Source organism: Leptopilina boulardi, unplaced genomic scaffold (genome assembly GCF_019393585.1).
Source record: "Leptopilina boulardi isolate dan_hultmark-lab unplaced genomic scaffold, ZJU_Lbou_2.1 LbouV2_341, whole genome shotgun sequence".
Taxonomy (NCBI): domain Eukaryota; kingdom Metazoa; phylum Arthropoda; class Insecta; order Hymenoptera; family Figitidae; genus Leptopilina; species Leptopilina boulardi.
The window spans coordinates 2,814,410-2,928,246 of NW_026137909.1; the positions used below are offsets into that span (position 1 = coordinate 2,814,410).

The following is a 113,837-nucleotide window of genomic DNA, read 5'->3' on the forward strand; positions in this document are numbered from 1 at the left end:
ATGTGAATGTGTGGGCGGAGATATTTTACCCATTACATCGGAGTGAATGATTTGTAACGGTCGTGAAGCTCGATTTCTTTTATTATGAAAGGGTAATTTATTAAGTTTCGTAAGAGCGCATATCTCACAATCGAGAATACTGTCGTCAAAAACTACAGACTGAAGGTCTTTATTATCTTTCCACAATGATTGTAATTTTCTTAAATAACCACATGACGCATGGCCCATTCGTACATGCCAGAGCATGGCTTTGTTCTTTTTCAAAAACTCGTTATATCTATTGTTGTTAAATGGGGTAAATTCGTCTAAAACATCAACTTCGGGCAACTCGTCAACATTAGTTATTTTTCTTTTTATTATGGAGTTGTCAAAATCGGATATTACTTTATTATTAATCGTTTCGGTATTTTCTTGAACTTTATCGTTAAATTCTTTTTCAGAGATTTTATTTAAAACTTCGATTTCATTCGTCACTTCATTTTTAGTCGTATTAATTAAATCATTCGTTTCATTGTTAGTTTTGATATTTTTATCAGTCAATTCATTATGTTGTTTAGTACTTTCGTCAAATACAGTCGTGTCAAAAATAGTTGTCATTGAATTTTCATTTAAACTCTTCCTATCAATTTTAAATTCAAGAAACCAATATGGTTTCTCATATACCCCCGTCGCGAGTAGATTTTTTGAGTCGGAATGAAAAATATTAACGCGCTTATCGTCTAAATGAGTGGAAAAACCTGCTTCTGTCAGTCGTCTAAGTGAAAGCAAATTTTCCGAAACCGAATCGGTATAAATCACGTTCGTTAATTTCAAGGATTTGTTGCAATTAGAGATTAAATTAACATTTCCTTTACCTTCGGCTAACAGATCAGCATTACTGTCTTTATTCGCGCATTTAATAATATTAGAATCGACTTTATTCAGCCTATCAAAAATATTTTTCGAATTCGTAATATGTTCTGTCGCACCTGTGTCTACAATAAATGAAATATATTTGTGACTTTTATTTTCAAATTTATTTGCCTTTGAAAGACTATATAAGTAAACGGGCGAAATCGTTTCTGTTTTTAAGGCGGAAACAGTGCTAGACATTGACAATGATGTATTTTGTGTTGTAATTTTATTTAACATACCTGTATTATTTTTCTTGATTTCCATGAAACCAACCTTTGGCGTTTCACTCGTACCCGTTCGTGGCTGTCTTTGTTGTGATTGTGAATTTGTTTTATTGTCAACTGATCGTTTTTTATTTTTATCATTGTTCTTTTTGTAAGTATATTTATTTTTATCGTAATTAGACCTGAATGATTTAAAATATTTTTTGCCTCGATTTGAATGTGATTTAAACTGTCGTTTTGAATTAGCGTGAGGAAAATTTGATCTATTATTTAAATTATTATTGGAAAACTTACATGCGATTCCTCTGCCTCTGCCTCTGTTTCTAGCCAGTCGTTTTTCACACTCATAAGCTTTATGAGTTGTGAATTTTTGACACTCGTAGCATTTTCGTAAACCTTGACCTTTCAAGGGACATTCGTTCTTCATATGGCCATAATCGTCACACTCGTAACATCGTTCGTTTACCCACTGTCGTTGACCCGAATTTGCGAATTGTACGGAGGCCATAGCAGTCGTTTTTGAACCAGGATGGTTCTTGGTTGCTGCTTGTGCTTGATTTGCTTCCGCCTGTATAATAAATAATTTGAGGGCTTCATATTTTAGACTTTTACCGGTCTGATTTTTAGTCATAAATTCAACGGATTGAACTTCGGGTAGTTGAGTTGAAATTGAACTGAAAAGTGCATCGCGTTTCTCTTCGTCCGATAATACAGTTGAACCCGGGATATTTTCGTAATTTAAGATAATTTCTTCAAAACGTTCTAAAAATTTTGCGGCCGATTCTCGTTTTATATCATATTGAATTGAATAAAGTTGTTTTCGTAAGGTAACACTCGTTAAATTTATTTCACATCGTTTAAACTCTCGTAATTTATTAATAATTTCAATTGGATCTTTAATGTGCAAAACACGTGTATGATAAATTTTATCGACTCGATTTATAAGAATATCCCGAACTTTGAATTTATGTTTTTCTTTTAATTTTTCGTTTAGTCCTTCCGGTGGAGCAACTGTCGTATCTATAATATAAAGCAAATCAATCGTACGTAATTCGGATGTTAAAAACTCGTAAAAATGTTCAAATTTTGTTTGAGAATTTAATTTCTAATCATGTTTAATTCCACTGTCTTTACCAATTAATTCAATTTTAATTGTCTCCTTTAATTGATTCGCGATCGTATTTGAATTATTCGTATTATTAACTGTCGCGGTACTTTGTGTGACTGTCGGATTATTTTTATTAATAAATTGTAAATTCGGACTGGAAAAACTAGAATTTTCATTGGTAACTGTCGTCATTTTGAAATTTTGAGGCATTATTGTATTTTCAATAATTCTAGGTTTTTTACCTTATTTTCCGGTTTACAACGGTCAAGCCATGTTTGCATGGTTTCATGCATTTTCGTTGTCATATTAAGGGTTAAATCCATCATGTGTTCTAGTTGACCCATTCTCGAATCCAAAACATTTATTCGTCTCTCCATTTTGCCGTTGCTTGGATCGGAATTTTCGTCACTATTGAACTGTCGTTTTGTGCTTTGAATAGGGCCAACTGCCCCTTTATCATTATTATTCGTTAAATTTTTATTATCAATACTGTCGTTGTTATTTATTTTACTGTCTTTCTTATTACTGTCCTTTTGAGTACTGTCGTTTTCAGAAGTCACTTCGTTTTTATTTTTTGAATTAATTTCATTGTCAGAACTGTGGTTTTTGTGTAATTTTTTATTAACCAAGTTTTTATTACTGTCATTTGTTAACAAATTGTCAGTACCGTCTTTACTACCGTCTTTACTGTCATCGTTTTGATTTTTGTTGTCGGAAGTCATGTCAGGATGATTTGGACCAATTGGAGGAATGTTATTCTCCATATCGAGATTAACTGGATCAATTTCGTCGTTTCCAGGACCGCTCGTTGTAGTTCCTGGCGACACACCTGCCAGATAAAATTTTAGTTTATAAAACTGTCATTAATTTAAATTTGTTGTCGACAACACCATCGTACTGTCATTACATATCGTTAAACAATTCGTTAAAAATATACAGAAATATAATCGTAAACAGTCGTAAACCATTCGTTTTCAAATAATCACCTGAATTTTGTTCAATGCCATTAATAAAATCATTGATGTCTTTCATGACTTCTTTATCTGTCAACATTTGGTCCGGTCTTGTTAGAGAAGTGTCACTTGGATTTTTGGCCTTCAAATCACTTGGACTAGCATCTCTTATGCATTTGACGTCGCCGTTTGGTGGAGCTAACCTCTCAAGTTCTCGGATTTCTTTCACTAAATTGTCCCAATCGTTTTTCAGTGAATTCTTGCCTTAAAATAAAATTTTGGAATAAATTATCAAAATACACAGTCGTTAATTAAATCGAAAATCTCGAGAAACTAAAAGTCTTTTCTTGAAACATAAAAACAGAACACATGTCAGAATGAATCAGAAAGAATCAGTCAAGTTACGCTTGTTACCAACAAACGCAACATAAACAGATTTAGTTGTTATCAGTCTTCAGGAATGAACACAATTCCCTCAGAAATAAAAACAAACCAGAAGAACGGTTTCATGTGTCTTTTGATTAAAAGAAGTGAGATTTGAAAAATTATAAATTACTAGTCAATTAATTAAAACTATCGTCAATAATTAGATTTAGAAATAAAATTAATTATTTTATTCTTGTACATAAATGCCCTTGTCGTTACTAATATATTCAGTAAAAAAAAAAAAAAAAAGAAACTTTCGTTATATAGGCAACTGTCATTAAAAATTTTTCAAAAAAAATTCTCACTCTATAACACTTTTCGTAAAATAAAACTTTTCGTGGAAATACTTGGTCCTTCATTTTAGTAAAATGCATTTTATTTTAACGACGTCGAAAATTAATATAAACTCAAGTATATACTGAGAATTTATATGTTTTATATCAAATGATATTTTGCTGTAAATAATTCATGAAATAGATTAAGTGCACTGATTCTAATCGTTAAATAAAACACTCGTTAAAATAAATTATTTAGATATAAATAATTATTAAAAATTCGTTAAACACTCGTAATTTTATTTAGTTCGAACTTGTTTTTAATTTTGTTTCAGCTGTGAAAAGCACAGACTCTATTTGTAAATAGTAGTCAAGTGTCATCTATCGGTCAATTTATTTACTTATCCATAACAGATAAGGTAGGAAAAGTATTGACCGACTGTCGTTTCTTATAATTGCTGTTTCGTTCACAAATCGTTTAATTATTATATTGCAATATATAAATTATTACACACTCGTTAATATTTCTTTTATTAATTGATTTAAGAGAAAAATCAAGTACTGGTCGTTGTTTAGTAAATCACTCTACTTACTCAAACTGATCGTTTCTCCTTCAGCAAAAGTTGCCTTGAAAAAGGAATCGTCTATCCCTATCCGGACTTCTATAATTTCACTTTCTAATTCCAGGGCCTTTCTGCATCTATCTATCACCTTTTTAATTGTCGCAGTCATTGCAAACGGTCGTTTAAATCCTTTTAACTGTTCGTAAAAACTCGTAGTTCACTCGTTACAATCCTGGGCACTTGATCACAATGGACGCGCGAGGCAAGTCTGTACACGCCGCGAGCACGCCGAACGCGACGATGATTAATTCTCGAAAAAAGTTTCTTTTACTAATCCCAGCGCAGCAGAATTGTTGCCGGGCCCATAACCTATCGGCATGCGCTTATTTTGGGATAGGTTTCAGTAAAAGAAGCACAGATATAATTCACAGAAACGGTCGTTTATTAAGAGAGACTATCGATGAATGTTCACACGATCGAAGCTATGGAGCAAGAGTGTGAGGGAGTGCGTGCGCATACGGACATGACGTAGACTCGTAACCGCTAGAGTCAATAGAGCATATACCGCGAAGGATACAAATCCAACAAATACAAATATAATAAATAAATTATAAATACATTTTTCCTCATCAAAAAGAATAAAATTGTCTTGAAACTCGTTACGCGTGGGTTTTTGGGGTCGCTGATTACAAATCCAGTTAGTTTTTCAAAATTCAAAATGGCAGATAAATTTATTAAAAATTAACGTATTTCACTTGAAACTCATTTCTTAGAAGTTTTTGGGGTCACTGATTATAAATCTGGTGTCAACAACCCCAAAAAACTACCAAGTAACGAGTTTCAAGTGAATTCGATGTATTGTAAGAAATTCATTTACCATATTAAATTTAAAAATTCTTGAAACTGACTTAAGGATACCTTAATAGAGTGTTTTTCTTATTATAGAATCGACAAAAAGAGATCATTAATTTTTTGAACCTTTTATTCCTTTTAGTAGACCAGGTCACATATTTTAAAATGTATGTGAGATCTTCATAAAGCAATGGAATCCAAACGATTTAAAAAAAATTCATCATATTGAATTTTGAAAATCTGACACTAGGTTCCAAATAAGTGATCCCAAAAACCCCTGAGTAACGAGTTTCAAGAAAATTAGAGCGATTTTTGAAAAAAAGTCCACCATATTGGATCCGCTATTTTTGAATTTTGAAAACCTGATATCAGATTTGTAATCAGCAACCTAAAAAATTTCCGAGTAACGAGTTTCGTGTCAATTTTATTCTTTTTTATTAAGAATAATGTTGTATTTTGATAATGGACAAAAAAATCAAATGGCGATTATTTTAAAAATTTGACCCGATATTAAAAAACGGCTACTACCATTCGCATTCAGCGTACTTAAATTAGGTTAATGCACTACATGCCCAGATTGTTCATTTTTTGAACTAGCACAGTGTTATTTTTAATGACATCCTATATAAAAAAAATTTAATTTAAACAATTTAATCTTAACAAAAAATTGTTGTAAAATTTAAATACCATCAACATAAAACTTATTTATATTGGTTGAAAATAATTTAATATAATTAATATTGAAAAAAACAATTATTGAATAATTTAGATATTATTAACTTAAGAAGTAGTAATGGATGATTGCAGCTCATTTATCTTGTATACTAATTGAACTGTAAGTATTTCTTTTTCGGTGTCAACAGAATTTAACGGCCAAATTCTTACTTTCTTTCCATTAATAGTTTCACGAAAAGTCCTTTCAAACTTTTTTAAATATATTCCTGACGTCAAAAAGTATAATCCTTTTTTATTTTCAATAATACGACCAATGTCTGCTATTCCAACTTGGCTGTTCATTTTAATTTGAAACAATACTAATTCTTCATCAGTATCAGTACTTGGAACATTTTGTAATGCATTTTCTCGATCCTTATATATTATTCGAGACCTTTGAGAAAGCGTTGGGTGTAAACTTGATTTACGAAAATTCATAGCAACATAAAGGGTAACAGGTTGATTTATCATCAATTCTTCTGTGCACTGTCTTAGAGCTAATCTGTATAACGCAACTTCAAATCGTGGTTCAAATCTTTCTACATTAGATACAAAATCATTAAGACTTGAATAGATGACGTAGTAGTCCTCAAATAGAATTTGATTCTCAATATCTCCTAAACTATGATACATTAAAAATACAGACTCCACATCGTGTCGGATCACCCCATCAAATGTATTGGCAATTATTTGCCTAGCTGATTCTAAATCATTAACCTTATATAATAATTTTTTATATAGCAAATCTTTAACGAAAATGTTATTTATTTTGAAAAATTGATATTTTTGTAGAGATGAAAAAGATTTAAGATCTTCCACAAACATAGCATATGTAGGAACATTATTTTGAATCATACTGATTCCTAAAACATATTGTTTTAAATTCTCTTTCCATTCTTTGAAACTGTGTAGAATTAAATTTGAAGATATATCGTATGCAGCACTCTCAATAATTTCGCTTCTTTTATTTTGTATCATTTCTTCATTTTTAAGTGACATCAATTCTTCTTGTCTAATTTTAAACCACTCATCTTTTTCTATCTCCTTTTGCGTTATATATAAACAAAATTCCCCTTCATTTGTGTTTTTAACATGCGTTATAATAAAATTGACTTCTGGATATATAATGTACTGATTTAAAAAACTATAATGAAATGCTCCAAGATCGACAAGTCCATATTGAAAATCAGCATTTATGCGATAGAGTATTTTTATCATAGAATCAGTTTCTAACACCTTTGTTGGTTTTATTTCCAATGAAATATCATTCAGAAGGGTAATATCATTGAAATGAAAGTCCTTATTCTTTAAATAAAGAATTCTATGAATATTATAGTTGTTAGAAAGGGTTTGACGAAACCACAGTTCTCTCCTTCCTAGATGATTCCTATTACTTTGCAAAGTAGTTAAGTACTCGAGAGTTAATCGAATTTTTAACAACAATTCCTTATCTTCTTTTATTTCAAATAATCCTTTTTGCTTAAATTGCTGTAAAGCCTTAACGCACTCATTATAATATTCTTCTCCAAACATATGCATATAATACAAATTGTCATCACTGAGTTGTCCATGATTATTGTTATTATTGTCCTTGAAGAACACAGCCTTTGATGTTTCAGTATCATCATCACCTTCTTTTCTAAGTTTGGATCCACTCGGAGTTCCTGGAGCATTATCTCTCAGGTTACTTTCTGAAATGCCGGATATGTTATTTTCCACAGGTAATGACAAATATTTCGTTTCACGAAAATCATTATTTGTCAAACCTTCTCTTGTAAAAACTTGTTTAGATCCCTTAGAAGTACTAGGAATATCATCACTTGCTAAACTTCCTCTTATATTAAGTTGTCTATGTGTTTCAGGAATAACATCTAAAGCCAAATTTTGTTCTTCTATATTAAAATTTTCAGACGGATTAGGTTTCATTTTCTTTATCGGTGGTTCGTGACTTTTAATTGTATTCGGATTAACTTGATAATTAGTTTTTATGTTTGTATCTGTAAGATTAAAATGTATCATTTTTCGGAGAATATCATTTTCTCCCATTTCCAGTGGATCATTCGAAAACGTATTAGTTGCTGGATTATATTCACGATAATAAATTTTGTTTGCCTCATAATGTATTGGAAACACTGGAAGTGGATATTTATTGCCTTCAATGGTTCTAAGTTGTGCAATATTGCCATTTGATGATAAGCACGTGGGTCCAAAGAAGTTCTCACCACCTGGATAATAGTATTGAACTAGTTTGTAATGATTCTCCTCTAGTAAAACCCTTCGTTTCAGACCATTAAATGTGGTTGACAGTTTCATATTCGTTTTTAGTTTCTTTAACATGGATGTTAATAGTAATTGGAGATTTTGATTTGAAGAATTGTTTTGAATTCTTTCAAGCATAGCGTAGTAAATCTTGTACAATATTTTGGAACTAAATTTGCTTAGAAAGAAAGTTAAATCAAAATTAGGATCTCTTATTAAAGGATAGCCAATATGTATGACTTTCAATAGGTACGCTGTTTCAATAATCTGCTTATTATCCAGACTTAAAGCAATATGGGAAAACAAATTTTCATATGCCATAATCAAAAATTTCTCTGTTAGAGAGTTTTGATTTATTTTTCTGTATGTTTCCTTTTCATTATAGGCAGAAAAAAATAGTGCCGGTGCTAAGAAAATTACTAATTGTATTTCATAAGTTTCTTTTTTGTTTTTCTTCTGTAAATGAAACACTCGTGCAATATTAACGTAATCACTAAAAGAAGCGTATACTGTTTCTTTTAGTATAGATTTAACCATTTCTAAACCAGCCATTGCATATATATAATCAACGTGCATAATGTTCATATTTTTATCGTCTGGCTCGGGAAACAGTGGTAGAATATAATCAAAATAAACTTTCTTAACTGACAAATACTTAAGTTTTGGACTTTTCTTTCTATTTAAGCAGTAATCCATACTGATGTAATTGAAATGGTGCTCCTGTTTTATAAATTTTATAACATTGGAATAAGATGTATCATTTGCCCTGATGATTATTCTTGCTAAATATTTGTTTAGATTGCCATAATGAGAAAACAAAGCCGTTCTAATGATGTATTTATATGTATTATCAACGTATAACGCATCAAGCATATCATTTTCGCCACCACCATAGAGATCACTTCCTTTCAATATTGTCTGTAGAAGCTCAAGCTTTGTCTCAGATTCATTGTTGGAATCTTTAAGATATTCAAATAAAGTGTTCAGCACAGAAATAGTTTGACTTTGTTGATTGGATGTAATTAGCTTTTTGTTGTAAAATATAATTCCAAGGGTGGTTATGTAGTGACAAACAGAAAGGAACTGAAAATTTAGTGAATCTGGAAAGGAAACTGATATGTGTTCCATCATGTGCCGAGTCGCTTAATTTTGTCTTTACTATCTATTTTTTATACTTTTTGCTGTTATATCTCTACACTTTCTTGGAGTTTTTGATGTTTCCTTAGTGGACCTGAAATAATTAAATTTTTATTTTATTTATTTATACAAAAGTTTTCTTCCCAGTCATAAGTGAAATTAATAGATTTAATTTTGTATATTCTTGAGTTTGACAATGAAGAATAAGATCGTAAAATTTCTCTTATTGTTAAATGAAATTTTAATTTCCCCAAACTGATCCATTTGTAATGGAGGGTTTAAAAAATACACAATTAAAAAATCGTCTACATTATGAAGAAATAACCGTTAACAAATTGAAGGTACTTAATCAGCAAAAAATCAAATGGAATTTCACATATGGAACCCCATATAGGATTTCATATGAAAATCCATGAAGTTTCTCTTATAAAATTAAGCCGAAATTTTGAACAGGATTTAGACTAAGAATCAACATCAGGGTGTCTAACAGTCAGGGAAGTAAGGGAAAAGTCAGGGAATTTCTTTACTTTCTGGAATTTTTTTAGAATAAATTAAAGTATAACTATTACCCGGCTGAAAAAACTTGTACAAGAAAATGAACAAGTTCTTGTACATGTTCATTAGTGAACTTGTACAGTTTCTTGTACATGTTCAAGTAATGTTTTTGAACAAGTTCAGCATCCGGAATTGAAACATGTTCTTGTACCAGAACTTGTACAATATCATGTATAAGAAAATATACTTGTACAAGGAAATGTACATGTTCTTGTATATTTTCTTATCCATGATATTGTACAAGTTCTGGTACAAGGACATGTCTCAATTCCGGATGCTGAACTTGTTCAAGAACATTACTCGAACATGTACAAGAAAATGTACAAGTTTATTAATGAACATGTACAAGCACTTGTACATTTTCTTGTACAAGTTTTTTCAGCCGGGTAGTTTCAATTTTTTTTTACTTTTTTCCCATAGCAAGTGCAAATGAAAAATTTGGCCTTCACACTCAATTATTAAGCATGTGATGTATCTTATATATTCGCAGTAATTAAATAATTATTTACTACTATTTATTGAATCTAATAAATGATTATTTTTTAAACTTGGAACAATTAATTAATTTTTTTCAATGAAATATTTGGTTTTTTAATATAAATAAAAATTATTTGATACAATTTTATTTTATCGGTTCAACTTCAAATAAAGTAAATTATTCATTAATACGAATAATTTATTATTTAATGCTAATACCCACATTTAACTTATAAAAATTTTTACGGCGTAGAATATTAAAGTATCGAATTTCTATTTAGCAAAATTGTATAAAGTGGATTTTATATTATGCAAAATTTTCAATTTACATTTAACTGAAATTCGATTTAAAAGAATTTCTATTTAGCAGAACTCTTATAAATCATTCCTAATTCCTTTTTTAAAATTTTAAATTAATATATCATTTCAATTTAACGAAATTTATGTCTAGAAAAATTGCTAAAAAAAGAACTGAGTAGAATTTTTCTTAAATGAAAATTCTGTTAAATAAGAATTAGTTCGAATTAAAATTTTCTTTAATAAAAACTTTGTTAATTAAGAATTTTGTTAAATAGAAATTCTGTTAATTGTGGATTAATTGAATGACAATTCTGTTAAGTAAATATTTTGATAAATCGAAATTTACTAAAATAACAATTCTATTAAAAAAATTGTTCTTTATGCAATTTTTCTTAACATAAATTCCGTTAAATTGAAATTGTATTAATTTGAAATTCGATATACTAGAAAGTCTACTTTATATAATTTCACTAAATAAAAATTTGATAATTTAAGATTCGACGCCGTAAAAATTGTTTTAAATTAAATGTTGAGATTATTTATACGTCGCCAATTAGTTTATTTATTTCACTTAAATTTTTTATTTTTTATGAAATTTATTCATTTGGTTCAAATACATGTGAAATTAGTGGATAATAGATAGGTAAATGATTTATTTAAATCAAAATAAAGAGCCTCGGCAAGCCCCATGCAAAAAATGCCCATTTTTCGTACCTCGAATTTTGAATCTTTTTTTATGCCAAATGGTTACATATGATGACCCAATAATCCCTGCAAAATTTCAAGATGAGCATGTGCCCCCTTTCCGAAATACAGGGGGTCAAAGGGGGCCATGTCCAAAATTAGAATATGCAATATAATCGAATAATAATGTTAAAAAAAACCAGACCAAATGGTTCCCTTAAGATTTTCGTCTGCTGATTACGAATTTGATGTCCGTTTTTAAAAATTCAAAATGTCGGATCCAATATGGCGGACGACATTTTTAAAAATCGATCCAATTGACGTGAAAATCGTTACTCGGGGGTTTTTGGGGTCTCTGATTACGAATATGATGTCCGTTTTTAAAAATTCAAAATGGCGGATCCAATATGGCGGACGACATTTTTGAAAATCGATCCAATTGACTTAAAACTTGTTACTCGGGGGTTTTTGGGGTCTCTGATTACGAATATGATGTCCGTTTTTAAAAATTCAAAATTTTGGTTCTAATATAACGAATAAAGGCAAGATTTAAGGCTAAATTCAGCTTGCAAAGGCCAGATGTAATAATTACAAAACCATCTAAAGTAAGATCCGCCATTTTGAATTTTTAAAAACGGACATCATATTCGTAATCAGCGACGTCAAAAACCCCCGAGTAACGATTTTCAAGTCAATTGGATCGATTTTCAAAAATGTCGTCCGCCATATTGGATCCGCCATTTTGAATTTTTAAAAACGGACATCATATTCGTAATCAGAGACCCCAAAAACCCCCGAGTAACAAGTTTTAAGTCAATTGGATCGATTTTCAAAAATGTCGTCCGCCATATTGGATCCGCCATTTTGAATTTTTAAAAACGGACATCAAATTCGTAATCAGCAGACGAAAATCTTAAGGGAACCATTTGGTCTGGTTTTTTTTAACATTATTATTCGATTATATTGCATATTCTAATTTTGGACATGGCCCCCTTTGACCCCCTGTATTTCGGAAAGGGGGCACATGCTCATCTTGAAATTTTGCAGGGATTATTGGGTCATCATATGTAACCATTTGGCATAAAAAAAGTTTCAAAATTCGAGGTACGAAAAAGGGGCACTTTTTGCAGAGGCTCTTTTATTTGATCAAAATAAAAATTTTTAGTGTAATTTAGGTAATCCCTGATGGGTTCCGATTCTTACGTCCATGGTTGGATCAGTTTGGAAATTAGATCCTTCAAAAGAATTTAACTTCTTAATATTGGTTGGCATAACTATTTTATTAGTTAGTTTAACTAATCAATTTCTTGAAATAACTATTTAATTAGTTACATTACTAACGAATTGGTTGGGCTGACTAACTAAATGGTAACAGTAACTAATATAACTTATCAAAAAAACTTTTACTAACGAAATGGTAAACGTTTCTTTTAATGTATTTAAAATGTCAATTTCAATATAATGAAATAATTGATCAAAATCAAACTACGATTATCCGTTTTTCAATAATCACAGGTACACAAAAAAAGTGTTTTGGCCGAGACACTACACTTGTGTATTCCCTTGTATTTTCGCTGCTGAATCCGAAGTCAAAATTGTCAGATTGGCTCTTGTTTTTGACTCAAAAAACCACTCAAAAAAACTAATTAAAATAAAAAAAAAAAATTCGAAGTCAGACTTGTCCGATTGGCTCAAAATTTGGAGAAAACTCAATAATTTGCTAAAAAAAACGAATTAAAGTCAAAAAATTCAATTTTTTTTCTGTTTCACTAATTTACTGTTTTTGCATACATTTTTTTTCCACTGAATTCGAATTTAAAGTCAGTATTGTCACATTGGCTCAAAATTTTTGAGAATTTAAAAAACATTAAAGCGATATCATAATGTCCGCTTCATGGGGACATTCCACGGTGATATTCCTGTGACATTCGCGTGATATTGAGGGAATATTCCTCTGATATTAAGCGAATATCCCTGTGATATTGAGAGAATATCCCTGTTATTTATAAAATTCTAAAATAATGTTTGTTTTGATTGTTTTGAATATTTAAATGAAAAAAAAAGTGTTTTTTAGAATTTTTTAAATTATCTCATTAATATCATTGGAATATTCCCAAAATATCACAAGAATATCCTCTCCATATTACATGGAATTTCACGGGAATATTTCCTCGGTATCATACGAATATCCCGCGAATGTCACAGGAATATCACCGTGGAATGTCCCTATGAAGCGGACATTATGATATCGCCTGAATGTCACAGGAATATTTCCACTTGATATTACCGTGAAATTCAACTAATATTCCGTGCTACCTGGGAACTGTAAAAGTTTCTCCGTAGGAACACATGTTACTTACTAAAAGCAAGGTACGCGTACGTAGAAACTTGTGAAAGAAACTTCAAATGATACCACATACCCTCATAACAAAAGGATATCCCTAGGATATCCATATCAATGGTCGATATCCTAGAATGGTCCCCAGGATATCTTGGGATATCCATAGGATATCCCTAGGATATCCAAACTGCCGGTCTATGGGACATCAACAGGACATCCATAGGATATCCATAAGACATCCACAAAATATCTATTGGCTATTATATCGCAGGATATCCATGGGATATCCTCAGGATGTCCGTGGGATATTCTTAGGATATTCACGGGATATTTAATATCTCAATATATATCCAGAAGATATACTGAGAATATCCTGAAAATATCTGTGGGATATCCTGACGATATCTATGGGATATCCTGACGATATCTATGGGATATCCTGATGATATCTGTGGGATATCCTGACGATTTCTATAGAGATATCCAGAAGATATCCTGTGGATATCCTCAGATATTCATGGGATATCCAAAGGATATCCAGACCGCCGATTTTTTGGATATCCTTAAGAGATCCTTTTGATATACATAGGATATCTGCGGGATATTATCAATATATCCCAAGATATCTTGTGTTATTAGGGTAGTAACATACTAATAAAGAACTATTAAAGGAAACTTCAAAGGATATCATGTAGGAACACACACTATACTTACCAAGAGCAAGGTACGTAAGAACTTGAGAAAGAAACTTCAAAGGATACCTCGTAGGAATACTATTTATTTAGGAACAAAAAGGTACGTACAAATTTGTAAATGATCTTATTAAGGTTACCATGCAGGAACCTATTTAGAAACACTTTAAGGGTACTGTGAAGGAACACTTTTATACAACATTTCGTAAAAAGTATCCCGTGAAGAAACACACGCAAGATCATCTCTCGGATCCTACGTAGGATCTTACATTAAAAGTTGTTTATAAAAGAACTTTTACATGATCTTACACAAGAAAAATCGTGATGAGGTCCCCTGTTGTATAATTATTTTCAACATGTGGGAAACTATGATAGTTCACACACAAGTTCCTTACAGGACATACCTCTTCTCAGCAAATTCAAGAGTCATTAAAATGGTGACTCAAAATTATGGTTGCATCTTTTAAAACACATCTAAAATAGTCAAATGCAATTTTGCAGAAAATCCCAGCTGCTCCCCTTTTCAAAATATTGACAAAAACGTTTTTTTTTTAAATAACAATCATTGAATTTGTAAATTAAAACCGGTTTTAAATATATATATATGTTGTAGGCCAATAAAAAAATCAGGTAAGCAGCTAAAAGCCTAGGCGATTAGCCAGTAGACAAAATCAGGCTGTTAGAAGAATAAGCTGTTAAAGGGCTACTGGACTGATCACTGTTGGGCAATTAGAATAAACACCAAAAAACACTAATTATAATTGTATCTTTTTCTTTTTTAAATCTCCATTTTAATTCATTATAAATTTAATTTAATTTAATTAAACATTAGGATAAATCTCGGAGAGTTGGAACACCTGTTCTATATCCGAAAATATTTTACAAACTGTAATTTAAATTTTTTCATGGTAGTGTCTAACAATAAATTAGCAAAATTCTCTTTATGTATCATTATTTTAATTTAGCGAATTTTATTGAATGTTGCATGAAATTCACCCACAAAGTTTATGATCTGTCTATATAAAAAATATAGACCAAGAACATTTTCTCTACACTACAAACAATTTTAACAATAAATAAATTTTATTAACTAATGATATTTATTATTAGTCATACAATTCTGTATGCACATAATTTTTAACTATATCTCAATATCATTCAAAAATCTTCAAAGAATTCTTTCACATTCATTTTTAACACTACTTAACGTCAGTAAATATCCTTCTTTTTTTAACTTGTCAAGAACTATCAATTCCATTGGTTGTTGCTAAATCAACCAACCAATCAGATTAATTCAATCATAAATAATGAAACAGGCATTGAGGTTAAAATAAGTGCCAATTTTTCATCAGAATTTTTTCCGGAAAATAAATTAAAAATTTTTTAATTAACTTCCATCTATCAATTTGTTGTCTTAAACTAGTATTATTTTCAATGAAATTTCATATTTCGTCTCACCCGGACAATTTCATCTCTCCCAGAATTGACATTTATTTTCAAAACAAATTTTTTAAATATCAGAAATAATAAAAATTTAAAACTGATTTGCAGGTTTATATAGAAGCATTCAAAGTAAATCATCGCACTTGAATAGGTTTGCGATGTTAATTTCTTTTAAAATTACAAAGGTTTGAAAAAACGTGTTCCATCTCTCTCGGACTTACCCTAGTAATAAAAAAAGGTAATTAGAATCACCCCCTCAGCACCGAAAGTTGCTGTTTTTAATATACATTTGCAAATTGAGTGTTTTTTAATTAAAAAATAACGTTTTCAGCAATATTTTGAAAAGGGGAGCAGCTGGGATTTTCTGCAAAACTGCATTTGCCTATTTTGGATGTGCTTTAAAAGATGCAACCATAATTTTGAGTTACCATTTTAATGACTCTTGAATTTGCTGAGGAGAGGTGTGAGGATCGTTTTGTAAAAGATTCTGTGTGGTAAACCACATATGAACATACGAGGGAACTTACGCAGGAAATCGAAATAGGATCCTATGTGTGTTCCTTCACAGGAATTTTCAATAGGGAAAAGCGGAAAATATTTGTGCAGTGACACTACGCTAGTGTATTGACATATTTAAATTGTTTGTCGGTGGTATCGGAAGTAAATTTCCGACAAGGATATCCAAAGCTTAAGATAGAAAAAAATAGTCTCATTTTTGTTGCATTTCAAAATAAGTCCATATTACATGACATACATAGAATCTGCACTCTAAATCTAAATCAGTGAAAATTTCACTGAATTCAAATCAGTGGCTCAGATTTCTTTAATTCACCAGTGGAATTTCACTGAGAATCAGTGGTTTTTACTGATTCCCAGTGAAATTTCACTGGTGAATTAAAGAAAACTGAGCCATTGATTTGAATTCAGTGAAATTTTCACTGATTCAGATTTAGAGTGTGTTTGGCTCATTTTTGATGTATATGAAATTAAATATGAATTTCATACTCATTTTGATACCAGGTTTTTTTTAAGGAAGTAAATTTAAAATCTAGATTCGAACTATAAATAAGAAAATACACTTTCGGTCCAATGTGAGACCCACCGTAAGAAAAGTATTCTTTTTTAAATGGATACTAAAAATTAGAGGATTTTATTTAAGAAAACCAATATTTTTGTACAGTGGGCCTCAAAATAGTTGGAGGAATCTTACTTTGTGCACCATGCCCAAAATCAAAATATATTCTCAATTGCCAATCTGCGGTCACAAGCACTCCACAAAATCCAATTTTTTGAAAATTTTATTTATTTGTAATAATATGTGTCCAATATTTGGGATTGGGCCTAATATTTTTGGCACTATTACCACATGTCTGAACGAAAAATATCATGGAAATTACGAATTTGATATTCAGGGTTACCACGAAACACTGATTTCAAAATTCCATGACTTTTCCAGGTTTTCCAGACCATTTTTTAAAAAATTCCAGACCCAAATATAAATTTTTAAAGATTAATTTTCAACCAATTATGACAAAAAATACAAAATCCTTTAATTAAATTATTTATTAAGAAAATAATTTATTAGGGTCAGTTGGTGTAAATAGCTTCTAATTTCTAATCCTGTGATCTCAAAATCCCTCCAAGATGCGATTTTTTAAAATTTATTTATCTGTTGACAAAATTTTGGACCCAATATCTTGGATTGGGACCAATATTTTGGGCACTTATACCACATGTCTAAACGCAGAATTTCATGGGGATTACGAATTTGATACTGAAAATTAGTGGTCTCATTCAAGAAAACTACTTTTTTCATTGTAGGGCCCAACATTGGGCTCTTGGCCCAATTTTTTGGTATCAAAGATGTACATCTTTTTGTTTGGAACAACTTTTGTCTTAAACATTTTTTACAAAAATTCGTACTTTTCGAGATATTTGCAAGTTTCCATACTTTTGGAACACCCAATATTTAATATAATATGAATTTAAGAATTTACATTTGACATATATTTCATCATTATAATATCTATATTTTTTTCATTCTTTTAATGTGAAAAATTTCTTTATCAAACGATTGCAAAATTAATGCAAAAATATGTGAGCAAAAAACATTTTTCGTACATTTTTTTACTTTAAAAAATGAATTTTTTAAAGGATTTCAAAATTTTTGTAAAGTATGGGAGAAAAAAATATTTTTTTTTCACATAATAATATTGCAAAATTTACTCGAAAATGTATTTTTCAAAGTGAAATCATATTTCACTATAAAAAATAGAAAAAAAAATTTTTAACAATTTTTAAAATTTTTTTAAAATGCGCAAAATGCTGCGCGCGGTGTTTAAATATTCACTTAAACCTATAAAACTTATCGGCCCCCTCTAAATATTTTTTCAAAATTTTCTTAGTATTTCCAGGTATGTTTAAAAAAAAGATTAAAAAAATATCATATCCAAATTTAAAAAAACTTAATTTGTTTACAAAAATTGTTATTTTTTTTGTTTTTTTTTCTGTTAGCAAAAATTGAAAAAATCTATTTTTTTGAGTCAGCAGCCATTAAAAATAGGTCTCCAATGAAAAAACTGAAATTTTGAAAATTCATAACTCAAAAGTTTTTCGGAAAAAAATACATATCTCTTTTTTTTCACTACAGAATAAGAAAAAAATATATTTGGCCGAATTTAAAGGGTCTGCGGAAATCTCACGTGAAATCGTCTATATATGTTTATATGAAATTATAGATTTAAAAAAATTGTAAATTTTTTTATTACTTATTTGGAATATAGCTTTACACGAATTTATTTTACACGCTGATTCTTCCTTTTCGTGGTCATAATTAAAAAATTTACCAGCTGCGGCTTTTGGTGGACGACCACGAGGAACACCCGACATTTAAAAAAAATGATATTAATTATAAAAAAAAATTATTTAAAAAAAATATTATAATTAAATAAACAATTTAATAACAATAATAATAACAATTAACAATGGTAATAACAATTAACAATAGTAATAACAATTAACAATGGTAATAACAATTAACAATAGTAATAACAATTAACAATGGTAATAACAATTAACAATAGTAATAACAATTAACAATAACAATGTATTTAAATATAAAAATGAATGAAAGTTCGAGAATCGTAAAATTAGATCGCGTGGTTTGCACCTCAGCTAATTGTACACTGATCAAATTTTCCTCATTTGGTCTATTGCACTATTGTCACAAAAATTTTTCTGTCTTTTAGCATAGCACTTTCTTGAATTACCTGATTTCTATGACTTTTGGCAACCCTGTATCATTTCTTGAAATCATTAAAGTAAATTAAATGGAATTTGATATAAGGATTGATTTTTCAGAATTCGGTTTAAAAGAAATTTTCTCTTTCACTTTATACCTTTATCGTAATGTGATAATAAATTCCATAGAAATTTATTTACGGGTGTTCAAAACGTATGGGAAATTCCAAATATCTTGAAAAGTATGAATTTTCATAAAAGAATTTCAAGAATTTTTTTCATCTTTTTTAAATTTAAAAAATATTTTTTTCAAAGGATTACAAAAGTATGGAAACAAAAAAATAATTTTTTATTGACTTTTCGACTTTGAAAAATTTATTTTTCAAAAAATTGCAAAAGTATTGCAAATGAATGGAAGCAAAATTCTTTTTTCACTTTGAAAAATTTATTTTTCAAGAAATTTCTGAAATATTGCAAAAGTATGAAAGCAAATAAACAATTTTATTTTCCCATTTTTATTTTCAAAAATTTATTTTTAAAAATATTGCAAAAGTAATAAAGTATTAAAAAGTGTGAGCATAAAAAAATCTTTCTTTCTCAAAGGATAGCAAAATAAATTTTGCAAACCTTTTAAAAATACATTTTCGAGTACATTTTGCAATATTATTATGTGAAAAAAAAATTTTTTTCTCCCATACTTTGCAAAAATTTTGAAATCCTTTAAAAAATTAATTTTTTAAAGTAAAAAAATGTACGAAAAATGTTTTTTGCTCACATATTTTTGCATTAAATTTGCAATCGTTTGATAAAGAAATTTTTCACATTAAAAGAATGAAAAAAATATAAACATTATAATGATGAAATATATATCAAATGTAAATTCTTAAATTCATATTTTATTATATTATATCGAGGGGGAATTTACTCAGGTAGTCAAGTGTACACTCTTCCTGTAATACTGGTGTAATAACGTGTAATACCGTGTAATAATGCGTTATTATGGTGCTATAATAACGCAAAAAAATCTGTAATATCTCTGTAATAATGTGTAATACTCTGTAATAACGTGTAATAACTTAGTAATAAGGGTAATATGAGGTGTAATACCGGTAGTCAAGTGTACACGTTTTTAACTAGTAAATTCCCCCTCGTATATTATATATTATATAAAAGATTTCATAGGAATTGAAAGTTTTATATATATGGGACGTTTCACGTCAACCGGCCCAGAGCTCCATCCAAAATTCTAATCAACGAAAATCAACTTATTACGGCTCAAAATAATCGTCAGCTCAAACTGCTTCGAATAAAAAGTAGCGAATTAAAAAATTCAAAATGGCGTCCTTACTGTACCACATTTTGCAAATTTTTTTACTAACTCAGCAAACAAATGTATTAAATACCTTGAGAAAATAATTGCAACTTGTTGGATAATGGGTCACTCTTATCTTTAGGGTCGATGATTACGAATCTGAAGTCAGATTTTAAAAATTTTCAAAATTCAAGATGGCGGATCCAATATGGCGGACATTTTTATTAAAATTTGATCAGATTCGCTTGAAACTTGCTACTCGGGAGTTTTTGGGGTCGCTGATTACAAATATAAAGTCAGATTTTAAAAATTCAAAGTGGCGGATCCAATATGGCTACCAAAATTTTTTAAAAATTATCAGATTTGCTTGAAACTTGTTACTCGGGGGTTTTTGGAGTCGCTCATTACGAATCTAAAGTCAGATTTTAAAACTGTTCAAAATTCAAAATGGTGGATCCAATATGGCGACAAAAAATTTTTTTTTTTTCAAGCAAATCTGATAATTTTTAAAAAATTTTTGGTCGCCATATTGAATTCACCATTTTAAATTTTGAACGTTTTTAAAATTTGACTTTAGATTCGTAATGAGCGACTCCAAAAATCCCCGAGTAACAAGTTTCAAGCAAATCTAATTATTTTTAAAAAAAAATGGTCGACATATTGGATCCGCCATTTTGAATTTTGAAAATTTTTAAAATATGACTTTAGATTCGTAATCGGCGACTTCAAAAACCCCCGAGTAACAAGTTTCAAGCAAATCTGATAATTTTTAAAAAATTTTGGTAGCCATATTGGATCCGCCACTTTGAATTTTTAAAATCTGACTTTATATTTGTAATCAGCGACCCCAAAAACTCCCGAGTAGCAAGTTTCAAGCGAATCTGATCAAATTTTAATAAAAATGTCCGCCATATTGGATCCGCCATCTTGAATTTTGAAAATTTTTAAAATCTGACTTCAGATTCGTAATCATCGACCCTAAAGATAAGAGTGACCCATTATCCAACAAGTTGCAATTATTTTCTCAAGGTATTTAATACATTTGTTTGCTGAGTTAGTAAAAAAATTTGCAAAATGTGGTACAGTAAGGACGCCATTTTGAATTTTTTAATTCGCCAATTTTTATTCGAAGCAGTTTCAGCTGACGATTATTTTGAGCCGTAATAAGTTGATTTTCGTTGATTAGAATTTTGGATGGAGCTCTGGGCCGGTTGACGTGAAACGTCCCATATATATATAGTAAATAAATAAAATAGATAAGTCGCATACAATAAAAATGGTTGATCAACTCCTTGACAGTCTACAGATATTTTATCAGATTTCCGAGAAATTTAATTAAAAGAAAATAAATATGCAGGGTGTATCGTAACCAAATACTATCAAGAAAATATACAAATTATGAAATATATAACCCTGAGAAAGTCAATTTTATTTTTGAGTTTTATTTTTTTCGTAACTGATGTTAATAAAAAAATTAGTGCAAAAGTATGGAAGCAAAATTCTTTTTTCACTTTAAAAAATTTATTTTTCAAGAAATGTATGAAATATTGCAAAATTATGAAAGCAAATAAACAATTTTATTTTCCTATTTTTTACTTTACACACCGTTTGAAAAAGAGCTTTTTTACACACACTTTTCGGTGTGTAAAATTGAACTTTAGAGGTTAGTGATTGCAATCACTCACTTAATCAATCACTTAATCAACCACTCAATCAATTACTCAATCAATCACTCACTCATACTCGCAATCACTCACACAATCACTTAATCTGTCAATCAATCAATCACTCATACTCGCAATCACTCACTCAATCAATCACTTAATCAATCACTCACTCAATAACTTAAACACACACTCAATCTATCAATCACACACTCAATCTCTCAATCCGTCTCTCAATCACTCCTTCAATTTCTATTAGTAACATAGTTTAGGTAATATTGTATGTGTAAAATATTTTATAATTTTTATTTTACATTCTAGGCGCGGAGGGTTGTCAAACATTCAAGGACGGATACCTGTGTGAAGCAACTTAGATTGTACAATCTTAACAAACCGTGTATAGATGTTGTTACACGATGGAACTCGACAGCTGATATGCTCTCATCTTTATTGGCTGCAAAAGAATTTTGCAAGGATTTTGCGGGTACTAGACCTCAATTGCATCTTTCTGACTCAAGATGGTCACAAATTGAAGATCTATTATCCGCATTAAAACCTTGTAAAAGTGCAACCCTCAGTCTCTAAAAGGAAAACCTTTTACCAGGTGATTTTTTTGGAATCTGGAGGAAATGCAAATTGCGGACAGAAATGGTGAAAACCACACTCTCTTCAAATCTTGCTAAAGCAATAAAGCGAAGAGAAAAAATTCTCCTCGGGAATAAGGCATTACTTGCATTCATGTACTTGGATGCAAAATATTTACCTTTTCTATCAGAGGAGAATTGTAAAATTGCAAAGCAAGTTTTGAAGAAAGTGTGGAATAAGATTTCTAATAATGATGAGAGCGTATCTTCTTCGATTTCAATTGAAACACTTGACGAGGACATGGTGAGAATTATATAAGTATGAAGCAAAATTCCTGCATTGATCCAATTAAAAAAAAATTAAGATCGGGCTTGCAAAAAGCTTATCATTAAATAAAAAATATCTTTGATTTTCTTAATTAAGGAGTTTTTTTATTTATTTGGTACCCCTTAAAGTATATGCTATTAATAAACAAATTAAATAAAATGTCTTTTTTTTGTTTTAGAGATCTGAAATAATTAATTAACTTATTATTACTAATTAATTAATTATTTAAAATCTCTTAAACAGAAAAGCGGTATTTTATTTCATTTTTTAATTAACAGCATACTCCTTAAGGGGTAAAAATTAACTAAAAATGGTCATTTGTTATCAAGAATCAAAAATAATTTTTGATTTTCAAAAACGAGTTAAATTTCAATTTTTTAAATAAAATTTACATTATTCAAAAAAGCAGTAAATTATATAGGTCAATAAAACTTTTATCCTATTATTAAATAGTTATTATTTTTCAAAAAATGTAATTTTCACGTTTTGGCTATTGGATCACTTCAGGAATAATTAAAAAAAATATTAATTACATTATAATCTTCATTCTTTTTTTATATTCAGGATAGGAATAATTCCGAATTAATGGAAGAAGAATGCGACGACCTTCTCGAGATAGAGAGAAAAAAATAGACGCTCAGCGACAAAGTCGATTTAATGAGGAAACATCGATCGATAAATTATTAGATGATTTCGGAAAGGTTCCCTGCATCTCAAGGAAGGAAAACATTCTTACTTACTGGGAACATCGCAAACAAATGTCCCCTGAATTATTTAAAATTTCAACCATTGTCAACACAGTTCCAATGACACAGGTTAGCGCTGAACGATTGTTCTCCGGTATGAGATTTATCTTCTCCACATTGCGCGCTAACCTGAGTCATGATATACTAGAGGACATACTTGTCCTCAGAACGAATCAAATTTTTATTGATAAACAAAAGAAAAAAATCAATCAAAAAAATTCAAAAAAGCAAAAGGTATCCGAAGTTCCTATACAAGCAACGACATCTTGCAGTAGTACGGAGGCAATGTCAATTGTTTCCGATGAAATTTAAAATGAAAAATTAAAAAATGTGCTGAAAAAAAAATTTTGAATAAAATAAAAATTTAGATATTTTAATCTAAATTTTTATTTTATTTAAAATTTTTAAAATTTGAAATTTTTTTTTTTTAAATTAAAACTTTTGATTAAAATAAAAAAATTAATTAAGGAGGTACCCCTTTTACATTGCAAGTCAAAACAATGTCCATTTAATTTTTTTATTTGAATCACGAAGTGCTAATGCAACGCTTGGCAACACTGTATTTGTTTCACCCCCGTTTTACTTCGTGTCGACTGCAAATGTTTTAATTATGTCGGAATTAAATTTATTAGCAGAAAATTCTGTGAAAACACCAAATAGTTTTTTTTTCTTATTTCACCTAACAGTTCATTTTTTTAAGATATCAATAAATTTTGCGGTTATTGTTAACATTTTTTAAATTTTGTTTTATCAAATTTTTTAATTTATCATTTATTATTTTTAAATTTATTTAATATGTTTAATTAGTAATAACTGTATAATAAAATTAATAATTAATTACTAATTAATTTTAGACATGCTTAAAATTTTTTAATGATTTTATTATTAAAACAATTGTTATTGATAAAAGTAAACTTTTTCTCAAAATTTTCTATTGAAAATTCTATTGTACTTGTATTATTATATTAAATTTATAAATAAGAAAGGTAATTAAATTATTTCGCACACTCAGACTCACACAGTCGCGCAGTTAATCTCATACTCAGTCATACAATTAGTCACACACTCAGTTACACACTTAGTCACACACTTAGTCACGCAGTTAGTCACACACTTAGACTCACAGTCACACATTCAGTCACGCAGTTAGTCACATACTCAGTAATACAATTAGTCACACACTCAGTTACACACATAGTCACACAGTTAGTCACACACTCAGAGTCACACATTCAGTCTGGCAGTTAATCACATACTCACAGTCATACAATTAGTCACACACTCAGTTACACACTTAGTTACACACTTAGTTACACACTTAGTTACACACTTAGTTACACACTTAGTTACACACTTAGTTACACACTTAGTTACACACTTAGTTACACACTTAGTTACACACTTAGTTACACACTTAGTTACACACTTAGTTACACACTTAGTTACACACTTAGTTACACACTTAGTTACACACTTAGTTACACACTTAGTTACACACTTAGTTACACACTTAGTTACACACTTAGTTACACACTTAGTTACACACTTAGTTACACACTTAGTTACACACTTAGTTACACACTTAGTTACACACTTAGTTACACACTTAGTTACACACTTAGTTACACACTTAGTTACACACTTAGTTACACACTTAGTTACACACTTAGTCACACACTCAGACTCACACAGTCACACATTCAGTCACGCAGTTAATCACATACCAGTCATATAATTAGTCACGCACTCAGTTATATAATCTCAGTCACACATTTAGTCACACAGAAAGTCAGAGAGTCAATTACTTAAATTCTCACTCAATTACTCACTCTCTTAATCATTCATTTTTATACTAAGTAAACTACTAAGTAATTAAGTAAGTACAAGTATCTTATGCAATTAAATTTTTATTTATTCTTTTGATTCCAAAAATTTAAATCAAAAAAAAATTTAATTTATTTTTTAAAAAAACCATAAGTTGAAGAAATAAATTATAATTTTTAGTGATTAGTTCATTTATTGTTTATTTCTTCAAGAACTTTCCTCAGAACTTTCGTCCGGCGGAAGATAATAATCGTTATCTGCATCTGTAATTAAAACTTCAATGTTTATTTATATACCTTTCTCACCATATATAAGGCATTCTTCCCAATCGTCCCATCATAAAGTTCCAAGTTTTTGAACTGGCTTTTACCTTTAGTAAATTGTTGCCCTGTATGAAAGTAACAAATTCTGAAAATGTTACTTTTGGAAAAAAAATGTTTGAAACATTTTTTTCAAAAAGTTTAATATTCTTCGAATTTTTTTTTAATACAAGGCAACAATTTACCAAAGTTAACAACCAATTCATAAATTTAGAATTTTATGGTAGAACAATTGAGGAAGAATGTCTCATATGTGACTACATCTAAACGATGGCGTCTTATGACAATGGTCATAAGTACCCTTCTTTTAGACGCGGTCACATATAAATCTAAAAAGTCTCTTTCATGCGGAATTGCAGTAATGCCGACTCACCTATAACACCATTTAATAAATCCTCCATTTTTTTTTAATTATCAAATTGGCACTTCTTTCGTGCTCCATTTGTGTGTGATGACTTAATTCCTTCCACGTTAACTCAATTTCAACAATTTTATCTATATGATTTGTTAAGTGGGCTAAATCAAACATTTCCAAACTGTTGGGCGGTCTAGAATTTTTCAAAATGAAATTTTCAATTTCATAAAATAAAAATTTTGCACCTCTAATTATGAGAAAATAGGTAGAAAATATTTTTTATCTTCTCCATTCATTGAAGGCAGTAAAGATTGTATGTTACGGCATATAAAAAGTAACGGTAACGCGTTACTCGTTAAAAAAAAGTAACTGTTCCCATAGCACATTACTGTTTAGAAAAAGTAACGCGATAATTTTTAGAAATAGTAACGGTAACGATTACGCGTTACTATTAAAAGAAGGAATGTTAACGAATTATTTTTTAAAAAATGTATTGCTAACGATTAGCGATACTTTTTACAAAAAGTAACGGTAACGCGTCACTTTTTAAAAATAGTTACAGTAAAAATTGTATGTTACTGCATAGAAAAAGTAACGATAACGCGATACTCGTTAAAAAAAGTAACTGTTCCCAACGTACATTACTGTTTAGAAAAAGTAACGCTATTGATAACGAGGGGGGACGGGGGTTATAAAAAGTTTAAAATATTGTTAACTTATTTTATGGACGGCCCCTTATTAATAATACCACCCTTTATATGATATATTTTATTGTAGTCGAGTAATTGATTTTTCCAATTTTATTAAAAAGTATTACGCATATAACTCATAAAACTGTGTTATGATTTTTTTATAATAAGATACTAAGAACATATTATTTAGAATAAAAACATTTTCGTGTCTCTTTTCATTTCTAATGTTGGACATATTATAATGAATTTGAGAGATAACATCCTTGAGTGCAAGGACACTTAATGTAAACAGGCCCGACTATCTGTTCTCATTTATTGTTGTTTACGTATTTGGAACGGAATAATATTCCTAAATAATTAATTTTATTCTGTACTTATAGCACGAAAATAAATGCCTGTAAATTTTTGTTTCGTACCTTGGCACGGAATTAAATATACAACTATTTTCGTTCCATGCCTTGGCACGGAACTAAATATATATACATTTTCGTTCCGTGCCTCGGCACAGAACTGAATACACAACCATTTTTGTTTCGTGCCTTGGCACGGAACTAAATATGTAGATATTTTTATTCCATGGCACTGGCACCGAACAGAACAAAAATGGCATTTCCGGACACATCCCTGGTTTTTATGCTCACATTATTGGAAAAATTAAGCAAAATTGTAATTTTTCCACTTGCCTTCACACTTTAATCCCCTTAAATTTTAGGTTTAAGGGTACGGAATCTTCGGTTTTAATGCGAGCCTTCACACTTTAATCCCCTTAAATTTTAGGTTTAAGGGTACGGAATCCTCGGTTTTAATGCGAGTGTAACTCGCACTTGTCCGATTTTTTTGATTTTAACTCTTTTTTTTAGGCAGATTTTTGAGTTTATTTCAAAATTTTAAGCCAATCGGATAATTTTGACTTCAAATTCAGATTCGGCGGGAAAAAATACATAGAAATATACTATTGTAATGATATAAAATTTTTTTTTTATTTTAATTAGTTTTTTGAGTCGTTTTTTGAGTATAACTCAAAAACTAGAGCCAATCTGACTATTCTGATTTCGGATTCGGATTCAGAAGCAAAAAAATACATGGGAATACATTAGTGTAGTGTCTCGGCAAAAACACTATTTTTTGTGTGCCTCTGTAATTATCATATTGGTTCCGTCATTTTGAATTTCAAAAAACTGATGTCAAATTCGGAATTAAGGGATTCCGAAAACCTCCGAGTATAATAATTAAGGCAAATCCGATAAATTTTGAAAAATTTTCCGCCATATTGAATACGCCATTTCGAATTTGGAAAAACTGATGTCAAATTTGGAATTAGATACAAGTTCAACAGTACAAAAAAAGTGATAGTGAAAATATACTAATTATTATTTAGAATTTTACTCACCGTGAATGACCACTTGTAACATAAAACAATTATTTGAAATTGTCTCCAATGCAGAAATGAAGCAATGAAAAGTAGTTGAATCGTTAAATATTTCAACGTTTGATGTTATCAAGCAAAATTTTATTCATTTTTTTAATATTGTAAGTTGTTAAATGATAATTATTTTAACTGTTTTCGACAAATCGATATTTTATTTCAAGGATTTAGTTTTCTACACGTGTCTTATTTTTACTGCATTAAAACTTTTCACATTTGTGAAATGTAATGTAATGTAATGTAAAAAACTCACATTTTTATGCTTAATTTTTTATTGGCTGATTTTAAAAATCGCGCCAAAATCTTTCTGTCAATTACACTGGTCGACAAAATTTAGGTTTTTTTTTGCCACAAGAGTAAACGATGGTGATTCTTATAGGATTTTTGACGTAGATTACGAATCTGTAAATGAAATTGTCCCATCACGTCTCAATTTTGAGAAAAACGGGCTCAAAGTGTCAAAAAATCGCATTTTTGGCACTTTTTGAAGCACTATAAAAAAAGAACGCGACGTGATAAACGGCTCAAATATGGCTTAAATAAGAGCTAGTACCCTCAACTTTAACCTCCAAAAGCAAAAAACCATGTACCAAGAACTCAAAATTGTGGGCAACATTTTTTTACCGCGTGCGCGTCCAGCAGATATTGTTCCCACGATAAAATGAAATAAATTGCTGAAAACGTCGTCAAAGACACAAGATCGATTTAAATTAACTTCAAATTGGTTACTCGGGGGTTTTCGGGGTCGCTGATTACGAATCTGATGTTAGTTTTTAAAAATCCAATATGGCGGATCCAATATGGCGGACGATTTTTGGAATAACTTAACATATTAGTCTGAAAATCGTTACTTGGGGGTTTTCGGGGTTGTTGATTACGAATCTGATGCTTAAAGATTTTATGGTTTTTTATTAAATTGAGTATATAAAAAGTTTTGAGATTGCAAATTATGAATTTGACTTAAAAATTTTTAAATACAAGATAGCGAATCGAATTTGGCGAGCGAATTTTTAAATAGTTCTTGATTTTCGCAGACTTTAGTAATTTTAGTAATTATTTTCATGCCTCCACGTCATTTATAAGAGGAAACAGTTTTTTTTAATAAAAAATGGTTACTAGGTTTAAAATAAATTTAATTAATTTTTGTTATATTGTCAAACAGATTTAATTAATACGGCGTGAAAATGAAAACAACAGAAAACATCAAGCTTCATTTTTAACGTCTACTTTTTTCGTCCACAAAAAATTAGAAACAAACTGACAGCGAGCTCATCAATTGAACTCCTTGAAAATGTAAAAGAAATAAAATTAAAATCCTTAATGGTGCAAAATAAACGAAACGTCACATTTTTATCTCAATAAAGTTTTTTTTATATTGGATTAGTAAAAAGAAGGTTCATGCAACTGCGTAAAAAAGAAAAAATTAAATTATTCATTAAATAACTCCTTTCAAAAAAATTTGTAGTAATTTAATAGTTAAGCCATGTTAGTTCCGCCATATTGGATTCTGAAAAACTAACATCGGATTCCTATTCAGCGACCCCGAAAACCCCCAAGTAACGATTTTCAGACTAATATGTTAAGTTAATCCAAAAATCGTCCGCCATATTGGATCCGCCATATTGGATTTTTAAAAACTAACATCAGATTCGTAATCAGCGACCCCGAAAACCCCCGAGTAACGATTTTCAGACTAATATGTTAAGTTATTCCAAAAATCGTCCGCCATATTGGATCCGCCATATTGGATTTTTAAAAAATAACATCAGATTCGTAATCAGCGACCCCGAAAACCCCCGAGTAACCAGTTTGAAGTTAATTTAAATCGATCTTGTGTCTTTGACGACGTTTTCAGCAATTTATTTCATTTTATCGTGGGAACAATATCTGCTGGACGCGCACGCGGTAAAAAAATGTTGCCCACAATTTTGAGTTCTTGGTACATGGTTTTTTGCTTTTGGAGGTTAAAGTTGAGGGTACTAGCTCTTATTTAAGCCATATTTGAGCCGTTTATCACGTCGCGTTCTTTTTTTATAGTGCTTCAAAAAGTGCCAAAAATGCGATTTTTTGACACTTTGAGACAGTTTTTCTCAAAATTGAGACGTGATGGGACAATTTCATTTACAGATTCGTAATCTACGTCAAAAATCCTATAAGAATCACCATCGTTTAATCTTGTGGCAAAATTTTGTCGAACTGTGTTATTATTTGTACGACCATTTGTAATTTCGGACAAATGAAAATTCTATCAATTAGAAATTCTATTAAATGTTTTTTCTGTTATAAGTATAAATTCTGCGGTATGAAAAATCGATTATATGGAAATTCGATCAAATAATAATTCGAAAAAAAAAATTAGAGAAAATAAAAATTTGAACAAATAAAAATTCTGTGAAGTGAAATTTCGGTTATATAAAAATTCTGTATAATATAGAAAATCGGTTTAATGAAAATTCTGCAAAATAATAATTGAAACAAATAATAGTCTCCTCAATGAAAATTATATTTAATGTAATTCTAGGAAATGAAAATACGAACAATTGATTTTTAAAAATTAATCATGCGTCCCAAATTATTGAGTTAAAATTGAGACACAGTTTGAAAATTATATAATAATAAAATGCTTGGTCTGTCCTTCTGTCCTAACTTGAAGTTAGCCTTTTCTGATTTCACGTGTTTTTTTGAATAGTAATCTTATGATTAATTTATGATTAATTTTCAAACAATTATTATATTTTACGGAACTAAAAATAATTTATCAAACAATTTTTGGAAAACATTTTTTAAATTTAATTGAATTTTCAAAGATTTAAAATTGAGATTTTTGAAATTAATTGAAACTTTAAGTGTTTTGTAATTAAAATTTTAGATGATTTCACTAAAAATTTATTAGAAAATGCGGACAAAATACAATAATTTGAAAATCATTTTTAATTAAAAAATGGTTTCAGATAGTTGAAATTGGAATGAATATTATTAAAATAGTTAAAAATAATTAAATTTCCTTCGAGTTATAATTAAAATGATTAAATTTCAAAAAAAAAAAAATTTCGATGGAAAATTTTAGAAATAATTAAATTTTAGTAGCTTTTAAATTCAAATTTTTGAAAATTCAATTAATTTTGAATTCAAATTTTTGAGAATAATTAAATTTTATTTGATTTTAAATTTGGAAAATAATTGAATTTCAGTTCATTTTAAATTGAAAATTTTGGGAAATAATTGAATTTTAATTGAAATTTTGGATAATAATTTTATTTAAGTTCATTTTTGATTGAAAATTTGGATAATTAATTTTGAATAGAAATTTTAGAAAATAATTGAATTTTATTTCATTTTAAATTGAAAACTTGGTAAATAATTAAATTTTACATTGAAAATTTTGGATAATTATTGGATTTTTAATTGATTTTGAATTAAAATTTCGGGTAATAATTGAATTTTAGTTTATTTTGAATTGAAATTTTTAAAAAATAATTCAATTTTATTGTGATATTTTATTTTTAAATTATAAACAATTGTTAAATTTCATAAAAATTTTAATTGAAAAATAATTTTGATATAATTGAATGTGTGATGTATTTCATTAAAATTATTAAAAATAATTAATTTATTGAAGAATCAATTTAGTTCAAAATTTGTTAAATAATTGAATTGAAGAAGATCTGAAGAAGATCTACATTTTATACTAACAAAAATGTATTTTATTTACATTTTTTTTCAAATGTAAAAAAAAATGTCGCATTTTATTAAAATAAGTCGATAAAAGTCGTATTTTTGAAAAAAGTCGGAAAAAGTCGTATAATCCGAGGCCTGTAAACATATAATTTTCATTATTATCATTTAATATGTAATAATATTCTAATAAATTAAATTATTATTGATAATATTAATCTTTAATTTCTTTATAACAAACAATTAAACACTCAATTTGGTGCGATTGCGCGCGTTTAATTTTGCTAGTTTTCAAATAATTTATTATTCATAGCTGAGTATAATAGCCCCAGGGTGAATAGAATAGCCCCGGTTGATGGTAATAAAATTTTATTAATAAGAAAAAAAAAAGTTGAAAAAAATGTAAAAAACAGACGTACATTCATAAGTCTGAATTGATAATTATTTTTGAAAAAAGGTACTAAATTTTTGCGACTTTTGTTTATAATTTAATTTGAATAGACTTTTTTTTAAATGTACGTAAATAAAATATTATAATTCTAGTGTGAGGTGAAAAGTAAAATAATCATTTGTTTTTCGTACTAATCCGAGGCCTGATAGTGCATTTTTTCCCCTAAACTTAAAATAAATAATATATATATGTGTATATATATATATAAAAGTATAAAAAGAAAGATTTTTATAATTTAGAGACCTCTTAAAAAAAAAAAAATTCCCGATTAATTTTTATTTTTCATCAAAAAAAGAAAAGAAAACATAACATGCATTCAAAATAAATAAATATTAAAAAAAGACTAATTATAATTATGAACTGCGATTTATGTTAAAAGTTCCCGCTAATTTTGAAAAGGAAAAGAACATTTTTACATATAGTAAAAAAGAGGAATAAAACAAAAAAAAGAGGGGATGAAACTTGTATTTTGTTTATCGCGAATTTATTTTGAAATAGCTAGTATCTCTAGTTAAATCTTAACGTCTATATTTACAGATGACAGTATGATAAATTATAATACACGTATTATCGCAACAATTGTCCTTTAACAAATAAATGCTCTAATCTAATGTACTTTGAGAACCTCTCTTTTTTTTTTTTATTTTGTGTAAATTTCATTCATGAGTCATATAAGTATTGGCTTTTTTCTCTCTCTCTCTCTCTCTTTCGCTCTCTTTCACTCTTAATCTTACTCTCACTCTCTTTTTTTTTCTTTTTCTTTTTTGTTCTTACATTTTTCGACGAGATTCATATTACACAAAAATCATCCGTGTAATTATAATTTACAACTTTTACTCCATTCTCCTTAGTCTTATTTCTATTAGTCTAGAACTAAATTAGGTGGGCGTGAAAAAAATGTTTTTTTTTTATTTTTATTGATTCAAACAGGCTTAAATTAAAGTAGCTACGATTTTCTCCTAAAATGGAGAAACAAAATTAAAAAAAAAAAAAAATAACAATTTTTTTTAGAAAAAGAAAATAGGAATTTTACAAAAAATTAAAATATAGATAAATTTTTTCAAGTTTAATTTGAAATTTAAAAAAAGAGTTCCCTCGTTTTGGAATTTAATTATATTACACTTTTACCTATTTTTAAAAATTTTTTCATTATTGTATGGATATTATTTATATATATATATTTATTTATTTATATTCAGAAATATCAATAAAATAAATAGCTATTGAAATACAATTTTTCACAGCAATAATGTACGCTCCTAGTATTTTTTTTTTTTTTTTTTTTTTTTGTAGAATTTTCTTTGCAATTTTCCAAAAAATTCTAGTTTTACATATAATTTTTTTTTTTTTCAAATAAACACATGGATTTGCTATTTAAAAATAATTCATCGGAAAAAATATTCGTTTCCTGAATCAGTTTCATGAAATTGGCTATTTTTGTTTTAGAAGAAAATCGTGACTCTATGTTTTTTTTAAAAAGAGAATAATTTTAATAATGAATGATAAATAACAAAATACTTTTCGACTGTTTGCATTGTTTTTTTTTTGTTTTTTTTTTTTTTTTTACAGTTTTGCTACCGTTGTGTATAAAATTGAACAATTATCTATAATCTCTTTTTTATTAATTATTTACACAAACACTCCAAAAAAAAATTCTAAACACTCTTACGCTCTCATTGTTTTTGTTTTTTTTTTTCAATATAGATATGCGAGACTTTTTACAAAGGTTTTTCCGTTTTTTCGTGACATGGACACATTTTTCTTTTAAACTAGCCTCATAACATTCTTCCATATTGGGATTATTTGACTGTAAATAAAGTCAAAAAATTGTCCCCGTTTTGTGAAAATGGAATAAAAGAATTGTTTTCATTCTTTTTTTTTTTGCAAGGAAACTTTTTCATGAAGTTCTTTTTTTTTTGCATTCCGATTGAATCGGCTTGAAAATAGTCTTCCTATTATATAATATACACAGAAATACTGGCGCGACTATATTCGGTTTGCATGAAAAAAAAAAAAAAAAAGTTTCTTCCCTGTATCTCTCTTTCTCTCTCTCTCTCTTTTTTCGACATAAGACAATTATTATAACTAAGCTCAGCTTTTTTTTTCCTTTTGGAAATATTCTCAGAAAATTAAAAATTTTCTCATAATTTTTTTCCTTTTTAAATTATCTTTAGTCGATTTTTTTTTGTTTCTCTTTTACAACAGTTGGCAATTTATTTATTTAATATACATCGATAATGTATATATATATTTGTTTTTCACCCTAATGTCTCTTTTGGATGTTTGTCAGTAATAAAGGAATAAATTTCCTCTATTTTTTTTCCCCCTTTCAATAAATATGATTTTTAATATTAAAAAAAAAAGTTCTCTTCATTATTTTCAAAATAGTTGATTTTTTCAAAAATTGTTTTTTGTGAACTTTTTTTTTTTTGACAAGTTAAAAACTCTGTGTTTATTTACAGGGTTTTTTTTTTCTCAACAAAAAAAGAAAGGGATCCTTTTTTTCAATTATTATTATTATTATTATTATTATTTATTTATTTATTTTATTTTTTCTTTTAGCTTTAGACGGAAAAGCGAAATTTTTTCAATTATCTCTTCTTGTATCCTTAAAAAGCCGAGTGATAGTAATCATAAGTAGGCCAATAAGGCTGTAGCCAATCCTAGCTGGTGCGTTGCCTCTTTTTCGAGGGATGTTCTTCAGACGAATGAGTGGGTGTTGGCGTTGACGTTGCCGATGAGTTTGGTATCATTGATCTATTAAACATGTACTTCATCTGTGGCATGAATTTCATGACACTTCGTACTTGAATAAGCGGTAATTCTTCATTTAAAGACGAGCATTTATTTGCCTTCATCAACATCTCCATCTGTAATCTGAAAAAAAAAGAAATTCTCACATTAATATACAAAAATCACATTAGACCATTTAAACAAAAATTTCAAGATTGACATAAAAAATATTATTTTGTTTTTCCCATAATTTTTCCTGATTTACAATTAACATTTTTTTCCTGACCCTAATGAAAATATTTCAATAGGTTTTCAATAACAGGCCTCGGATTGTACGACTTTTTTCTTTTTAAATTGAATTATTACAAAAATATATTAACTTGAATTCTTTGCAAAATCAATTATTTTCAATAATTTAAAATAAATTCTTCGAAAATTACATGATTTAAAACAGTTTTCAATTGAAAATTCACATTATTGTCTAAAGATTTTCAAAAAATTTCACCAATTCAGAATGAAAGTTTCAATTAATAATCTCCTGTAATTCAATTATTATTTCTTAAAATTTTAACTCCTTAAATACAATTATTTCTAAATTTTAAATCTAAAATTGAAATTGTTGCATAATTTAATTTTAATCATAATTTTCGAAAATTCAATTATTTAAAACAATTTCCAATTCAAAATTCTTAAGTTTAATTATTCTTTGAAGCTTTTAAAATATCTAGAGAAATTATTATTTACGAAAATATTAATTAAAAATCTCCTGAAATTCAATTAATTCCAAAAATTTTAACTACAATTTCTTTTACAATTAATTATTTCTAATAAGTTTAATCAAATTTTTCAAAAATTCTCTATAATTCAATTATTTCTAAAAAAATTTTAATAAAAATTCTTCGCTAAATTAATTGTTTTAATAACTTTAATACATTTTTTCAATAATTCAGGGAAATAAGAAGTTTTTTTAATTAAAAATACTCTAAAATTCTATTATTCTTTAAACTTTGTAAAAAAATTTTTATCAATTGAATTTTGTGAAAGTTTCAATTTAAAATCTTTTGAAATTTAATTACTTTCATAAAAATTTTTAACTCTGACTCTTTCAAATTCAATTAATGAATAAAATTATAAAAAATTATTGAATAATTAATTAAATGTTAATTGAATTAAAAATTGTTTTGCTAATTTTTATTAATATAATTCTTTGTTTAATTAATTATTACAACAGTTTTAAAATAAAATTTTTCAAAAATTCCATTGTTAAAATCATTATTTAATTAATGCTTCTATTTACAACAAAAAGTAAAATTTTTAAAATCACAAAAAAGACAATTATTTCTAAAAATCTTAACTGTAAATCCATCAAAATTCAATTATTTAGAATCTATTTCAGTTGAAAATTCTCTGAAATTCAATTAATGTCTGAAAATTTGTAAAAAAAAAAAAATTTCGTTAATTCAAATTTATAAAAATTTCAATTAAAATCTCTTGAAATTTTATTATTTCTAAAAAATTTTAATCAAACTTTTCCATTATTTTAAAAATTTTAATTAAAAATCTTCTTAAATGCAATTATTTCAGAAATTTTGATTTAAAATAAATTTTTTTTTCAATAATATTTTAATCAAATTCTTCGAAAATTTAATTACTTAAAACATTTTCAAAAATTCTGAATTTCGTAACTTTAAATTATTTTTGAAAATTTGTTTTAAAACTGAATTGAAATCTTCAAAAATTTATCTCAGTTTAATTCGGTGGTTTAAAAAGAAAAATTGTTGAAAATATTTTCCTGTGAATTATTCTTATTGAGGAATTAATAAATTTGATTTAATTTCTAGTAACAAATTGTTAATAATAATAAAAAAAATATTTATCAATTAATTGAAAATAAAAAATGGACTTTTTAGACTTTTCTTGTAATGTAAATCGACTAAAATGACTTTTTTTTTTTCTTTCAAAAGCCGATCCGAGGCCAACAATTTTTAGAAGCAAAAGTTTGAATTGAAAATTTCAAAAATTATAATTTCAGTAGCATTTTTTTTTAGAAATCTGATATTTTTCCAGTACAATTCATAAAATTCCCTGACTTTTCCCTGACCCGTGACAACTCTGACAAAAAAACTTCTAATTAATTTAATTAGAATTTTTATTTTATTTTTTTTGGACGATTTTTCAATTTTCGAATTAAAATTTGACTGATTTTCTTTTTATACGAATTTTTATTGAACAAAATTTTAAGCTACTGAATTTTTGACAGAATTTTTATTTTACAGTCATTTAATTAACATGACTTTTTGTTTAAAAATAATTTTATTTTAAGCGAATTTTAATTTAACAGAATTTTCATTCAATCGAATTTTTTGTGATTCGAATTTTTGAATAACAGAAATTCCAAATTACCGAATTTTGATTTGTACGAATTTAAAATTAATAGAATCTTTAAGACGCCGAATTTTCATTTGTCCAAAATTACAAATGGCCGAATAAACAATTTCAAATTGCAATTTTTGAAAATTCACCAGTCACGATTTTCTTGATAATTTCTAATTGGTCAATTATAAAAATTGCGCCGAAATTTTTCTGTCTTCTGTTTATTTTTCAGCCATTTTTAAAAAATAGGATAATTTATGGAAAATAGGAGAATTTTCATCTAAAATTTTTTTGTAAAAAATTGAATTTTAAAAGAAAAATTATTTGAATTGAAACAATTGATTAATATTATTGAAAATTATTAATTTTGCGAAGAATTTTAGATAACTTTAAAATTCATTTAGTTTTGGAAGAATTAAAATATTTTAAATAATTGATATTTAGAAATGTTTTAAATAATTTAGTTTACCGAAAATTTCACTAAAATTATTGAAAATAATTAATTTTGCAGAGAATTTTTAGATTCAAATTTTCAAAATAATTAAATTTTGAAAAAGCAACAGTTTGTACTAAAAATTAAATTTTAATTTTAAATTAATATCTTTCTGTCGGTCATTTACAATTTCGGGAAAATAAAAATTCGAAGAAAACTGAAGATACGATGAATTTGAAATTCGGGCATTTAAAAATTGGAATCATTTAAAATTCTGCTAAATTTAATCATTCATAAAATGAAACTTGATCTGAAAAAAAAATAATTATATCTACTATTCTTTTAAATGAATATTTCAAAGATTAATTTTTATGGGAAATTTATCATAATGTAAGATTTATGTAAGCATAAAAATGATAGTTTTTTGAATTGGAAAAAAAAAAACAGTTTTTAAATAAAACTGATAGCTCACCTGTTTCCTTGATACAAATCGATGCCGAGAACGTCGGTGAGAACTTGTCTACAACTATTGATATCACTGGCAGGGAAATACTGTTGGACAAAGTCAGGTAGTGTCATTAAAAGTTCTTGATAGACAAAAGGTTTCAAATTTATACAGGGAACCAATTTGTCTTCTACCAATGCCTTTTGCACTTGATAAGGTGGTACTTGGCAATTCCCTGAAGTATGTGTTTCAGCAATGGGTATTAATGGTTTTCGTCCTCTCGAGTCCCTGCTGTAAATTGAAAAAAAAAAAAACAATCTTTAGTGTTTGTTATCAAAAACAAAAATCGAAGAAATACATTTTAATTAATAAATCTCTATAATTCCTGATGGAAAGAAAAAAATTTTTCTAAAAGAAAAATCTAATTCGAAATTTCTGAATTTAATAACAATAAAAATTCGATACTTTTTAATTCAAAAATTCTTAATAGAAAACGAGTTTCCTTTCCGTCTTTGCTTGGAAAAACTAAATTTTCTTTTAGTCATTAATCGGAAATATAAAATATAGAATAGTTTGAAAATTCAATCTAATTTTGAAAAACGGTTAACGAAGGCACAGAAATTTTCTCCCTGATGGCCTAAAAATTTATTGTTACAATTTTCATATGTACTAATTCTTACTTGGTCTAATCTGTATTTAATCTTTATTTTTATTTCTCCAATTCTTTCATTAATCTAATCCTCATTTGACCTAATTGTCAATTAATCTAATTCTAATTTAACCTAATATTTCTGTAACTTAATTTCTATTATTAATTCTCATTATTATTAATTTATGTTATCATTTCATCTAATTTTTATATCACCTAAGTATCATTTGACCTTATTTTTTCTATTTAGTCTCTTTTTACCTGTCTCAATTATGGGACGCATAAATATAATGAAAATAATTTTTTAAATTAGAAGAATTTTCAAAAGATTCTAACTCATTCAAAATTTGAAACAAGAATCTAATGTAAAATAAATTTTTAAAAATTATTTGAAACTAATTTTTTTCAGTCCTTCTTTATTATATAAAAATTGAATAAATTAAATCGATCAGTTATTTTTGACACTATAAAAACCGAATGTTTAAAAATAGAAAAGTTTGTAATGTCAACTTGGAAACTTGAGAATTTTCATCTCTTCGATTTGGCTCATATTTTTTGACCGTTTTGTACCTATTTTGCAAAAAAGAGCTTAATGATTTTTTTATTAAATTTTTTCATCAATCCGTTAACGAGATATGAATTTTTCAAAATTGGAGAATTTTAATAATTTTTTATTTTTGAATGCTCATAACTTCATTAAAAATGCATCAATTTTAAAAGTTCTTTTTTTGTTTCAAAAATGTGTGTGTTTTTAACTAGAATTTTCAAAAATATGCAAAAAATTAAAAATCGAACTAATTGTAAGACAAATTTTCAAAATCTTATTTAAGTAGGACAAATTTCTAAAAAAAAATTCTTTTAGCCTTTATGGTTAAAAAAAGTTTCAGACAATACTTGATCAAGTTTTACAGGTTTTTAAATAAAATTTTTTTTTTAAATAATAATTTTAGAAGAGTTAAAGTTGAAATTTTTAAAAATAATTGAATTTCAAAAGATTTTGTTAATTTTCAGACAATAATTAAATTTTACAGAACTAAAAAATAATTTATTAAGGGAAGCCACAACCTTCATTTTGAATCCTTTAAATTTTCATGATCGTAGAAAGATATTTTTTTTTCTTGCACATCATTTGGGTCCTAAAAACATACATGATGGTCAAAAAAATAAAATTTTTGACCATTTTAGAAATTAATTTCTTAAAAAAAATTAATATTTTAAATATCTATCTTCTTTCTCAATTTTGACTATTTTTCATCGCCAATTTTTTTCCACGCTTTTTTAATGATTCTTAAGAATCTCTCGCATGGATTTTCAAAAATTTTAATTTTTTTAAAAAAAGAAAGAAAAATATAAGTTAAGACATCATTGAACTTTTCTATTAAAATGTATCTTCTATCACAATTTTAAGTATTTTTTATTGTCAAATTTTTTCCACACTTTTTTTAATAATTCTTTAGAATCTCTTGCATGGATTTTCAAAAATATTAATTTTTTTAAAAAATAAAAATTCTAAAATGGTCAAAAAATAAAATTTTCTTTTTTTGACTACCTTATATGTTTTTAGAACCCAAATGATGCAAGAAAAAAAAAATATAACCTCGTTTAATAATTTAAATTTAAGTGGGTCAAAATAAAGGTTGTGACTCCCCTTAAATAATTTTAGATAACATTTTTTAAAAGTAATTGAATTTTCAAAGATTTACAATTTAGATATTTAAAATTAATTGAACTTCAATTAATTTTTAATTTAAATTTTTTTGATGATTTCTGTTATTAAAAAAATTTATTAGAAATTGCATACAAAAATACAATAATATAAAAATTTTTTAAGTGAAAAATGCTTACAGATAGTTGAATTTTCGAAGAATATTATAAAAAAATAATTAAAATTTTTGCAAATTATTAAATTTCAAGTGATTTTGAATTAAAATTGTTTGGTAATTTTATTAGCTATAATAATTTTTTTAAAATTCTAAACAATTATTAAATTTCATAAAAATAATTGAAAAATAGTTTAAGTGAAGAATTTCATTAAAATTATTAAAAATAATTAATTTAGTGAAGAATTTTAGTTAAAAATTTGTTAAATAATTCAAATAAAGAAGATCTGAAGAAAATCTGCATTGTATACTAAAAAAAAAAAAAGTATTTCCATGACAATACAATACCAAATTTTTCAGGTCTGTGTCCACTTGGAAAGATTCCCGGAAAGTGCCCCCTGGAAGTTCTATCAGAATTCCGCCGGAACTTCCAACGTAATTACGTCGGAATTCCAAAGAATTTCCGATGGGATTCCAATTAATTTTTTCAAAAATTTTTAGAGTCCTTTTTTCCGTTGGAATCCCATCGGAAATTCTTTGGAACTCCGATGGAATTCCGACGGAATTACGTTAGAAGTTCCAGCGGAATTCTGATAGAACCTCCAGGGGGCACTTTCCGGGGAATCTTTCCAAGTGGGTGGCAACCCTAAATTAATTCGTACAGATAAAAATTAGGCCAAAAAATAATTATATCAATTTAAAATCAGTCCACATAAAAATTATGTTAAATAAATGAGGAATTAGATAATAACTGACAATTACCCTCAGAATTAGATTATTGAAAAAAGAATATAAAATTATAAACTTGAAATTTTGGTTGGTCATGTATTTTTCAATTTTATTTTTATTATTTTTTTTTTATTACCTATCGTAAAAATCGAATTCATGCGCCGCTGTAAATTCAATTCAGGAATTAATTTCCTTCAATTCAGCATACTCGAATTAGATTTTACCTGACAGGTGTCTAGGTTGTTCTCCAAAAAAAGAAACAAAAAAAAAATTCCGATTCGAGCACAGTAATTATTATTATTATTATTATTAATATTATTATTAATTGAGAAAAATAATGGAAAGGAATTATTGGAAAGGTATTAAAACTCTCACCCGGAACTGCTATTGCTGCTGCCGTTAACTGGAATTAAAGGTGGCGGGTATTTGTTATGCGAGGAATTGTGCACGGGTGGCGTATGTCTCTGTGGATGCGGCAAGAGCGTCGATGGCGACGTCTGTGCTGGCATCAGAGCTTGAACTTGCTCCGCGCTCAAACCGAGCATCTGCGGATACGGGGCAGCGGCGTTAGGAACGCCCATGCTTGTTGGCGTCGTGTACGTTGGCGACACCCTGAAACGCAAAAAGCGTTCTTCATCTCAGAAAAAAAAAATACAAATTTTTTTCTTTTTTCTTTTTTGAGAAAGAGAGAAATAGATAGAAAGAGAGAGAGAAAGAGAGAAAGAGGAAACTACTGAGAGATATTCTCATTTTTCCAAATTGATGAAAAAAAAAAGAGAAAAAAAAATTTTGCTCGAAAATTGATATTGGGAAGATGAATAAAATCCAAAAAGAAAATCAAGTGTTAAATATTTGTATAAGAGAAAATTAATGAAAAAAGTTAAATTAACACAAAATATGAATAAAAATTTCCTTCAAGCTGTTGGGATATTAGAGGGAATTGGACGCTAGGAACAAATATTTTCTTAGTAACTGTTTTTTTTTTTTTTTTTTTTTTTTTTTTTTTTTAATTTGGCTCAAATTTTACAGGTGTCTTTCTACCTGGAATAATACATGACCAACCAAAATTTCAAGTTCCTGTCTCTGATAAAAGAAGTCTCGCAGTTGATGATTTAGTAAAATTCACATTTTACGTGCAAGAAGTTAGGAATTTGATTTTTTCCAAAAAAAATTTCGTGCAATTTGCTGGAAAAAAATTTTTTTTTTTTCATAATAATTAGGACGCAAATTTTGAAAAAAAAAACATTTTTAAGCTCACAAATGCCACTTATATGTAATTAAAAATAAACAATTGTTTAAAAGCAAAACAAAAATAAATTCTTGTATCAAATTTCTAAAAACTTTTTTTAATAAATTATTCAAAATCTTTTAAATTTAAATTCAAAAATCAATTTTTAGTTCTAGAAATATTTAAAATTTAAAATCAAAAATCGATTTTTTGTCCTAGAAATATCGAAAAAAAATATTTTTCAAAAAAACAAATTTTGTTCTGAATTATGCTAATCAAGTACAAAAAGAAACAATCATAACATTTACGACAAATTAAAATTATTTAAAAATAATTCAACTTTAAAATTAAAAAAACAAAAAAAAATTTTATCCGATTTCAACACTTATTTTTCTAAAACAAATTTTTTACTAAATTATGCTTGTCGAGAGCACAAAAAGAGACAATTAGAACAATTAACAAAAATTAAAAAAAAATTCTGAAAATAATCTAATTTGTAAGATTAAAAAATATTCTTTTATCGCAAAAATATTTAAAAATAACATTATTTTTGAAAAATAAATTTTGTGCTGAATTCAACAAGTCCAGCATAATTGTGGACAATTATTTTGTTTAAATAATAATTTTTAAATATTTTTTGAATAAAAAACCTGTTTTTTAATTTTAAAACTGAATTATTCTCAAAAAAAAATTTAATTTTTCGTACATATTTTTTTTCAATGACTAGCACAATTCATCACAAAATTTGTTTTTGAAAAAAAATAATTTTTGAATATTTCTGAGTTAAAAAATCGATTTTTGAATTTAAATTTAAATTATTTTCATAAGTGAAATTTGTGAGCTTAAAAATGTTTTTTTTTTTTTGTAATTTCAGTCTTAATTATAAATTTTAAAAAAAAAATTTTTGCAGCATGAAAATTATTTTTTGGAAAAAAATGACGTTGACAACTTTTTACATGTTGACATTTTTCGAAATAAATATTTAAAAAAAAAAATAATTTTTGCTCCAAAAACCATAGTTTTTTTTTGGTGAAAATAAAATATATGGAAAGTACTATTTTATAGGAAATTTACGAATGAATATAATTTCGTTGAATTTTTTGAATTATGTCCTACATAGGAGAATAAATTTCGACAAATAAAAAAAAGAGGCAAATGAATTTTTCACAAATTTTTCACAACAATGGTTCGAATTTTCATTTTAAATGAATTTTATTAGCGAAAACTACTTTTTTTAGTCTAATTATCATTTTTCGAATTGACATTTGACAGAATTTCTTTTTAAAAGAATTTTTCAAAAAAAAATTTTTTACCAAATTTTTATTTGACAGGATTTTTATTTAACAAACTTTTTATTTAAAAAATTTTAATTTAACCAAATATTAACTTAGAAAAATTCTCAGAAATTTATTAAATACAATTTTTTTTTTTGTATAAAAACAGAATTTTAAATCATTTGAATTTTCAAATTCCAGAATTACCAATCTTCATTTGTCCGAATTTTCAATTTGACCGAAAATTTTATTTGACAGAATTCTTAAAAAAGCCGAATTTTCATTTGTCCGAAATTGGAAATGTCCGAAAGATAAAAAAATTTCGGCGCGAATTTTAAAATTAACCTATCACAATTTTCATGATAATTTCTGATTGGTTATTTTTGAAATTCGCGCCAAAAACTTTTAGTTAAATTAATTAAAATAATAGGAAAAATTTAGTTTTCATAATTTTTTATCGTTATTTTGAGTAATTTTTACAAAAAGTCGATTTTGGCAACGAATATTTTTCAAAATCTTTTTTTGCTAAAAATTTTTTATTTTTCAATAGAATTAAAATTAAAATAATAGGAAAAATCTAGTTTTAATTTTCAAAACCAATTTTTGCTAAAAATTATTATTTTTCAATAGAATAAAATTGAAATAATAAGAAAAATCTAGTTTTAATAATTTTTATCGTTTCTGCGATTTTTTGAATTGGAAATTATGGAATTTAAAAATTCGAATCACTTAAAATATTTTCCAGACTGAGAATTCTGAAAAATTAATAATATTCGGTTCAATCAGAATATATTTTTAATAAAAAATTGAAAATTCTGTAAAATAAAAATTTTACCAAATAAAAATTCTATCCAATAAAAATTTGGTAAAAAATTTTCTTTCACTAAATATTCGTTTACAAAGAAATGCTGTCAAATGTTAAATTTGAAAAATGATAATTCGTCAAAAAGAAAATAATTATAACTGATAAACTTTTTGGAAAATAAGAATTCCAAACATTCGTGGAAAATTCATGCGCCTGGTAAAGAAAATTTAAACTAATCCTTCTCATAGAAGGCAAGATTTTTCATTCCAAGTTTTCAAAGACCGAATGGAGAATAAATTCCAATAGTCAGAGAAATACTGAGAATTATTAAAAAAAAAAAAAAGACATAATTGGAAATTAGATTGAAAAACAAATTCAAACTTCGCCGTCTCTTAAAAAGCAAGGTTTCTCATTCGTTGTCCTGAAATAAAAAAAAAAAAAATTGAGTGGAAATTCAGAAAAATGACAGAGCAATAATAACTAAACCAAGCCGCTAAAAATAACATGGAGATTAGATTCGGTCAATGATAACAAAATTCAAAAACTTCACCTTCTCATAGAAAGATAACGAATTTTAGAAAGTTTTAACAAAATTTTTAAGTTTAAAATAAGCGTTAAGGGAACGTATAAAGAAAAATTTCACATTATTTTTCTATGCTCTGCAATAATAATAATTACATTAAAATCAATGGTGTTACTTGGATTAATTGTTAAATTGCTTAGATAAATTTCTTTAAAAAAATTTTCCTATTAATTAGTACTTATCCAATATTGTTTTGACCAAAAAAAAATAAATTTTTTTTTAGAGCAAAAATGTATTTTTCAGTTTTAATTTCAAAAAATAGGTCATTTTTCAAAAAAAAAAATTAACTGCGAGACTTTTTTATGATAGAAAAAAAAATATATTTTTGGTTGTTCATCTATTTTTCAAAAGGAAAAACTACCTGTAAAATTTTAAACGAATAGGAAGAGCGTTACAAATAAATTTTTGTTCTTGACATATAATTCCCTCTATAGTAAGATTGATCAACTATGTAATTGAGTAGCTAAGGTATTACTGCAGTAATATGTATTATTTACTGTAAATATTCAAAAATTATTAATTTTAAGTTAATTTACTTATTAATTAATTTTATTTTAATTTTAATTTACTTATTAATTAATTAATTTTAATTTTCTTCTTAATTAATTAATTTTAATTTTCTTATTAATTAATTAATTTTAATTATTTTTTTTAATTCACTATTTTCAGAATGGTTGAAAAAATTATTCCAAGAGCTTAATAATTAAATCATTAATTTTAATTATTATTTTTGAAAAAATCGATTTTCTTTAAATTTTCTGTAAAACAAAAAATTTCAAATTATGTTCCTTTATTTATTTCTTCTTCCTTCAGATAAATATAGCAGAAATTTCAAAACACTTGCAATACTGAAATTTGGATTTAAGATTATTCAATTTTTTTTATAAACTGAGAGTTAAAAATTTTTTAAATCTCCTTTTTTCTAATTACATAATCCACAGTAATACCTTTACCCTTATTTATTTAGTTTTTTCTTTTTTTTATCGAAATAGAAAAATCAACTTTTTGTTAAAAAAAAATCTGATAATAATATAATAATTTTATAAAACGATTCTAAAACATGAATCATTTTATTATATTAGTTAAAACTGATTACTAGTTGATCGACCATACTTATTATTCAAAAAAAAAAAAAAAAAAAACAATTGTATGTGTAATGAATAAAATAGGTTACTTAAAGATAGCATCGCATAGCTCTGAACAACAGCAAAATTTAATGCATTTGAATATATATGTATATATTTATTCTTTATCAAACAAAATATTCGAAACAACAGTTTTACAATCTATTTTTAAAATACGTTTTTCATTAAAAAAAAAAATTATTTCTCTAATTTGTCTAAATAAAATAATTATGCAAAAATGCATCATCGACAAAAACAACATACAAAGAAAAATACAAGATTTTGAAAATAATAATAATAATCGATAATATAACAAAAATTTATATTTAATCGAAAATGAAAAAAAAAATATATTTTAATATCAAATACAAAAAAAATTTATATTTAATTCAAAAAAATAAAGTTAAAAAAAATTAATACTAAGTTTTTTTTTTTAACGAAAAATCACAATTATTGTTATTAAAAAAAAAAGTGCTTTAGCAGAAGTTAAGATAATTAAAAAATTTTTGAAATCCTTAAAAAGAGACGCATGAATATTCGTGGAGCATTATAGTTCCACAAAAATAATTAATCAGAATTTTAAATTTAAAGAATTTTATTAGACGAACTTTTTTTTTTTAAATTAGCCTTTTAAATAATTTTTTTAACGAATTTTTTACGTCACAACATTTTTAGATAACTTTTTTATTTTGCAGAATTTTTATTTCACAGAATTTCTTTTTACTCACTTTTTTTTTAAAAAGAATTCTAATTTAATCGAATTTTAATTTAGAATAATTCTCAATTTAACAGAATTTTAATTTTAAAATTAATTTTCTCAATTACTAATTAAAAAATTAAAAAATTCCGTCAAAAAAAAAAAATTATGTCTAATAAAATTTTTTACAATAAAAATTATTATTTAGAATAATTTTCTAAAAGAAATTTCAAAAATAAGCCGAATTTTCATATCGAAAAAATTCTATGTAGAAATGTTCTTTGGGGTAAATTTTTTTTTGGGGGGAGTCATTCCATAAGAATTATACGCTTTTTTTCTAAATTTGTATTTTTCTGATATAAAAAAATTTTATTTATTGCAAAGAACATAATTCTCAAGTTTCATAAGGATCCGTTAATTTCTTTAGGAGTTGTAACCGTTTTTTGGGATTTTTTTGGGGTCATTCCGTAAGAAGTATACATTTTTTTTTTCTAAATTTCTATTTTTTCGCCATTAAAAGATGTACTTCATTGCAAAGGACATAATTACCTAGTTTCATAACGATCCGATAATTTGTTTCGAAGTTATATTTGTTTCTTTAAAATTTTTTTTTGGGTTATTCCGTAATAATTATACCCTTTTTTTTAATTTTAATTTTCTTGCAATAGAAGAAAGTCATTTATCGCAAAGAACATAATTACCAAGTTTCATTAGGATCCGCCAATTTCTTGAGAAGTTGTAACCGTTTTTTCGGATTTTTTTTGGGGTCATTCCGTAAGAATTATACACTTTTTTTCCCTAAATTTTGTATTTTTTTGCCTATCCGTTAAATGAAAATTTTACTACTTAAGAATTCGAAAATCTTTCATACAAAAGTTCAGATAAAAAAAACATTCTATTAAATCAGAATTTAGTTAAACAAAAATTCAACGATATGAAAATTCGTTTAATTAGAAAATCCACTTTAAAAAATTCTGCTAAATAAAAATTCGATATTTTTTTTTTTAATTTGATACCACAAAAATTTCCACAGTGTGAGGAATATTAATGCGTCTCCTTAAAAGGTTTAACTTTGCGATATTTTGCAGAAAAATTTTGAAAAGTATTTTTTTTTTTTTTTTTTTTTTTTCATAACAAATTCACAGAAACTTTATAGGAAAAAGTTTTTCTTTACGTCTTGTGGGAGGAAGAAATTTATAGTAGAAACTTGTAGGAAGTTTTTAGCAATGTAAAATTTAATCAAAACTTTGCATGGTAGTTTTCTATGGTATCTATATGCATTTTTATTATCGCAAACTAAAGGTTTTATTTTTTTCTAAAAAGTGTGCCGTACAATTTAATAATAATTTGGACTGTAAACTTTGCACAAGATTTTTTTTTTTTTTTTTTTTTGTAACAAGCAACTCCACTACAATTACTTATAGCGAAAGTAAGTTATAATTTTACAAAAAATAAATAAATAAATACAATATATAAAAATTATATTATATTTTATAACAAAATATAAAATTAGACAAAATAAAAAAATATATATTTAGAATAAATAGTTTAAAAAATCCCTTTAAAAAATAGAAAAATAAAAAATTTAGCAATTTATAAAAATTTTCTTTAATTTTTAGCTTTAATAAAATCATGAGATTGAGAAAAATAATTTTTTAAAATGAGGATAATTATACAAAAAATATTTTTAAAAAATTGATTACATTTAATATTAAAAAAAAATGAATATTACTCGCTGATATATTTTTGAGAACTGTTATCAGAAATTAGGCTGAGAATATATGATTAAATGAATAAATTCGAGCACATGCTAGCTTATTATTGCTTATAATTAATGAAAGTGTACATCTATTATACATTATGCGGGAACTCACCAGTCATCCTCCCCATAGGTTGGATAACTATACAAAAAACCATACATTGTATATATACAAAGATGGAAGGCTAATTTGTGCGGGTATCTATATATTTATATATATATATATGTCATTCAAAATATGTAAAACGCGAAAAAATTTTCTAATAACAATTCATTCAATGAAACTTAAAGAAATGTGTGTAGGTAAATCTACTAAATTAATAAACAAACAAAATCGTGAGGAAAAAAATAATTCGTAAAAGGAAAAAAAAAATACATAATTCGTGAAAAAAAAATACAAAATTCGTTAAAAAATAATTTGCAAAGAAAAAAGTAGTTCATAAATAAAAAAAAATTTTTTAAGAAAAAAAATAATTCGTATAGAAAAATTAAAAATTCAATCCAGCAGTGTAAAATTTTAAATCTTAAATTTAACCGAAAAAAAAAATTTTAATGTACTACGCAATAAAATACTAAAAATGAAATTACTTCAAAAAATAAAATTTTCAATTATTATTATTGAAACTACTTTTAGTCTAAATTAAACGTTTTGTATAGTCTCATAAATATGAATTATATGTTAATTAGAAGATAATTTATTTTTTTAAAGTTACGTTGGTAAAAAAAAAAAAAAAATTTCATCCCAAAAAAAAACCTCAAGACTAATTACGAACTGCTAAAAATATAACAAAAAAATACTTTTTTTTTAATTATTGAGAACATATGAGACAATTTTTTTTTATTTTAATAAATTTTGATATTTTACAAAATATTTCAATACATTTTTCAAAGTAAATATAATTTTTTTAATTTCTGTACAGAAAATAATTCATAACTTTATATTGGATATTGTCAAAAATTTATTTTTTTCAGATTGGCTTAATTTTTTGAATTTAGGGTACCCATTTTACCCCAAAGTAACAAATAAGGGTTAAAGTTGAAATTTTCAACAAAATCCAATCTAAAAGTTAAAATTTTGAACCTTAATAACTCAATTTTAAAAAAACTTTTTCTATATTCAGGCCTCGGATCGACTTTAAAGGCACAAAAAAAAGTTGTTTTAGTCGATTTATATTCGAAAAAAAGTCGAAAAAGTCGATTTTTTTTATTTTACCAAAATTTTATTGATTAATGAATATTTTACTTTAAATAACTGTTATTAGATATTAAATTCATTTTATTAATTCTGTAATGAGAATAATTCTATAAAAATTGAATTGAATTTTCAAAGATTTAAAATTTTGATTTTTGAAATTAATTGAATTTCCAATGATTTTTAATTTAAATTTTTTGATGATTTCACTAAAAAAGTTATTAGAAATTGCAGACAAAAATACAATAATTTGAAAACCATTTTTAAGTAAAGAATGGTTTCAAGGTATTTTAATTATCGAAGAATATTATACAAATCATTAAAAATAATTGAAATTTTTGCAAATTATTAAATATCAAGTGATTTTGAATTAAAAATTTTTCTTAATTTTATTTGCTAATTTTTTTAAAATTATAAATAATATTAAAATTCATGAAAATTTTAATTGAAAAATATTTTAAGATAATTGAATTTGTGAAGAATTTCATTAAAATTGTTAAAAATAATTAATTTAGTGAAGAATTTTAATTAAAAATTTGTTAAATAATTGAAATAAAGAAAATGTGAAAAAGATCTGCATTGTATATTAAAAAAAACGTATTTTGTTTACAAATTTTTTTTTAAAAATGTAAAAAATAAGTCGAAATGTCGCATTTTTTAAAAATAAGTCAAAAAAAGTCGTATAATCCGAGGCCTGTATATTTTTTTTAGTAATAATTATATTTAACAAAATATTTGTTTAATTATATTTTAAATAAATAATTTTAATAGTTATTGAAAGTATTTTAATAATTATTGAAAGTATTTTAAAGTTATTGTCTTAACAGCTCGTATATGAAGTAACTTCAAACAATGTTAATAAAACAAAAAAAAAAAAAGAAAAAAGGAATTGATGCAAAACTAGAAAATATTTTCTAATATATTTTTTTAATCACACATGATTAAAGAAGTTAAAAAATATTACACTACGAACCAGGAAATTAACAACAATTCTATAAAAATCGATTAAAAACAAATGCTATTTTATCATATTTTACTAATTTTACGACTGAATTACAATTTTTTTTTTACAATGATTATCTATGCAATATTTTTCTTACAGAAAATCATTGTAATTTTCAATAAATTTTTTAAAAATAATAATAAAAAAAAAATTAATTTTGAAATTTGCCTCTAAATACACCCCGCTATTTATTTCTACAATCTCTATTTCTCTTGCTAATTGCAGCCATTTATAAAAAAAAATTATATTTCCCTTTCAAGAATTAGAAATTTTTTTTATTATATTTTTTTGAAATAAGGCATGTCATTTTTAAAGAAAAAAATTTCGAATTTAAAAAAATATAATTAAAAAAAAATTTTCTAATTTTTGAAAGAGAAATATAATTTTTTTTTATGAATACCTGTAATTAGTAAGAGAAATACATGAAATTTTTTCAATTTGTTAGTGGTTAATTTATAATTCCATATTTTCCTCAATAAAGATATTTTTGTATACAAATTTAAAAAAAAAATTATAACACGAAATATTCTATACAAAACGTATTAAACTAATTGTAACAAAAGAAAATTTACAAAACAATAGGTTTTCATTTTTTTCGATTTATATAGAATCCTATAATTTAATATCACCAAAAAGCAATGAAGAACAAGTTTTAGGAGGCGGATGGTGACTGTAACATAATCTCAAACTAAAAAATGGTTTTCAACGAAAACAAAAATATTCAAAAATAAATTTTTATCAAAATTTGAAGATATAGTTAAACACAGTTCATAAAAAATGATATTAAAAAAACAAAAATAAAATTTAAAATCTTTCGTCAAATAATAATTTTTTTACATTTTTAATTTTCTCTTTCACTTCATGACAAAAATAAAAATTTTTATTCTTTTAATAAACAATTGCTTATTTTTACTAATTTTTATTGTTATTCTTTATAATCGTAATTTTTTCAATATTGTTAAAAATATTTTCTTCAAAAACTATTTAATAAAAAATAACTTGAATTGCTTATAATTTTTTGAAGAAAATATTTTTAAAATTTGGAAAAATAATTGTAATTGGATAAATATTACGATTTTCCTCTGAATTGAAAGAAAAAAATAATTCAAGGATTTTGATTCGACAATAATTTTTTCTGAAAAGTATATAACAATATTTTTCAAAATTAATTTAAAAAAAATAATAATCTTTATCAATTATTAATTTGCGTTAAAAACGTAGTTACAAAATCATTTTTTAATTTTAAGGTTATGTTACAGTCATTATTTTTCTGAAAATATTTCGTTTAACATTGTCCCTATAAAGAATATCAGTGTCAAAGGATTTAGCGTTTTTGAATGATAATATCAAAATACACAAATTTGCGAATCTCAAAATGATGACGATGATGATGTAGATGAAGAAAGCAAAAAATTACAAAGAAGAGAAATAAAAGAAGATCAATATTATTTTTGGTTTAAAGGGCAAAAATTTCTTCACTCAAAGAGACAAGTTAGAAAATAATTGTCTATAAGACAACATCTTATTCGAAAATAAAGTTTCGATGTGTAAGAAAAATATAAATCGAAAAGATGTAATTTACAAAAATTAACTCATTTTTCCGGATGTATCATCAATAATCGAAATAATCTACTCTCTAAATTTGTATTAGTAAGAATTAGTTCACTGATCCAAATTAGTCGAAATTTTTACTAATTTTTAGTAAAATATTACTATTTGATTTGGAAATATATTTTTTTTCAAAGGTTTTAGTGACTAATTGTTAATCGAAAATTACAAAAAAATTAATGGGAATTTTTACTAATTTTTTTAGTAAAATATTACTAATCGATTTAGTAATATTTTTTTTTACTAAAGTTTTATTGACTAATTCTCAGTTAAAAGTGACTAAAAATTAGAAGGAATTTTCACTAATTTTTAGTAAAATATTATTAATTGATTTAGTAATATTTACTAAAATTTTATTTGCTCATTCTCAGTCGAAAATGACTAAAAATTAGTAGGAATTTTCACTAATTTTTAATAAAATATTAGGTACTTTATGATTTAGTAAAATATATAATATTATTTTTTTTTACTAAAGTTTTAGTGAAAAATGACTAAAAATTAGTAGAAATTTTCACTAATTTTTAATAAATATTAGTAATTGATTTAGTAATATTTTATTTACTAATTTTTTACTAATTATTAATAGAAAATTACAAAAAATTAATAGAAATTTTTACTAATTTTTAGTAAAACATTACTAATCGATTTAGTAATATTTTTTGTCTCTGAAATTTTCTACTAAATTTTTAGTTCAAAAAAGCTAAAAATTAGTGAGAAATTTATATGCAAATTCAATTAAAAAAAAAATTGTTTATTTTTATAAATAATTCAAAATTTTTTTTCGTTATATTTTGTTAACATATTCAAATTTTTAAAAATTCCTAACTCTAAAAAATTTGTGCACTTATAAAAAAATAAAAAATTACGTACACTATTTTTTTCTGCAAAAAAGGAAAAAAAACAAAATTTATCCGAATTTAAAATATCATAGGTAAAATTTAATTTAATTTTTTAAATTTAATTTAATTTTCCATATGTATAAAAATAAAATTTTTTTAAAAATACAATTTTTTTTAAAAATAACTTTCAGCTAAAACGTTAATTTTTTACATTAGATAATTATTTGATAAATTATGACGATTTAAAAAAAAATATTCATAATTTACAACATATATTTTGGGTATTCAACGGGAAATTTTCATTCAAAATTTTTTTTTCTGAAACATTTTTCGAAATCTATATGAAAAATAAGAAAATACTTTTTATTTTTTTATTTGATAAAAATAAAGGAAGTTATGACTTTTTTTAAATTTAACGTCATCAAAGTGAACAAATTTCATATACAGCATAATTTTTTATTCTTTAGTACAATAAAAAAATGTTTCAAAAATGACCAAAAATGACGCCTTTGATGACGTTAAATTTCAAAAAATCATAACTTCCTTCATTTTTATCAAATAAAAAAAAAATAAAAAAAATACGTATTTTCTTATTTTTCATATAGATTTCGAAAAATGTTTCAGAAAAAAAAATTTTTCAATGAAAATTTCCCGTGGAATGCCCATATTATAAATTTATTTATAAAGTTGACGGGACAATTTAGAACAAATAAATAAAATAATTAAATTTTAAATGTAATAATTAAATTAAAATAAAAAAAATAGTTGAATGATAAAAAAATGAATTTTTGACTTGAGAATTATTTGAAATGGAATGTAGCATGCGTTTGCGTGCTGTGCTGCTCTCTCTATATATATATAAAAAATACCCTACTTTCGTATGCGAAGCGAAAATGATAATAATTGATGGTTTTTTTTTTTCGTTTCCTTATTAATAACGTGGAAAATGAACTTACCCAATATTGGATTGATTTGATTGGGTGGCTCGAATAAGAGGGGGTGGTTGGACATGAACGGCAGATTGCATTGTCGTAACCGGATAAACACCGGGATATTGCGCAGCTCCGCCACCACCCCCTCTACTCCTTGATTGCTGAGAGTAAGTCTTACTCGCCGTTGTCATTTGCTAAAAAAAAATTTTTAAATTAACATTTTTGTTTTAGTTTTCAATTATTTTTTTTTAAAGGCAAGTAAACATCATGGGACGCATGATTATAAAAATAAAAAAATATATTATTTATATACAAAAAAAAAAAAAAAAAACATAAAAATCATTAGTTAAAATTTTCGTTTCAAAGAATTTTATTACATAGAATTTTTATTTAAACGAACATATTAGACAAAATATATCTCTTTAAATGAATTTTTTACTCAAATTTTAAGTACTGAATTTTAAAAATATTAAAGAAAAATCAACCAAATTTTTTATATAACTTGTAAAAAATGTTGGATAGCATAATCCGAGAAAACATATTGGATCTCGATAGGATGAATATGCTGCGATTTTGTGCTCCTTGCATGGTTCTGCCATCTGACGGCGACAGGATTGTTAAAACCAATCTTTAAAATCAAAATAACTGATTCATTCTACCAAGGTCCAAACTGTTTTCTCGGATCATGCTATCCATAATTTTTTACAGGGTAGGCAGTTTATTTTCGATCCGTTAGTAAGAAAGATAAAAACGCATTTCCAAAGTATTCGGCTTCTGGCGAACGTTAAATTTTAAAAAATAATAACGAATATCGAAAAAAATCACTAATTGTAAGTCAAAAAAAATAAATTTTTCAACAAAAATCTTGTCTGAAATTATTCATATTTGAGGCTTTCGATCTTAAAAGGTCCAACGCTAGAATTTTTATCACCAGGGTTGGCGCAAAAATATTATTTTGTTTTTCTCTAACTTTTCACTGATTTACAGTAAAAATTTAAAATTTTTTCCCTGACCCTAATAAAAATATTTCCAGAGGTTTTCAATAATAAGCCTCGGATTGCACGACTTTTTCGACTTTTTTTTTATTTTTTAAAATTCAATTATTAGAAAAATATATTAACTTTAATTGTTTGCAAAATCAATTATTTTCAATAATTTAAAATAAATTCTTCGAAAATTACATGATTTAAAACAGTTTTCAATTGAAAATTAACATTATTGTCTAAAGTTTTTCAAAAAAAATTTCACCAATTCAAAATTAAATTTTCAAATTAATAATATCTTGAAATTCAATTATTATTTCTCAAAATTTTAACTCAAACTCTTCTAAAATACAATTATTTCTAAATTTTCTATCTAAAATTGAAATTGTTGAATAATTTAATTTTAATAATTTTAATCAAAATTTTCGAAAATTCAATTATTTAAAACATTTTCCAATTCAAAATTCTCCCAAGTTTAATTACTGTTTAAACTTTAAAGCTTATAAAATATCTATAAAAATTCCAATTTACAAAAATTTTAATTAAAAATCTCCTGAAATTCAATTAGTTCCAATAATTTTAACTATTTATTTTACAAAAATCAATTATTTCTCAAATTTTTAACTTCAATTCCTTTTTGAATTAATTATTTCTAAAACTTTAATCAAGTTTTTCAAAAATTCAATTACATAAAACGTTTTGTAATTACATATTAATTCTTTAAATTCAAATTTTTGTTTATATAATTTTCAAAACATTTTAATTGAAAATTACAAAAATCGAAAATTCAATTTTTTAATACATTTTTCAAATTGAAATTCTCTGAAATTCTCTATAATTTAATTATTTCTAAAAATTTTATTTATTTATTTATTTATTTAGTTAACGGGACAAGCCCTTTCGTACATAGGTACTCTTAAAACTAAGTATATTTTCAATTTATTAATATTAAGCTAATTAATTTATAGCTAGGTAGGAACATTATTAATATGATTTATTTAAAATTCATCGCTAAATAAATTTTTAAAATTATTTTAATACAGTTTTTCAACAATTTGGGGAAATAAAAAGTTTTTTAATTAAAAATACTCTAAAATTCTATTATTCTTTAAAGTTTGTAAAAAAAAATTTTATCAATTAAATTTTTGTAAAAGTTTTAATTTAAAAATTTCTGAAATTTAATTACTTCCAAAAAAAATTTATTTTAATTTATAAAAGTTTCAATTGAAAATATCCTACAATTCAATTATTTTTAAAAAATTTTAATTGAAACTCTTCCAAATTCAATTATTTTTAAAATTTTAATTAAAAATCTTTTGAAATTCAATTATTTCACAAATTTTCATTTAAAATTAATTTCTTTGTCAATAATTATATAATAATAAAATGCTTGGTCTGTCCTTCTGTCCTAACTTAAAGTTGGCCTTTTTTGATTTCACGTGTTTTTTTTGAATAGTAATCTTATGACGTGTCAAATTGTGACAATTCTTTTTCTCATTTTTGCCAAAGTTGTATAATTGTGTTTCCAAATTTCGGAATAAGTTTCTTTAAAATTCCAAATTTAAAAATTCAATTCACGAAGCTGAAGTACCGTTTACCAACGAAATTTTTTTTAAAGTTGTATATTCATTCAAAAATTGTATACAAATACAAAAAATTTATGATGAGAAAAAAGATGCGCCAGGAAATTTCGTACAAGATAGTAATTTGAAAAAAATTTTAGATGCTTTTAAATTCAAATTATTGAAAATTCAATTAATTTTGAATTCAAATTTTTGAGAATAATGAAATTTTATTTGATTTTAAATTTGGAAAATAATTGAATTTCAGTTCATTTTGAATTGAAAATTTTGGGAAATAATTGAATTTTAATTGAAATTTTTGATAATAATTTAATTTAAGTTCATTTTTTATTGAAAATTTGGATAATTAATTTTGAATAGAAATTTTAGAAAATAATTGAATTTTATTTCATTTTAAATTGAAAACTTGGTAAATAATTAAATTTTACATTGAAAATTTTGGATAATTATTGGATTTTTAATTGATTTTGAATTAAAATTTGGGGTAATAATTGAATTTTAGTTTATTTTGAATTTAAATTTTTAAAAAATAATTCAATTTTATTGTGATATATATTTTTTTTAATTATAAACAATTGTTAAATTTCATAAAAATTTTAATTGAAAAATAATTTTGATATAATTGAATTTGTGATGTATTTCATTAAGTCGATAAAAGTCGTATTTTTGAAAAAAGTTGAAAAAAGTCGTATAATCCGAGGCCTGTAAACATATTATAATTTTCATTATTATCATTCAATATGTAATAATATTCTAATAAATGAAATTATTATTGATAATATTAATCTTTAATTTCTTTATAACAAACAATTAAATACTCAATTTGGTGCGCTTGCGCTCGTTTAATATTGCTAGTATTTTAATAAAATTCTTTGAAAATTCAATTATTTAAAACATTTTTCGAAATTCTGAATTCGAATAATGTACATAAATCAGAAATGGAAAATTTTCTTCTTTTTTTTTTAATGTAACTTTAAATTATTTTTGAAAATTTGTTCTGAAACTGAATTGAAATCTTGAAAATTTGTCTCACTTTAATTCGGTGGTTTAAAAAAAAAATTATTGAAAATATTTCTGTGAAACATTGAAAATAAAAAAATGGACTTTTTAGATTTTTCTTGTAATGTAAATCGATTAAAATGATTTTTTTTTTGTTTCAAAAGTCGATCCGAGGCCTACAATTATAAAAATGTAAGACAATAATTTTTAGAAGCAAAAATTTGAATTAAAAATTTCAAAAATTATAATTTTAGTAGCATTTTTAGAAATTTGATATTTTTGCAGTACTTTTTTAAAATTCCCTGACCAATCTCACTTTTCCTGATTTCCCTGGCAACTCTGATCACAAGTTTTGGCCGTTGATGTTAAAATTTTGAAATTTTCAATATCAAATTCCAACGGTAAGAATCAATTGTTATTGAATATTGAAAAAATTTCAAAATTTTAACTCCAAAGACCAAAAATTTGTGATGCAAATCGGAGCGTAGGTCCTTTTCAAGATCCGTAGCCTCATTTAAGAAAATTAGTGAAAGAAAAAAAAAATTTGACGATTACTTACATTATGTGTGCTGAGTGCAGAATTAGGCATCCTAATAATTTGATTAGCCTGAGAGACCAAAGCTGCCTGAAAAGTCGGTTGAGTGCTAACAAGTCCCGACCAACCATTAACAGCCGTTTGCACAGCATTGAGTGCAGCAAAATCCCTTTGTGAAATTGGTTGTGCAATTGTATTGCTCCTAACGGAAGAAATGGTTGGCGACGACGATGACGATGATGATGAATGTGTTGAATGTGAAATTGGCGTTCTCAATTGTGTGACACGTTGAATTGTCGCATTTGGCCTTTGTATCATATTTTGCATTGGTTGCGCTCTGACAATTGTATTTTTTGCAACATTATTTTGCACTGGTTTTGGAGCTGGCGGTGTTGCCGGCTGTTTAGTCCAACCGCCACCACCGCCTCCACCTTTACTATTGACAATTAATTGTGAATCCATTACTTTACTTGGCCAATAATCCTCAAAGCCAGTTCCAGGTGGAAAATAACTCTTAATATCACTGAGACTAATAACAGAGCATGTTTCACTTGCGAATAATTCATTTCTAATACCTTGTACCTTGCAGCAAAATTTCAAATACGACAAATCCCAGCCCTCGAGTTTTTCTGCTTTCAATTTAAGATTGTCAGTCTCGCCTTCAAAATAAAAGAGAGGAACATATTTGAGGCCGTCCTTAACTGTATAGGGCACAACGGACTCTTTATTAATGCGAATAAAACCACATTTGTCAGATGGTGTTGTTCGATTGCTTGCCGTTAATTTTGTATAGCAAACATCAAGAAAAGCGTAAAATTCCTTAGCGTCAGCGAGTCTCACAACTAAATCCTTACTTGTAAATTGTTCGCGACCAAACTGACTTTCACAGTGCTTTGAATTTATTTCATTTAATAATTTACTCTCGGCCTCAGTGATGTAATAACTACGAATGCATGTACAACTGTAGATGTCAGAATGAAGATAGCTCAGGTACTTGTTGAGGAGCTTTGATTCAAGTATTCGTACGGCGCAAAATTTTTCACCAGCACGAAATATATAGGGAATGTGAGTTTCATCGAAACTAACCCAACCAAAACGTCCACGTTGACTTTCATCATCGAGTGGTACTTTTCCTTCTTTATTTGTTGATTGTGATGAATCGGTGGCACGTTTTTGTGTTGTGCCAAGGGTTAATGTATTGGTATTATTGTTGAAGAACAACATACCCTGAAGGCTACCTTGTTGTAGGCCACCGCCACCACTTGGTCGTTGAACGCCAAGGGTCGCGACACTCGGTGCCATTTTCGCCTTGTGTGCTTCCACCATCTTGGCTGCCAACTCCCGGATTTCGGCCTCATCTGGACGTTCTTCTTTAACTGGAACTTTAAATGAATCTGCAAAACAAAATTTTAATTTTTCTTTAATTAACAATTTTTTTTGTTCCATTTTATGATTATCACCTAATTCGATTAAGAGTTGATCAGTGATTAAATCCCTACACGGAGGAAAATGGAATAAAGTAACTTTTACTACTTTAAAAGTAAAAACGGAACTGTTCGCAGTTTCTACGTATGTATTTCTGTCAATTTTTAATTCAGAAATAGTAAAATTTACTATTTCCGAAATAATTTTTACTATTTCAAGAGTCAATTTGACTATTTTTGGAGTAAAAATTTCTAGAAATGCGCAGAAACTGCGAATAGTTCCGATTTTATTTTTAAAGTAGTAAAAGTTACTTTATTCGTTTTTCCATTTTTCTCCGTGTAACCGACCAATCATGATCAGTTCATCACTGATTAACATTTAATCACAATTGGTGAAAATGTCTCTTAATATAACAGGGTTTTATTTTTATTTATTTTGATCAAATAAAATTTATTTTGATACAATTAAATCATTTACCTGTCTATTATCCACTAATTTCATATGTATTTCAACCAAATAAATAATGTTTCGTAAAAAATAAAATATTTAAATGAAATAAATAAACTAATTGGGGACGTATAAATATTCTCATCATTTTATTTAAAACAATTTTTACGGCGTCAAATCTTAAATTATCAAATTTTTATTTAGTAAAATTATACAAGGTGTTCCAAAAGTATGGAAACTTGCAAATATCTCGAAAAGTAGGCATTTTCGTGATACTTCTTTTTTCACTGTTGGGTCACGGGACCAATTTTTTGGAGTTCAAAAATGTAGATCTTTTTTTGGGAACAACTCTTTTTTTTGGATATTTTTGCGTACTTTTCGAGATATTTGCAAGTTTCCATACTTTTGGAACACCCTGTATAAAGTAGATTTTCTAGTACATTGAATTTCAAATTAATAAAATTTCAATTTAACGAAATTTATGTCAAGAAAAGTTGCACGAAGAAACATTTTTTTTAACAGAATTGTTATTTTAGTAAATTTTGATTTATCAAAATATTTACTTAATAGAATTGTCATTGAATAAATCCCCAAATTAACAGAATTTCTATTTAACAAAATTCTTAATTAACAAAGTTTTTATTAAAGAAAATTTTAATACGAACTAATTCTCTTATTTAACAGAATTTTCATTTAAGAAAAATTCTATTTAATTCTGTTTTTGTCAATTTTTCTAGACATAAATTTCGTCAAATTGAAATTATATTAATTTAAAATTTAAAAAAAAATATTAGAAAAAATGCTTTATAAGAGTTCTTTAATTTATTCACAAAAAAATTCTAGAAAATTAAAAAAATTCCCTGACCATTTCAATTCCCTCACTTCCCTGACCGTTAGACACCTTGAATAAAATTCGAATTGCAAATTTTTGGGACTAGACTTGAAAGAAAATATCTTTAACGTTTCGAAATACTGATCTTCTCGTCAGAATTTATTTATCTAAAACAGTAATAATACCTATTATTTTCTATTTTTCATTGCCTTAGGGGGCGAATGATTATGTTCTAACTTCTAAAAATCATTATTAGTTAGAATTTTCATTTGTCCGAAATTGCAAATGACCGAACAAACAATCGATTTTGGCGCGATTTTTAAAATCAATCAATCAAATATTATCGATAAAATTGTGATTGGTTGATTTTAAAAATAGCGTCGAAATTTATTTTTCACGGGAACAAAAATATTAAATCATTTTTAGAAAAGTATTTCTCAAGGCATTATTTGGATTGAAAATTAAAAAAAAAAAAAAAAAAAAAAAAATCTCAGCAAGCAATTGTTTTACTCTTTACTTTTCTCATAATTTCTCGTGTGGTGGAGAATTTTCAAGAAATCTACTAGAAAAATATTTTATTTTGCCCGTATATTTTAATAAAAAATAAATTGGAAAATTTTGTATTCTTTTGTGCAAAGAAAACAATTATTGTTTATAAATCAAATATGTAAATTTAAAATATAATTTTTTTAAAAAATTTTACATTTACAAAAAAAATTAAATTTCTAGAAAAAAATTAAATTTCTGTACATTCTATTTTTCCTAGCGAACAACGTTATCTTTTTTTTTTTTTATTTTTGTTTCTTGCAGTAAAGCGTATTTTATATTTTAAACATCGCGAACAGTGCGTATTTTCATTAAAGAAACATCGATTTATACATATAAATTTTATGCCATTTTTTATAGGAAAGATTCTAAAATTTTCATTATTAATTTCTTTTATGTAATTTCCATTTTTTTTGTTGTTTGTGAAACTTTTCAAATTTTTGTTTTGCGTTTTATTTTTTAAATAATAAACAATAAAATTAGTAGTAACATTCACTAAAATGAATTAGTAAATTAGTAAATGAGTTACTAAACGTTTCGACTAATTCTTAATATAAAAAAGTGACTAAACATTAGTAGAAAATTTTCACTAATTTTTAGTAAAATATTACAATTTGATTTAGTAATATTTTTTTTGCTATTAAAGTTTTAATAAAAAATAATTGAAAATTAGTAGCTAAATTTTCTATAATTTTTATTAAAATATTACTATTTGATTAAGTCAAATTTTTTTTTTACTAAATTTTTAGAAAAAAGTCTTCAAATTAGTAAAATATAACTATTTGAATAAGTAATATTTAAAAAAATATATATTTTTTTTAGTGAAAAATGACTAAAAATTAGTAGAAATTCCTAATGAATTAATAAATGAATTTGTAACAGTTTTGACTAATTTTTAGTTAGAAGTAACTAAAAATTAGTTATTAGTAATATAACTAAATTTAGTAATTAGTAAATCAGTAAATAAATTAGTAATAATTAGTAAAAATTTCAACTAATCTTTTGTAAATTGAACTAATTTATTTAGTAATATTTTCTTTACTAAATTTCTAACGAAAAATGACTAAAAATTAGTAATTAGTAATATTACTAAATTTACTAATTAGTAATATTATTAATTAGTAAATTAATAAATAAATTAATAATAATTAGTAAAATTATTAGACTAAATCTTAAAAAAATACTAAAAATTAGTAAAAATTTCTACTAATTTTTAGTAAATTAAACTATTTTTTTTGGTAATATATTTTAATTTTTAGTGAAAAATGACTAAAAATTAGTAATTAGTAATATTACTAAATTTACTAATTAGTAATATTATTAATTAGTAAATTAATAAATAAATTAATAATAATTAGTAAAATTATTAGACTAAATCTTAAAAAAATACTAAAAATTAGTAATATTTTTCAATAATAAATTAGTTAGTAACAATTAGTAAAATTAGTCGACTAAATCTTAATAAATACTAAAAATTAGTAAAAAATTCCACTAATTTTTAGTAAATTAAAATATTTTATTTAGTAATTTTTGTTTACTAAATTTTTAGCGAAATATAACTAAAAATTTAGTAGAAATTAACACTAATTTAAATTAATGAACAAATTCTCACTAATTTAAATATAAAGAACATTGAAATCGAATAATAATCGAAATTGTGCTTATTAATCGAAAAATATAGAAACACTAAATAATACACACAATAATTAAATATTGCATATTTATTATTATTATATTTATTATAATAGCATCAATAACCAGATAGCAGTTTAATACCCTTAATATATTTACAATTAAAAATTCACCTCAAAAACAATTAAATCACATACGTTTTTTTTTTGTAAATATAAATTAAAATGCGAAAAAAAAATAAAACAAATATCAGCTATATTCAGTGTGTCATGCACTTCAAACCAGGGAAACAAAAAATCGATTCAACCGGGCGTCTCAATATTAACTTTTTTTCTTTTAAGGTTATGTCACATCTATTTCATATATATTAATCGATGTTGAAAAGCAGAAGCAGCAGCAGCGTGTTGCAGGGAATAAATTTGCAATTGAAAACATTGTATTATAACAAAAATTCGAAAAAAATACCATTGAATTTCAATAAATATTATCGCAAAAAAAAAAACAAAACAATGTTTCTCTAATAAATTTTTATACACAAAAAATTACATTTTAATATTGAAGCAAAAAAAAAAATGAAATGGCGAATAAAAAACCCCCCCCAAAAAAAATTCTAGGTTATGGCTTCATAATTCAATGAAATAAAGCAGATGACACTGATCTCAAATTACAGGTGTTTCCAAGGGGCAAAGAACCAAAAAAAAAAAGGTTAAATTTAGAAAAAAAAAAAGCGAAGCAGTTTTTTTTTAAAAAAAAATTTATTTTGAAAAATCATTTTTTGAATTAATAATGAAAAGATAAGAAAAAGATAGAGACAGAGAGAGAGAGTAGGAAAGTAGACACGACGTTTGTATGTCCGTGTGTGTGTGTATGCTCCTAAAAATTTTCTCTAGTGTTTTCATTTTTGTGTGTACCTCCGACGCCCGGCGAAGCACTGGCGAAGACTGCACTGCACCCTGCCGATGATAACGCCATTATGCCAGCGCCAGGCGAACCTGGCCTCCGTGATACTGAGTTTTCCGGCGTTCCAGGAAGTCGTGTATTGTAGGCAGCGACATGGAGCAATTCAGCTGGAGCTGCTGCTGCTGCTGCTACTGTTGCGAGTTACAACACTGGAGTGCATTACCGTAAAGGTGCTCGCGGTTCGACGCTGCGAACGAACCGCGAGAACACGAACCGGAACCGATGAAAGGGGTCGTCGACGAGAAATGACGACCACCACGACTAATGTCCCGAGAGAGGCTAAGCTGAACAGGATAGAGAGACAGGAGAGGAGAGTTAGCAAGGAATTTTTACTGCTGACTTTCTTTTGCCTCGGACTGTACAGTGGTTAAGCCGCCGTCGTCGTCGCCGTCCGTGTGTGTGTATATGTTAGTTCATCGGCTTTGTCGCCAGTAGTCGCTAGTTACACTTCACCGTCACCTAGCGCCATCTCTAAATTTCTAGTACTTTCAGCCTGTACTCCTCAGTCTGCTCTGGTCTGCTGCCACAGTACGACTTAGTCTGACCGATTCCATTCACCCACAGTTTTTTCTATTTTTTTTTTTCCCGTTTTTGTGTTACAAATAAAATTTTTTTTTTTATAATTTTAAATTGTTTCTATTTATATTGTAGGGCAAGTTTTTTTTTTCTATGTGAATAAAAAAAATGTGTGTGTGTTTCAATTGAGGAATATTATACAAGAGGTTAATTTAAAGAAAAGAAAACAAACGAAACGGAATATAGTGTGCGCGGGAATGCGTTTTAAGGGCAAATACAACGAAGCTGATGTACACAACGTTTATGATAAACGATTTTTAAAGAAATAATTTTTTAAATAGAAAAATTCTATAATTTTTTGCCGAAAAAAATATTTCTTTTAGTTTTCATTAATCAACAAATTATAAAAAAATATCTTTTAGGAAAAAAATTATAAAATTTTTTATTTTAAAAAATTATTTCTTTAAAAATTGTTTATCATAAACGTTGCGTACTTCAGCTTCGTCAAATACACGGAATCGGTCAATTACTCTTTTTTCCCATATTTCAGGCCTCGGATTATACGACTTTTTTTCGAAAATTATAAAAATAAAATAATAAAACATAAATATTAAATAAATTAATAATAAAATAAAACAAAAAACGTAACACAGAAATAATCCATTATATTAAAAATAAAAGTAAAAATAAAAACACAAATTCTAAAAATAATAAAAAGCAAATATAAAATATGCTTAAATAACATAATTAATAAAAAATAACAGCGTTTTTTGATTTTGTGGCCTTTGATCCAAAAAAATAAAATAATTTATTTCATATTAAAGATGTGTTTATTATTCTCCAATGTCTAATGCATTTTCGCCATATAACATGGCTCATCAGGACTACAGAAAAAACATGTGTTTCATTATAATGAATAGGACGATAACAACATTTTCAATAACAGAAAAAACAATAGACACAGAACTTACCACATTACTATTGGAATTTATAGTTTAAATTTTGAAAAAAATGTATGACATGTGGTATTTTTACAAAAACATAACCTCAATTTGAGGGTAAAAAATAATAATAATAATTAATATGAAATAAATTATTTTATTTTTTTGGACCAAAGGCCACAAAATCAAAAAACGCTGTTATTCTAAACAAATTAAGATCCCTTTAAAATCCAATTAATAAAAAATAAAATTTTTGTATAATTTTGAAGCTGGCAAGCTTATAAAGGCACGATTATGACTGAACTCCTAAACACTATATCTTCCTCTTAATAATTTTAATTAAAAAATCTCCTGAAATTCAATTACACAGGCACACAAAAAAATAAAGTTGTTTGTTTCTTGAACTAGACATACCATTTCTATAGTATTTTGGTCCACTGAATACGAATATGAAGTCAAAATTGCTCCATCACCCTCTGATTTTTTTTAAATAAAAAAAAACCACCCTTAATCGTCAAATTCAAACTTAGAAGATAAAAAAATTGAATAACAGATTTTCTTAATAAACAGAACCTTACAACCTACGTATTTTGTATCCACTAACTCAAAAACAAATCCAGAACTGATCCAGCACCCTCTAGATTTTTTTTAAATCGAAAAAACCACCCTTAATCGGACAAATTCAAACTTAGGTGATTAAAAAAATTAAAAAACAAATTTCTTTAATAAACAGAACTTTACATCTACGTATTTTTGCACCACTAACACAAAAATAAAATAAAAACTGATCCAGCACCAAAAATCACTTGAAGTTCAATTATTACTTTCAAAAATCTAAATTCTAAATCTTTGAAAATTCAATTACATTTTAAAAAATTTCATCTAAAATTATTTGATAAATTATTTTCAATTCTGTAAAATTTAATTATTATCTGAAAATTAACAAAATCTTTTGAAATTCAATTATTTCTAAAAATTTCAACTTTCACTCTTCCAAAATTAAGGAAAATGCACTAGTAATCGTCATCTTTAAGCCGAATTGACAACTTTAATTGTGTGTATTAAACAATGTTAAACGGTATTTCTAAACTAATAATTAATATTTAAGAATAAATTAAAGTCTAAAGAAGCAGAATTAACTCTTGTTTTTTAAAAATAGTATTATTGTTAATAATTATTTATAAATAAAGTTCGTAACATGCAAATGTGTTAGTTATCGGCAAGAATGAAAACTAATTGCCTTAGTGATCGTCAAGTAAAAGCATTAGTAATCGGCAGTAATATTAAAATATGAAAACAAACTTTTTAAATTGATTTTCTTATATATTAAAGTATAATTATAGCAATTTACTGTTAGAAAAATCTGTATTAAATTTAATATATTGTATATGAAGCAAATATGCATAGAGATGAAATTTAATATACATTTACATTCAATTTAAGGTTATGTGACTGTTAGGTATGTAATGTTAATTTTCAGTAACATTTCTCATAAAATACTGAATGAATTGAGTTGAAATTTTATGGAGGAATTCCAAATATGATAAAAGGAAAGGTTGTCAAGTGCGAAAATGTTGATATATTGTTAAATAATTATTATAAAATACTTGAATAAAATAATTCTATATAATTAGAAAATGTAGGGTTAGGAGTGTTTGCGATTTTCTAACAATTTTTATGCCTTTTATTATATTTATTTAACAATATATCAATATTTTCGTACTTCATAACCATTCTTGTATCATATTTTAATTTCCTCCACAAAATTTCATCTTATTGTTAGTCCATTCAGCATTTTACGAGATAAGTTACAAACAAATTAAAATTACAGACCTAACAGTCACATGACCTTAATATACTATACTTTTCTATAATAAATAAATAAATATAAAATTTAAAAAAAATAAATAATTTGAAAAAAAGAAAAATATTATAAAAAATATGAAATTATAAACAAATTTTTAATATAATAAAACATATTTAACATTAACAAAAATATTTTTCTTAATTTACTTTTTAATTAAATTTAATAATACTTCTTTTTAAATTAATTAACTAAGAAATACTACAAAAAACCTACATGTTTTAGTTTTCGACAGCCTCCTGCTTTAGTTATCATCATAAAAGAAAATATAAAATAACTTTCATTTCATCCAATTTTCGTTTGACGATAACTAAAATCTATTAATATTATAATATACAAAATTTATTTTTACATTGAAGACAAAGGTTTTTAACATCACTCAATAAAAAAGTCAGTTGTTTATGTACTTAAAAATTTTTAGTTATCGTCATCTCTGACGATTACTGACACACGATGAATTTAGAGGTTTAGTTATCGTTTTCCTTAATAATATAATAATAATTTAAATATTAATTTATTTTTTTTAATCCATCAATAGTAGTTTCATTACTTTATGTTAAAAACATAAGCTTAACTTTCAATTCACTTTACACTACTAATCACAAGTTATTTTGTATATGTCATGCGTCTAAGCAGAACTTTAAGAAATGCCGAAGATCTAGTCAGTACGTGGCCTTGTCACGAAAAAATATACTTTTTTAATTAAAAATTTACTATTTACACGACGAATTTGTATACTTTCGATGCCGAAAGGTTTTATTTTACCAAAACACACAATTAATAACACAGGAAAGTTACACTGATCTTATTTTTTACAATATAATGTACTAGCTGCCGATAACTAATGCACTGACGATTACTGGTGCATTTACCTTAAATTGCGTAAATCAGATTTAAAAAAATTAAAAAAATGGAACTTTAAGAATTTTTTTTTTAGAAATTTGTCCTACTTAAATAAAATTTTGAAAATTTGTTTTAAAAATTAGTTTGATTCTTAAATAATTCGAAATAAATTTTCTTCATAATATTTTTATAAAATTATTCTCATTATCGCACAAAATACATTAAAAATCGCTTTCGGTCAAATTGGTTAAAACTTCGTGACAGTGATGTTCAACACTGAAAAAAAATTCTAGTTAGAATAACCAGAATTCTAGTTAGAATAACCAGAATTCTGATTAGGGTATATTTAACATTTTGATTCTGGTTAGGTTAACCAGAATTCTGGTTATTTTAACGAGAATTCTAGTTAATTCAACTAGAATTCTGGTTAACATAACTAGAAAGTAATGTTAAATATAGCCTAACCAGAATTTTTTTTTCAGTGAAGTGATTCTAAGCAAAAACTCTGTGGGTCACAATCCCCCTTTCCGGGCAAGATTACCCGCTAGAAGCTTTTAAAAGTCAAAAGAAGTTAGTTATTTTTTTTGGTACGGTACTGAACTGTACTGTATGATTAGGTACGCACCGAAAAAAAAATATTCATGTATTCAGAGGAAAATTCCTCTTACAGAATCCTCTTGAATTTTATTCTTAAAACAAGAGTATTACTCTTTAAATGAGAATATTTTCTTCTAATTTCAAGAGGATCGAAACAAAAGGACTATTCTAGAGCATTCCTCTTATATACAGAATAATCTTTTTAGAATAAAAATAATACTCTTAGAATTTAGAATAATCTTCTATGTTTAAGAATATTCCTCTAAATTCTAAGAGGATTTCCCATAGAAAGTCGCTCATGCGCAATGATGATTGCGTCATATCATTTACGTCGCGTCATAAATCGCATATCATGCGTGAAAAAATTTTAGTTTCTGTGTGAAAAAAGGGGAATAAACCAAAATGGATAATAATCTTTTAAATATCTTGATAGAGTTGCAACTTACACAATACGTGCCTTATTTTTGAAGGTAAAAGAAATTTTTAAAAGTAATTTTTTAGAAAATTTAAATAATTTTGAGGTTATGCTATTTAAAAATTTATTTTATTACGATTTTTATTTATTTTAATTTTATTTGAAAATTTATTTAAAATAAATTTTCAAAAATTTAATGAATTATATGTTTTGCGCATAAAAATATTATTAAAAATAGATTGTTGATTTATTCAAAAAAAAATTAAAATCAATTTCAATTTATTTATACTCAAATATAGATGTAAATCATGGAATAACAAATTTTATTCCTTTTAATTTTATAGATTATATCTATATGACATACAAATTAGATGATTGCATTTTTATTATTTCAGAATTCTTTTTAAGATGATATTTTCCTCTTAAAATAAGAGTATCCTTTTAAATTAAGAGGAATAATTTTACATAGAGGACAATCCTCTTAAACCTAGAGGACATCCTTTTGCAGCATATACTAGAGGAAAATATGCATTGAAATAAGAGGAATCCTTTTGAAACAAGAGGATTTTTTTTCGGTGCGTTATGGTACGGTACTATTATTTTTAGAACTTATAAGTTTGTTTTTACAAAGAAGTAAGGAAAATATTGCATTTTACAGGTATAACGGTTGCAAAAAGTAACTTACTTCTTTTGACCTTTAAAAGCTTTTAGCGGGTAATCTAGCCCAGAAAGGGGGATTGTGACCCAAAGAGCTTTTGCTTAGAATCACTTGAACATCACTGTCACCAAGTTTTAACCAATTCGACCGAAAGGGATTTTTAATGTATTTTGTGCGGGGTCCTTCGTTAAAATAAAGAAAATCGACTTTTTTGGAATATAAATCGACTTTTTTTGTGCCTTGAAGTCTATCCGAGGCCTGGGCTAGCGAAACTTGCTGAATGACACACAGTGCTCCAGAAATTAATTTCCGCCGACAAATAGGTCTATAGCTCACAATTCTTAAGCAATTAATTTTTTTTAAATACTCTGCATTAAATTCTAAACAAACGTAAGAGAAGTGATTTTTAATTTAGTTTGTACACTCTTGGCCATATATGCCTACACTTTTTTTTGTCCTTTTCTAACTCACATGTTGTCATGGCAATAAACCGATCATTTTTTTTTTGCCAAAAATTGCAAGATTTAAATTTTAAAATCAAAAAATTCTGTAAATTATTTATTGAAAACGATGAAGAAAACTGAAATATTTAACCCCTTTGGTGTGTGAGAAAAATATCATATATTATGATCCCAAAATGTTAAATTAATTGTGGTTGACGAATTTTACAATTGTTATATTAACAATAATTAATAAATATTTAGTTTTGGAGTCAATCAGTTACTATCCGAATCTAAATTTTAATGTAAAAAGAAGTATCAAAAACGAAAAAAAACAAAATTTAGTTTTTTAAAAACTGGCACCGGTAAAATTAGTTTCATAATTTTTTTCCCCCCTTAATATATTCAATTACACGTGAAATTTGAGATACTTTCTCAAATTCAAAGCATAATTAAAGCTCATAAGCGAAAAGTTTTAAGAGCATAATTATAGTATAATTGCCGCTATATTTGAAAGCATAATTGCAAGTTTTTTCATTTTAGCAAGAAAATAAAGAATAATAAAAGAAAATTGATATACAAGTTGTGGCAAAAGTAATGGAACTGCTTAAATATTTTTAAAAATATATGCACATTTCTTAAGCCTAACAAATTTTGTTTTAATAACATTTTATGTTAAAAATATTTAAGGGTAGATCAAAGTCGATGCGATTTTTCCATTTAAGCTCTATGTAAAAATTGCATCGACTTTGACTTACACTTAAGGGTTTCCATACTTTTGCTACCACTTTTTATAATAATCAGTCCCAAAATTTTAAAATCAAGAAAAATTCTGATTTATAAGTCTTACCATGTCTACTTTATGTTTTTAGGGTCAGTGAAGCCAAATTTGAGATAACATAAAAAAATATTTTAAAAAAAAACAAATTTTGAGATTTTTTCGAGGTTATGTTAAAAGCCTGGTATGATGTGGTTAAATAAACTTCAGATTTGACTTCAGCAACCCTAAAAACATAAAGTAGACATAGTAAGATTTATAAATCAGAATTTTTCTTAATTTCAAAATTTTGGGGAAGTATTTTGAGGTTTTTTGAGGTTATGTCAAATACCTAACGCGATAGAGATAATCAGATTTGGTTTCAGCGACCCTAAAAAGATAAAGTAGTCATGGTAAGACTTATAGATCCGAATTTTTATTGAATTTAAAATTTTTAGGTTATGTCAAATACCTGACGTGATGGGGTTAATTTGACTTGAAATTCGGTTTCAACGACCCCAAAAACATAAAGTAGTCATGGTTATTATATTTTTTTTACATTACTATAAAAATTAATTATTTTTAACTAATTTAGATTTAGAGAGTATACAGATGGTGAGCCAAAATCTTCTCAATTTAGAAAATAGAAACTAAATATAGTTTTATTGAATTAATTAATTAATTTAATTTTAAATAAATAATTTTTCGTGTCCGTAGTACATAATAGGGGCCATTCACATATTACGTGATATTTTTATGGGTGGAAGGAGGGTAGACAAAATATTACGCTCCATTGTAACTTAATGTGTAAACAATAGAAAAAGCTTCACGCAAGGAAGAAGGGTGTCTAAATTACCTAAAATATAATAAATAATAATATCTAAAATATCACGTAACATATATGAATGATCCCATATAGTAAGAAATTAAATATAAAATAAAATAATAAATAATATTACAAAAGAACAATTTAGGCTGTATTTCATAAATTATAAAAGATATATATGAAAAAAAGCAAAATTTTCACACACGATGGACAAGGCAAATTAATTTCTGTCTATAAAAAGTAGAATGTATAGAAAAAGAATGGATACAGGTCAATTATAAAGTGTTATGGAAGTGAAACTTTGGAAATTTGCTTCAGAAACTTAAAAAAAACAATTGTTTTTTTATTTAAACGCGATTATTTTTTAAATATACTTTTTGATCACTATATTAAAAATGTCAATAAGCTTTAATTTTTTTGGTAATACACGTCATTAATGTCAATGAACTCTGAAAACAGGTAAATGACCTACAAATATGAATATATTACTCTCCAGGATAAAAAAATGAATTTAATTTTAAGAAACGACATTTTTTTTTTAAAAATTAAAATGAACATCGTAAATAAAATATAAATATTATAAATCAAAAAATCATAATAAATACCAAATGATTACGAAATTTGAGTCCGTAAAGACCCTCTATTTTCATTCAATTAACAGAAAAAGGTTTTAAGCAATCTACCCCAGAAAAATTCAATTTATTTATGACGCTTCATCAAATATCGATTTATTTAAAGCAAAAAATCTTATTTTAAGACCGAAAATTAGCTTATGGCTGGTTTTAAGAAAAAATAAGCTGAATTTAGATCAACTATAGTTTTAAGATGTAAATGCTTCAAGACATTGTTTTTACAACAATTATAACCAGGAATGTGATTTTAAACTTAAGGTATAATTTTTGCCTCGTTTTTAAGTTTATTAAACATTTATTATTTATTATTGTGCGTTTTTAAGCAATGACTACACAGAAAAAAAAATTTGAACTCAAAATGAGTCGTGTAGGTGGCTCATTTTGACGTGCAACCAAAATGAACCAAGTTGGTGGCGCCACTTTCTATGTCGTTTAGCATTAACTCATTTTGAGTTGTAACAAAAATGAAACTAGGTTTTTTCTGTGTAATGTAAATTTTTTTGTGTAATTAACAAAAACGATGTATAAATTATAAATTTATTTAAATGTTAATAAAATAATAATAAAGAATATATTTTTTAAATAAAAACATCAATTACCAAAATGTTTATTTTAAAACCCCACTTTTCAAAACTGTTTTTAAACCTCTTAGTCTAAAATTTTTTTTTTTCTTCTTTGAAAAACACGTAATTTTCTTTTAAGGTTTACACGATTTTGCGATGCACTATATTTATATACGTAACATTGTACATTACATGATACGATATCAGTATATAGTTATCATTTTCCACTTGTAAGTTGAAAATAAAATAAAAAAAGACACTTGCAAGTTTGAAATATTTTACAACAATCGAAAATCATATACTCAAACAACAATATAGATCGATAGCTTATATTGTGTAAATTGAACGAAAATTCATTATTTATAAATAATTTTTTTTTTTTATTTATCTTTAGCTAATATCAAGATTATTTCTGTTTATCTCAACTATGTCAGCATATTTCAAACGGTAACAGAGTCCATCATTTTTCACTACATTAATTTATCAAGATTATTGTTCATGTGGTTGGAGAAGGAAATTGACTTAATAAGTTGTAATAATATTAATAATATCGTCAACCGGGGAACTATTAAGAGTACAAAAATCGCAATTTTTTTCCTAGGGTAAAAATGGACGCCATTTTTAAACGGTAGAACAAACAAATAGCATTTTTCACGCGGTTGTCAGGTAACCTAAAAGCGCCACGTTTGTTGGGGGGGTTATTATGGTACAGAATTTGTTTTTGTTCATAAAAATAAGTAAAAGTAAACTTTTGAGAAAAAAAATCTTTAAAAAACCTTTAATTTACCTCCCTGAAGTTGGCGTCGACGCTCAGCGTCGAAAATTATTTTTTATGGGACCAAAAATATCAAATCATTTTTAAAAACGTTTTCGGTCCACATAATACCTTGAAAAGTATTTCTCAAGGTATTATTTGGACCGAAAGAGTATATTTTTAAAAAAATAATTTGACATTTTTGGTCCTGTAAAAATAATTTTCGGCGCTAAGCGTCGACGCCAACTTCATGGAGATTTTAATTTATGGTTTTAAAATTTTAAACCACCCCTTAAAAAATATTTTTTAAATATTTTAGATTCCGACGTTTCTGTCTTAAGATGTGATATGTCAACCAGATTTCAATGGGCTTACATTTTAACCACCATAAAATTAAAAGGTATTAAAATAAGCTGCAACGCTTCTTATTTTAATCCATTTTTACTTATTTTAATACCAAAATGGATTAAAATAAGAAGCGTTGCAGCTTATTTTAATACCTTTTAGTTTTCTGTGATTTTGTAGCCATAAATTTAAAAAAAATGTAAAGTAGTAAATTTAATCAACAGGAAGGTAAGAAACATTAAAAAAGTTTATGTAGTTTTTTAAAGTTGCGACACGTTTCGATGGTGTGGTTTACCATCCTTCTCAGGCTAAATATTAATATTTATTAATATTTTAATATTCAGCCTGAGGAGGATGGTAAACCACACCATCGAAATGTCGCAACTTTAAAAAACTACATAAACTTGTTTTATGTTTCTTATCTTCCTGTTGATCGAAATTACTACTTTACAATTTACACATTTTAATTTAAAAAAAAAATTTCATTTGTTTCAATACATGTGAGAAAATAGGGTAAATGCACTAATTACGGCGCGATTCGAGTCAAAATACTAAAAGGTTATATTATTTATATACTAAAAAAGATGTTAACTTTATAAAAATCGATTATTTAAACAAATATGAGAAATTAAAACTAATACCATAATTTTCTATTACGGCGCGTTTGTATCAATTTCGGTGGCCAAAATTACGTGTATTTTGAAGATACTTTGCCCGCCGTAATTGAAGCCAATGGAAATCTTAAAAATTTTTCAATTACGGCGAGGGAAATAATTTGATCTCAAATAATTAAATTAATAATTGTTTAAATGTGTATCTTTTTAAGTAATTGTATCAAAAAAAGATTAAAATAATTTTTTTTAATCATTTTACAACAGTTATATTAAATATAATAGTAATAATAGTTATTTTTTACTCTCTAAATCTGAATTAGTAAAAATGTTTACTAATTTGAATTAGTGATTCACTTTTTGCTTCTGAATTAGTAAAATTTTATTAATTGTTAATAAAAGTTACTAATAATTAGTAAAATTTTACTAATTCAGAAGCAAAAAATGAGTTACTAATTCAAATTAATAAACATTTTTACTAATTCAGATTAAGAGAGTATGTAAGCGCCGTAATTGATGCACTCGCCGTAATTAGTACATTTACCCTATATAAAAATTTTAAGAGATTACAATAAATTTTCCTATAAAAATTTTTTTTTTTTTTTTTGAAAATGATAATCAGGGTTGACACAGAAATATTAATTTGTTTTTCCCTAACTTTTCCCTAATTTTCAGTCAAAAATTAAAATTTTTTTCCTGACCCTAATAAAAATATTTTAAGAGGTTAAGAGGTTTTCAATAACTGGCCTCGGATTGCACAACTTTTTCGACTTTTTTTTTACTTTTAAAAATTGAATTATTCAAAATATATAGGGTCAGTTGGGGTAAATGGGGACAAAATTGCTATTTTTTACAAATTACGTAAGTTTCTTCCTTTAAAATGTAATATTTGTAAGTTTCTTTTTTTTAAGTTGTTATTTACATTCTCAGAATTAATTTTATGCAGCAGAAAAAATTTAAGATAAGCTTTAAACGCATGAAACTGACTGTCCCCATTTACCCCAAAATTTAGAAAATTTCTCAAAATTTGGGGTAAATGGGGAGAGCATAGTTTTTATAAGAAAGGTTTATGAAAAAAGTTTCGTTAAGTATCTTAATCTTATTATATCTTCGTTAAGTTCCCTGTATTAAGGGATGAAAAAAATTTTCAGTAGATATATAATACATAGTTGAATGAATTGAAATTTTTTTATTTCAGTATTTTGTCTCGCATTTGAAAAAAACAGACTTAAAAATGATACAAAAATTTTTTTCTTATTCCTTATGATTTCCATAACAGAAATTCACTTGAATATTTGATTTTTGTTAATTTGGTTGATAATGACAAGCTGTCCTGCATTTACCCTAAGAATTTGAAAACACGGGGTAAATAAGGACAGCTTGTGATTATTAACCAAATTAACAACAATCAAAAATTCAAGTGAATTTCTGTTATAGGAGTCATAAGGAATAAGAAAAAAATTTGGTATGTTTTTTAATTCTGTTTTTTTTTTCAAATGCAAGACACAATACTGAAACAAAAAAATAAATAAAAGACATAAACCAAGCAAATTTAACTCTCTGCCTGTGCGTTATCGTTATCGTCAGAAATCGTCAGTCTGGACGCCTGGTGGGGATTATGGGAATTACGTTCTATAGCGTTAGAGTGGGGGATAAGTTAGCCTAGATAGAGAGTTAATCAATTTATAAGAAAATTTTTAAGTTCATCCGCCATATTACAAATTTTTTTCATCCCTTAATACAGTAATATACTTAAGGAAACTTTTTTCTTAAACCTTTCTTAGAAACTATGCTGTCCCCCATTTACCCCAAATTTTGGGAAATTTTCTAAATTTTTGGGGTAAATTAAGTACAGTCAGTTTCATGCGTTTAAAGCTTATCTAAATTTTTTTTCTGCTGCTTAAAATTAATCCTGGGAATTAAAATAACAACCTCAAATATTTACCTTTTCAAGGAAGAAACTTACGTAATTTGTGAAAAATAGGAATTTTGTTCCCATTTACCCCAAAATAACCCTACTTAATGAATATAAGATATATCACATGCTTAATAATTGAGTGTAAAGGTCAACTTTTTAATTTGCATTTGCTTTGGGAAAAAAGTAATTTTTTTTTTTAAACTAATAGTTACTTTAATTTATTCTAAAAAAAAATTTCAGAAAATTAAATCACTGAAAAAAATTTATCCGAAATCTTCAACTACCTTTTGGGTAGTTAAGTGAAAAGAAGTTAAAACAATTACTTTCTTAGTTATAGTTTAACAATGTTTGTGTAGTTAATATCATTATTTCTTAAGAAATTAAAAATTAGTAGTACAATTAACTTAAAAATGTAGTTAGAATTTAAAACTAACTACAAAATCTTATTATATTAACTACATTTTTAGTTATTTTAACTACTTTTTAGTAGTTAATACAACTTTTAAAATTGAGTTGAGGACCTATTGTACTATACAGGGTAGTTAAAAAGTAATCAAATCTACTACTTATTTTTTTGAGTGAAGAAATTTTCTGACTTTTCCCTGACTGTTAAACACCCTGAATAGAAAATAATTCGGTAACGCATGTATATATATATGGGGTCGGTGAAAGAGGATCACAATCTCAATACTAAACGCTTATAAGAAATTGTCCGCAACGTGTGATATGTGCCAAGCAATGTGTGTGGAAGGTATACCACGCGGAGTAAAGTGTACTTCGACGAGACACGCTGGCACTCTATGGTAGAAGCAGCAGCAGCAGAAGCAGGCCTCTAGCAAAATAGAGCCAGGTGGGTGAGAGATCTCGCTTCGTGGATGTGACAACGTCGCATGGTCGATATACATTTTCAGGCAAAATGCCAAGATTGACAAACGCACTGAAATATATAGCGCAGTTTGTGTTTGCCTTCTTTCACCCCCCACTATACACCAATCCCATGTAGAGGGAGGGAGGGGGGGAAGAAACGAACGCAGGGTGAAGGGACAGGTAAAACATTTTGTGGTGGGAGAACCGAAGCTGCGCAGAAATAGTTCAAATTCAACGAAAACGACGCTGCATTTAATATTGGCTAAGAACTTATTTTAATTGTAATTTACTATAGCGCAGTGTTGCCAAATGCACAAAGGACACGCCCACTATTTTCAATGCCAAAAAAAAAAAAATGTTTTTAAATGATCAAGGTCTAAAAGTAGGAGAAGGGGAAGATACTACCAATCAGATTTAAGGAGAGAAAGTAGAGGAGAGGGCAATAACGGCAACGCTGTATGACCCGAAAAACTTTCTGGAAGGGCCAGTTGCTTTGACAACGTTGGAAGCATATATATCTATTTATAAACGGACCGCTGTTGCTATGCGAAGCGGCAAGGTAATATTTTATTGGAAACTAGAGTGGGGGAAAAAGGAAGGACTGTTAAAAAAAAAGATTAAAGTAATATCAAATGCGCGCGCAATTCATAAAGAGAGGTTAAGTCCAATTCGTCGGCGTCTTTTCCCCCCACTCTCTCTCTTTCTCTCTTTCTCGCTTTCACGATATTAATTCCAATTACTTAATCTTTATATTCTTTATCCTTCTTTAGGACTTTGATATCAATGAAAAAAAAAAAATTGTAATCTACACAGCGCATGATATTTTTTTTTTCGTGCCATGCGCTAGCATCGTTCTTTCTTTACCCCCCACTCTTCACCGCAATGTGAATCAGTGTGCGTATGGTTCTTCATCGAGAAAATTGCAAATGGCGGCGTTCCATGGTAGCAGCTGACGCTGTTGAGCGAAACGGGGAGTTTGGCTCAACACACGGCTGTGTGTGTGTGTGTGTGTGTTAGTATAGAGCGAAAAAGAGAGACAGAGAGAGAAAGAGAGAAAGAGATATTCCAGAAGGAACAAGTGGACTGAATAACTTGAATGCGCATGCGACTAACCAAACGTTCGTTGTCGTTAAGATTCGGGTATTTCCGTCAACTGCCTCTTTTATGTGACATCACCCCCTTATTTCAAATGTACTATCTATCTTAAAAATATAGAATACTACGCGTTTTGCCCTCCCCCCTCCCCTTCTTCTCCTCTCTTCATCCCTCGACATCATTGACACATTGTAGGTATATGCTTTATGTGCCACAAAAGTAACTAAAGCTAATGTTACACGATGTTAATTATTTATTAACATGTGAATAAATAGTGACAAAAAATAAATATAGGGGTAAATTTTCAAATAATAATAAAAAATAATAAATAAAAATATTTAAATAGAAAAAAAAGAAGTAAATTTTTTTTTTTTTTTTGAAAATATTTTTTTCACTTTCTTTAATAGCAGTAATTTTAGGCAAAAAAAAAAATGTGAATTCTAAAATTTTCCACTGACCTGTCTCTTTTAAAGGATTCATTTTTATATTGATTTTTTAACATTTTAATATATCAGGGATGTTTTTTTTTTGGTTTGCACTTTCAACGACAATTTCTTTTTAAATATTTTGTAATTATATTACTTACATAATGGTAAGATGCATAGGATTAATTTTTTTTTAAAATATTACCGTTTGATTACATGAAATTTACATAATTTTATTGATTAATATCAAAATTGATATTGAAGAAAGTTTTCTTTAAAATATACCACTTAATGAAATGTTTAAAACAAGTTCGGAAATACAAATATAATAACAATAATAATAACAATAATGATGATGATAATAATAATAATAATAATAATAATAATAATGCAAATAATAATGATGATAACAATAAAAATAAAGATAATATAAAATTAATATAAGTACATTATTAATTAAAATTAAATACATTTTAAATGAAATGTATTTTTTATAAATCTAAATTTTTATAAAATATAATGAAAATACTGAGAATTAACCCTCTCGTAAATGACTCGTGAATCTTTTTACTAAGTTTACTTTCTAAATATTTCTACTAATTTGTTAGTTAAAAATAAATCGAATTTAGTTAAATTTACTTTTAGGTTATGTTAAAATAACAAAAATTTGTAGCAATAATAATAATAGTAATATTTCTACCATAATATTTTAGAAAAAAATAAATATTTATTTTTCTATACTATAATTATTATATTATTATTATTATTATTATTATTAATATAGTAAAATTTGGTTTAATGGCTTTTTTTAGGACAAGTAAAAGATATTAAGAAACATCTTTAACGTTTCGGAATCGGTACCGATTCCCTCATCAGAATTTATTTCGTCTAAAAGAGTAAAGTTATAATTAGAACTATTTTAAGGTTATAATTTCAAAAAATGCGAAAAAAGAAAAATACATACATTTTTTTTTAAAAAATTTTTTAAATTTTACATAAACAATATTCTTTTCAGAAATGATCTTTTATTTGACTCACAACTATTCTTAAAATTTAATTCCTCAGAATTAATTGGTATGTATTTTTCTTTTTTCGCATTTTTTGAAATTATAACCTTAAAATAGTTCTAATTATAACTTTACTCTTTTAGACGAAATAAATTCTGATGAGGGAATCGGTACCGATTCCGAAACGTTAAAGATGTTTCTTAATATCTTTTACTTGTCCTAAAAAAAGTCATTAAACCAAATTTTACTATATTTATAATTAATTGGCACATAAAGAATTTTTATCATTATTATTATTATTATTATTATTATTATTATTATTATACTTACTATAAATTTTAGTTATTCTAACATAACCTAAAAGCGAATTTAGTTAAATTTACTTTTAGGTTATGTTAAAATAACAAAAATTTGTAGCAATAATAATAATAGTAATATTTCTACCATAATATTTTAGAAAAAAATAAATATTTATTTTTCTATACTATAATTATTATATTATTATTATTATTACTATTACTATTATTATTAGGTATTATTATTATTATTATTATACTTACTACAAATTTTAGTTATTCTAACATAACCTAAAAGCGATTTTAACGATTTCCGGTTAAATTCCCGAATAAATATGCCGAAAAATTTACTTTAAGGCTATATTGAAATGTCTGAAATTTATGGAAACTAATTCAATTAGTTGTGATTACTTAATTTAGTTATTTTTATACTGAAAATTAGTTAGATACTTTTAATTAATAATAAATTACTCTTGATAAAAATTACTGAAGTAAAAAATCAGGCAACAATTAGAATATTTTTCTATATAATTAAAATTTAAAGAGTATAAATTTCACTTGTATTATTCTGAATACATATATAAATATTTTTAATTGAAATTTTGATTTTTTTAAAAAGAAATTTAATATATTTGAATCAAAAATAAAATATATCTTTTTCTATATAGATATTACTTATGCTGAGGTACAATTTTTCCATCTTATAATTGTATTTTTAAAGTTAAAAATTGAAATTAATTTTATATAAATTGAGATAAAATATTTATTTTATTAATATAGGTCAATCGATTCTTTTTAATGCAAGTAATAAAAGTGTGCAAAGAATTAATTAAAATATTGCTAAAAGGAAAAAAATTTATATAACTAATATTAAAATAGTACTTTTTACAAAAAAAAAAGAAAAAATGCATAAAAAACAGTGATTTTATAAAAAAGCTTTACGTAAAATATATAAACTTTTTATATATAGGTCAATTAATTCATTTCAATACAAGGTACACGATCTTCCTTTTTTTTTTTAATAAACAAAACTAAATTTACATAAAAGGATTTCTTGTTTTTAAAAAATGAGTTTTTGAGTTTTTAAAAGAGAGGTAAAAAAAATTTGAGTGCGGATATACTGAAAAAACGTAATTCTAAATTTAAGAATATTTTCTTTACGTCTACACTGAAAAAAATATTCTTGATTTGAGAGAATTTCTCTTATGCATATTTTCCTATAGAATATGTCTTAAAAGGATATATCCTCTTAATTTGAGAGGACAATTCTCTACGAAAAATTTTCCTCTTAATAGAAAAAGATACTTTTAAATCAAGATGAAAGAAAATTTGTAGAAAATAGAGGAATCCTATTAAACCAAAGAGATTATTTTATGTTTTAAGAATATTATTATTGTTATTCTTGAAAGATTATTCTCAATGTAAGAAGAATTTGCTAAAGTAGTTTTATAAAAATTCTCTTATTAAGATCCTCTTAAAATTAGAAAAGAAAATAATATGCGTATTCTTGTTTAAATAGAATTTTACAGTATTTTTGAAGAGAAATTTTTCTCTCAAAACAAGAACATTTTTTTTCTTTTGTATATGAATATTTCCCATACATTTTATTCTTAAAGTTAGAATATAATATACACTTAAAATAAGAAAGAATTTTTCAAGTTAAAAAATAGTTCTTAATTTAAGAATATTTTTTCTTATTTTAAGAGCATTTATATTCTAATTTTAAGAATAAAATGCATATGGGAAATATTCTTAAATTTAGAGTTTCGTTGTATTTTCTAATCTTTGTTCATAATTTTTAAAATTAATGTCTAATAAATTTGTAAAAAATTTTGAGAATAATCCGTCAAAGCAATATTTTAGATAATTTGTCATCAAAATATTTGAAAAATGCTTTAACGAATTGTCCTCAAAAATTTGCACGTATGTATCGATGCATTATATTTATTTATTAAAAAGGTTAATTTATTAAATTAACCCTTGCGTGCCTGAGCTGGGTCCCTCGGAAACAGGCAACTTTTTTTTTTTTTCATGTACTTCAACATATTCGCTTGAAAATCGTTACTCGGTGGTTTTTGGGGTCGCTGATTATGAATCCGCGGTATCTGTTTTTCAAAATTCAATATGGCGGACAAATTTTTAAAAATTAAACATATTTGCTTAAAAATAGTTACTCGGTAGTTTTTGGGGTCGCTGATTACGAATCCGGTGTCAGTTTTTCAAAATTCAAAATGGCGGACAAATTTTTAAAAAATCGTTCGGATTCGCTTGAAAATTTTTACACGGAGGTTTTTGGGGTCGCTGATTACAAATATAATGTTACTTTTTCAAAATGGCGGTTATATTTTTTTTCATTTGACGGTTTTGCTTGAAACTCGTTATTCAGGGGTTTTCAAGGTCGCTCATTATGAATCTGATATTAGTAAATTATATTGATTTTTAATTTTCCTGTCCGCCATATTGAATTTGCCATTTTGAATTTTGAAAAATAGACACCGGATTCGTCATCAGTGACCCCGAAAACCCTCAAGTAACAATTTTCAAGCGAATCCGAACAATTTTTTAAAAATTTGTCCGCCATATTGAATTTGCCATTTTGAATTTTGAAAAACGGACACCGGATTCGTAATCAGCGACCCCAAAAACCCGCGAGTATCGATTTTCAAGCAAATATGTTTAATTTAAAAAAATTTGTCCGCCATGTTGGATCCGCCATTTTGAATTTTGAAAAACGGATACCGGATTCGTAATCAGCGACCTCAAAAACTTAAGAATATACCCAGTAATACTCAAATTAGTTTAATTATTTCATTTGTACTGTAGGGGAGGATGGGGCAAGGATAGTTAGGTAAGACCTTTTCAAATCTAGCGGCCAAACCTAAATATATATCAGCAATCAAATAGTATCTTCAGAAAACCTGATTATTTGGCCATAATTTTGCTATACATTACTTTGCTGTAGAGTGCAATCCCTACGAGATACGAATGAAAAAGTAGAAAAAAAATTTCAACTATCCTTGCCCCAGTACCGGGGCAAGGATAGTTAAAAAAGAATCCAAATGTTAAAATTGTCATAGAAAATCAGTAAATTTTCGGTTTCTTTATATTATTGGATTTAGACTATTCAATATTGATATATCAAGTATTAACAACACGTTTTGAACATTTTCTAAATATCAATTATTGCATTAAAATTCGTCTGAACTAAAATCTGAGGTTTAACCAATTTTCTTCAGATGATCACCAATTTCTTGGTCAATAAGCTTCTTTTTTCGTATATAATTACGTACCATTATGCATATCAACATAAAAAGAACAATTAAACATTTTTTTATAATTTGCAGTCGCATTAGCAGGATTTTATCGAGCCGTAATAGCCCTAACTATCCTTGCCCCATGAGCCCATATTTCAGTTTTTTCTAAATTTTAAGGAACGACGTTAATTAATTTGAAAATAAATACGATATTCGTGTTCAGCAGGAAATTTCACTCCGGAAAACACCTACGAAAATAAATATTCGGAAGCACTACTATAGAAAACAGTATGATAAACACTACGTTGACATTTTAGCAAAACAGACTTTTTACAGAAATAAACTACTGACTTCGCAAATGGTGGCAGATTGACTTCCAATTTTTACTATCATCTATTGGTGTTAAGACGCAAATATACCATGAATGACGAGAATTTTGAGCAAGCCGTCTAAACATAACAGCAACTAACTATCCTTACCCCTTAACTATCCTTGCCCCATCCTCCCCTACACTTAAATTTGCCCTGTCGAAAAAGGTGTCACGGCACGACTTTTTGTGGGCTATTTATGTACCTTAGAGTGTCAAAAGATTAAATATTTTTTGCAATTATATTTGCAAAATATTACAATTATAATTTAGAATAAAAATATTGAATATCCTGACATTAAATCTTTTTTTTTTAGTGAAATTTAAGCAACTGGGTCCCTCGGACCCATCTCAGGCACTCACGTCCAAACATGAACTCAGGCATGTGAGGGTTAAAATTTACCTATATTTGTAAAAAATAAACATCACTTTATTAACCCATATTTGCCACTATTGGGTCAGATGGACACCATCAGGCTTATTTTTCTTATATTTCTCAAAAATAAATTCCTTTGAAAAATTTTTTTCATTAAAACATTTTTTAAAAAAAAGTCTCTTATTTTGTACCTGGTAGGAAGCGAGGGATAAAGAAATTATAAATCTTAACTAAAATTAAAAAACAAAATTTTTACCGTTAATATACGCAACTGCATTTGGTAGCGCATCTGAAGTGCTAAACTTATGTTTACTATAGACATTCATATATCTAATTATAGATTATAGTAATGTAAAATCATATTCTATAGATATTAAACTAATTTTTAAAGCAAGAAAAAAAAAGATTGTAAAAAAATTTTTTTTTTACACGAGTTGCCCTCATTAAGGGCAGGTCAAAGTCGATTCGATTTTCCCATTGAAGCTCAATGTAAAAATTGCAACGACTTTAATCTACCCTTAATTTATATGCGTAGACGTGTTAAAATGAAGTAAACTTTAATACTTTGATTCATTAAGAATTAACGAGAATGTAAGGGTTATTGAAAATTTTATTGGTATTGAATTTCTAAGTGACAAAGAAAATTAGTGTAGATTTCTGTTTTTTAATTTGAATGTACAGAAATCATTGAATTGAACGCTTATTTAAATTTTAATTGATATTGCTTTGTAGAAAACAAAAAAACAAAAAATTGTAAAAAATTCTGTCATTTAATTTGAATGCGTAGAAGCGTTAAAATTGAGTACACTTCAATTCTTTGATTCATTAAGAGTCAAAGGAAATGTAACATACATTAGTAACTTTAGGGAGCCAGTCATCATTTTCAAAAAATCGACTTTTTTCTTTTTTTATTAAAGTTTACAACTTTTTATAAATATTTTCCCGAAGTTTCGAATCAATTTGAAAAAAATTCATAATATAATATAACAACAAAAAATATAACCTCTTTTGATAATTTAAATTTAAGCGTATCAAAATTGGGGGTGTTGCCTGCCCTTAAATCTCTAACTCACAAAACTATCATCACCAAATTTCTTTTTATTAATTGAAAGAATTTATAATATTTTTGAAAGTATACAATATATATATAATATAAGGGTCTGAATCTACGGGTACTTAAACCATTTGACTCATTAAAAATTTACGGGAAAATAATCAATCATGAAAAATGTCATGAGTCACATTTAAAAATATTTTTACTTATTTTTTATTTAATCTTGTTGTGTCTATGTTAGAAATAACGTGCATGACTCATAAATCCATATATGCCTGCAAATTTAATTGCGTCACATTTTTGTACTACGCAGTAGTTTTTTTTTTTTTTTGTTACATTCATTTACGCAACGATTTGAAACGTTTAGAACCTTCCATGGCAAACTTGCAAGAATCTTATATATTACTATATCGTTTATAATGCAATATTAATAGTAGAATATTTTCATATAAAACATAAAATAAATTACTAAACAAATTCTTAATTTGTATTTTTTTTAAAGAGGTTATTTTTTAATCTCGATTAGTTAAAAAATAACTAATTGTTAGCAAAATCTTGGCAAACTTTTTGCTTCAGTAATTAGTAAAAAAATAACTAATTATTAGTAAAAAGTAACTAATTTTTAGTGTAAATAAATAAAAAATAACTGAAAAAGTAGACAAAACTAATTAAATTACTTACTAGTAATTGTAGTTATATTTTGACATAACCTTAAAGTAAATTTAATTAATAATTAGATATTTTCAACTAAAAGATTAGTAGAAATATTCCTTTTTGAATCAGTAACAGACGTTTTGTTATTAAATTAGTTATTTTTCACTAAAAACAATTAGTTAAAAATAACTAATTTTTTTACTAATTTAAATTAGTAGAAATTTTCACTAGTTTTTAGTAAAATATTAGATACTATTTGATCAGGTCAGGATTTTTTCTAACCTCAAAAAATATGTTAGATTCATTTTTTGGAGTAGCTGATTATGAAAATGAAGTGAAATTTTCAAAATTCAAAATGGCGGTTCCAATATGGCGGAAGAATTTTTAAATTTTTACATAAATTGGTATCTAGGGGTTTTCGGGGTCGCTGATTGCAAATCTAAAGTCAGATTTTCAAAATTCAAAATGACGGACCCAATATGGCCCTAGATACCAAGTTACGTTAGAAATTCAAAGAAAATTTAAAAATTCGTCCTCCATATTGGACCCACCATTTTGAATTTTAAAAATTTTACTTCATATTCGTAATCAGTGACTACAAAAACCCCCGAGGAACGAGTTTTGAGTGAATCCAACCAATTTTTAAAAAAAATTATTCGTTACTTATGGATCAATATAGAGACCAAATAGAGTCTGTAATATTAGAAATTAGTGAACAAATAAATTTCTAAATGTGAATTCAATTTAAAATCTAATATGTAGATGATTATATAGATACTATGCATAAAAACTGTATAAAATTAGAATCTTTAAAAAAAATTAAAATTCATTTTCCATTTATTAAGATGTAGTAATTATTGGCATTATTTCCGACTTTCCGATGCAAAGTCGAAATTATATAAATCAGACAAATAACGTTTAAAAGCATTAATTATTTACTACAGAATTGAAAAATGAAGAAAAATATTAAAAATAGGATACTTTCTTAAATATCTAATCGAAAAATAAAATATCTTCACTGAAAAAACGATATTCTAGATTTAAGAAGAATGTCTACTTAAATAGGTGCCAAGAATATATTCTTATTGTAAGAATATTTTCCACTTAATTTAAGTGGAGAGAATATTTTTGACTCCTATTTAAGTAGGCATTCTTAAATCTTGAATATCGTTCTTTCAGTGTTTTAGTTTATATGTAATTTCTTTTAAAATTTCAACAGGTTTTCAAAAAAATGGAGTTTTAATTAAAAAAAAATTTTTTTTAATATAAAAAAGTTGTTTAAACATGAAAAATTTAGAAATTTTTAAAAATACCAGGCCTTGTCTATGTTTTTTAGAAATTTTTAAAAATTTCATACTTTTTCTGTTTTTAAGTTCTGAAAGAATTCTGTAAACGATTTCAAAAAATAGAATATTTCTTACACGTAGTAATAAGAGGTCTCTCATTTTTTTTATCCTTTATTTGCGGTATGTCAAAAAAAAATTAAAAATGATTTAAAAATGAGAAATCTTTAAATTCAAAGAAAGACTTCTTTTGATACAAAGATCCGACAACACATAATGCTCATTTTGAACGTGCATAGTTATACTCATTTATTTAGACTAAGATTTTATCGCCAATATCCTAATCTAAAGTATGGCCCACCATAGACCCAAGCAACGAAAATTCTGCTTAACAAACTCTTTGTCATTAATATTCTCAAAAGTATCAAATTGCTCTATAAATCTGAAATAGTAAAAAAAATATTATGAATTAGTAAAATTTAACTAATTAATAGTAAAAATAAAAATAATTTTTTACTATTAAAGTAGTAAAATTTATATAACTAATTCAAAAACAAAAAGTGAGCAGGGTATCTAACAACTGCTAGGAAAAAAATTCCCTAACTTTTCCTTGACCTAAATTACACTAAAAAAATTTTATTTTGATGAAATAAAATATATTTTTATACAATTACAATTTATACCTGTCTATTATCCACTAATTTCATATGTATTTGAACCAAATAAATAGTTTTTCGTAAAAAATAAAATATTTAAGTGAAATAAATAAACTACAGTATAATCTCGATTATCCGAGGTAATGTGGGGAAGAGGCACCTCGGATAACACGGAATAAATGCCTAAAATTCAAAAATTTTAATAATTTTTTTTATGTATTTAATGTGCTACAACACACTAAAAAAAAGTAGAATTTTTACCCCAAAATCGGTATAAGAATTAACTGCAACAAATTTTATCCTAGTTGAGGGCGCCACTGTCTATGTGAATTAGCATTGGTTAAAATTACCCGCAACAAAATTTATCCAGTTTTTTTTTCTGTGAAAGAAAATTAATCACAAATGTGTATAAAAGTTGAAATCTAATGAACGTAGATTAACTTTTGGGTATAATTATTGTTAATGCATATCGGTCCCATCCGTTTTATCCGAGCATGCACCTCGTATTCGGTGCCTCGGATAATACGAAATCTCGGATAATCGAGATTTTACTGTAATTAGGGACGTATAAATATTCTCAACATTTAATTTAAAGGAATTTTTACGGCGTAATTCCAACTAATTCTTATTTAACAGAATTCTCATTTAAGAAAAATTCTACTTAGTACTTTTTTTTGTCAATTTTTATAGACATAAATTTCGACAAATTGAAATTATATTAATTTAAAATTTTTAAAAAGTATTAGAAAAAATACTATATAAGAGTTCTGCTAAATAGAAATTCTTTTAATTCGAATTTTAGTTCAATGTAAATTGAAAATTTTGCATAATAAAAAATCTACTTTATACAATTTTGCTAAATAGAAATTCGATAATTTAAGATTCGACGCCGTAAAATTTTTTATAAGTTAAATGTATTAGCATTAAATAATAAATTATTCGTATTAATGAATAATTTACTTTATTTGTAGTTGAAGCGATAAAATAAAATTGTATCAAATAATTTTTATTTATATTAAAAAACCAAATATTTCACTGAAAAAAATTAATTAATTGTTGCAAGATTGCAAATCTTATTAATTTTAATTGTTGTTGATTTTGTTGAAAAAATCATTTATTAGATTCAATATAAATAGTAGTAAATAATTATTTACGTAATGAATATATAAGATATATCACATGCTTAATAATTGAGTGTAAAGGCCAACTTTTTAATTTGCATTTGCTTTGGGAAAAAAGTAAAAATTTTTTTGAAACTAATAGTTACTTTAAATTATTCTAAAAAAAAATTTCAGAAAATTAAAGAAATTTCCTGACTTCTCCCTGATTTTTCCCTAACCATTTAAATTCCCTGACTTTTCCCTGACTGTTAGACACCCTAAGTGAGACACTAATTCAAATTATATATTTAAAAGTGATCCAAATTTTTATATCAATTACATCCTTTTGATATTAATTTGATACTTTTAAAATTAACTGTGATAATATTTATAGATGCGTACGCGAATTTGTTTAAAATTTTATAAATTTATATTTGACAAATATTTTGTATTATATAACATAGTTTAATCAGCTGTTATAAGATTGCGCATGACGTTTTGAAAGTTCGTCATTTTGATTATTTATATAAGAATATTATGTAAACTAAATAACAGTGCGTCATTAACGAGCATTGATTGATTAATTGTAAACATAACCTCTCATTTTACGTTAGCTTTGCTGATCCTGATCCTGATTCTAATCTAATTCAAAGCCATTCAATTTCAAATCTCGCAAAGTCGAAAGTTAACCTACTTTATTTAAATAACTTTGTTATTTAAATTAAATTTTGAGCAAATTTATCACAGAAAATTAAAAGGCATTAAAATAAGCTGCAACGCTTATTTTAATACCTTATAATTTTCTGTGATCTTATAAACAAATTATTGAAAAATGTAGAGTTACATTTAGAAACATATACTTAAAAAAAATAACCAATTAGAACTGATTGATTAGGCGACAATGATGACTTTTATTTAGGACGCATAAATATTTCCCAAACTGAATTTATTGGAATTTCTTAGATTAAGAAATTCATAAGCTCGTATTTCTATGTTACCCAATTTTATAAAGTAAAATTTATATTGAATTAAATTTTTATATTTAACAATATAAAATGCCATATTGGATCCGTTATTTTGAAAAACTAAAACTGGATTTATAATCAGCGATCCTAAAAACCCCCAAGTAACAAGTTTCAGGACGCAAAATTCAAAATTAATCTGAATTGATTGAAACTCGTTATTCGGGGGATTTTCAGGGTATAGCTGATTACGAATCAGAAGTCTATCTATTTAAATTCAAAATGTCGGATCCAATATGACGGATGAATTTTTTAAAAATTGATCGGATTCTCTTACTTGATTATCATTTATAAAAGTATATAGTTCACTTTATATCCTTTAATGACAGTTATAATGTATTTATCATTGAGGTTAGGTTTTCAAGTACAGTGAAGTTATCCCTCAAGATATGGTTAACTTTTCCCTCTATAATTTAATTTTCCCTTGCAGGAAAGTTAAATCAAATATCTGTGAATGATATGCAGTATAGATACTTTAAGTGTTGTCATATAGTTCAACCCCAAATATATATAGTTAACTTGACATTTTAGGTATAGTTACTTTGACCTTCTATTTCTCTCCTTATTCATGTAGTTGTATACTAATAATATATTATACATATAATCTCTCTGTAGTTTGTATATGATGATAAAATTATTAAATCAAAAAAAAAAGTTAGTAAAATTTACTTTGAGGTTAGGGTAATGTCTTTCAATGCATGTTTGAAATATATATACCAATTCTAGAATATTTTAATTCATTATATATAATATTCTTAGGGCCGGTTTCACCAACTATGGTTAAAAGTTAATCAGCGATTAAAGCCAATTTAACCGCTCATGATTGGTCGGTTAGGGATTTAATCGCTGATTAACTTTTAACCGGAGTTGATGAAACTGGCCCTTAAACTTAGAATATATTCTTAGCAGTTTTGGAGGTTTAGACCCACCCTGAAATTTTGTCATAGTTATGCCTATTTTAATATAAGTTTAAGATTTTTAAGGTCTTCACAAAACCACGAAACATTTTCGTTATATACGAAAATGTAATTTATGTATTCAGTCAACTTTTGCGTTAAACATTTACTCACATGCGGACATTTTAATATGTGACGCGATCTGAAGAAAGGGACCTTAGAAGCAAATATTTATAGGTTACGTTTTGAAATTTTAAAGTGAAAATACACAAAGACGTTTAACTCGTAATGCAAACTAAATTATATTTAGGTCTTCATTAAATCCAAAATTTTCAATAAAAACTGAATTTAGTTTTACAAAAACAAAAATAAACTTTTGGTTCAAGTAAAACTGTCGTAAACATAACCTATAATTCATTTGCTTCTAAGGTACCTTCAAGATGAAGTTACTCTCTAAATTTGAATCAGCGGAATCTCGCTGATTCTCAGCTATAAGTATACCACTGATTCTAATCAGCTTATATGCACTGATGAATTAGTGGAATTTCACTGATTTTTCAGCGTATACCCGCTGATTGGTACCAGTGGTATACTTATCGCTGATTCAAATTTAGAGAGTACATGTTGATCTAAATGCAGAATGCAAAACCGAAAATAATGAGAGTGAAAAGGATAGTTATATATCCCTGTCCTTTTCACCCTCATTATTTTCGGTTTTGCATTCTGCATTTACATCAACATGTAAATCCAACTTCATGGAAAAAAATTTCTAGTGTGTTATCAACAGGATCTCTAGCGCCATCTATAAAACCCGGTTGGAGTATTCACAAAACGCTAAAAATTTTTTGGGAAACAAACAAATCTCATAGAGTGTGTCACAATTACATGTGTTGCGCATGCGCTATGTCTCTGTACTAACGCAAATGGAATATTATGCTGTTCCCAATTTATGTGTTTTGAAACACAATTTTCTTATACTCTACATGACAATTTATACAATTGCGTCTTTTCTGAAATTTGTAGTGTTTTCTCGATACAAAAAAATTTGTTTCCTTGTTTCTTCAGATCGCGTCACATATTTAAACAATCTTTTCTGAAACCGGCGATTCAATACTCCCAAGTTAACGTTGCACTGTAAAACGAAAGGTATTAATTTAATACCTACTTTAGGTACTAAATTGTCATTTAGTTCTATTTTGATACCTAAAATCGGTACTATTTTAGTATCTTCTTTTTACAGTATTAAACCAGCAATAAATCTTCGGTGCCGTGTGGATTTTGACATAACCTAAAAGTGAATTTACCTCTAATAACACAGTTATTCAAGATTTTTTTTTAGATATCAACTTTCCAATGTATTTTTGTATGCTGAACACGATTCCGGGTTCCAAAATTGTGTATCACATAAGGATTTTGAGTAAAAATTGTATTTTGTAAGGTTTTTAGTACTTTTTTCTCCTTAATCCAACATGCTAGAGACTTCTATATAGGCTTAAATTAAAAAATCGTACACTTTAAGATGCAAGATAAAAAAAAATATAAAATTTTGAAAAAAATGGAGTTAATGACACAAAAAAAGTCTTTTGGAGGCTTTACTACCATTTTTTTCAAAAAATTTTTTATCTTGCGTATATGGGTCTTAAAGAGTACGATTTAAGGTATAATTTAAGTCTATATAAAAGACTCTAGCACGTTGGGTTAAAGAGAAAAAAAATACTGAAAACTCAAAAACACGATTTTAGGGGTCTTTACCTCCACTTTACTCAAAATCCTGACATGATACGCAATTTTGGAACCCGGGATCGTGTTCAACACAGAAAAATACATTGTAAAGCACTTCGATTTCAAAAAAAGTCTTATTTTGTAAACCTGTGTAATTTGTTATTTTTAATTTTAACTAAAAGTTTAGTAGAAATATTACCATTTGAATATCAGTAACTAATTTTTTTTCTATCAAATTACTTTTTTTTAACTAATTCAAATTTAAAGAGTAATGTTAATTAATTTATAATTTACCAAAGTCAGTCACTGATTCAAATAATATTTTTTCGAATCAGTTAAATTAATTTTTAGGTTATGTCAAAATAAATAGAATTTCTGTTAACTGATGGAATTAGTCAATTTTTTTTGCAGTTATTTTTTAAATTTAGTAGGTAATTTAGTAATTTTTACTTTAGTTATTGCTAAAGCAAAATGTCAGCCTAGATTTTACTAACAATTTTTTAATTTCTACTAATTCAGATTTCATGCGTAAAATTGGAATATTAGCATAAGTATTTTATCATTTGTCTGATTCCAGAATAGCTAAATCGCATCGTATTGAACACGATTTTTTAGGGTGAGACGATGCGTGCGCATCCATTGCCAACTGTTGACAAAAAAATTTAAAAAAAAAAATCATTTTACCTAGGAAGATAAATAATTTTTATTATTTTTTTTTTTTAAACAAATTTTTCTTATAATTTTAATGTTTTAACAAGCTGAAATTATATGAAAACAGTGCAACACTTAAAATAAATTTTTTTTTGTCAACAGTTGGTAATGGATGCGCGCGCATCGCCTCGTCCTAAAAACTCATCTTCAAGGACGATACGAATTAGCTTTTGTGGAAATAGCCTCATACACAGAAACAAAGTTTTTTTTTAATAAATAAAATATAATTAAATGTTTTAAGAAATATTCGTTAAACTTTTGCTAATGTATTAGAAAATTACTAATTAATTTAATTTTTTAAAACAAAAACAAAAAACATTCATATTTGCTATTATTTTAATGTCTAACCTCCAAAATTTAGAGGTTAGAAAAAAAATTTTTAACCTTTTTTGTTTTTACTTACTATTTTAATTAATTATTATTATTATTATTATTTGTTATTATTTATTATTTTATTTATTATTACTATTTATTTTTTATTGTCTAACCTCCAACATTTAGAGGTTAGAAAAAAAATTTTAAACCTTTTTTGTTTTTATTTACTATTTTTATTTACTATTTTTATGAATTATTATTATTATTATTGTTATTTGTTATTATTTATTATTTTATTTATTATTTTATTTATTATTACTATTTATTTTTTATTGTCTCATAGTTTTAATATTAATTATTTAGAAAAAATAGTTTTTTTTACATATTTTGCATATTCGATGCAAGCAGAAAGAAATTAATCACGGTTTTTTTGACATTTTTTTTTTTTTATTAAATTGCTGAAATTTTTTTTGTGCAAATTCGATAATTTTTAGAAATTTTTTTTTTAACTTCCTATTTATTTTATCATGCTTATAGATATTTATACGAAAACAAAAAATACTATTAAAATGACCCATTTTGAATCACAGTCAAGTGTAAAGAAAAATGTTTGACATTTATTACTATAAAGATGTCACACCAAAAAAAAAATAAATATATTTTTTGTTTTTCTCAGAAAAAGTAATAATTTTTAAAATATCTGATTGTACACAATTTTTCGGTATTTATTTTAAGAAATATATATTTTTTTTGAGAGAAAGAAAAAATTGTTTTAAAAAATTTATATGGTAAAAAAGATTTAAAAAATTACATTTCAAAAAAATTTTAATTTAAAAAAAATATTAAAAATAATACAATAAAAAAAAAAAATAAAAAAGCAAGAAAAATTGATAATTTAAAAAATTCTAAACTTTTATATTTTTAATATAAATTTTCTCTTATAAAAAGATAAAAACTTTTTGGCATAAACTCAAAAATTTGACTAATAAAAACTTTATAAAAGTGAAATTTAAAAGAAATATATTAAAATATTATTATTAAATATATTAAAAAATATTATTTAATATTAAATAAAAATATTAACATCAGTAAAAAAAAAATAAAATAAAAACTGTCACTTAAAAAAAATCGACACTTTTTTAATATTAAAAGAAATAGATGTTCATTTCTTAAACTAAAAACCAAATTTTAAAGTAAGAAAAAACAACAGAAAAAAAACAATTGATCTATTGTGAATATAAAAAACGAAATAAAATAGAAAATACGTAAAAAAAAACGTATATATGTACATAATGCATGCACTATACATAATTATATTTACTATAGTAAATATATGTATAGTATAGCACAAGAGGTTAAATATTTTTCAAAATACATAATTTAACAAACTTCACTTCGAATAAAAAATTTTTTAATTCATAAAAATACGACAATTTTTATCAAAACAATTATTTGAATATAATTTAAAAGAAAAATAAAGTAAGTAATGAAATAACAAAACAATAACAGAAAACACGTGAGAAGCTAAAAAGTTGCCTATATATATATATACATATACAAAATATACACATGAATGTAAAACCCGCAAGGAAAAAGGGGGCTAGAAACACTCGATGTTGGTGGAAAATGAGAAAAGATCGAGAGTTAAAGGAAACAAGTTTGAGGGGTGTGTAGCGGTTATTAAGTTTGGTGAGACAAAAGGGGGCTGAAGAGCGCGGGAGAATATTGTCCGCATGTGTATATGTATGTGTGTGTGCACAAATTGTGTATGGGGATGAGTCTGAAACACTCGAAGAAGTGGGGTTCACAAGTCTCGACGAACGAGAGAAAGAAACAGAAAACATAAGATAATCTACAAAACTCAAACCATAACCTCTAAATAGAAAAAAATTAAAACAAAAAAAATGTTGAAATTTAAAAAAAAAATAAATATCCAACACTCACCTTTGTCAATATGAGCTTCTAAAATTTGTACCTCGTCGTCGAGGTTTCTGTCTCCCATCGTCTCACTAGTCTGTTGAACGTCCATGCACATAATTTCCCGCCACTAAACAACACTTCCACTTTGGCAAAAATTTGCCGTCACGTCTTATGCCTTTCGTTGACATACGGGTGATGTTTGTGTGTGTGTGTGTGCTTAAGCGCGCACCCACCACCACGTGCGTGAGCGCAATTTCGTATCCAACGACCGGCGGCGTGTTCCAACTGAAAATTCACTTCAAGTAACGTGTATATGCGCGCGCGCGCGCTCTTTTGCAATCAGAAAATAAATCGAGGACAGGTTATATATTTTAATGCATCGACGCGCGCAATCTAATAGTCCTGTCGAACGGAGGAAAGCAGACTGGATTTCAAAAAGAAAAACGTTGCCGCTTCCATGCCCCGCTGACGCCCTCCAAACCCCCACCACTAAACGCAAGTAACGGTTTGCGACGTTGCCGCACATCCGGTTTCTCACTGGATAAAAGCAGTGGGGGTAACGCAATTTTATTTGATTTTCATGGTGGGGGAAATTATACGTGGCGGGGTAGTAACCACGTATAAACAATATTGTGGTGGGGGCAAATGGAATTTTCCTCAATTCTATATATAGTTGTGGAAAATATATACTGAATGGTTAGTACAAATTTGTTACCTCTTCACCTCTCTTCCAACCCCTGCCGCAAAATAAACAAATAACGAGTCAGCGCCATCTTATCATGCTTGTTGAAACAAAAATCAGTTCGGTTATTCACCAATAGATGCTTTTGAAGAAAAAAAAATTTCTAATCCATATAACCCCTCCCCCGCGTATCCTTTGGATGTCCATATTAAACCGGAAATTCAAAGGGGGGTAAGGGCGAAAACCAAAGTTTTACGCCGACAGAGCACCTATTGGTTAGTCGCCGAACTAACGTCCTTGAGCATATATAATATTTATAAAAAATAATTATATATCTGACCTAAATAGAATATCTCTTATTATAAAATATTTAATAAACATTTTTAATCTCCTTCTCTAGTGTATATTTTATTTCATATACAAAAATTGTCTCTAGTTTTGTAAATATCAATAAATGTATGTTTTTTTATGTCATATATATTACATTTTGAAGGTCAAACGGACGAGTAATATATATATGTATATACGACAGAGGGATATTGGTCATAAATATTTTTTTTTCTATATAGTATAGTGTCATGCGCATGAGAAATGCTGACTAATAAGTTGCGCATAACCTAACCTTCTTAGGTTAGGTTAGACCTTTATATATATATATATATATATCGCATACTGTATTATTTTTAGTCCTATATATTCGAAAATAATTAAATTTTTTTATAAATAAATATTTTATATTTTATACAAGGAATTATTTTATTTTTTATGTATAATTTTTTTTTTACGATATATGCAAAATTTTTGCCTAACCTTAAAATCATTTATATGTATTGATGTCAGAAAAAATTAGAAAAGACAATAAGTTATTTATATCCGGAGAAAAATCAAGCTATAGTTATTACTTACTATAGCTTATAATATAGCTATATATCTATATATATTTCTTTTTGTGTGAAATATCGAAAACCGGATATCGATATTGTTCTATCGATATATATCGCCATATGCCACTATCGATAATAACTTTCGATATATGTAGTGTTAGGCTAGGTCTGAGTTTATCTATCTTTATCTTAATTGGATATATATACAATAGGAAAATTCCATTCCGCATAAATTAGCTCTTTTGTACATTATAGAGATTATTGATTTTATTCAATTTTTTTTATGACCGATATTAAAAATTTTTAAACCTAACCTACAATTATCGTATAATATTCAGATAAATTATAAATATATAATTATGTCAAATATTAATTTGCCTTTATTTTAAGTTAAAAAAAGAACAAAATAAAAAAAAAATTATTTAATTTTAAATTAATATTACAATTAGATGTGTACAAATTAGAAAGCAATTTTTATAAATTTTTTGTCTTATTTTACAAAAAGTTTTTTTATTTCCTTTTTTTTAGTGAAAAACATGATCGATAATTCTCGAAAAGAAAAAGATCGATTTATATCGATGTTCATGTTAATTCGAGTAGTAAACACCAATCCAACACACACACGCAATACTGCTGGCAGTAGATACATATACACAAACTGTGGTTTTTTTTCTGCTCTCAGAAACCGCGCTTACACACAGTGCGTTAGAATCTATAATTTACTGCATTAAAAAAAATTCTACGGCTTCTAATATTTAACTGAATTTTAAGTTTTTTTTTTAATTGAAACTTTTATAATTCATATACGTATGGAAACTTGCAAATATCTCGAAAAGTACGAATTTTTGTAAAAAATGTTCAAGACAAAAGTTATTCCAAAAAAAGAGATCTACCTTTTTGGAATCCAAAAAATTGGGCCCGTGGCCCAATGTTGAGACCAACAATGAAAAAAGTAGTTTTCTTAAATGAGACCACTAATTTTTAGTATGAAATTCGTAATCCCCGTGAAATTCTGCGTTCAGTACACAGACATGTGATATAAGTGCCCAAAATATTGGGCTCAATCCAAGATATTAGGCCCAAAATTTTTCTACAAATAAAAAAAATTTTCAAAAAATCACATTTTGCCGAGTGTTTGTGATCACAGATGAGGAATTGAAAACTAATTTTCAAATTGCGGTCACAAAGCCCAAAGTAATATTCCTCGGCCCAATGTGAGGCCCACAGTAAAAAAGTATTGCGTTTTTAAATGGATACTGAAATTAGTGGGTTTTATGTAAGAAAACTAATTTTTTTACTGTTGGCCTCACATTGGGCTGAGGAATATTACATTGGGCTCCGTGCCCAATTTGAAAATTAGTTTTTAATTCCTCATCTGTGATCTCAAACACTCCGCAAGATGCGATTTTTTACATTCTCATCATAATGAGAAAGTATTACATTTGCCCGATTTTGACCAACCTCTAATTCATGTAAATCTCCACGTTTCAAGCCTTTCTGATGCCAAAAAAATAGGTTTTAAAAAAATGTCTGTATGTATGTATGTCTGTCTGTAGACAAAAAAGTTTGGTCGACGATAACTCGAACAAATTTTAATGAATCGACTTCAATTTTGGTATACACTTTAAGTGTACCAAAATCTCGCCTGAGTTCGTTGGCCAGATGATTTCGTCAAAAATCAACAAAATTATTCAAATTTTGAGTTTTTAAAAATTCCTAAAATTCGCATTTTTCAAAAAAAAAATTTTTTCAAATTTTTTTCGAAAATTACGACTAAAAATAAACACTTTCTTCCTTTGACAATTTTTAATAGCGATTAAAACAAAAAAGTTATACCACTTTTTTTTAAAAAAGACAAAAAATGACAAAAACGGATGAAAAATGGGTAAAATGCAGAGCAAAATCACTTTATTTTGACAAAATGTGTTCAAATATGTATTATTTCTCTTTAAACCACCTTAAATTAACATAAATTAAAGTAACTTACTCATAAAATACCGAATTTTTTTTTTAATTTTTAATTTAAAATTTATTTTTACATTCTCATCATAATGAGAAGGTATTACATTTGGGCGATTTTGAGCCCTCTCTAATTCCAGTGAATCTCGACGTTTTGAGACTTTCTGATGCCGAAAAAATGGGTCTTAAAAAAATGTCTGTCTGTATGTATGTCTGTAGACAAAATTTGGTCCGACGATAACTCGAACAAATTTTAATGAATCGACTTCAAATTTGGTATACACTTTAAGTGTACCAAAATCTCGCCTGTGTTCGTTGGCCAGATGATTTCGTCAAAAATCAACAAAATTATTCAAATTTTGAGTTTTTAAAATTTTCAAAAATTCGCATTTTAATAAAAAAAAATTTTTTCAATTTTTTTTTCGAAAAATACGATTATAAATAAACACTTTTTTCCTCTGACAATTTTTAATAGTGATTAAAACAAAAAAGTTATACCTCTTTTTTTAAGAAAAGGACAAAAATGGATGAAAAATGTGTAAAATGCAGGGCAAAATTACTTTATTTTGAGAAAATATGAGCAACTATGTATTATCTCTGTTTAAACCACCTTAAATTAACACAAATAACAGTGACTTACTCATAAAATTCCAAATATTTTTTTTTTTTAATTTTTAATTAAAAATTTATTTTTAAATTCTCATCATAAGTGAGAAAAATTATTCGTTTTGGTCGATTTTGACTTTTTTAAAATTTTAGTGAATCTGTACACGGAAAAAAAGAAAAAGTAACTTTTACTTCTTTAAAAGTAAAATTGGACCTGTCCAAAGTTTCTGCGCATCTCTGGCAACTTTTACTCCAAAAATAGTAAAATTTACTTCAGAAATAGTAAAAATTACTACGGAAACAGTAAAATTTACTACAGAAATAGTCAATTTTACTATTTTTCGAGTAAAAGTTGCCAGAGATGCGCAGAAACTTCGGACAGGTCCAATTTTACTTTTAAAGTAGTAAAAGTTACTTTATTCGTTTTTCCATTTTTCTCCGTGTACGTTTTGAGACCTCTTGTTTAAAATTTATTTATCTGTAGAAAAATGTTGGGTCCTAATATCTTGGATTGGGCCCAATATTTTGGGCACTTATACCACATGTCTGAACGCAGAATTTCATAGGAATTACGAATTTCATATTGAAAATTAGTGGTCTCATTTACGAAAACTAGTTTTTCATTGTAGGGCCCAACATTGCGCCCGGAACCCAATAGTGAAAGAAGCAGAATCACGTAAATGCGCACTTTTCAAGCAGTAAAAAACGGTTTCAAAAAAAAATTGTCTCGTTCATTACTTCAATTAAAGGAACGCAATTTTTTTCATAACATTAGAGGCCATTAAACCTTCAAGAAAAAATTATCTCTCTAAATATAAATTAGTCACTTTTAACTATTTCAACAGCGCCGATTCGTTTATTAAATGAATTTAGTAACAGTAATAATTAATTTTTAGTCAAAAATGACTAATTAATTAGTTAATCAAATTTTTTTTATTTGAGTAATTTTTTTTACAAATAATTGGTTAAATTTGACTGTTAAATTACACTGCACTGCATCGATTTTGCGAATAACATGGGACATAGTGTTTCCGAACGGATTTTTTGTGCTAAACACGAATCCGGGGTCGAAAACTTCCCATCACGTCACGTTTTCGAGAAAATATGGGTTGAAACCCCTAAAAACAGGGTTTTTGGCCATTTTTGAAAAATTATACAGCGAAAACCTGACTTGGTACAAACTTTGCTGATATCAGAAATTAAAGGTTGGTTCATGCCCTTTCAAACGAGCCCTATTCGAAATTGATCGCACTCACCCTTAGAGTAGGGGGTGTGTATTTGTCTAGGGGTCCACGAAAAAAATATAAACATAATATAAAAATTCAAAATGGATAACAATTCAATAAATCATGATAGTTAAGGGGTTTTTGGGGTCGCTGATTACGAATCTGAAGTCAGATTTCAAAAATTCAAAATGGCGGATCCAATATGGCGGATGTCAAAATAAAAATTTGATCCAATTCACTTGAAAATGGTCACTCGGGGGTTTTTGAGGTCGATGATAACGAATCTGAAGTCAGATTTCAAAAATTCAAAATGATTTATTGAATTGTTATCCATTTTGAATTTTTATGTTATGTTTATATTTTTTTCGTGCACCCCTAGACAAAAACACACCCCCTGCTCTAAGGGTGAGTGCGATCAATTTCGAATAGGGCTCGTTTGAAAGGGCATGAACCAACCTTTAATTTCTGATATCAGCAAAGTTTGTACCACGTCAGGTTTTCGCTGTATAATTTTTCAAAAATGCCCAAAAACCCTGTTTTTAGGGGTTTCAACACCTATTTTCTCGAAAGCGTGACGTGATGGGAAGTTTTCGACCCCGGATTCGTGTTCAGCACAAAAAATCCGTTCGAAAACACTATATCCCATGTTATTAGCAAGAAAAAAATTTGAAATTTGCAGGGCAGTATTAGTTGTTTTCTTCTAAAAATTAGTTAGTTTTTACTAATTGTAATAGTGCTGATTCGTTCACGGTTTTACTGTTAATTAGTAGTTTTCTACTAATTCAGATTTAAAGAGAAGCAAAATCTTTTTTATTGGGTCGGTTTGGTCACCAGAGAGCACTGATGTCATAGCCAAAAAAATTTTTGGTTTATCGGCGGACAAGCTACCCCGAATTGTAGCTAAAAACCAAAAAGAAACGGATAATTGGATTAAGCCTGCTTAAAGGATTTAATTACGAAAAAATGACTTTTTTTAAAAATCGATTAATTTTAGAACTCGCGTTATGCGATCCAACAGTTTCAAAAAAGGCGTTTAAACATTTAACTCTCAAATGTACAAATTTCTGTCAAAGTTTGACACTTTATTTTAGCATTTAAAATTTATGGAAAAAATTTTGCAATAAACATTTCTTATGTGATAAAAACCGCTCTTTAAACCGCTCTTTCGAATGGTGCATATAACAGTTCGGTAAAGGAGGAGGGCATATGAGGCCATTTTTCGGCCCCCTTGAAATTTTCATTCAAGTAATTGAAACTAATTTTCGGCCAAAGAAAAATGGTATTTTTGATGATGAAAGGTTGAATGGGGGTATTTTGAGCATATTAACCCCTAAATACATATAATAAGAATTTTTTTTTTATAAAAAAATTGATCAAAAATAAATAACATAAATATTTTGAATTGTGAAGCAATTGGCTTGAAAATCGTTACTCGGGGGTTTTCGGGGTCGCTGATTACGAATCTGAAGTTAGTTTTCCAAAATTCAAAATGGTGGACGACTTTTATAAAAAATTATTTAATTGACTTGAAAATCTTCCGCCTTTTAATAAAAGTCATCCCCCATTTTGAATTTTGGAAAACTAACTGCAGATTCGTAATCAGCGACCCCGAAAACCCCCGAGTAACGATTTTCAAGCCAATTGGTTCACCATTCAAAATATTTTTGATATATTTATTTTTGAGCGATTTTTTATTTTTAAAAAACCGTTATTATTTAGGGGTTATTATGCTTAAAACACCCCCATTCAACCTTTGATCCTCAAAAATATCATTTTTCTTTGGTCGAAAATTAGTTTCAATTATTTGAATGAAAATTTCAAGGGGGCCGAAAACAGACCTCCTCTTTTTTAAATTAACTAATTGCACTTGTTTTTTTAAAATGAAAACGTGAATGTTAGCAGGGTGTCCAGCGGTCAGGAAAAAGTCAGGGAATTTAATTAAGTCAGGGAACTTTTTAAAAATTTGCCAAAAATAAACATTTTTATGAATTTTTAAAATTTTTCGGTTCAAGAAAAAGTTTATAATGCTAATAAATAAAATATTTTTTATTATCTTAAAAATACTTCAATATTTGATACTTTTCATTTTTTTAATATTAAATATTTATTTAAAAAAATTTAGAAAAAGGTTAGAAAAAAGTCAGGGAAGTTTTTTTGTACTTCTTGCTGGACACCCTACTGGTTAGAAATTTCATAAATACACTGCGCTTCATTTAGTTGTGTAACTTTTTTACTGTTTACAAAAATTTTTGATAATTGGAGCAATTTTAATGAAACCTACCTTTATAGGTATATAGTGTACCTTGGGCACATGCATCCATAAATGTTGATGTTATTGCTTTTTTACAATAACCGCACATGAATAGACCTTTAGCTAAAAAGCGCTATCGGCCTTCATTATATGCCGAAAATTTAATTGAAATTTTGGAACTTTGAACGCCACCAATTCTTCGCCGATTAGATTTTTTATTAAAATCTCTTCTTAAATATTTCTTTCAAGAAACTGATTTCTTTTGATTAAACAATCTGCGCAAAGAATACAATTCCCCCTTGGTACTGTTGAAAAAAGGGGATCTTCAAATGGAAATATGGCTCAAAATTTTCTCAAAATTTGGAAACAAGAAAAGCCCACAAAGATTTTTTTAAAATTTTCAAAATTTTTTGAGATTTCTCAAATTTAAATTTTTGGTCTCTTTTAAAAAAAAAAAAAAAACATGTAACTTTTGTTCTTGTTATCCAATTATCAAGCCAAATTGAGTTGTCAAGCCACAAATCTCATGGAATTTATCGATAAATGGAGAACCTGATTGCATCAAAAACGCAACTGACAAAGTTTGCAAATATTCAAGAAGAAATTTAAACACATTCTTCTCTCCGTAAAATCTAGTGTTTCATTGACCAATGGTCAGTCTTATTAAACAAGACTTATTTTTATACTTAATCAAATTTTTAGTACAATTCAGAATATATTTAGATTGACCATATTTTTTTAACCACAATTCTAGAGAATCATTCGTTATGACCGTTTTATAATAAGCAGCAACTTTGTTTGCAGCTAAAATGGTTAAATTACTTTTCATCAAGTCATTCAAATTGTTAATTGAAAATTCCTCTTCAGTGTAAAAATTAAAATCAGTCATTGAAGAAAAAATTTGAATTGTATAGTAAAATAATACTATCATAAAATACAGGAAAAATAATCCTTTCCTTTGCTTTTTGAGGTTCTTGTGGAATAGATACACGGTGCTACAAAAAAAATTTTTTTAAAAAAACTTGTTATGAAACCTATTGGAGGTTGTAGGTCACAAAAAACTAAGAAGAATGGTGTTTATAAAATTCTCCAAACACCCCTAAATTTTCATTTTAGAGCCAGAAAACCATTTTTACGTATGTTTATGCATAAAAACCTTTGTAACTTTCTTATTTCTGCACCGATTTCAAATTTTTTTTTCATTTTAAAGCTGAGAAACGGAGCTTTTTAGCCCATATTCGATATTTTTGTTTAAATTAATATTTATAAGAGAAAAATTACAAAAATGTCCAGAAGTTGTCATTTTTCTCGCAATTTTTCAACTTTAACTGATGTTTTCATCATTAATTTTAATTTAAACATTTTTTCTCTTCTAGCGCTATTAAAGCGTATTAAATTCTGCATCCAATGAACCCTATTTGAATAGATTTTGTAAAAAATTAACTAAATTATTGTAGATTTTCTCTTTACTATAATATAAAGAGTAAATTGGAATTCGAGATTTCTCATATTGTTTTAATAGAAATATTTCTAAATTGTTATTTTATACCCTATTGAAAATCCCTGTACAAGATCTTGTACAAAAAAATTTATTTAATATTTGTATACAAGAAAATGTATATGTGTTCTTGTACATATGCTTGTGCAGATTCATGTACTTTTTCTTGCACCAGATTTGATACATCTTCTTGTATACATGTTTATTTATGTCTTCGTTTAGTAAAAATGAAGAACTTTAAAGACTGCGCAGTAGTTTTCTTACAACTTTACAGCTGCCCAATAATTCTTAACATACATAATTAAAGAGTTTTAATGGTTCTAAATTAATAAAATCTAAAATTTTGTTGAAAAAAAAATTTTTTCCATATGAAATTGTACAAGGACATGAACGGTTTCATGTGTAAGTACATGTACATGAATCAGCTACTAGAACTGTAAAGAGAAAAACTACAATAATTCAGTTAATTTTTTACAAAATCTATTCAAATAGGGCTCATTGGATGCAGAATTTAATACGCTTTAATAGCGCTAGAAGAGAAAAAATGTTTAAATTAAAATTAATGATGAAAACATCAGTTAAAGTTTTCTTCTTAGTTTTTTGTGACCTACAACCTCCAATAGGTTTCATAAGAAGTTTTTTTAAAAAAAAATTTTTTGTAGCACTGTGATATTAAACCTTTTTTTCCTATGTTGATGCAGGAAAACTTTCCTAATCCGCCGTTAAAATTAATCATTGAAATTTTAAAATTCAATACCATTGAGAAAACTTTAACTATTGCAGCATATAATCAAAAAATTTCAATTGCATGCTTTGTTGAATTTTTGATTACATACATAAGTGGCATTATAGTTATAATACTCCGACATTCAGTGTATATCCATTTAGATTTTTCAGTTTATCAGGGAACAATAACGTCTTTTTGGAAAATATTTTCTTTTCGTAAAGAGCAAATGGATTTGATTGATTGACAATCTGATTCATTTGGTAATTTTGCTTTCTGAAGCCAAAGGGATTTAGTTAATGGATCACAACTTTTCTGCCAAAATCTTCAAGAATGGTAACGTCAAAGAAAAAATCGTTCCACACATTCTTCAGGAATATTTCATAATTCGTTATGATCCTAGTTTGGTTTGATTTTAAATCTAAAGTTTGATTAGAATTCAAGAAACGAAGAATTAAATATTTAGATCGAATCCGAACGGTTGACATTTGTTTGACCAATTTCATCATATATCTTGTAACCATTGATAATTGTCAATGTCATTATTCCGATATTCGATAATCAAGAATAATGTTGTGTCCCGTGGATTTTGTCATGGTTCTGCTTTTTTTAGATATGTGACGCTCCACGAGAGAAGGAACCTATCTCCGAAATAATATTAGGCTTAGTTTTCATGTATGGTGCACGGAAAACTGAGCCTAATATTATTTCGAGGATAGGTCCCTTCTCTCGTGGAGCGTCACATATTGAATTTTTTCCTTTAGATAACCTAATTATTTTGGATACTTTTTCATTTTCATTGTTGGATATATTAGCATAATCTGATATAGTAAATCTTCAGCTCCTTCTTTATAATCTTGAAAGTTTTTTCCAAAAATTTCTATTCTTTTTCTAAAAGAATATTTTGATATAGCCAATTTTGAGAGAATTCAGATTGAGTCACTTTATTACTGTCAATATATTTCGTAACTAGAGCAATGTTCAAAAAAATATAAATTAAATATAACTTCATTATCTTAATGATCTCTTGTGTAATAAAAAAAAGTTACGGATTTAATTCTTATGTACCTATGTAGCAAAAAAGAGTATTAATATTAGTAATTCCATATTTATATAAAACAATATTTCGAGTTTGATATATTCTCTACTAAAAATGTCGAATTTAAAACAAATAACTGATTTTAATCTTTAAACAAGAACACAAAAATAAAAAAAAAATAAATAACATGGATCCAAAATTTTTAGCAGGGCGCATGATTATACCATAAAAATCATTAGTTTAGAACTTTCATTTTCAACAATTTTATTAGATATAATTATTTTTTATACATGAATTTTAATTTTCGAATTAACATTTGTTAGAATTTCTTTTTTAAGGAATTTTTAATTAACGGAATTTTTGGGCACCTAATTTTTATTTGCTAGAATTATTAATATACTGAATTTTTATTTGTCCGAAATTGCAAATGGCCGAATAAACAATCGACAGAAAGATTTCGGCGCGATTTTTATAAAATACGCCAATCACGATATTCTTGACAACTTTTGATTGGTGAATTTTTAATATTGCGCCGAAATTTTTCTGTCGATTGTTTGTTCGGCCACTTGCAATTTCGAATAAATAAAAATTTGGCGTTTTAATAATTCTGTACAATAAAAATTCGATAAGAATTTTGTTAAGTAAAACTTTGTTAAAAAATAAATTCTATCAAATGTCAATTCGAAAAATAAAAGTTCGTCTAAAAAATATGTATATCTAATAAAATTCTTTAAAATCAAAATTTTAACTAATGATTTTTGTGGGATAATCATGAGCCTCTTTTTAGCATGATTATTTTTTAATTAAAATACTAAGGGCCAGTTTCACCAACTCCGGTTAAAAATTAATCAGCGATTAAAGCCAATTTAATCGCTCCATGATTGGTCGGTTAGGGATTTAATCATCGTTTTATATCCCTTGAGATAATTGGTATACCGAAATTTTTGTCAGATAAGAAAAAATCTGTTGAGATAAAAATTATATTGGATTTTTTTTTATTAGAATATTTAGAATCGTTTTTTGATAATTGTAAATTATTTTTTTATCATACCACAAAAAAACCTTTTCACATTGAAGTTTTATTTTCTGTTATTAATATAAATTTTCTAGTTTCTTACAATTAGCAACAATTGACCCAATTGTGATTATAAACCAAATTGTTAGTTTCGATATAAAAAAAAGTCCATAGTAGTCACAAATACATACTTTTATTTAAAATAAATATGAATATTTTTTTCAAAATATTCTATCTATTTATCATAAATATTGTTATTTTTAAAAGAAGAAAATTTTTATATGTTTATATAATTAAATATTTCTCCGTCTTAGAAGCTACCCAAAGATTTCAAAATTGATAAATCTATTCATTTTTCTCAGACGACAGTCAATTAAATCGGATTTTATTTTTATTTTCTCATGGAACATTGTAATACCAAAATTTTTCGAACTCAATTTTTTTATGTATCTTTATGTTTTTCAATCTCAGGAGTTTTTTACTATACACAATCACATAACTCATAAATTTCAAAATGTAATCTTTTCTCATCCACAATTTATATTGCAATAACGGTTGCGTACACGCAATTTTTTTTCAACTAATCAAATACTATTTTTGCTTTAGAATTGCAATTAAAATTATTATTTGTCAAAAGTGTCCATAATTTGTTGAAAATGCGGTTTTATGTTATTTACTTGAGGTATTGCTTCTATAATGAGTAGTAGAACAAGTCCAAGTTGATCAAAAATATCTGTGATGTTAGGTAGTGGATATACAGTGCCACTCATAGTAGATTTTTCCCACCATACAGAATTTTAGGCGTTGCAAGAAGTTTTATATTTTTGTTACTAATAAAGATAAAACAATAAACAAAGACTTTTTTTAAAGCTTATATCATCTACTTTTAGAATATCTAAAAAGTGAATTAAAAAATATTTTTTTTATTAATAAACAAAATTTTCAATTTTTTTTTTTGTAAATTTTAAAGTAATATATTTTTTTAACCAATCATCACATTTTAATTGCACATATAGCATTTGAAAGGTAATTTTATCACCTTTAAAACGCTTTTTTAAAAATTGTGATACGATCATTTTTAACAAAATCAACCCAAGCAGCACGGTATATCCCTTGAATACCACAGAGGAATATTCTCATGATCTTCTAGGAAAATCAAAATGTCCACATCATGGGAATATTCCAGTGACATTGAGGGAATATATTCCTCAGTGACATTCATGGAATATTTCAGTGACATTAAGGGAATATTCAGGTGATATTGAGGGAATATTCCAGTGATATTGAGGGAATCTTCCACGGTTACATTGATTTTTTTTTCAAAATGTGTTTTTAATCTTCCTGCTTATTCAAATAACAATTTATATAACACATTTCTATTATTTCAACACTTAAAAAAAAATTCAATATAACCGTGGAATATTCCCTGAATGTCACCCTAGAATATTTCCATGAGGCGGACATTTTGATTTTCCTGGAAGGATCATGGGAATATTCCACGGTGGTATTCAAGGAATATTCAGGGGATATACTGCCGTCCAAAGTAAATAACCCTGTGGGCAAAAAACCATGTTCGTTCTAAAAAAGTTTTAAGGACGTTCTTAGAACGTTTCATGTCCGCCAAATAATGTTCTGGAACATTTTAAGAACATGGATGTTCAAATAATGTTCCAGAACATTATTTGGTGGACATGAAACGTTCTAAAATCGTTCTTAAAACGTTTTTAGAACGAACATGGTTTTTTGCCCACAGGGAAGATACGAAAGTGCTATATATGTATTTCAAATGCTCGGACGTATCCTTTTTACTTTGGACGGCAGTATACCGTGCTGCTTGGGAATTGTTTAAAAAAACAGCCATTTTTTAATTAATAATAAAATAAGTCGAGAACGGTTGTTTTTTGAAAAAATTTGTTGTTCCTTTTTATGTGTTGAATTAAAAAAAATATGTTTAGAAGTTTAAAAAAAAATTTTTTTAATTGGCTGTTGTGACACATAAATCTCAAAATAGACACAAGGATTTTTGAAATTACCAAAAAAAATTTTATTTAATTTTTTTAACAAAAAATCGTTTTTATCAATAACACAGAAAAAACCTGATCTCAATATGAGTCAGGTTGGTTGCGCCACTTTTTATGTCGTTTATAATTGACTCATTTTAAACTGTAGCAAAAATAACTGGTTGCAAAAGAATTAGGTTTTTTCTGTGAAAAATCTTTTTTCAAATGTTAAATAAAAGCTTATTATAATGAAATTGTATTCCTTGCCTTAAGACGAATTGATTCATATACAGGGTGTATAAAAAGTCTCGGGACGGTAGGATATCTCTTAAGGATTGCATTTTTATAAAAAAAATATTCAATATATACAAGAATTGTTCAGGATGAGAAATATATTAAAGCGCATAATATACACAATCGGGTCCAAGAGCTTGTTTGGGCCCGCAATATAACACTATGGTATTAGAAATAGCCGATGCCATTTAAAAAATTTAACTTTTAACATGTAGGGTTCTTTCTGGATTGTGAATTATGTGCTTTAATAGATTTTTTTATCCTCAATAACTTTTGTATTGAACATTTTTTCCAAAAATGCACAATACCCGTCCCGGGACTTTTGATACACCCTGTATATTAAGTATAACATACTTTATTTTCCTATGAGATTTTAAATTAAGAAAAATATATTTTTTTCGTTCTTTACAGAAAAAAGTCGTATACACGTATTTTTTAATTTTTTTATGATTGGACAAATTTTTGTTTTATGAATTTTAAAAAATTTGAGTTTTTAGAGGTAGACCTAATTTCAGTGACATCTAACTCTAAAAGTATTGGATTTAAGAATTTTTGCCAAGAGAAAAAACTCAGTTTTTCATCGATAGTCGAAATTCTACATATTAAAAACTTTTATTATTTCTATTTAATTAAATTAAATATGTTAACTCTACGTCATTAAATTGAACACCAGAAAACTCTACTCAAATAAACACATTTTGTTTCAATAATTTTTTTTTTAATTCTATGCTATTAAATTCTTCACATTTGAATTTATTTTAATATTAAATTTTAGAAGATTAAACACTACACAAAAAATATTTTCATTTATAATCCCGATAAAAAGCGAATAATTGAAAAGAATTCAGAGTTCTAATTCTTTTGAATGAGTGGATTTATTACGTTTTTATTCAATTCAAAAAAATGTAGAAAAATCTATTCTTCTTAATTAACTCGGCCAAAATTTATACTCTAAATTATACATATTCTTCTTATAACAACCTGACGCAGTCAATTGTAAAACATAGAAATGTAAAAACGTAAATTCTCCTATTCAGAATAATTTATTGAAAATAATCAACTTATCCCGTGTGGAAAAGTGATGTGGGCCCCCAGTGGGGGCCCTTATGGATCGCTCTCATGCCATGAGGGGCGCATATGGATGATCCATAGGGGCCCCTCATGGAAACGACATGTTCATCGATCGCATGGGCGATCCATGAGGGCGCCCTTATGGGCCCTCACGTTTGCCCTCAAGTTTGACATAATGTTTTTTAATCAATAATATTAATAATAAAAGTTAATTAATAATAAATAAGCTTAAGTTATGAATAAATAACATATTTATTTAATAATTATTCAATTTTAAATTAAATTCTTACTCAAATTGAATTTATTAATTAACGTTCTAATTAATTAACTGTCGGATATAATTAAAAGTAATAATAAATTAATTAATTAAAAAATATGTAATTTATGCATACTATTAACGGATATTTTCATTTTTCAATTAAATCATACATAGAATTAATGATTAAACGCAAACCTGAGAAATAAATAAATCTAACGCATGGGGGGAATCGAACCTACGACCTACGGACTATGAGTCTAACGCTTTACCAACTACGTTACGCACGCTACTTCAAAACGAATGCTAACTTCTTGATGCTATTTAAACTTAAAAAATACCTAACAAAGAAAAGTGCTTAACATCATTAAGTTAAAGTTAAGATATTAAATTATATTTCCCAATCAAATGCAATTTATAAAATATAAGTAATTATATGCTTTATGATTATTATCATGAATCATCTCAGGTGAATTTTCAAAAAAAGTGTAAATATATTTTTATTAAAAACGCGTTTTTCGTTGTTTTGAATCATTGGAAACATTCATTTTTTGTTGACGAAAAAATATTTGAATTTTGGACTTAGAAAATTTTGCTAATCGATCATGAGGGCGATCCATGCGTGGCCCCTACGTTGCCCCTCATGGATTCGCCATATGGATCAGCCCTCATGGGCCCCCGCCGGGGGCCCCGAACTCTTGAGGGTAAGATCGTGGCTTTTTCCACACGGGATGCTTAATATATGCAAAATTTCAATCTTTCTCTATTCCTCGCTTCTTACCGGGATTCTACACGAAAAACACAATAAAATATTTTTATTTTTTAATTAAATTATATTAGTTATATTATATTAGTATAAAGATTTCTTAATTGTTTTGAATTGTTTCCAATTGGAGAATATATTTTTTCAAATGATTCGAATTGTTTTCAATCGTGTAAAATAAGTTAGACTTTTTCAATTGTTTTTAATCGGGTGCTATCGGGAGAATGATATACGCACATGCGCAGATGTTAATAATAATAGGAATAAGAATAGTGTTGAATCAAACAGGAAAGATTTTTTTTTCTTCTAAGTGTTTTGTAATATATAGTTTTTTCTGTTAGTGTCCCGAACAGCACCGAAACTTCCCTGAACCTTGACTGAACCTCGCTTGACGAGGTTCGGGAACTTGAGTCGCGAGGTCCAAACGAAGTTGAGTTAATGTTTAAATGTCCGCGCATAATAAAGGTCAGTCACAGAGGTTGATGGCTGAATATTGGATTTGAATTTCTGTTAAATATTAAAATTAAAGATTCTTGGCATATTGTGAGGGAATATTTAAGGAAATTAAAAATTCAAGATTTGTTAAATGTAATCGTTAAATATTCTGGAAATTTAGAAGGAGCATAAATACGGAAAAATAAAAAGAAAGCAAATGAATTTAAAAAACTATTGAAAATTGCATTTTCTATGACATGGGAAAGCATAAATAAAACAGAAATTAATAGACAATCATAAATACAGTTATAGATAGATAGATTTATTTTCTTCATTGTACACTTTTCACAAGTTTTACAATATATGATTTACCGGTATAAAACATAAATACAGTTATATTTATTAGTAATAAATTATTATTACATTAAATTACAAATAGTGTTTAACTCTTTTGACAAGAAATATTTTCAAATAGAAATGTTGTCTACAATGTGTGGTGAAACAAAAACTCAAATAAATGAACGATTTACTTAAAAAGAAAATTTTGATTATTGCAAAATTTGTACTATAAACAAAAAAAAATGCATTTTCGTAATGATTTGCTCAGAAAATTCTTTTGGATGAATTTTTTTTGGCTCAATAAAATTATTGTTGAGAATATTTACTAGGATTTCTGCCAAAAAAATTCTGATAACTCGTTTTAATAAAATTTGCAATTAATTTTAATTTTTTATTAGCACATGAAATGTGCC

At 26.3% G+C, this 113,837-nt stretch overlaps 3 protein-coding genes across 8 annotated transcripts; 1 reads left to right on the forward strand and 2 right to left on the reverse strand.

Moving 5' to 3' along the window:
• The first annotated feature begins 1,138 nt into the window (after positions 1 to 1,138).
• On the forward strand, positions 1,139 to 24,488 carry LOC127285803 (uncharacterized). The gene is made up of 3 exons (XM_051311986.1): positions 1,139 to 1,269; positions 22,435 to 23,001; positions 23,590 to 24,488. The coding sequence occupies exons 2-3, from the start codon at positions 22,762 to 22,764 to the stop codon at positions 23,656 to 23,658; spliced, it is 309 nt and encodes a 102-aa protein (XP_051167943.1). The 5' UTR covers positions 1,139 to 1,269; positions 22,435 to 22,761; the 3' UTR covers positions 23,659 to 24,488.
• Positions 6,076 to 28,510, reverse strand: LOC127285791 (uncharacterized). Of its 3 annotated transcripts, none has more exons than XR_007843633.1 (3): positions 28,353 to 28,510; positions 26,289 to 26,463; positions 25,659 to 25,858 (listed from the first exon to the last, which is right to left on the reverse strand). XR_007843633.1 is itself a non-coding variant. In XM_051311966.1 (2 exons), the coding sequence occupies exon 2, from the start codon at positions 9,397 to 9,399 to the stop codon at positions 6,076 to 6,078; it is 3,324 nt and encodes a 1,107-aa protein (XP_051167923.1). In that variant the 5' UTR covers positions 9,400 to 9,499; positions 28,353 to 28,457. The 3 variants fall into 3 exon arrangements, 1 of the variants encoding a protein (XP_051167923.1); XR_007843634.1 differs by having other exon boundaries at positions 25,659 to 25,870; XM_051311966.1 differs by lacking the exons at positions 25,659 to 25,858; positions 26,289 to 26,463 and adding an exon at positions 6,076 to 9,499 and having other exon boundaries at positions 28,353 to 28,457.
• Positions 28,511 to 34,048: 5,538 nt separating this feature from the next.
• LOC127285795 (uncharacterized) lies at positions 34,049 to 96,848 on the reverse strand. Of its 4 annotated transcripts, none has more exons than XM_051311972.1 (7): positions 96,407 to 96,848; positions 58,865 to 60,234; positions 54,765 to 54,934; positions 49,282 to 49,308; positions 42,072 to 42,308; positions 38,526 to 38,789; positions 34,049 to 35,391 (listed from the first exon to the last, which is right to left on the reverse strand). In XM_051311972.1, the coding sequence occupies exons 1-7, from the start codon at positions 96,495 to 96,497 to the stop codon at positions 35,178 to 35,180; spliced, it is 2,373 nt and encodes a 790-aa protein (XP_051167929.1). In that variant the 5' UTR covers positions 96,498 to 96,848; the 3' UTR covers positions 34,049 to 35,177. The 4 variants fall into 4 exon arrangements, with proteins under 4 accessions (XP_051167929.1, XP_051167931.1, XP_051167930.1 ...); XM_051311974.1 differs by lacking the exon at positions 96,407 to 96,848 and adding an exon at positions 64,634 to 65,084; XM_051311973.1 differs by lacking the exon at positions 49,282 to 49,308 and having other exon boundaries at positions 96,407 to 96,847.
• Positions 96,849 to 113,837: the final 16,989 nt, after the last annotated feature.

What these genes read in the sequence shown, in the direction of transcription:
- LOC127285791 (XM_051311966.1), bottom strand. Translation starts at nt 9,399, where the DNA reads ATGATGGAACACATATCAGTTTCCTTTCCAGATTCACTAAATTTTCAG.
- LOC127285803 (XM_051311986.1), top strand. Translation starts at nt 22,762, where the DNA reads ATGGTGAAAACCACACTCTCTTCAAATCTTGCTAAAGCAATAAAGCGA. An exon ending in AAACACTTGACGAGGACATG is followed by an intron (nt 23,002 to 23,589) that starts GTGAGAATTATA and finishes TTTTATATTCAG; the next exon opens with GATAGGAATAATTCCGAATT.
- LOC127285795 (XM_051311972.1), bottom strand. Translation starts at nt 96,497, where the DNA reads ATGTGCATGGACGTTCAACAGACTAGTGAGACGATGGGAGACAGAAAC. An exon ending in TCAAATCAATCCAATATTGG is followed by an intron (nt 49,309 to 54,764) that starts GTAAGTTCATTT and finishes TTTTTTGTATAG; the next exon opens with TTATCCAACCTATGGGGAGG. An exon ending in ACCTATGGGGAGGATGACTG is followed by an intron (nt 42,309 to 49,281) that starts GTGAGTTCCCGC and finishes TTTGCGTTTCAG; the next exon opens with GGTGTCGCCAACGTACACGA.